At 42.1% G+C, this 140,571-nt stretch overlaps 4 protein-coding genes and 1 long non-coding RNA gene across 6 annotated transcripts in view; 3 read left to right on the top strand and 2 right to left on the bottom strand.

Moving 5' to 3' along the window:
- The first annotated feature begins 19,155 nt into the window (after positions 1-19,155).
- Positions 19,156-24,710, top strand: ECHDC3 (enoyl-CoA hydratase domain containing 3). Its single transcript, XM_064733056.1, has 5 exons — positions 19,156-19,290; positions 19,377-19,498; positions 21,607-21,704; positions 22,549-22,749; positions 24,218-24,710. Exons 1-5 carry the CDS (start codon positions 19,163-19,165, stop codon positions 24,545-24,547), a joined length of 879 nt encoding a protein of 292 aa, XP_064589126.1. The 5' UTR covers positions 19,156-19,162; the 3' UTR covers positions 24,548-24,710.
- Positions 24,711-29,421: 4,711 nt separating this feature from the next.
- Positions 29,422-43,209, bottom strand: LOC135442804 (uncharacterized). Its single transcript, XR_010438721.1, has 3 exons — positions 42,970-43,209; positions 30,094-30,157; positions 29,422-29,991 (listed from the first exon to the last, which is right to left on the bottom strand). It is a non-coding gene; the product is annotated as an uncharacterized LOC135442804 (long non-coding RNA).
- Positions 43,210-43,225: 16 nt separating this feature from the next.
- Positions 43,226-67,286, top strand: PROSER2 (proline and serine rich 2). Its single transcript, XM_064703033.1, has 4 exons — positions 43,226-43,382; positions 52,521-52,735; positions 62,433-62,685; positions 63,557-67,286. The coding sequence occupies exons 2-4, from the start codon at positions 52,601-52,603 to the stop codon at positions 64,549-64,551; spliced, it is 1,383 nt and encodes a 460-aa protein (XP_064559103.1). The 5' UTR covers positions 43,226-43,382; positions 52,521-52,600; the 3' UTR covers positions 64,552-67,286.
- Positions 67,287-76,265: 8,979 nt separating this feature from the next.
- Positions 76,266-129,817, bottom strand: UPF2 (UPF2 regulator of nonsense mediated mRNA decay). 2 transcript variants are annotated; one of them, XM_064703031.1, is made up of 22 exons: positions 129,595-129,816; positions 124,563-124,942; positions 122,209-122,988; positions 118,321-118,481; positions 117,106-117,303; positions 115,713-115,862; positions 115,209-115,312; positions 114,809-114,894; positions 108,299-108,407; positions 106,979-107,092; positions 105,611-105,727; positions 100,574-100,759; positions 99,867-100,070; positions 98,860-99,135; positions 97,315-97,498; positions 95,150-95,289; positions 94,026-94,130; positions 92,922-93,020; positions 92,072-92,239; positions 87,502-87,643; positions 83,817-83,937; positions 76,266-77,463 (listed from the first exon to the last, which is right to left on the bottom strand). In XM_064703031.1, the coding sequence occupies exons 2-22, from the start codon at positions 124,922-124,924 to the stop codon at positions 77,454-77,456; spliced, it is 3,816 nt and encodes a 1,271-aa protein (XP_064559101.1). In that variant the 5' UTR covers positions 124,925-124,942; positions 129,595-129,816; the 3' UTR covers positions 76,266-77,453. The 2 variants fall into 2 exon arrangements, with proteins under 2 accessions (XP_064559101.1, XP_064559102.1); XM_064703032.1 differs by lacking the exon at positions 76,266-77,463 and having other exon boundaries at positions 83,813-83,937; positions 129,595-129,817.
- A 6,560-nt stretch (positions 129,818-136,377) lies between these two features.
- DHTKD1 (dehydrogenase E1 and transketolase domain containing 1) overlaps positions 136,378-140,571 on the top strand; it is a 21,115-nt gene continuing 16,921 nt past the window's right edge. Inside the window, exons 1-3 of the mRNA XM_064703030.1 lie at positions 136,378-136,537; positions 138,219-138,374; positions 138,819-139,030. Coding sequence (XP_064559100.1) covers positions 136,378-136,537; positions 138,219-138,374; positions 138,819-139,030 — 528 coding nt within the window. The remainder of the gene's footprint in view (positions 136,538-138,218; positions 138,375-138,818; positions 139,031-140,571) is intronic.

Here is a 140,571-nt window from a genome sequence, read left to right as displayed (position 1 = left end):
CTTAGTGTGACACCAAAAACGTCGGGATAAATCAAACTCCAGAACTCTTTATTTTATAGTATTGGGGGGTAGGCGTTACTTTAATCTCAACGGATAACTCCAGCCATATACACTCCATTTCCAAAACTTTTCACTCACACATTTTCAGCAAATGAATTATTGTTCATTGGTTCTGAATTACATAACTCTCTTCATTAATTACTATACTATTAGTTATTGGTTTCTTGCTTCAAGTGCTAATTAGTCCACATTTTTCAGCTTTTTTATCAATTTTCCCTTGACAGAGTCTGCAGTGTTAGGCTGTAATATCTTTGTTAGTCACTTCTAGTTACTCCAATATGTCCTTGGAGAGCCATAAATTTTGGATTCTTAGTGTCCAGCTTTCATTGAAGATTATCAGGGTTAGTCTAGCAAAACTGAAACGTTTCAGTGATCTAACAATAAGTATCAAAAGAAATTTAGCAACGTGCTGGCTGAAGTGGAAAATTACACTACTTGAGACTAATACGCTGCTTTTTATTAATTAAAACAATTACTTAAAAATTAATTAGGAAAGTGATATAATTTTCAACAATTCCTCCCTTTGGAAGTTATTTTAATTATTTCTTTTAAAATTATTTCTACTTAAATCACTGAATATTTGGCAAGACTTACTGTGACCGACAGTGCAGCACTGGATGGCAGTGAAGCCAAGGAACTGGGATCCCTGTCCTGGCATGTGGGTATTGGCCAGAGGATCAGGAAAAACCAGGAATTCCCAACTCTTGTTAAGTGTGAAGGAGAAATACCTTTGCAAGGAAGATTTTCAGAGTGCCAAGACAAGTGGAACTCTCGGAAAGTACCTGGTGCCTGACAGAATTGGCTGTGCTGGAGATAATCTTTCCAGATAACAAGCAATTCCCTAATAATCCAGACAGCATCCAGTGTACACAAAACATGTCGTCATGTGCCAAGTCATTGGGAGTGTTGGCATGGAAGGAGGGAGAAGAAGAAGTGGGCATTCTGGTTTGGCAGACTGCAGACACATGAAGAAACTATCTCCCATTATGGCCCTGCATGGAAAGACTGACAGAGGATTTCTGGAATTTAAGAAAGCCAATTAAAGAGGGCCACCAAAAACTTTTAGAGGAGCTTAAAGAGGAGATTTTCCATGCCCTAGCAGACCAGAGTCTCTGCTATTAGGAGCAGAGAGAGAGGGGACACCCCACCAGATAACCTGTGTTTTACCTGCATGGAGAAGACATGAGGAGCTGGGAGGGAAAACCCAGCTCTGCCCTAGCAGCAGGGGTATGTGAGTTGAGAAGAGGAATTTGACTCCCACAGGAAGCTTTTAAAGCATAAATGCTGCTCCAGTTTCTGTGGGCAAGCCCCTAGGCACAGCAGCAGGGATGATGTTATGTCCAAACCTCTCCAGGCCAGGAGGGACAGGATCACTCATGTAGCTGGCAAATCAGGTACAGCTCCCGCTGCTCGATGTGTAAGAAGGTCAGGAACCTGGAAAACAAGCAGGATTTAGAAATGGAGATGGATAGAGCACAGCTTCACATCATAGAATGGAAGTGGAGAACCTCTCCTGTTCCTCCTGCAGTAGGGGACATCCCAGTCCTGGATGGGGGCAGATGGTGACCCCAAACTCTCTCTGTGCTCCCCAAGGCTTGAGAGAGGCTTCCCAAATGCTTCCCAGCAGCACAGTTCCCTTCCCTCCATGCCCTAGCCAAGGGAAGCAAAGGAAGAGAAAACCTTTAATTGTTCCTTCTTTCTGCAAGAGAAGTTATTTTTGGAGTCTTTAGGACAACACAGCAGGGGAACATCATGACTTTAACATGAAGGAGCTGGGCACAACTCCAGGGCTACACCTGCAGCCAAGTGAGGGGAGGAGAGTCCCTGGTGCCTGTGGGGAACAGAGAGTTCTGAGGGGTACCAGAGCTCTGAGGGGGCATCCCACATGCTGGGTAAGGCACCCACTTAGTGCCACGTGCCTCTGAGTAACAACTCCAGGCCCTGGAGCTGTACAAAAGGTGCAGAATGAGAAATCAACATTACAACCAGGAGTAATTTGCAATATGAGTAATAAATTCACCTCTTTTTCTTTAATAAACACAGATCAGAAACTCAGCACAACTTAAAGCAGATCCAGAGTGATTAAATGCTTTATCAATCTCTTCAGGAAGACCACAAGGCATTTTTTTATAGATAAGAGTTGCCCTGCCCCTTCTTTATTCCCAAAAAAGCTGCTCCAGAACTTCAGTACTTTATAAGCTGAAATGCACTCAGCTGCTATACCACCTGCTGGGTTTGCTGTTGTTTATTTCCCCAAAATGAAAGTGGTGGGTTTCAGGTGTTATTTGCAGCCCATCCCTTGCCTGATCATTGCCATTTCCAGGAGCTCTGCAGAGCTGATGATTTAGGCAGAGGTTTGCCTGTACACCCAGGAGCAGCAGCCCACATGGAGATGGGGCTGTGGTAAAAGCAGGAGTCAGGTGGGACTCTGAGTAGGAGGGTTTGCCCTTTGTTTCACTGTTTCTGGCTGCCTAAAGGACTGTTTTCCTTTTGGTTGGGATTGTTCACTTTGCCCTCAGCCAGTCCCATTGTCCACAGGCTCTGCTGGTTTGTTGTGGTTCAGGTTTCACCCATTCAGGCCTCTCTTCCTGCTTTTGGTAGCTCCTGCCATGGGAATCAGACTTGAATGTGTGCAGTGCTTGCTGCCTGATGAAAGGGACTATTTCTGTCCCCTCTGTCTGTCAAGACAGATTTTCCTAATTCTCCTTCCTTTTTCCCAAATTTTCTGTCTCCTCTAGCATTTTCTTGCCTTTTCCCATTCACCTCCTTCTGTCTTATTCTGTTACTTCAATATTCTCTCATGTCTTTTTCTCCTTTTATATGTTGATTTAACTTTCAAGATTCTTTTTCTATGAAAACTACACAAAGAACAACATTTAATACACTTACACAACACAAAACCCCTTTTTAAAGGTCTCCTTAATACCAAGGAGTTTTTCAGTGCATTGAGAAATATCACAACACCAAAAACGTGTCACTTACCTGTATATTCTGTGTTATAGAACTTCCCAGAGATCCTTTTCTACACTGAGTACATAGACAGTGCACAATTGGCTGTGCCCAACAAATGCAAAACTCAGAAAGCCTGGCTGAAGAAAATGTGTGGCTGTATCTAAACTGAAGCACAGGATGGCCTTTAAAACATGAATTGGGATATTTGCCTGAACCTGATAACAGGATGTCATCCTGCTCCCACAGCAGAAGGCAAAGGGATTTGGGGGGAAAGAGAGAAAAGCTATAATCAAATCATACAGCTTTCAAATCAAGGAAAAGTAGAACATAAAACAGAGGAAGAAAAAGAAGAGATAAGACAGAAGATTAGGTTTTATGGGCAATGATGCACAACAAAACAAAATGTCAGCTTCATCTTTTGTGTGCCTTATTGTGATTTTCCAGGAGAGTCGCTGAAAGATATATTCTTGTAAAGTGCAGATGTGATGCAGAGTTATAGTAAGACAAGGAACCAGGAATCCCATGACAGTATTTATAAAGGCAGTGTTCAGAGCACAGTCACTATTAAAGTTTATTATCACTCACTCATAACTACCAGAATGTCAAAAGCAACTCAAAGTTAACAGAAATAGAATCATTTCTTAGACAGCAACAAATCTAAAAGCCTCAAAGGGAATCATTTTCATCAAGTTACAAGTGAATGAAAACAAGAGCCTGTAATAAAATGTGTCAATACTCTGTGCTGTGCTAGTAGATCCTGAAAAAGGTGTAATTACTTGTCTAATGTAGCACAAAAGTTACATCTTTATGACCTTTTCCATTTGCTGCTGAAACCAGCAGAAAGACAAATGTGAGTGACTCATGGAGCAGAAGTGTATTTAGTTCATTCAGGTAAAGCTCCTTGTGAAAGACCAAAATATTTTTTTCCAGCAATGTGATATTTAGAGTCTTTTCCCAGCTCCGCTGAATGTAGAATTGATGTAGCACAGCGTGAAGTGGGGGAGGTGAGTTGGGCTTTGCATTTGAGCACATTCTGCCCCCTCTGCCTTGAGCCATCTGTGTTGGGTCAGCCTCCTGGTCGGGGTGCAGCAGCGTGAAGGTTTCCTACGGAGCCAGAACTGCAGAAGGAGCTTGCCAGGGAAGTGGAGTCCTGTCTCACTTATCCTCTCCCTAACTGAGCCCATATGGCAACTGTAGAGTGCAACAAGGCAACGAGAGGGTGGGCACGCTCTCCCAAGCTGTTTCACACCCATAAGGAACAGAGTTTGTTCCCCAGGCTGCTCAGACCCAGGGACACGAGGTTACTCAGGTCCTGGCGGCTGAAGAAGGGGTGCTCACAGATCTGGCTGAGGCTGATGCTTACAGCAGGTACCCCGTTTCATCCTGTAGGGAAGCAAAGGTCCCTGCACACAGCCACCATCACTAATAAAGGCACCCCTCACCTTTGGCAAATAAAGCCAGCTTGAGACTGTAAAGCAGGATGAAGCTTCACAAACTTGCAGCAAATACCTCTGAAGTGTAAACATGCTTTATTCTTTTTATGCAAGGAAGAGCTTTCTGAAAGGTGAGGCATCAACTACCAAATAACAGGCTGTTTTCCTCAAAGTTTCCTTACAATCCAGTAATTCACTGTCACATCCAGAGACATTTCTCCTTTGGTTACCTCAAGATAATAAGCAGGATTCAATCTGACCACACTCCAGATCGATCAACATCATGAAAGGTGGATTTTCTTAAATACTGGGTTGAGGGGAAAGTGAATTTGTGCAAGGACACACATACCTTGAGATATATGAGCCAATCGGCTTAAAATGTTGTTTTGCCCTGACCTGACAAGACTTGCTGTCTGGCAATGCATAATCCCTTTTAATGTACTCCTGGGAAGGTGATGGCTCTCTGAAAACCCTTCTGAACTGCAGTTTATCTCGGTGGCTGCCACCTGAATAGAAACCACTCAGCTCTGTGGAAGCCTGGGACAAGCAGGAATGAATAGGAGCCCATGTTGATTCAGGAGACAAATGGATAAGGAAAGACTCTGAATCAACTTGCTATAGGTTTTGTGCAGGAGTTTATAAAATTGTGTGTGGAGGATTTTGAAGCGGACACTGCCCATGGAGACACCTTTTTCACTGAATAAAGCCATGAAGCTTTGTCCTGCACATCAGGATGTTTTCCTAAGAGCCTGCTGCTCTTATTCATCTCCGTCAGAGTGATTTCAAGTTGTGCATTTAAGACTCAAGTAAGCTCCTTTGCAAACACTCTTGAGAATAGGATCAAAATGGGAAGAGATTACATGTAATCTAATTATGTTAGGTTCCATTTGAAATCCTTCAGTGTAAAAATTAAAAGAATACGACACAGCTTTGCATTATGCTGTAGATCACATGGAAGTGACATGAGCATGTGGAACTGAGGCAACATGGGAGAAAATACCATGTGTTGGGTATACTGAAATGTTTGCTTTAAATAATCTAAACCTCAGGACTAGAATGGTTTGGTGAACTAAAAATAAATTCTAAGAACTTTATGCCCTCTGTCATTAATGTGGCATTGACCTTTGCCTTTTATTGTCTGGCCACAGCTTATATGAAAAAGCTGGTGATCAAAAATTCTATATCAAACAATCAACACCAAGCATGACACTTGTCAGCAAGGTTGTGTGGAGCAGTATTGACCCTGAGGATTGGCACCTGCTATGGGACAGACAGTGAATTCCTGCTGCTGAGTTCCTTTACACCATAACATTCATCTCTGGTAAGAGCTGTAAGAACATTCATGGTCACTAGAGATTGTTTTGAGAAATTCTTCATTTTCACAGTCTTTCAAAATCAAACAAGTGAATTAAATTAACAGCTGTAGGATAAGAAGCAGTAGTTTCACTGAAATTGCACCACCTTGTGATCTACACTGACTCAGGCCTCAAATTATGTATTGAAAGTCTGATATTCATGAGTGCTCCAAATGTGCTTGGAGGGAAGACCTAGAGACCCTGAGGTCTCATTCTCCTCATGCACTGAGTGCTGCAGGTGGTCTGGGGGAGGCTCAGGTGTGGTACTTCCCCTCTGTATCCCCTCTAATGCTCTCAGTCCTCATGTAATCTAATTTAGATCTGGAATATGTTTAGTTTGTTGCTTAGTTTTTGGGATGGAGGCAGTCCTTCCTAGACTTGAGCTTAAGCACTACTCAACTTCATGAACTGTTCTGTGAGATTCCTCAAAGCTTGGATTGTAGAAAGTTCTTCAGAATGTCTTGTCCAGTTCTATTTCCATTATTCGGAGTTATGTCAAAGCTGGATTCAAAAAAACAGGTTCCTTTCTCCTTTTCAATTCAGTCTATGAGCTTAAGAAGATTCTATAAAATCCCCCTAAGAAAAAGATTTTTATTCAGATTTTCCTCTGATTTTAGAAAATGCATCAAGCTGGAAAATTCAGACATGCATTTTGCCCTCCACCACAGTACTCACATTCTAATTCCATCTAAGTACAGATCATTTGCCAGGGCTATTTCTAGCCCAGTCCCATACATTTGGGCACATCTTGATCTCATGTTGTACTCTGGGTCTGATCACAGAACAGCAGCAGGGGAATCCTCATGTTATGGGCTCTATAACCAAAAGAAACAAATACAGTTAAAACAATGAAATAAGTTCTGTACCACTTGCTGGCCAGATGGTATTGTGAATTGTTATAATTCATCAGCAAAACAGAGGAAGGAAGTGTTTTAAAGCAAGATTATATTATTTTCCTTGAGTTCTTATTATGAAATCTTCCTGAGGTGAACTTTGAAAACTTGAAAACCCTTCCAGAGGGAATGAATGGAACAGGGCAAACTGGAGATTTGCTGGGGAGTACTTAAATACAAGGGAAAAGAATAGTATGCCAGTGAAATAAAAGAAGAATTCATTATCAAGTTTTCAGTGTGGGGAGACAAGTGAAGAAAAATACAAGTGATAAAAAAAGAAAAAAAAGTACATAAAAAGATATGGTGTTTCTGTGCTCTTAATAATTCTAGATTGGAAAGCACCCAGGTCTTCCCTCCCACTGGAGGGAAATAAGCCTGAAAGCTGAGAAAGCAGATAAGGCCAGGAGTGACATATTCACTATATAGGGAGGCTGCAATATTTAGCAAATTACTGCCAGCAAAGTGCCTTGAGATCCTTAAGGAAAAAATGCTAAGAAAAATACATTTTCTTCTTGCTGTCATTTAAGAAACAAAATACATTTGAAGACCATGAGGAAAAAAAAAATGTGTCTTAAATGAAAACGACCCATGACCATTAAGTTCACTCTAGTCAAATAAAACACATCCTGTTTTTGTAACTTTTTTATACAAAGGAGATCCTGGACTGTATAGACTCTTTCCAGCCAAGGATTTGACCCATAGTTGAATTTTTATTAGAAGCACAGGAGGAGGTAATGGAAAATACCCAGGGCTGCTGCTGCTTCAGTTAAGATAAAGGGTGAAATCTGAATTTGGGAAAATGCAGAAAATAGAGTAAGTTCATTGTACTGTCTCTCAACTAAAATTAGTTGGTACAAAGAGTTTAGAAATCCTCTGGCAGGGCAAACGTAGCTACAGTATCAGTTAATTAAATGACACAAAATGCGTCACCTAAAATACATCCTGGACTTTCCACAGTCAGGAAAATCTGTCACACAAGCTGCATCAGCCTTTTCTTGATAATTTTGTTCTGAAACAGCTGCAATGAGATAGAAAAGGACAATCATGTTGTGTCCTGCATCAGTCACCCCCAGGTCTTTTCCAAGGGAAGAAGGAATTGTTGGCCACATCCCCACACCCTTATTGTCCATAAATATTTTTTTCTTCTTGTCTAGACTTTGTGGGAGAGCTGGGAAAAGCCTGGTATGTGCAGAGACTGCAGGCAAGCCATAGACAAACAGGTGTAATCTAACCAGTGCTTTTGTGAGACTGCTTCTCCTGAGTTGTGAACTCTGTTCTACAGCCTGGTTCCTGGGTGGATGGATCTCACTTGGGTGGGACGGATCTCACTTAACCTTAGGTTAAAGTCCTTATGTCACAGAGTATGTGCCTGTGTGCAAACCAGGTGTCAGGGCTCCATTCTGAGGGCTGGAGGGCACTCATGGGGCAGCTCCTGATCCAGCCCTTACAGGTGGCTGCATTGATGGCACCCTGAGCCCCACTCCCCACACGTTCATTGCTCACCCTGGGGAATTGCTCCATAAGTCCTTGCTGAGGTCTGATCCCCAGTGAGTGAGTCTGGAGCCCTCTCAAGCCCCAGCCCTGGTGCCTCCTGGCCCTGCCAGAGCTTCCACTGCCACCTCCCAGGTCAGCACCTACGTGCAGACACCTAAATTTAGGAGTCTTAATCTGTGTGCTGAGGCTCACCTTTATATTAGGTAAATGAATCTGCTTCCAGACAACTTGGTAGAAACACAGGTTTAAAATCCAGATTTGAATGACTTTGATGAAGTAAATGGAGAGAAGTAAAGTGTTTGGAAAATATAATCTGAAGTGCTGAGAGCTGAGTATAAACCAGTACAAGAACCAAACAGGAATCTGCTCTGTGTGGTATCTAGTCTTTAAATATACTCTTACCTCCTACTCAGCTGTTCAGGTGCCAGAACAGGATCTGCATTTGTAGAAAAAGATCAGTCTCATTAGTCCTTTTCATCATTATAAGGTCGTTATCTATTTCTGAGTAGAAAAAAACACCCTTTGTCATTGCTCATCCATACTGAAAAGAAAGTGTTTACATTAAAGATTCTTAAAGAATCTTAAAACTGAAAGATTCCTGGTATTTCTGTTGCAAATAAGAATTAAGTGTTTACAGGTTTTAGTGTTTTCAGCTGGTAGCATTGCATGTCCATGTGTTAAACACTTGGCATTTATACAGAGTACAAAACACCAGACAGTGTATTTTTGCCAGAGATGGTCCATGCAATGGAATATTTCAATGCTTATTAAAGCATTCTCATGCAATGACAATGAGTGTCACACAATACCTTGCAATCAGGCAGCACTCCAAATCTGCTCCTGTGTTCACATTGGATACTGCTGATAATTATCCTCTTCCCAATCATATTATCACAGAATACAGAACTGGAAGGGGCACTGAGATGGGCTCATCCACTGCATTCTCCTGCCCCCAGCTGCATCAATTACAACTAAAGTTTTTAAGTAAGTATATTTTTTTTTAAATGCATTAAAATAATCCTTTGTTCCTTATGGTTTTTATTGCAGGATTGGACATTGCATGATTTCCTTTTGGGGGATGGGAATTGGATCAAAGAAATAGGTCAAAAAAACCTCCACATTTTTTGGTATATTTGTAATCTTGGACAGAATGCAGCTACAAATTACCTGCACATACAAAGAAAGGAGATTGGCTTTTTTGTTCCAGCTGTCATGTTTGGACATAACTGGAAAGGGAACAGTAAAACCTGAGGATATAGAGAATTATTCTTCATCCAAAGCCCACCTCTTCCTACAAAGAGTAGTAAAGACTTCTAATGATAATAACAGGCATCCAAAAGCCAGAAACTATTTCTGAGTAATATCAAGTCATGCAGGTGTAATAACAGGAACAGAACCAAATTACTCTCTTGCATGCATGTTAGTCTTTTTTTACAAATGACTGGAAGCTGTAGGTGTACAGCTGAGCAGGATGTAGTTCAGAGCCTGCAACATTCCTCATAACTGAACCTCTTCCCATGGTGAATCAGTGTGAAGCTATAAAAAGAAAAGGGGGATTCCTCAAGACAAATTCTAATCCCTGCTTGAGCAGATGGAAGAACTGACAGAGAGCTCAGTGTGTTACAGAACTCCCTCAGCACAGGTCACATCCTGAGGAGGCCTAGAGCTGATACAGTGAGGAAACAAGGGGGTATCAAAACATCTCATCAATGAAGCTGTGAGCAGCCAGATCTCATTTCAAACCAGCACTAGAGTTTCTCCAGTTTAGCATGTGGATGCCCACCTTTGGTTCCTAAACTTGAGATCTGGAGCAGTATTTTCAACATAATATTGCAAATGTCCCTCTGTGTACTCTGTGTTTCATTCCATAAATCTGCTTTAAAAGGAAGTTCAGGAAAAAAAAAAAGAGAAAAGAAATTAAATATAGATGCTCTGGCACACATCTATACTGAGAACAATCCCCATTTCTGGGGGAACCAGCTCTCAGATGAGGAAGAAGAAGCCCTGAGAGCAGCTGTCAAGGCAGGAGTGACAGCCACCCCCAGAGCCTCTCTGCAGTGCTGGCTCAACATTCACCCACGTTCACTGCTTGTTTGTTCCAGCCCCCGTGCTCAAAATCTCTTACATCAGCTGCATTCCACTCCTGGGACTGGTACTCCAACAATCCTCTCTTCAGCGTCTCCTCTTCTTTCTCTCCTCTTTCTGTTTGTATTCTCAAACCAACTCTAACATCACCAAGGTACTACGTGCTTGCTCTCAAATTACAACCTTCACTTTATAAACATATTCAGCTGCTTTTCTCCAGCTCTGAGATTTTTTGGAGCAGAGAGTACAGTAATCTCTCTTCTGGGGAGAGCTTTGTACTTTCTCAGCCTTAGGCACTGGTGTAATAAGCATGATTTACTACCTCCCTAATGTCCCTGTAATTTCACTTCTATGGTTTGGTCCAGATCTACACAGCTGATTAGTGCTAATGTCAACTGAAGAAAGTAGTTGGTCTTTCAGTATCAAAAAGCTGTGCAATTATGTACCTGTGTAATTTTGGGAGCACTGGGGATTCAAGGTGCTGTCTAAATTCCTTTTTGTACTGTTGTGGTTCTGAAACTGCACTGATGATATTATCACAGAATCACAGAATGTGTTGGTTGGAAAGGATCTTAAAAATTAGCTAGTTCCAGTCCAGTTTGATAGCAGTGCACATCCCAAAGCTCAAAGTAGGTCTTACATGAACTGTCATGAGTTGCTATGAGTGTCAATGCTTGAAAATTGCTGTGCCAGGTCCAGCAAACCTGATGACACTGAAATCTGTAAGAATCCAGCCACCAGCTTCAAACTGAACTGGGATCCAGGTGCCTTGCAAAGTCAGAAACTCTTCCATCCTCAGCAATTCAAATGAAACCTTGTGCCACTGTCAACAGCCAAATCTCTATGTTCATGGAAAACATGAAGAACTTGAAAAACTTTGCAGCTGCAATTAATTCATAAAATCCTATTTCATTTGTCTCAGATGTCTAAATAGGTGCTGTTCATCTCCCTGAAGGTTTCCTGCTAGGAATAGTAGTGTTAGCTAAGGAACCCAAGTTGCCTGAGCTGAACATGCCAAGCACAAAAGGTACCCCTGAAACAAGAAGAAATTAAAACAAAAATCATAGAATATCCTGAGTTCAAAGGGACCCACAAGGATCACTGAAGTCCAAATTTAAATAAATTTAGTACTTAGGAATGGTCTTCTTTTGCCTCCTCCAGAACTATGCATATAAAGACTGATGAAGGAGAAAAGCAGGTGGCCATGTTTCAAAGTAAGTGATAAATTAAGCTACATTATTTCAAAGAGACCTAGCCAAACCCTCATATTTTGCATACTGTACAGGTCTAATTTAACAAATCATGTACCCAGATTTAGGTAAATTAATGTCAGTGGGATTAAGCAGGATGTAAATCAAGGAAGCATTTGATTTCCTTGCCTCTGATGAGAAGAGAGGGAGAAATCAGCATGTATGTCTCTCCTGCTGTCTTGTGAAGCCCAAGCCCAAATTTCTCATACAAGTGGAATAAAAAAGTAAAAATAAAAACAAAGATAAACTAGTCAGTCAGTTGTTAAAAATAAATGAAACTCTAAAAAATCACTAATGGGATTAGTTCATTAAAATGTTCATTGATAATTGATAAATCCATTGCCATATTAAGAATCTTTCCAGTACTAATTGGTTCAGCTCTCAATAAAACAGATGGATAATGATGAAAATCTCTAGTTCACTGTAGTGTTGCTGTTGTACAGGAGGCTGTTCATGAAAACAACGGCATCATTTTAAATGTAGGAGTTGAACAAGATTGTGAAGGTTATTTTAGCCTGGTTTCCTGTGGAAATAGGATCAGACTGTCTGTCTGCTGCTACATTTAACTGCAGGCTGGGCTTCTCAGTGATCTTAGGAATCCACCTCTCCTAAGAACACCAAAGGCCAGACAGAGACTGGAGACCCCAATTACCACCTCAGATTAGAGAAGAGCCACAGGCTTCATTGGCTTCACTGCTGGGTTTGACCTGCCAAAAGCCTGAACCCTTCCCACCACAGCACATTTGCTCAGGGAATGGTCAGGAGGACTGAAGGAATAGGGGGGAAGCAGGAGGGCAAGCAACACGAGTGTCAGGGATTTATCCAATCAACTCAGGTTCTTTCTTCAAGTACAGGACTGGTAAACACTGTTTACAGTTTATTTTTATCCTGTCATGCACTGTTACAACAACCTGAATTTCCCACGTATGTAAATCCTCTCTCCAGTGTGTCTGTGTGGCACAAACACAAACACCCCATGTCCCAGCTCCCTTCCACAGCCCATACATAGCCCCATTTGTCTCCTCTCACCTCTGGCTGGGTGAGAGCAGGGCTGGCTCTGAGAGCTGTGTATCAACTGGCACTCCCATGGACTGGTCAGGAGGTCACACCAGAGAGAGCATCACTGAGCCTGGGCTGCAGCCTTTCCCTCAGGGCAAGCATTCATTTCTGTCTGTTCAGCAATAATTTTCCAACAAATTTTAGCATCTCTTCCAATCTCCTTGACAGATCCAGGGGACTGGCAGACATAATTTCCTGAAGCTTTTTCTTTTTCCTTCAAAACTAAAATAATTCTTGATTATAAAAATGCCTCTTTTAATTTGTGGGTCAGTATTTCCTAAACACAGAACCATTTTCTTTGCTCATTATGTATTACTGCTTCCTCTGCTTGGAAACAGGAACCACGAGCACTTTGACACAGAGAGTTACAGGATGTTTCTCCACAATATCAGACAGCTGTGTTGGATCAGGCCGTCGCCCCTTGCTTTGTGCCAACACTCTGTGAATTTACCATGTGTGGCCTTGATAAGATGGAAGTGTGTGGTGAGAGTATCGGGGCCAGCTGGATGGTCTGAGTCCAACCTGCAGCAAGCATTTCCTTCCATGAGGAAAATGCACACGAGCAGTTGGCAGCTTCCCTGGTGGCTGCTTGTCCTGCCAGGTCTGACACAGCACAAGGGAGATAAGATGTAAGATAAGGTAGAATTCACACCATTGGGATATGTAAGTCACCACCAACCCAGTAAGGAGCAGCGTTCTGTGTCAAACCCCTTGCAGGAAATGTTGCAAGGACACATAAAAACCTCCCCCTTCTCCTCCTGCCCCAGTGTGGTGTGGACATGACTGGCTTCAGCTCCTAACTGAACTAATTTTTTGGGGCTTCATAAACTTTTCTACCCAAGGTGGATGTTGTCTGTGTTATCCCTGTTCAGCTTCTGATGTCGGTGGTGCCAAGGAATCATTAATTACTTGGATTCTGTCATTCTTGTGCTGCTCATTGGTAAGAGTCTGGTATTCTTATTGGATAAAAATCCAATTTAATTGAAAAAATAATATTTTATCTGGTTCTTATATGATGGTTGTAATGAGATGAAAAGGATTGAAAGAAAATGAAACTAGCTGAAAGTTGGCCAAGGAGCAGGAAACAGGTGAACCGGAAGAGAGCAGAAAATTCAATGTATTTTGCTACAGTAAAGTAGTTACTGGCAGGGACAGGCTCGGTAGAGGGTGCAGTTTTGTGGTGAGAACTGTCATTTGCAGAAGGGGCTGGAAGCAAAACCAGGCCACAATAGAGGATGTTCCTAAGTATGAACAACTTCAGGCAAACTTTTGTTCTTGGCCCCAAACAGCAGCTACAGTTTATCTCTTCATTCACAGCAATGTTTCTGTCTGTAACCAGCAGAGAGGCACTGACATCTGGGAGTGAATCCTGACATACAGTTAGAGAATCATCAGGCTGAGAGGATTCTGGTACTCCCTTCTTCCACTGAGGCCCCTGGGCTTAGGTCAGTATTTGTACCTTCATGTGGGTGACAGAAAATCTCATGCCCTGCAAGAGGCATCAGACCAGTCTGCCTCGGTTCCCTACTGATGATTTGGGCTGGGACAGAGCTGCTTTTGTTCACAGTACCCTGTATGGGGCTGGTTTGGATTTGTGTGGGAATCAGTTGATAGATCATGGATGGTTTTGTTATTGTTGGGCAAGGCTTACACAAGGTCAAGGCCTCCTGTGCTCCCTGTGCCACCACACCAGCGAGGAGGCCAGGGGTGCAAGGGGACACAGCCAGGACAGCTGACCCCAACTGACCCAAGGGATGTCCCAGACCATATGGGGTCATGACTGGCATGTAAAACTGGGGGAAGGAAGGGGGGGTGTTTTGAGTGATGGTGTTTGTCTTCCCAAGTCACTGTCACATTTGACAGAGCCCTGCTGTCCTGGGCATGGCTGAACACCTGACTGCCCATGGGAAGTGGGGAACGAATTCCTTGGGTTTTGTGCACCATTTCTGCTTTACAATTGAACTGTCTTTATGTCAACCCATGACTTACCTCAGTTTTACTCTTGTGACTCTCCCTGATCCTGTCAGGGGAGGTGAGGGAGTGGCTGTGTGGGGCTGAGTCCCCAGCTGGGGTTAAACCCCAACACTGGGGCAATGAATGGAGAGCAGGAGGAGCCTGGAGAGGCGCTGGGAGCAGGGAGCAGCTCCTTTAGACACTGCTCAGCCTGCAGGGGAGAATGTCTCTACTGGCTGTGTAGGGAGCCTTGCAGGTGTAAGTAACAAATTGGGAACCTAAGGTTAGATCCTCTGAGGGAAGGAATGAATATCACCTTTTTCCAAGCCTGTTATAGCCTCACATATTTTATAATTCTGGTCATTGTTCACACCTTAAGAATCTCACATACAAACAAAAAAAAAATCTAATGTTAATGCCAGGGAAAGTTAAATCACTTCAACAGTAAGGACAATATAGGATAAAAGATGAGTGTGGGGAGGATGAGAGAAAGAGAGCAAATGAAGAGGAGCAGGAATGGGTTAGTGACAAAAGGGCTTTGGTGGATCACCTGGTTCACAAGCAGAAGGGAAAATAAGAAGCAGCCATGACACGGAGCAGTGCTGCCACACAGTGTCTGGGAAGCAGCTGTGAGCAGTAACTGCAAGCATTGCAGCAGAAGTGACTCTGGGAGCTTTAGGTTTCGTGCCAAGAGCAAACAGGACACTGGACTGCTTGCTGAAGGAATGCAAAGTGCAGAGGCAGGAGGCAGCAGTAGTGCCAGGGAAGGACCTGATCTGAGCCTGACTGATTAGCCTGGTTCACAGGCTGCTGCAAATTCTCCATGACAGTCATTAAGTTAAAACTGGATTTAAATCCTTTCTTTTAGCAGAATAATAATAATTTTTTTAATATAACTTTCTCTTAAAGTACATGCTAAAATTTCTGATAGTCTCCTATACATTAATCCTGTAACTAATTTTTAATTATTACTTCATAATTAGTAATTAGAGCCTCTATAAAGGGAAAGCTGATATACAAATCACCTTTCCCAGACTTTTCAAAGAAAAAAACCCAGGGCTAGGACTCAAAGGAGGTTTGCTAGCAGGGTCAAGGGAATTTGAGGTGTGGACAGAATAAAAGGGTTTCATGCCCTTAGAAAATCCCAGCACAATTAAGTATTTTCCTAAAGTTTCTGTGATATTTCTATCCTAACAGCAATACAGAAAACACAAATGGTCTAAGGACACAATAAAATAATACAGAGACAGCACCCATCCTGTGCTGCTGGGACTCAGCTCAGAGTCCTTGCTAAATGGAAACAAAAATGCAAAATCTTTTTTCATCTTTTCTTTAGTCAGTCCTGGAGGGTTCCACATCAGAGAAACCATGATGCACTAGTCTATCTCTTTGGTAGGAGAATTTACAAAGCAGGGAAATAAATGATTTTCCTTGGCCTGGGTGCAAGAACAGGACCCTGCTCTCCCTGTTATCCTGGAACTACTACACACCTGAGCAGAATTAAGCAGTCTTTGAGTTCTTAAGGTGCCAAACTCCTCTGGATCCCAGCGGGGTTTGAATGCCTTCAGCAGTGTTGAAAATCAGGTCACAAGATCCTCTGGGAATGCCAACAATTTGACAAGAAATCATTTGCATGAAAATCTGCTAAGGATATGTCTGCCTCATGTTCCATAAAATAGTCCCAAGTTTTCACCATAGCATTCCAATTAATAGAAATGTCTTTTTGGATAAATTTACTAATTTACATATGTGGATGTATTTTACATTTCAGCTGCATCCCAACAAGGTCTGCCTTTGCCCTGGGTGGGCCTGCTGTTTATAGCAGCAGGTGCTCCTGCAAGATTCACATCCCATCTGGGCTTGCTGAAAGAGCCAAATAAACACCTGAGCTTCATGAAGGAAGGGATCCTGTGTCTTTATTGTCCATGCAAGCTCTCTAGAAACATCACAATGGAGAGCACAGAGGGCTTTACAGCAGCTAAGCACACTTGAATCTCAAAACATCTTTTCCTGCACAGTGTGATACCCTGATAGTTTCTGGAATGATCTAAGGATGAAGTCATGTCATGTCCTTTGTAATCTCCCTTTTTATTTTTTTATGAGGATCTATACAGCTAAAGGTTGGGAAAGCCCTGTCTGGTACTTTCATCCTGGCTTCTGGCTGTCTCCAGTTGAAACTGTGAGCTCAGCCATAACCACAATGCTGCTGGCAAGTGCTAAGAAAAGGAAATCTGCCTGAAATCAGAAAGTTTTTTCAGTACTTTCTCAGAGAAAGTACTTTCTCCCCTAAATGCACTGGGGAAAATGCAGCCAAAAAACAATCTGTAATGGGGGTGGGTGTGAAAGGAAACATGAGCTTGTCAATCAAAGTTAAAAAGAACTGAATTTCCAGAGAGCTGGAAATACTATATAAAAAATAAGCTTTTTGGAGAAGACCACAAAAACACTCTTTCCTTGGAAATGGAAAGAAAAGGGAAAAGCAGATGGAGAAAGAGAAGGAACTGGAAGAAAAAATATCAGGTGGTATTCACAAATTTGAAAGAGTCAGTGGTCAGAGTTTCAGGGGATTGGGAACTCCTCCCAGAGCAGCACACACATTGTGTTCTCAGTGTGCTCCCTTGGCAAACCAAGCAGGGACTTTAAAACTGCTGAGAGCTATATAAGATGATCTTATTTGCTTCCAAATGGGAATTTGTAATTATTTTTTTCCTGTAAATTCCTACTGCATATTAAAAGTAAATTTTGGAAGAACTTTTCAGTGAATGACCATGAGGTACAAACAACCCTGAGAAAAAGAAAATGGTCATATGGGGAAAGCCCAGAGCAGAATTAGCTCTCAGGTCTTACAGTGACCTTCAAAATGTAAAATGTAAATAAATATACTGAAAAATGTAAATAAATATAGATAAACCTACTGTGCCTCTTATTGCAGAGCCACAAAGCCCAGGAATCTGAGGGGTCATTATTTTAGGGAACATAAAATCAGTAAGCAGAAAGTGCATCCCCACACCAAGCTGTTAATATCTGTGTAATTAAATATATTGCTAAACACAAAATTCAAATGGTTCTTTTATGAGGCTGATGCTCACAACTGAGAAGCCTCAATTGCCACTACAGTCCAAAAAGCTGCAGGGGTTCAACACACACTGGCAAAAACTGGAGACACATCTGGGAACCCACAAGTACTTTGCAACAACTCACAAGAACAGGGAGATCAGGAAGCAGGAGCACAGATTTACATTTACAAGGAGCACATGCTGCACATAAATCTATTCCATTTTAGGGTACCTGTATCATGTGCAAAAAGGCTGCTTGGTCTTTTGGTAACATCTCCAGCCAGATGATATTGTTCCCCATCTGCCTCAGCCACACGGCTGCCTCTCTTTTAGCTTGACTTCTGGATCACAGGTGACCAGAAGCATAAGCAATATTCAAGAAGAGCTGTGAATGTACCTGTAAGTACCTGAAATACTCTGAATTTTAAAATTACATTTGAAATTTAAAATCACCAAACCACTTCTTAAAATCAAATTTGCCTTTTTTTTCTTCTTGAATGCATCATATGGACTACAGACTGACTCTGTAAAACCTATTAGAACACACAAGGCATTTCCCATTACAATTTCTAGATGATGAATTCCCAGTGAATAAATTATGATCTTCTTAGCTCTCACGTAACCCTGCAGAACTGAATGTCATGTCATGCCAGTTACTCTGGGCCTCAAAGCAATGTCATTTTCTCTGCATGACACTGCTGTTCTCTCTGTCATGACAGATCCACCCCAGTGCCACTGACAAATTTGCTCAGCACAGTCCTAATCTCCATCCCACAGTCTCAAATGCAGGTGCTCAGTGGAATCTGAAGAAATTATCCCATTTTTGAGCGCTCTCCAACATCCCAGCTACTCATTAATGACACCACTGCCCACCCCTGCCTTCCAGGGCAGGAAGGACCGAGGGAGGCTCTGTGTGGATGGTCTGTTCCAGGAATGATGTGTCCATGGACACTGGTGAGCCACACCTCGAGTGCTGTGCCCAGTTCTGGCCCCTCAGCTCAAGAAGGGCATTGAGGGGCTGGAGAGTGCCCAGAGAAGGGCAATGGAGCTGGGGCAGGGGCTGGAGCACAAGGCTGAGGAGGAGCAGCCGAGGGGGCTCAGCCTGGGGAAAAGGAGGCTCAGGGGGGACCTTTTCACTCTCTGCACCTCCCTGACAGGAGGGTGCAGCCAGGGGGGGGTCAGGCTCATCTTCCAGGCAACCAGCGACAGGACGAAGGGATATGATCTTAACTGTGACAGGAGAGGCTTGGGTTGCACATTGGGAAGAATTTCTTCATAGAAAGAGTGACTGGACATTGGGGCGGCCCGGGGAGCTGAAGTCACTGTCCCTGGGGCTGTATAAGGAAACCTGGCCGGGGCACTCAGTGCCATGGTCTGGTTGACAATGTCTGTTTGGTCATAGATACTCTTCAGCGATCTTTTCCAACCCAGCAGATTCTGTGACCCGGTGCCCCGGCAGCAGCACCCGGCCGGGCTCGGGCTGGGGCCGCGCTGCCGGCCCCGGTGCCGCGGAGCTCCGCCCGCCCGGCCCGCTCCGCCCCTGCCCGGCCCGGCCGGCCCGACCCCGCAGCGATGGCGGCCCGGCTGTGCCGGCTGCGGAGGCCCCTCACGGCCGCCTTCAGCAGCGCCGCGGCCGCGGGGGCCGGGCAGGCCCCGCCGGCGGAGCCGCTGACGGAGCTGCGGCAGGCGGGGGGCGTGCGGTGAGCGGGGGCTCCAGGGGCTCCGGGACGCGGCCGCGTTCGGAGCTCGGTGAGCGTAACCCCGCCGTGTTTCACGGCTTTTGCAGCACCATCGTCCTGAACAACCCGCGGCGGCGGAACGCGCTGTCGCTGCCCATGCTGCAGAGCCTGCGGCGGGACCTCCTGCACGACGTCAAGAGCCGGGAGCTGCGCGTCATCGTCATCGCGGGTACCGCGGCACCGGCCGGGCAGGGACACAGCGGAGCCGAAACCCAAACCTCGCTGGGAATAACGGGAAACGGGGCGGGAAGGGACCTGTGTGCTTCCCTAAGGCTCCCGCGGCTGTCAGTGCCCGGCAGGCCTCCCTGTCACGCTCTTCCTCTGTACTCACCCAGCTTCCCCTTTCCTGTACTTAATTCCTCATTCCTAACTCAGCACTAACGACCCAATGGGGTTTTGTTACGCTTTTGGTTTTAGCCAACATGCCTAAGCATTAACACGCTTCAAAATGTTAGCACTGAATTCAGTCGGGGTATGGCATCCTAGGGTCAGGGTTAATTTTTTTTTAAGATTGTATGGAAGGAATACTTTAAACAGAACAAAAGCCAAACGAAAAAAAAAGTTCTAAAGTTACCAAAGCATTAACATCCCCACACAGGGGTTTTGTGCAGGAACAGGCAAAGGTAGGATGGCGCTTGTTGCCCTGTTGACAGGTACAGACTGCAGTGAAAAACAAGGTTTCTGCAAATCAAGTGCTCTGCTTCCCTGCTCCGAGCCAGGATCAGCCCCATCATTTGGTTTGTCAGAACTATTTTTAAAAGCACTCCAGTGAGGAGAGACTGCAATATCAATACCACAGACACCCGTGACCCACAGATGTAAAACAGCCTCTCCCAGAGCCTGTTACAGTTTCCTTCCATTTACATATTAAGCTGTAGAGTTCTTAAAGATAATGAAACTTGAGATATACTTAGGCTATCTTTTTTTTCCTCTTGCTATTTTAAGATAACCTTCCCTTTCCCCCCTTCCAAACGTCTCAGATAAATTGTTTTATTAATTTAGGATCATGCTGTTTCCTATACATAGAGGAAAACTCTGTATTAGGGCACACACACAAGAGTAGAAGAGAGCTGATTTCACAGGGGTGAGTTTAAATATACATATTCCTCATTTCAAACAGCAGTTAGAAATTTTGCAAAACACTGAAGGCTCTTCTTTGGGAGTACAGTGCTCTGGGAGTTTGTGAGCACAACTGATTTTAGTTTTTTAGAAATTGCACATTCCTGTTTATTTCTAATTCCCCTGCAGAATAAAATACAAAAGAAGAAATTGCAAGAAAATAAAAGATTGCTCAGAGAATTCTTTGGGCCTTTAACACAGACTTTGCAGTGGATTCTTCAATGAGGCTCAAATTAATGTAATTCATCTCCAGATATATTTTGCCAACCCCATGAGCTGACTGACAATTGTCTGGTTATTTCTAGATAGATTGTGTCCCAGTAATCTGGTTCTTAAGAAACAAATCCATTGGTAAGGTTTGATCTGCATAGGTGTAGCTGGAAATATCACAGCCATACAAAAACCTGAGAAGTTCTGAAGGATTGGAAAACATCACATTGGTTCATTCTATGGCAGGTAGTGACATGGCCAAGGAAAACTGTTGTAAAGATTGTGTGTCTGTATAGTGTGTTTTGATCTTAGTAAACCCAAAGTTTAGTTCCACAGAAATCTCCTCTTTTGCTGTCCAAACCCTAAATATGCTTTTGGGGGTTCTCTAGATGACAGTTTAGTAGTGGAGAAAACACTCCAACAACCCTTCTGGTTCTCCTGTTGCAGAATAACCTTTTTTCTTTCTTTTTCCATTGTGACCTTCAGCACCGTGACAGAAAAAATACTGATGCTTACTTAGCAAAAGTTAATTATTAATTCTGGGTACAATAAATAGAGACTAAGTATATTTATCAGTCTGAGAGCAGAGCACTCCAGCCTTGCTCCAGCTGATAAGCTTGTGTTGTACTGAGGAGCTGTTTTGAACATCCTTACACAAAACTGGGCTCAGAGGTGAAGTGCATTCTTTCTGAGTTAAGTGTAATGGAAGTAAAATGAGACCTTGAAAAGTGGCAATGGCTGTTACTGTGCTCAAATGTTGCACTGCAGCAATTTAAAGTTACCATAAAACCCAGAAGGAAATATTTTGGAATTCTGTTCAAAACTCCCTCCCCAAACTCCTTTTTGAACATTGATATGTCATTGACATCCCTTTAGCTGGGACATTGATATGCTCAACCCCTGATTTCTTTATTACTTCAGACTGACTTTTCCTGAAATTCTTTGCAGCTAAAGGACCTGTATTTTGTTCTGGCCATGATTTAAAGGAACTGTCAAGTGAAGATGATGTGAAGCATCATTCCCAAGTATTTGAACTATGTGCAGAGGTAAGCAGTTCTTCTTGAGTGTCTCTGCCATTGCCTGCTGTTAAGAGCAAGCATTGGTTTAAGGAGGGACAGCATTGGTCATCTGCTTGCTGAAGTACAGATTATTCCTTCAGATTCCTTGATTTTTGCTGCTCTGCTATTTGAATGCCTGATCCTGGTGAAATGATGTTTGTTCTGGATTTCTCTACATGTACATAGAAGGGCTAGAATGGCAATGTGCATGTCTCCAACAATGGGCACAGTCAGGGTGTGTTCCTTGGTTTAGGCAGTGTTCCTTGCAGCTGAGTATTTGGGCAATGTCTTTTCTAGAAGTCTAGGGATAACTACTTTCACATCACTTGTGATCAAATGTTCTTTCCCAGCATTTATTTAGTTAGAAGTTCAGGATCAGCTTAAACAACTAGTAGACAATCTGAAAGTAAGATGTGACTCACTGGTTGTCCAAGTTTTTGTTAAAGAGTAGGTCAGGGAGGTGGGAAAGTTAAAGTGAATCCTGGAGCCTTTGGAGAGAATGGCAAAATCCCCTTTGATAGTGGTGGAGCTAGAATTTGACCCCTAATCCTCCTCAGTGTGACAACAGTGAGTACTTGGAAACCTTTTGTTCTAGTTGCTCCAGAAGTAATGATCTCTAAGACATTGCTGAGCCCATATTTAAGGAATGCTGTAAAAGTATTGTGAAATGTGTGAAATCCCCAGGCCCTTCATCATCCTTTCATCAGAAAGGAACCAAGGTCCAACAGTTTGGGCTTTCTTGGTAAATAGAGAGGAAGGGTCTTATGATGGCTTCCAAAACAGGATTGTGTCACCCTGAATTTCCATCCTGACCCCTCTTTTGTGCATGCAGGTTATGACTTTAATCCAGAAACTTCCAGTGCCAGTGATTGCCAAAGTGAACGGCCTGGCTACAGCAGCTGGCTGCCAGCTGGTGGCAAGCTGTGACATCGCAGTGGCCAGTGAGAAATCTCAGTTTGCTACTCCTGGAGTGAACATTGGGCTCTTCTGCTCCACACCAGCTGTGGCCTTGGGCAGATCTCTTCCAAGAAAGGTAAGCTTCCTTTCCAGATATTCTTCATAATTTTGCATAAAGTTGGTTCCTGTGTTAGGAGTTTTAGTTCCATTGCCTGAACTTTATTTTCCTGCAGTGCAACATTCAAAATATTTTATTTCAAAAGGCATCTCCATAACTCTTTGGAGTGGGAAAAATAATAAAGGGTGAGCTCTTGTTTAGGAAAGGCAGCTTTCTACTGATGTGACTCCAACCAGCACGAGCTCGTCCCAGCAGCCCCCAGCTCAGCAATCCCTTTCCTTTCCAACAGACAGCTCAGGGCTTCAGCCAATGATGTTCTCCCCTGAGGAGGAAACCCCTGCAAGTTCAGGATAACAATCCCACCGAGGCATCAATTCTTGCCAGGCAATGACATTTCACTGCCAGCAGGATCTGCCTGGCTGTAGATCAAGATGCTTTAAATAGCATCTAAAACCCTCCTGTAGTGTCTTCCTGTTTTATGTCCTACTGATTGTGGCTGCACATCTCTCACTGCATAAAAAACTGTACAACCTGTAAAGCCAATTGGATTCATGCAGGCAGATGGTCCAAGCCCAGCAGGGCTCTGCTGGGATGCAGTGACTGAACTGCACACATCCCATTGCTGGATAAAAGCTTCAGCTTGAAATTTCCCATCTGCAGGGACATCCTGTTCAAACAGAGTCCATGGGGGATTTTTCCAAGGCTGCTCTCGTGTGCATTTGCAGCTGTTTCTGAGTTAGTATTTCTGGGCTGTAGCATTACCTTTTTAAAATGTCTGGGAAATACTTTTCTCTGTGCCACTTTTCAAAGCAGTAAGAATATTCCCTACAGTTCCCAGAATTGGTGATTTTTACCTTTTAACAAAAGAAGTTGCTACTGTTTGTAGCTACCAGAACAAAGATGCTAATGAGGATAATCAGCTCTTATGATTCAGGCATTGGTCAATTACTCCAGGAGTCTTGGAAAACTTTATTGATACATAGCATTGAATAGTCACTGAGTATTTGGGGGAATTTTTAGTCTCAAGCCTCAAGCACCAGATGCTGGAAGCAGCATGAGACTGAAATAATGTATTTATAAAAAGTCCATATTTAAAACCACTCATACTAAACTTAAAACTAGGACAGGTGTTTTCAAAAACTGCACATATGCCCAGCTGAAAATACCAAGTTTAGTCATTTGACTTTGTAGATGATCCACTTCTCTTTTAATTCCTACAGCAATCACTAGAGATTGTGGGCTTTTGAGGAGAAGCCCAGGGGTGTCAGCCTAGGACAGCTGGAAGCAGTGGGCAGGTTTGAAGAGACCAGCTTTAGACCCTTCTCTTTGCTGAGACCTCCTAACAGGTCCTTGGCAGTGTAAAAGACCAAAAAACTTAAATCATTTATGAAAATAATAACTTGTACTTGAAGGAGGAGGCTGAAATTCCCCAGACAAAGCAAAGCACTGAGTTGGGTTGACTTACTACAATATTTGTCCTTTCCAGGTGGCTCTGGAGATGCTTTTCACGGGTGAACCCCTCTCTGCCCACGAAGCGTTAATGCACGGGCTCGTCAGCAAGGTGGTACCAGAAGACAAGCTGGAAGAAGAGACCATGAAAATCTCTCAGAAGATATGTGAAAGCAGCAAATCTGTCCTGGCCTTGGGGAAGGCCACCTTTTACAGACAGATAAGCCAGGACCTTGACACTGCTTACAAAATAACTACTAAGGTCATGGTAGATAATTTGACTTTGAGAGATGGGCAGGAAGGCATTGAAGCCTTTGTTCAGAAGCGAAAGCCTGTCTGGTCACACTCTCAGGAGGAGAAGAAATGAGTCCTGTCTCTAAACAAACCTTAGCTGTGCTTTATGATTCTTCACACAGTTGCCTTTGGGAACTATATTTTTATTCTTACTGAAAGTTAAATTTCTCTTCTTACAAATGCCAGGCAATAAATTTACTCTAAGTATGTAATAAATGTTAAGAAAAATCAAAGAAGATGGGTTTTCCTTGATAGCAGTGAATTTAATCTGTGGCTTTAAAAGTAACTCTATGCTGCAAAAAACAGTTTAATGTGTCTCTGGTTACATATGGAGTCACAGGGGCTGAGGGAGAGCTCAGATCACCTTGTACAGAACCTCCCCTCCATAGTTCTGGATGAGAATTGTTATTTCTTGTTATTAATAGAGAATTGAAGGGCTTGGACACATTCCAGAGATGATGGTAGTAGGTATGATAATGGATTCCAGGACTGTTAGAGTGTTCAGACAGAAGCCTGTAACACAGTTGTGCATTGCTCTTCATATCTTCCTGTGAGCTGTGTGTGTCAGCAGTTTGTCCCCCACAAATCCTGATTTCCCACCATCAGTTCAGCTCCCAGCTCTAGGGTTTTGTTGACTGCAGGGAGGATGAGCATGGGTTGGGTGAAAGGCAGTGTCTTGCCCCAGCTGTACTTTTCAGGCTGCTGTGTTTGTGGGCAGGTCCATCCTTGTGCTCAAAGCTGGGCTTTTACAGCACTGGACCAGTTCAGCCATGGATTTAAAGACTTGACGAGTTCAAAAAATTGGGGTTCAGATGCTCCCTCTGTGTAATCAGTTCCAACCCTCCAGGTGAATTTTTTTTTATTAATGTCCAGTCTAAGCCTTGAAGCAACATTTTCTGGCCACTCCCCCTTGTTCCATTATTTGGCATGATTGAGAAAGTTTAGCTCCATTATCTGTGTAACTCTCTTAAGCAGTCACAGGCTGCATGTAGACCACACTTAGATTCATTCCTCTGTGCTAGACTGACAAGCCCTGCTTCCTCCACCCTCCCTGTAGGTCATGTTCTCTGGGAAACCAGTTTGGCATCCCTCCAGTAGACCAGTTCCAGTTTCTCCAGATCCCTTTTGTACTGGTTGTGCCACAACTGGGCTGTAGCCTAAATATGGCCTCAGCAGATTTGGGCAGAGGAGAGCAGAACAGGCCCCCTTGTGCTGGCCTGTGAGCAGTGCTCAGGGTGTGCTTGTCTGCTCTGTGAGGAGAGTGCACTCCTGCCTTGGATTCAGCCAGGCATCCCTGGGAGCCCATTTCCAGCAGGACTGTGCTCTGCCACTCCACTCCTCACCTGTGCTGGTGTCCTGCACTGGTTATTCTTCCCAGGTGAAGAAACTTGCATTTCTCCTTGGGTTGTGGTTTGGATTGAAGCCAGGCCTTTTGGGGTGTCAGCCAATGCCCCAATTTTGGAGAATCTGCAGATTTGCTGAGGATGTGTTATTGATGGCTGTAGTGGATGAAAGGAGCCTTGGTATCAGTCCATGGTGATCAGCACGGGATGATCTCCCAGCAAACACATTTCTTCTCAAGTTCAACACAGCCAGATCATGAGGGCTCATCCATCTCATCCTTAAACAGACATCTAAGCAAGACCACGTGAACCACAGTATGGATGGGCCTTTTTTCTTTGTTGACAGTAGAAGCAGCCTAAAGGGCTTGGAGCAGACTTGAATCTCTTTAAGTTAGATCAAATGAATCCTACCTATGACTACTAAAACTCCAGATGTGGAAATATCAATTATACAGTTCCACAAAGTCCCTTTTCCATCTACATGTTCAAAAGAACAAAATTTTCATTTCTGCTACAAGTTTTAATTTTAAGAGTGGAAACTTAAACTTTAATTGACCATTACACTGTTTCACATTGAATGTGAAAAATGTGCATCATTTGTGCTAGCTGTTTTAAAAATAAAAATTTTTATTGTTACCACCAGGAAAGATGGGTAAGTTTTTTACGAACTCACCCAGTTTATATAGGTTAGAAACTGTTATGAGCAATTGTGAGATGGAAGAGTTAAATCTGGAGCCCAGTAACCTTCACCATGTCCTTTCCAATGCAGTAAGATGCTGCACTTAGCCTCTGTTCCCACACGCTGCTCTAAAAGCATTAGGAAAGAGTAAATTGTTTTTAAAAATATTTATATTTAATGGCTATCTTGCAACTACTCAGCAAATCTCAACTGGCTCTTTTGTTCCAGGCTTTTAGAAATAAGTACATTATCTGATTTTTGCAGAACAGTGCCCTTTCAGCTAACTGCAGTAATAAAATGGTTTCACTGGCCATCTTAAAGCATGAGTGACAGTTTAGATGAGCACATTGTTTAAGAAATTCAGAAATTCTTCTACAGTTGATTGCCATCTACAGGGTTTGGCATTATTATTAACTCCATTCAGATCTTGAAGAGAAAATATATTTTGTTTTAACTCAGTTTTCACAATATTTGTACTTTTTCATGTAGTAAAGTAGTTATGTAATAATAGAATTATAGGATCACTCTAGAATGGTTTGGGTTGGAAGGAACCTTAAAGACCATCTAATTCCAACCCCATGGCAGAGACACCTTCCACTAGAGCAGGTTGCTCCTGAACACTTCCAGGGATGGGCCATCCACAGCTTCTCTGGAAAACCTGTTCCAGTGCCTCACCACCCTCATATTAAAGAATTTCTTCCTAATACCCAATCTAAACCTATCCTCTTTCAGTTTCAAACCACTCTGCCTTGTCCTGTCACTAGTGCTTTTGTAATTAGCAATCATCAGTTCTAAAAATGTTGGTTTCCACAGAACATTTCCCTCTTGCTTGAACACGAGACAGAAAAGCTTCAGAAGGTTTTATAACATTCCTATACTGGCCCCTGAAGACTGACAAAACAACTTAATTTTTCATTTCTGACTTGCATGGGCTTTTTATTTTTGCCCACATCTGCCCTTATTGTTTAATTTAATGGATTTACAGGCTATTCCTGGGAAACAGGGCAGTTCCAGAATTGTTAATTAAGTACCACAGCCAAGAAACAGCAAATCAAATGATAGATTGGGAGCCTTATCACCGTGTTTATCTGCTGCCTGAGGGAAGAGTTTGTCCCAAAATAGCAAGGATGCTATCCCTTGTCACCCCCTCCATTTTTATTAAAGAATCTCTCTGCAGAGAAGTCTGCCAGGTAATTAGCCTAGTTTCAAGTCACCCTAACAGCATGTGGCTCTGGAAACTAAGTGCAACTCCATCTGCACACAGCCTCTAGGATGCAGCTAATCCTTGGAAATGACCAACAGGGACACATTTTCTATCCATATATACAGGAACAGCTGGAATGGAAACCAGTCATGATACACAAGCCAGGAATTGCCAGCATGAATGGAATGAACTGCCTCAGAGTCCATGAGGCCTTAGAATGGCTTTGAGCCCTTACCTGGAAATTTGAGAAAAGATACAAAGGCAAAATGTAGAGGATATGATTGTTTTACTTGGGATGTAGCTTCAGGCTCCCCTCATGAACAAGGCAAATGTGACAAATAATGCAAGGCACAAGATTATTCCTAATTCATGGACCAGGCAATGACCTGCCCCACCACATCACCTGGGGAATATGCACTGAAAGTAGAGTTAAACAGAAGACATGGGTAATGGGCAAGGTATTTATACCCTCTGCTCCACAGAGCCCAAGGACAGCTTTTATAAGCTTTTACATAAACTTCATGGAGTTTCCTTAAGGCCACTCAACCCAGAATTCAGCAGCCTGGGTAAGAATTAGTTTGGGGTTGGTTTGAAGTAATCTCCTGTAGCTATGGAGGAAAGAGTTGGAAAATATGTCCTACAAAGGTCCAAAAAGCTGGATGTAGTTCACATTAAAAATACAGTGGCAGGAGTCAGCAGCAGAGTTTTTACCACCTAGCTCATGATTTGTGAGCATTTGGAAGGCAGCAGTGTGTCCTTCACAGAACTGCCTCTGGGTGATTCCTGTGCTGTCACTCCTGTACTGCAGGTGGGGAATTGAGGCCAAGTGTGCTGGGCCTGAGGTCTCCTGGTGAGCCCGTGGCACTGTGGCAGTGGCACTGGGAATGCTGACACCTGCTCCTTGCATTTCTTCAGCATCAAAGTTTCTGGGGAAATCAGCAGAAATGCAGGATGACTGTGTGCCCTGAAGTGACTGCAGAGGCTTCTGAACAGGAATTATGAGCTACTGCATCAAAGGCCTCTTGCTTGACATTTATTGGCTTTTTGATGAATGTTGGGGTAATTCTACTGTCAACAGTTTCTCATTAGAAGCCTGGCAATGTACTTTCTGACCATTATCTCTCTCAATATCACACTGTGTTGCTACAAAGAGCAGGGGTTTTATGTAAAACCCATCTATCTCTGTAGCTGCAAACTTTTCTAATAATTCTACATTTAAATAATCTCATGGAAATGCTGGCTGCTGTATCTGAGCAATAAGGAGACTAGACAAATGGTTAAATTTCCATGAAGACCTAAAGCTATAGGACAAATCTCATACTGCAATGAGTAGGATTCATTTGTCTTGATTCCACTGGCACTGCACCTCAATTATACTAATTCTGAATTTCACTGCTGAATAATGCATTCCCACCCTGCTTTACACTTGCAGAGGAAGGAAAAAACCATCAGAGCTGTACATTTCTCACTCTCCACAGTGTGATGTACCACCTCCTGGCTGCTTATGGTCAGTATTAGGAATTATTTTTGTCAAAACCCTAGATTTTCTAAAAATAAAATAGAAGACATATATCCCTAATACCACTATGTATTTGGAAAGGGGGAAAGAGTTAATTAAATTTTGTTGTGTCCAACTTTAATAATTTTCATGCTATGAGTTTGAAAGCATTAACACTTCTTTTAAATATTTGTATCCTGGAGTCATGATAGTGGGAACATATAGGGCTATTGTATATTTTATTGATTATGGTTGTTATAGACAAAGAAATTAAAACAGAACCAGATTATAAAATACTTAATGGAATTTCTACTACTAAAATGTGTTTGAGTAATGATTAATTTTCATAAGCTACTTAATATGAGAGTTTTCAATTTTCCCTCCTAGAGGCAGGATGGTGTTTTCAGCCTGCCAAAACCAACACTTGTAATGCTGTGGACTCTAACTAAAAATAAACTTTCCCACCAACTCTTTAGCCTCACTTTGATGGCAGTGCAGATGAACCTGTTGGATTTAACACAGATTTAGGTCTCCATCATCCTAGGGAATGGGACCATCCCCTCCCAGAAATGCAGCACAGGTATGGAGGGCAGTGTCTGTCCCTTGTCAGGAGCTCTGATGCAATGGGCCATGGCTGAGGGAGCAGAAGCAGCTCTGCTTCCTGAAGGAGTTTTTAAGGACACATTCCCTGCACTAAGGGAATGTTGACATTCAGGCTGCCTCAGCTGCTGATGACAGAGAAGGCGTGAGGTCTTCCAAAGTGGCACTCGGGTTTTATTCCAGACCTGTCCTCCTATAAACAATTACAGTGGATGAAATCATGTTTGGAAAGATGAGTGATGTTTTCCCTGTCCACTCTGCCCTGTCAGCATCAAGGATAAAGTGAAATATATACCTCCTTTAGTCGTCTCCACTTCCTGGCCCAAAACCATTCTCAGTGTAGACAGTGAGTGATGCTTCTGGAAAGAAACAATAAAGAATTAGTAAATCATATATAGAACACAGGGGAAAGGAAAAAGGAAATGAACACATGAAGTCATTCTTCTAATGTGGTCTTCAGTCTAGATAGGAATATTTTGTTTCTTGTACCTGCTTAATGAAATACACCCTTCATGCCAATAAAACTTTTATCATCAGTTGTTTAAGGGAGTTAATCCTATTTTTAAAAAAATCCCCATTCTGAAGGTTAGGATATTGTAGAAATATAGACATGGTGAATAATTCTAAGTTAATCTCCCTTCTTTTTTAGGACCTCACTAGTGTGCTTTTTCTTTTTTTGTCTTTTGGTTTGGTTCTGAGACCTCAGTGTGAAGTCAGAACTTTTATTGAATTTTTTTCTCTCATTCCTTGAGGGTTAATTTTGTTTTAATGAATGCTAAGATTCTCACATGACTCAACTACTCACTCTTACATGGCTCCACAAATCTGAGACATAACAGATGGAAGAGCAGGGTAATAAGAGAATTTGGCTCTCTGAAAGAAGGCTCAACAAAAGAAACACTGAAGTTTCCAGAGCACCCACACAGAGGATTAAAAAACTGACAGAATTTACCCCTTTTTCATTGGGACCATGCAAAGATGACCAGCCCCTTATTCATTAGCCTGAGACTATTATTAATTAGCAATACTACTACTTATTTTTCCATTTCCTATAATTAATGCTTTAACGTATTTAATAAAATGACAGCCCTAAAGTTCAGGAATTTAGATTTTGATAACTCCACCCCACTAACAGGCTTGGAAACTGGTCTGAATCACTGAAATCAGAAGCCTTTGCTGCTTGAAATGGGGAATAACATTTATCTAGCAGCAAGAGAAGACTTCATCCTTTTATAGGGCCTATGAAAAAACACTTAGTCCCTACTATGTACTCATCACAGTAAAATGGAAGTTGTCAAAGATAGAAGTCCTTTTTCTTTGCTGTCTGTGGATGTTCCTGTAAGCTTTTAGTTTTTTTCCACATGAGCATTTATTCAGAGCAAGCAGCCTAAGAATATTTCCATTGACAGCCTGAAATCTTTATGAGGTACTGGATGGTTGAAATGCAGCACCAATTTATTCAGTGCTCCTAACAAACACAAACACTGAATTTACCACAGGAAAAGTCAGTAAAGAGCCCAGTGACAGTTCATAGGCTAAAACCCCACCTAATTAAATGTCCTAGACCTTTCTGACCCATTCACTATAATATTTAAATATATTTCTGGATGTAATTTACTAGATAATTCTGAAACATAAATAAAAGAAAAAAAATTAAAGCCCTGGACAAAACAAACAACAATAACAACAGACAAAACCAAAAGAAATAAAGAATATTGATTTGCTTCCTGGCTTTCTCACAAAACTCCACTATGACCTTGGGAAAACTGACAGAGACAGAAAAGAAATGTGACTGTCCAGTCCAACCTTCTGCTTATCACAGGTCATTGCTTCTGCCTGCTTTACCCCCAAAGAACATTTGAATTGTAGCTTTGGGTGAGCTAAGGAGTTATTTAACCTCATGATGAAAAAATATTGAAAAGCAAAAAAAAAGAAGATGCCAACAGTGTGATCCATTCTCCTTGCAGTCAGGACTTGTGGTTTAGTTCTGCTTTGAATTAACCTGATTTCCAGCAGGGAACCAGAGCTGCCTTTTTGTGGGCTCAGATAGACCTTTCAGTATCTCAGGGACTTTGAGGTAAAATGGGCCTGATCACTGGGTGTTCTCACTATGTTTTATTTGAGTTGTCCCTGTACAGCTCAACCTCTACAGGGGAAATTTAGCTCTCATTCCCCATTCACTCCATGCCTTGCACAACCACTCACACTGGACTTGGCTTTGATGGGGGATGATTATTATGTGATTGATTGATTGATTGATTGACGTGTAGCATTTAAGTTACGACAGTGAGAAAGGACTTTAAAAAATCAAGCCATAAGCCCCAAAAATCTCTGTCTGAGGCAGGATCCTCTGTTCTGCATATGCCTTGTTTGCCGTGGATCAGAAAACATCCCTTTGCAGCGAGGGCAGCGTACCCCGAGCTGTCGGCAGAGGGCAATGGCAGCTCACGGCTTGGAGCGGCTCCCGGAGCTGCGCCAGGCCGGGGCTGCCAGCCCGGTTTTCCTGCTGGACTGCGCCCAGGGAATGAGCCCTGCTTTATTCCGAAAAGGTACCCCGGGAGCCCCGCAAGTCAGGGCTCTAAGCTTTCTTCTCCCATTCTTCCTGCCTTTGCATCCTCACTGATTACAACGGAGGACCAGTTGTAATCTGATTCAGGACAGACAACTCGGTAAAAAATTCCCGGGAGATCTTTGGAAGCAAAAGGAGACCCTGTTTGGTTTAAGGAATACACCTGTGAGCAATGCAGCTGTGTCTGGGCAGCTGGACCAGTTAGGGAAAGTCTGTCTGTCCTGGCTTTCCTGGGGAGTCCGAATTCTAGATCCAAATGGGTCTGTGTGTTTTGGTTAGAGGTTCTGGGTGGAACAAATGATTCAGAAAGACCTTCCAAGGAGGCTGTGTCAGCAAGGCAGGTGGAAGAGGTGAGTGAAGTGTGACAGCCATGCCTCCATGGCTCAGGATTTCAGGAACAGGATCCAGAGGATGGGCCTCTCAGCCAGAATGTCAGTGCTGCCTCTTCCACCCACTTCAACAGCACCATCTCTGCTCTCCATGACTCAGTTTCCCCAGCTGTAAAGGGAGTTCTAAAGTTCTGTGTGACACACTAAAAGCAGTGAATGATAACAATTAATCAGCTGTGCTACTCACAGCTAAGTGATGAACTAATGTTCTTGTCATTGCTGGCCCAGAGTCTGCTGGGCAGAGAAAAAACTGCTGAAGGTGTTAGTCCAGATGGAGTGTAAATGCCAAGGCACAGCAGGAGCTGTTGAAAAATAACAATATTCTCTCAGGTCCTCTCCCAGCAGGAACAATATTCCAATTGCAATGCAGATATCCCACAGAGTCATTCCATCCCTCAGGCCAGGTGAGCACTCTGCAAGAGTCTGTGAAGGCAATCATGACACTTGTAAATATGAACAGATACAAATGCCAGGTGTCTCTGTCTGAGCCTCAGTTTTACTCCTGGCTTTATGAACAGTAAGAGAGCATGATCACCTATCATGGGACTTTTAGTAATTGGAATTTCAGCCAATTCTCCCCAGATTCCCATACTGTAGAAGAAGGACTGGGGGCACATTCACTACTGAAAGCCACCACAGGGAGGGAAACCTATAACTTCAAACACCAGTAGAGTGGGCTGTGCTGGAGCAGCAGAGGAATTCAAACAAACAACACTGAACGAGCAGCTCTGGAATGCAGTGAACCCAGCCAGGTCAACAAGAACTCAGATAAGGTGGCAAGTGGGGTCCAGCCCAGCCAAACCTGCAGGAGCCCATGGCAATGGGGTACAGGTTATGCCAGCTTTGTGCCCAGCAGCTTCTGCACAACTCTCACCAGTGCACTGAGTGGAAGATGTAATTGAACTGCTTTGCCACATTTCACTACAAAGGCCCCACTCAGCCCAGCCAGTTGTGACTCAACACCTTTTCCACAGCCAGCCTCAGCCCTGCTGTGCAGGTGTGCTCCCACAGAGCCAGGACAGCGGTCACCTGTGCTCTTGGCTTTGTTTTCCTCCTTCTGAGCTTTCCCTGACTGGGAGAAGCTGGTTCAGGCAGGAGCCATTTCAGACTATGTCCATCTGGAGCCACAGATATTGAGCCACCACCAGTGACATCCCTAAAAGCAAACAACTGAAATTGCAAATGTTACCTCAGAGCGATAAGTAGCAATAACAAAGACCTGGCAAGACAGTATTTTAAGCCAGAAATGTGCTAAATAAATACTTTTGCAGCCTGTTTTGAATCTTTTCTTCAACAAAGTTAAAGTGTTGGTTTTCAGAAAAAACTTACATAATATCAGTTTTAACTGAAGATTTTTTTTTCCCTTCTTAATTACAAAGAAATTTTAAAAGGTTTAAATGAAGGTTTATGCAAGCATTTCCATATAAATTAAAAAATTAAGAAAAAAATAATTTAAAAAAAAAGCTCCACCAAAACACTCTTTCATGTGGACAGAGTTCCTGTTAAGGCGGTGGTTGGTTGCACGAAGGATACAAAAATAGCTGCTAATTTAAGTTTATACTTATGCCATTAAGAAATCAGGTGCTAATGAGGCTGCTCGGACTGAATCACAAGTGCCCGTGGCTATTCCATGCCAGCTCTTCCAGGAGGTGTCTCCGGCAGCCATGAGTCAGATCCCTGCCTCTGCAGGAAACTCCCTACAGAGAAGCTGCCAGGTATGTCCTTAAAGGCAAAGGAGCCAGAGTTTTCTCAGGCTTTAGCATTTCCAACTGCAAGAACAGGTCCCAGAGGCAGCTGGCAGTGAGTGTGGATAACAGCAGCCTGAGAGGCCTCTGTGCACTGGCACGGGCAGGAACCAGCAGCACGGCAAAGGTACAACAGATGGCTGTGAGCCAGGTGTGTCCTGTTGGTCCTTGAATTGATGTTGGCTCTGCCACTCGTGTGATCTTGAGCACAGGCCTAGAGGACAGACTCTTCCCTGCCTGAATTAAAATCTTGCCCTCAGTTACCCTAGGCAAGGTTAATGACTATAATTTATTAAAAGGTCTATAATGACTTGTTAAATGATGTTGAAAATGGTAGTTGCATGAAAACAAGTTACAAAGTGTCCTGACAAACAAAAAGTTTGGCCTGTACTTTCTTTAAAATGGAACATAGCAGTTAAAAGAAATCCATTTGACACTTTTGGGGGCCAAGAACAATACATTAACTATATATATTTGCATCTACCATATACATCCAGGTGTCCTATGCTGTTCTGTTTGCTGGTACCTCAAATGCAACTGTGTGATGGCTTCCTTCCCATCATCTGCATTCCATGGACTTGACAAAAACAGCACCCACAGCAGAGTCTGCATGGAAAGCACCAAGTGAGCCCCCTGTGAACCTCCTCTCAGTGCTGTGCCCCTCTAGGGATGTGCTCCCAGTGAAGCAGCACCTTCCCTGTGAGCACCAGGACAGGATCCATAGGCAGAGCCTCCCAAGAGGCAGGGCTGGCAGGAGAGGAAGGTACACAGGTGACCTCACCCCTTCTGTCTGCACTGATGTTATTCATAAAACACTTTCATAGCGATTGAAGGAAAACCTTGGTATGACAGACTGGCAATGTTTCTTTGGTATTCACCATTTGCAAAGGCCTCTGCATGGCTGGGACTCAAAAAAGCCTCCAATGCTCAAATTATTTTCTCCTGTTCCCAGGGTCATTCTCTCTCCCTACCCTGTTGCAAATCTCCTGATATCCTGTGTCTGAAGCTCATGTTGCCAGCCAAAAATTATATCCAAGCCCAGAGCTAATTGTCTAAGCTCCTTCTAATGTTATAAAGAGGAAGAAAAGCTTCAAAAGATCAAAATCCCCGAAATGCTGGGAGGTACAGATCTGCCTACCTGCAGCTGGTAGGGAATGGATGTCTCAGAGCACTTGACCTTCATCAGGGAACTACTCAGGAGCTGGAGCCTGGCACATTGTCCTAAGAATAGGAATATTTTCAAGAGTAGAACAGGGGGACTGTTGAAATCCATAGAAGTTTTTAGAATAATTTTTTTCATGTTATTTGCACTTATATGTAGTGACTTTACACTTATTTAAGGGCCTGAATATTGCTCTTATCTTGATATAAGGCTTATTTGACTATTTCTTTTTTATTCTTAATTTGGGAAGGCCTTTCCCATTCCAGTTTGAGAGGTGCACATGGTAGCAGTGTCCTGACCTAGGAACAGACCTGTTAGTGAAAGATCTGGCTGTCCCACTGCCTCTTCCATCTGTCTTTGCACAGCATCAAGGAAGAAAAGGGACAAAAACCCAGCAATAAAAAAAATGTGCTTTCATCCCTCACTTTTAAGGGTGAGATTTCCTTTTTATGGAGAGATCTCTCAAATTATTTCCTATTGCAGCCTGATATTTTTAATGGTACCTTCTTCCACCAAAAGAACAAGTTATTCTGTAAAAAAGCCAGTTCTTTGCCTCTGCCAGCTGCATGCAAGTACAAAATTACAAAGCACTCACTTAGATGAAGTGAATACTTCATTAAACAATTAAGCAATAAGGCAGAACAAAGGCTGTGGTTTCCAGGCCTTGTTCTGTAATTGTATCCTGGAGCATTAGGAGAACCAGTACTCAAACACAGGGTTGCAATTTAGGTTAGGATTATCCTCTAATAGCCTTGTCCTGTGGGATTAGGGGCTTGCCACGATGGGGAGTTATTTTATCCATCAATGGCAATGCAAAATACATGATTTGTCCCTGAAGATCTGAAAGTGAGGATTTCCATCCCTATTTCCTCCTTTCACCTCCTTGTTGTAGTGCCTTGATAGAGGCTTTTACCTCTTTTACCTTCTGAACCATGATGGGTGTCCTCCAATCCAGTTTTTATGGAGGTACAGTCACAGAACCCAAGTTCACAAATAAATACCCCTGAGTATCCCCAAACACACTGTGGAGCTTGAGGGACAATGAGGATGGAAAAACCTGTGAGTCACTCCTGGATAAGGCTGAGTTTGTGCTGAAGTCTTCTGTTCAATCATACAGCACGTGCACACACTGCACTGCCATGGAAAACTGAGGCTCATAAAGAGATAAGGCACAAGTGGGTTTCTGTGGCTGATAAGCACAGACTGTTTGGATTGCAGATGAAATTTAAATGTCTAAAGTCCATCCACATTCTGCTACAGAAATCTAAAGCCCTTTCCCGATCCAGTAAAGGCCTGATTCAGCTCCTAATGAAATTACTGGGATTTGTTCCACTGACTTGCAGTTGACCCTGGCCAGAGCCCACAAGCCCACCAGAATTCCTTTCCAGGATATCCTGAATGACAGTGGCAAGTCCTTCCCTCTAACATGATCTACAGGGAACCCCTCCATCCTGCTCTCCTCCTCCATAAACCACTCAGTCCTGCTGAAACAGAAAATACAGCTCAGAAGAAATGCAAAATACAGCTTGCTGTATCACAGGACACCCTGTCCTTGGGAGCTGCAATTAAGATCATCCAGGCACATATCATGGGCCAATGGAATACCATTAGAAGAATTAACTTTCAGTTCTAAAAGAAATCAAATCAGAAATTTAAAAAAAAAAAAAAAAGGAAAAACAAAGAGTAAATAAAAGAAAAAAGCACAAACCTCACAAGCCCCAGCAATTTAAAAATACAGGTTTATTTCCAAGTATATGTATTTTGTGCTCTCTTGGAACAGAGTTTTCTATATTTCTTTGATTCTAGTTGCACTTCACCCCTTTGGAAATAATACTATTAATATTTAATTCAATTCAGTAGCATATGTCCCTGCTCTCCACAGGAAAATAAGTTACATTAATTTCAAACTCACTGACACTGGAAAATAACCAGTTGTTTATAGTCATTGGGATGTATGGGAGAACAAACATCATTAAACATCAGAAAACATATGTTTTAAATAGCAGAAGCCAAGGAACAGCTATTAAAATCAGGCCACCTTTAACCAGATACTGCAACACCAGGAGAAAGCTGTTCCATCCCCCTCTAAACAAAACACAGGAAAAGGGAAATATTTGCTCTCAGAGTGGATCTGCTGAAGGGAAAGATGATAGATTAGATCTAACAGAAGATTTAGGAGCCAAAACTAAAATTTAGATGAAAGTGAGATACTAAGAGCCAAAAATACAGCCCGGCTCTCCTTTCTCTCCCCCCAGGTGAACTGCAGACAAAGCCTGAAGGCAGCACAACTCATTAGGGAACTTCCTCTTCCTCTGCAGCCTTCTCCTCGTACCTGCAAATCCTGTCTCACCGGTGAGGTGCACTGACACCAGAAGCAAGGAGAGGAGAGAAATCAGGTCTGAGTTTCTAGACAACTCACTGGTATGGCTGTGAGATCAGGAAAGGAAGAGGGACGTGGCTCCATGGAGAGAGAGAAGCAGTAAGAAACCACCGTGGCAATGGAGAGAGATCTGGGGAATGGGGTGAGTCCTGAGGCATGGGTGGGGTGGGGGTGCTGGCAGAGGGGACTGGGGACACTGAGCTGGCCACTGCAGTGCAGGGAGGAGATCAGGTACTGAAAAGGGAAGGGACAGCAGGGAATCTGCATATCCAGAGGCCAGAAGGAAGACTGTGAAGGTTGGCTGGAGAGATGTTAATAAATACAGCTCACAGTGCCTCCAGCTCTGCTTCTGTACAGGCAAAGAACCACAGCTGCCTCAGGGCCATTTCTCAATTAACTTATAACCTGGAAATTAGATATTCTTCTGGCTTAATCACAAACTTAAAGGTGTTCCTAAAGAGTACCAAATAAATCCTGACTGTATCTGATCTCCATAGATCCTATCTCGACTGTTTTTCACAGCATGTGATGCTATCTCAAGTGCTTGTCTAGGAAGTGCCCATCTAGAAGACTCTGTTGCCTCTGAACCACCAGACTGTTCAAACCCATCTCTCACTCTCCACACATGTGCCCTGACCATCCAGGGGAGGGATGGAAGTTGCTCTGTGCAGCTCAAAGATGTTCCTGTCCCTACAGCAGTGGATCTGGTTTCAGATCTGTCTCCCTCATCCTAAAGATTTTGTCCCACAGCAGTCAGTTCAAACCAAATGCACAAACATCTGGGTAAAAAAAAAAGATATGAACACTTCCCCAAAACAATCACTGAATCATAGAACAGCCCAGGCTGGAAGGGACCTGAAAACATCATCAAGCCCAGTCTCTCATGGAGAAGGGAGCCTTGATGAGATTATGCAGCACCCTGTCCAGTCACATCTTGAAAACCTCCAGCCCTATCTGGCTCCTTGGGGAGTTTGTTCCAGTCACTTTTCTCTCCATAAAAAATATTTTTCATATAAAGATGAAACCTCTCCTTGAGCAGTTTGTACTTATTGCCACTTGTCTTCTCCATGTGGCTCCTTGAGAAGAGAGAGCCTCCACTCCCTTTGCAGTCACCCTTTAAGTGCTGGAATACTCTGACAAGGTCTCCCCAAAGTCTTCTCCAGGCAGAAAAGACCTAACTGGTTCAGTCTTTCTTCACAGGACAGGCTCTCCAGCCTTTTGATCATCTTGGTGGCCCTTCTTTGGACCCTCTCCAATGTGACTGTGTCTTGAATTGCACAGACCAGGACCAAACACAGCACTCCAGGTATGGCCTGGCCTCTAAAGGGTCTTGGGTTATGTTGTCCCAGATGCAGGACCTTGCCTCTTGTCTTGTTAAGTAATCCTCATACAGTTCTTGCTAATCCACTCTTCCAGCCCTTCCAGGTGTCTCTGCAAGATTGCTGTCACTTCCAGGTGTCTTTGCAAGATTGCTGTCACTTCCAGGTGTCTCTGCTAGACTGCTGTCACTTCTCACATCTCCACCTCACTACCCAGTTTGGTGTCATCAACAAACTTGGGGAGGGAGTTTTCAATCTTGGCTTGTTTGGATTAAGCTGTTTCACTACACCAACCTGCCTGACCACAAAACAAAAGCCACAGAGCTGGCAAGAGGGAGGCAGCAGTGACATCTGGGCTGGGATATTTGACTGCTACTGAGTCACAGGCAAAGCCCCAAGTTTTGGTGACTGTAAGTTTATCTCATTGCTTGGAAATGCATTCTGGCAGCTGGGCACTCAAAAGCAAGCTGTGGCTGTCACTGCTGTGATGCTGAGGCTTTCCTTTGGCTCTGGCTGTAAGTGCCAAGCCAAAAAAAAGGAAGTGGTCAATCAAGGGGAAAAGTTGTATGAATCAGTCCTGGAGCACATTTCATGTGGGATTACTGATTGTAAACAATAATAGTGACTTGCTGTTGGTACAGTACTTTGTACAACAAGCCATGCTCTTGTCTGGAGGTTTCCTATGGCCACTCTTATGCAAATAACAAGTCATGATAATACCATGTTTATCACAACACTAAGTCAACCATAATGACTGTAAATGTAACCTGACCTTCACTTTGGCTAAACCCTGTTTCTTTCATGGTTATCTCATATCTCAGTACATATTTATTTCCCTATTTTGTCTATCTGTTGCCTGTTCTTTTACTTTACATACACTGCCTCACACAAGAGGCTCTGAACTTTAACCACGGGGCTTTCTAAGCCTACTGAAATTCAAGTAAAAACCAGATAGCTTCCCATCAGTCTATGTTTTCTTTCTACCAATTCTTATCAAATCCAGGACACATACAGAGAAAAAGAAAAGACAGACCCAAAATGAAAACTGTTTGTGAAAAAAGTCCAAACCAGCTGAATAAGATCGTCTTTGATCACAGTTGCTCAGTTCAGTGTGTCTACTCTCAGCTATTTCCAGTAGCAAATACAATAAGCACATTCTGTGAGAAGAAACCCAAATTTTGGCCTGTAACACAAGGCAAAGGAGTCAGATTGGCAAGAGGAGTTTTATGAGCATGGGCTTGTTCTTGTGGCTCTGTTTTGAGCAGCATTACCAGCGTAGTGACACTGACAGCTGCATGTGTCACCCTCCACTGAGGCTGCAGCATGATAGAAGAAATTAGAAACGCACATAAAATTCTGGTTTGCTACATTAAGTAGCAACCAGAAATGTCAGTATCACATGTTAATTAATGATTAATGCTGGAGGAAGGAGATGCATACCTGACATATTTTTGAACTGGTATAACGAGTTTTCACCGGGCAGAGGAGGGAAGTTCTCTATAATACACAGTAATGGGCTGTGTACTTGGAACTGTGCTCCATAAATTTCCCCACCTTCAGGACAGAATGTGTCAACACACAGCTGGTCTCCCAGAATAAACTCAGTGCCAGGACTAGTAATCAGTAATGCTGAAGAACGAGGAAAGAGGGAAAAAAACCATACAAATGCTGATCAAAAGGACAAAAACTCTTTTGGACTCACCTGGGGTAGAAAAATGTTGACAGGGCACATTTTTTACCTGATATTACAAGGTGATAAATCAAAAAATAAAGAAAATAGCAATGTGGAGCTGATAAAGCCCTGTAACTGTAAAATCTTCCTCAGAATGGTGTCCTACTTAGTAAGGAGAACTTTAGCTCAGGCAAGTTGAATTAGCATATAATACATTGCAAAAATAATACATTGAAGTTATCTAACATTCTCAAAGCACTCTCCCTCTGTGTATTGATGTTCCCACACTGGAAATCTATAAAGTACATGCTTGCCTTTAAGTCTATTCTTGAATTAAATATTCTCAGAACAGAGATGCTCTCCTTAGCTGGGGAGCCCATGCTGCATGCAATAGACACCACTCCCACTTTGCTCCTTGCTGAAACAAGGAGCTTTCCTCTCCTGTGCTCTTGTGTAACAGTTGTTACACAGGACAGGCATATGATCCTGCACCAAGCTGTTGCCAGAGCCAAGAATAAAAGAGAAAGATGGGATTCATTTAGCCTAACATCAGCAAGCTCTAAACTGGGCCCCCAGTCAAGAGAAACACCCAGGACTCTGGTCAGGCTTCGCCCCTACAACCACTAGAGACAGGTTTCCTCACAATGTGATTTGTCCAGCCTCTCTTCAACTGGTGGAAAATCCCTCTCTCTCAGATTAGACACCAGCTTTAACCTAACCAAAAATTACATAACTAGAGTCTTAATAATTTTATTTCCTCCTGGACACTGCTTCTGTAGCTTTGGAGAACACTTGGAAAAAGAAGTTACAGACTGGGAATGGTCTTACCTTGTCAGCCCTCACTGACCCACATTGTACAGCATCCCCTTCCCTGTTCTGTAACTCCATTTGTTTGGGTAGGGCCACATCTTTTTGAAACCTTTCCATCTCCCACACTTTGAGGTACTTCTTGCATTAGGAATATTCCAGCCACCACAGCATGGGTGAAAAATAATGATTTCTGAAAGCAGCTTGAAATTTTTACAGTGTAATATAAGTCAAACTGGTAATTTGCTGGCTGCCGTGGCCTTGCACAATGAAGAAGGGAGAGGACACAATTACCTGATAAATACCCGTGACTGTGACAATATGTTAGTAATAAATAAGAATACAAATAGGCAATATTTGTTATTGAGCTCTTAAGTACATGGGTGGCACAGATTAACAAGGCATGTAAACCTTTTCCCCACTGAGGAGGCAGACTCAGGCAGTTGTGACAGTATTTTCTCTTTTACCATTTCCCAGTAGTTTAGTGGAGGGACAAGCCCCTCATACACCAGATCCAACACAATTTATGCCTCACAGAATCATAGAATGGGTTGGAAGGAAACCTTGAAGATCATCCAGTTCCAACTCCCTGCAACAGGCAGGGACACCTTCAACTAGACCAGGCTGCTCAGAGCCCAATCCAGCCTGTCCTTGAACACTTCCAGGGATGGGGCATCCACAACTCCCCTGGGCATGATCGGGGCAGGTTTCACCTCAGGGTTCTCTGAGGCAGCCAAAGGTGCCACTGTCCCCTCTCCCACTGTGCCCACCATGGCTCTCTGCCCTCACAGGGTGGCTGTGGGGACCCATGTTCCCCACACAGTGGAGGGACACGGAATCACAGAATCGGTCAGGTCAGAAGGGAGGAAGCACAGGACTTTGTCCAGATACTTCTGGAACATCTCCGGTGAGGGAGACTCCACACCCTCTCTGGGCAACCTGTTCCAGTACTCGGTCACTGCACAGGACAGAAATTATTCCTCATGTTCAGGTAGAAGTGCTGGGCATCAGTTTGTGCCCTTTGCCCTCCTGTCCTAGTGGGTGGCACTCCCGAGCACAGCCCAATCCATCCTCTGACACCCTCCCTTTAGATACTGATAGACATTGATGAGGTCCCATCTCAGTCACCTCTTCCCGAGGCTGATCAGGCCCATCTCCCTCTTTCCTTTCAAGTGAGATCCTCCAGACCCTTGGCGAACTTCGTAGCTCCAACACACTGGGCTCCGCTCCAGGGACAGGGCAGCCCCTTAGCCCCAGCCGCACCGCAGCCGCCTTTCGGCAGGGCAGGCTCCCTTCCCCTCCCTCACGCCGTGCCCCGAGAGCCGGGACAAAGGCGGCGGTCCCGCCCGGGCGAGGCGGAGCCGGACCAGGCTGAGCCACCGCCCGGCCGCTTTATCCGCCCGCCGTGGGTGGCGGCCGGCGCAGTGCGCATGAGTTCGGGGCGGTAGCTCGGCGAGCCCGCGGCGCTGCTCCGACCACCTGCCTGTCCTCCACCGGGGCTCATTCCGCCCTCGGCAGGGAGAGGCGCGGACCCAAAGCCGGTGAGTGCCGCCCCTCGTCGGGGGGCTCCCCTGGCCCTGCGCGGGCCCCTGGCTGAGGGGTCCTCGCTCTCCCGCTCTCGTTCCCGCGGCTCTCGGGTCGCAGGCGTGAGGGGGCGAGCTCGCCCCGCTCCATTCCGCCTGTCCCCCGTTCGGTCTCATTGCGGGGAGAGGCCGCCGAGCTGCGCGCCCCTGCCAGCCCGCCCCGGCAAGGGTTCGGCGTTGCTCTTATTACTCACTAATGGCTTTTTAATTATTCTTCCCTCCTGTTCCAAGAGCAGCGGCGGCCGGTGCTCCGTGCGCTGCGCGGGCTCTGGGCGGCGGGCGGGACCGGGGACAGGGACCGGCACAGCCCCGCAGAGCAGCTTTGGTCTTGGGGTAGTTTTGGTACATAGGTGGGGAAGAGAAAAACTATCAGCAAACTGCTCTCCGGCCGTGTGTGAGGCTTTGCTTCCCGCTACCGAGCTGTTAAGAATTTTTTACCCCTGTGGATTTCTTGTTCTTCCCCAGCATGACGTAAAATTTGCTTCTGCATATCGGCAACTTTAAGAAAATATGTTTTAGTAAACGTTTCATACCGGTAAAACTTTGATGTGTGCTGTTCCTGCCTGACTGAGGGTGATGAGGAACAGCTGCCTTGTGCCTCCTGTTTGCTTTCCCAGTGTCTGCAATTTAGGGTTTCCATTGGAAAAGCTGTTTGTGCAAACACTGGCAGATTCTAGTTCAGGATACTTTTTCCCCCTTCCTCCTGTCAGGTGCCTTTTCCATCCGGCGCTGGTAAGCATGAGAAGGCTGGTGCTTCTTAAGATCTTAATCTGAGGTGGTTCGGGTGAGGTTTAGTGCGTGTAAAAAGAAAGCACAGCCTTAAAAACACTCCTGGGATTTTCAGTAATCCAGGATCTCAAGGGCATGTTTCCTGAATAGTTTTTGTTTTTAGTGTGGCAGCGAGAGGAGGTTGCTGGAAGTGGAGCTCTCTTGTGCTTGGTCCTGTGCATGGGTGTAGCAAGAGATGATTCCTGTGGTAACAAGCATGCAGATGAAATAGGAAAGAAATAAGACAGCCTCTTCCGAAATTTTCCAAACATCTTCCAAGGATTTTAAGCTGTAGCAAGTACCAGAAATGTAACAGCTACTTCCTTTCCCCTCCCTTTTTATGAAAGACTTCTTTCTAAACCCTAAAGCCTAAGTCTTAGCTTTAAAAGCTTTTGCAATTTCTGGCTTATGCTAATAAAAAGGTATTATTTTAAGACTTTGATACAGATCCTTGACTAATGCAGCATTGTAGATAGCCTTCCTTGTACAGGCACTACTTTAACACATTATGATTTGGCTTTTCTCCTTCCTTTACAGGAATTACTGTTGTATAAGGGGGGGAGCTGATGTTTAAACAATAAAAGGGTAAAAAAATTGTTGCTTGCTTGAGTCTCTAAGAAATGAAGATATTACTTATTTCTCAGAAGTGGAATAGATTTTCCCAGCAGTGTCCTTCTTATCAAGGATTTGTTTGGGGGTTTTACTATAGGGAGTGAATGAGTAGAATGAAGTTTTATGACGAGAAGTGCAAGTAATGCCTGGCATTAGGAAGGAGCAGGGAGATTTCTATATTGCATCTCTGTTTTGTCAGTAGTAAAACTCCTCTCATCCTGTTAGTTATAGCTGCTTTTTCTCTGCATGCCTCTGAGAGAAATATTAACCAAGAATGCTGGCAGACAGATTGCTGGTTGGATATAGTGACTGGAACAACTCAACTCCTGAGCAGTTGACAAGTCTCAGGCTGACTGACCTTCTGAAATACTGGAGCATGAAAATAAATGAGCATATGAATGTGGCTTTCAAAGCCAGCCAGACAGGCTGTTACTGTTACCAAATCCTCCCTCCTTTTTTTTTTAATTAAAAAATGAAAGCAAGTGATTTTAATTTCTAGTATAACTAACTGCTTAAATATATTCTTTTCAATTGGGTGTGTATGGATGATCCCTGTACCAAGTCCAGGGCCAAGACTATACTGCTCTTCATTACCAGTGCTGTTTTCAGCTTTGTTTACCTTGGGCAGGCAAACCTTTATGTACTTAAATAGGAATGAAGTGTCCAAAATTAGTTAATTTTTAAAGTAAACACCCATGCTTTGTGCTTCAGACGTCCTCTGCTTTTTTCCCCACACCAGCAGAGCAGTCGCAAAAAGAAACACAGGAGAGCAGCGTAAAATCTACTTGTGAGACTGTGACACAGCTGAACTGGGGCTGAAAATTGTCTTGCTATCCTTAAATGCTGTGTAAAACAGGATTTGGCTCACCATTGCTATGAGTGTAGCAGCAGTTACATAATGAAACCCTAAACCCCAGCAATGCTGCACCTGTAACAAGACAGAAGTTGACTAATTACAGAGGCGTCTGTGCCTGAAATTGTTTATGTACACTTCATGGTTCTAAAGTGTTGGCTGTCACAGATAGCACCACCCTGATGTTAACAGGGGAGATTTAAAAAGAGTAACTTGAAAAGAATGGGACTCTTTCCTTGTTGAAATTTGCATGAGGCAAATTGAAGTCAGAGCAGAGCTCAGCCATCTCCTGGATGTGTTTGAAGGCCCATGTGGGCCTGGAGAGGCAGCTCTGGGTATCACATGTATTTCTCCCACTGAGCAGCTGCTGGTCATCAAATCTCACCTGGAGAGTCCCAGTGAGAGCCTTAGCACTGTCCTTAATCTACAGAAAGGTAACTGCTTGTCACTGGCTGGAGTTTTATTTTTAGTTGGGGCAGGAAGCAATGCTGTCACTGTAAATGAGTGGGAAATGTGAGCACTTGAGGGATCTTTGGTGCTTTAATCCACAATGTTGTGTAGGAGCCTTTGCCACTGGCCTTCATTTTGGGCACCAAGGTTCAGCTGATGCTGTTGCTGATGTACTGAATGGGAACAGAGTTTATTTGCAAGGAAAAAGGCAAAGATGTGTGGGCACCTCTTTTCCCATCCTGAGGGTGGACCAATGTGCATCATCAAATCCTGCCCTGGTATTCCACTGCCTTGGAAGAAGGAGCATTTCCCAAGCACTGCAGGGAGCAGTATGAGGCAGTGCTGAGCTGTGCTCTTGTGCTGCCTTGGTTGGATGTAACAAAGTCTCAGAACAGTAAAAAGGATGGTCTGGAAAATCTAGAAAGACCAGTTAAGAATGAAGCACAGTATGGATTCCTCATTTTCTGGTATCATCAGGCTTGGATTAACGTGGTCAAAGGTGTGACCTTAGGCATTGTTTCTGAGCAAAGCATGATTTGGAGAATTCAGTGTAGTAATTGAATTACTACTTGGGTGCTGAACATGTTGGTTTGTGATTGTTTCCTTTCTTTTTAAGTGGTTGCTACATTTAATTTGAGATCCAATTCACGGAACCATTTAAGCATGTGATGGAATGTCCTAGTGAAGTCAGACAGATTGAAATTTTACTGAATTGACGCCTTGCCCATCTAGTTCTTTCAGAAATGTATGTACACAGGATTAGTTATTTCACTGTTGGCAGCTCTCACAAATTCTGGTGCGAGTTGTATGAATGACATTCAGTGTGTTTCTTGAGGCTCCAACTTCCAGATTTAGAGGACTGAGAGAATCTTTGTTTTTAGCTCCAAAACTAACGGATTTTGTAGCTCCCCAGCCTGTAAAGGGAAGTTTGAATTGTCACAGGTGTGCCACAGAAACCAGAAAGTTTAAAGCAAAATATTGGGGTTACATACATTGAATTCTGGGAGACTTGCATGGTTTTTGTCACTCTAATTACTTTGATGTAATTGCACATCTGTCATGGGCTGCCATGAGAGCCCCCTGAGGTCACACTTGGCTAAACATTGTTCAGTCCTACTTGTCACCTGTTCTGCAAATCAATATTGATGTCCAAGGAAGTGTCTATAAAAATGCTGTTGGCCTGGCTGTCATTTAGTAGACCTTACTGTCATGGATTCTTTGTGTATTTTTTTTTTGTTGTTCTTTTTCCTCAACATTTCTATTTGTCTGGCCATACTATAGTGACAGTCCCCCTCTGAACAAGGACAGGAATGTTTCTGGGTTACTGGATGTTAAATAGCCATGACTGTTTCCAACACATGGGATTTGTCATGAGCAGATCAAAACTGTGAATCATACTCAGTGTTATCACAAGCTTCTACACTTATGATATGGAGAAGAAAAGTCAGAATTTAACCATGTTTGGCCAGTTTTGGTTTACCTTGGTTCCTAAACATCAGCTGTTGTTTGTTGTTACTTCTGTTTTGTTTTGTTTCTTTCTGTAAGAACAGCTTATTAATTTACTGTCTGATTCTGTGGGATTTTTGTGTTCAGCAAAACCTCATCAGTTTATCCTGTGTGCTCCTGGAATCAGTCAGCTTGCCTGTGAGGTTTGGCCTCTGTAGGCAGTGCTGTTACTTAGTCCATTCTTAGTCTGTTCTTTTACCAGAAAGCTTCACTCTTACTGTATATCACAAGAGTGGGGCTACCCCTAAAGCTCAAGGATTTGCTCAGTGTTTCACATCCTGAAGGAGGTAAGGAGAATTCACTTGCTGGTAGCTCTGTTCAGAAGGAGGAAATGTGTCCACCAGAACTAACCATCAGTTTTGAGGAGTTTGGAGCAGTGGCTCAGTGAAGACATGGCAGTGCCAGCTGCTTTTGTTCAGCTCTGGTCTGGTACAGCTGGTTCACAGCTATGTTGCAGGAGCACTTAACACAAGGCAAAATCCAGGAGGTTGTTAGGCACAAATACCTGACCTGTTTTGGGCAGCCCTGTGGTCTCCTGACCACAGCATGCAGGAATCTGAATGAATTCCTGCTCTCCTTTGCCTTGTTTTACTGCTCTGCTGCCAGCTGAGGCTGATAAAGGTCTCCAGTCTGCTCCTGTACCATCATTTTTATAAAACCCATCCCATGGTATCACTTCTAATGACCACAGAGTGTTTCCAGATGTTTTTTTCCAGATGCTTAACTCTCCAAACTCTACCACCACCATGGAGTGCGAGGTGACAGACAGTGTGTGCAGAGCTGGGTGTGTGCATTGCTGTGTCTGTGCACGCTGACAGATTAACCCAGCCTTGAGGTTCACTGGCCTCTTCTTCTGTTTCAGTTGAATCACTGAGAAAGAGTTGGTTAAGAACAAAGGCAAACTCTGTGTGATGCTCAGAGTGCAGTGAGGTTTAGAAATCCATCTTCAGAAATGTTTCATGCAGAGAGTGTTCTAGAAACTGTATGTATGGTGAAAGGGACTGGCTGATCTTGTGCCCTTTTAAAAATGCATGATAATTTTCTAAAAATTGTCAACTCACCTTAAGTATATTGTGCAGTTAATGGCCTGGTGCTGTCTGCTGACTCTTGGCTCCTGGCTTATGTAGCAGTTGATTTTTAGCATTTAAATGTCTTGCACTTTTGTGGGATTGATCTTTTTGCCTATTAAGCTAGTCTTCAAACAGGATTGTTAATAAAAAATTCTTTCAATCTCCTGCTACTATAGTAACAGTCCCTTGTAAATGCTAACATTGAGCTTCAGTGAAGAAGTAACCTTAGTCAGCAAAACTCTAAAAATATCCTTTTTGAAAGGACAGACCACACCTTATCTTTGATGGGAACTTAATACATTCTCTCTGAATTATTTACCTCTGTCAAAGCAAAATTAAATCTTTGGAGGTGAAATTCTGTGCTAACTTCAGACTCTTTCAATTTCCTCCTTCTACTCTCTGAAAAACACGTATGGTATGTGACTTGTATTGTTTTAAATATCTCATGAAAGCTATCTCTAGTGTAACCAAGAAGTGATCACTTCAGATGATAGAATCACATCTGCCCTAAGATGCATTTCTGGTTTAATATCTGGATCCTCTCTCCAAATAGTACAGTTCCTGTCACACTTCTGTGCTCCTGTGTCAAGATCTGATATTTTTTTATTATTAATCCCTAAAGGTACAGGCACACATCTCTTAAGCCAAGCTAAAAAATACCCTGCTACAGTGACTGAACAACAAATCCCATTGTGAGCAACTTTCATATTTAATGCATCTCTGAAGGTCAGGAGGAACAGCTGCCTGTTGTCCTGCTGTTCCTTCTCTCTGAGCAAGCTTACCTTAGTTTTGAACCCTGCTTGTTACCTTGGCAATCCTACTGAAACAGGGGGGTCTGGAAATTCACTGGAACCTTGACTCTTTCTATCTTAAACTTATAAAGTCCTTCCCTTAATAGAGATGACATACAGAGGGTGAAGGGACTTTAGTGTTAAGCATGGTTAGGAGAGGAATTTGTCTGTAAAACATGCTGTGTGTACTGCAGCAGTGCTGGGCAGCCTCACATCAGACACTGTACAAAGGTGTAGGAGTTTCTCAAAGCATAAAGAAACAGCAAAGGGGAGAAGAAATAATGTATATGAGTGGATTATGATTTTATTGACATGTGCCTTTGATGTGGTAAAGGTGATGGTAGAAGGGGAAAAAAATCTTCCCCCCCACCTTTTCTGCAGGCTCACAGAGCATTGCACAGCTCTCAAACTTTTCTGAAATGAGTAAAAGTCCCAAAGAAGCCAGAGCTTCTAACACAAAAGCAGGGCCAGTGCTGTAATGTTTGATACTGGCTCTTGTGTGGGTGGCTCTCTGAACCAGTTGCACTCAGTGCCTTTAGTCATTGTTCAGGAGCTTTGTGAAACCTCTGAACTGCAGCTCCAGAATGAGTAATGGGAGCTTGCTGGGAGCAGAAGTATTTGTTGTTATTTATAATCTGTGGCTTTAATGTTTGTTGCTGCTGAATCTGGGTGTTCCTGCTGTCCTGAATGCAGATAGCCTACCATGAACTTAGTCCTGGTTAAACTGAGGTATTTCTGTTGGAGAAAGCAGAAAAATACTCTTAAATACTTCTCCCTCAAAATCTGGGCCTCTTGATTTGTTTCTTGGTAACATCAATTAATGTCTTCTCCTGGTTAGTCTTTAAATGTGGGTTTTATTTGTGATATCTATTGTAATCTGCAGCAATGACCTCTCATAATACAGTCCATAAAATGTTCATAGTTTTGAGTGTAATTCTAGAAATCTCACAGTTGTCTATAGCATTTCTGAGGGACTGAACAAACATGGCATGTTCAGTTTATGTTGGGGACACCTGGATAAAAAACTTGATGCTGCAACTTAAAATTGCTGAAGAAGAATAACATTTGCCATATGTTGGATGTCAGTAGAAGTACTCACCTCTTGCTGGTCTCTCTTCCATCTGAACATCACCTTGACAATCGCAGGATGGAATCTGAAGTCAGTGGGAATTTTCTGTGAATTTCAGTGGTGTCAAGATCCTCTGATAGACCTGCCTTCTAAAAATTAATATATATTTGTTGAAGTGTAGGATTTCGGAGGAGTCAGGATTTTTCACTGATAATGTAGGCTTCCAAAAATTCCATCTATTTTCTTGTGTGGATGTGTTTGTGTGTGGCTTTTCAGCACCACGGGGTTTGTTGTAGATGGAGCTGCTGCTGTTTTCCTGTTCAGCTTTGTGCAGCAGCCAAAGGTACAGCAGCTGCCTCAGTGCTCCTGTGCCTGCCTGTCCTGAGGGTTTCAAAACCAGGACCATGAGCATCTCTGGCCATCACTTAAAGCCCATTATCCCGAGGATGCATTGTATCATTGACAGCTAAAGTTCTTAATAGAAAAAAAGGAAGAAGGTTCTTTTTGTGTAGAAGTAAAGCTAAATTTGATCATTAGACCTAATGATAAGAAGGGCTATGAGATGTTTTTGCTGTGGGTTGTGGCTGTGCTGCCAAGGCTGGCTGGGCTGCAGCCTGGCTGCGTTGTGTGGGAGCTGTCCCACAGGACACGCTGGTGCTGCGGCACAGGCAGGCACCTCTGGTAATGTCATCGCCTCTCCTGGGAGGAGGGATCAGCGGGATGGAATTGTTGCTCGCTATTGGCAGATGTTATCTCACTGCTATGAAACACTAATCAGCTTACCAGAAGGCTCTGGTTTCTCAGCCCTCAGCCCACAGCTGTGGGGAGCAAGGAGAAGTAATCCGATTGAATTGGAAATGCAGGCTTGACTTTGCTTCTCGTGTCGCCTCTTGTGCCATAATAAAGAGAGAAGCACTTGGGAAGCAGGAGCATCTCATTTAATTTGTGCAGTGTCAGTGGAGTGGTGTCCATTTCCCAGCTGGCTGCATTTGGCACCTCAGAGCCAGCTGTTTTGAGGGATGTGTCACTGCTGGCCACGGGTCACAGGCAGTGCAAGGATGGACTGTTAGCAAGCAAGGCAATTTCTCATTGCAAAGGGTGCTTTCATGTATTGCAGCCAGAAATGAGCTAGGTTCTATGTTTTGCCTACCCCTGCTCATGCTGTTAGTGCACTAAGATGACTTTTGTGTTTGTGTGCTTGAGAATCAAAGAAAAACTTCTGCCAGAGTGTTTTGGGAGATGACAACAATTCAGAGGTTTTGCAGAACTGAGCATTGGGAAAGCTTAAAAAACTGGGGACTTTTCCTCTAGTGAGTGCTGGTGCATATGCCTCTTTCAGTAAGTGTCTTCTAAATGTACAAGTACTGTTTCTTCATGGCTGAGTGAAATAAAAGCTCTTGATGCTTTAAAACACAATTTGTAATGCGTTGATGCAAAAATGGCACCAAGTTCTGCTCATGGATCTTTCACCAGGAGCAGGTGGCATAGAGCTGCTTCAGTAGCACGAGTTAACTGCAGCAGTGTTAGGAAATGAATGGGGTTCTGTTTCCCTCATGTGATCCCATAAATAGAATTCTTGTTTAACACCAAATAAAGGTAAAAGTACTTGAGCTGTGCCAGTTGGTATCTCAGTCAGTGGGATTTTATTACTGTTAATGATGTGCCATAATGGAAAACACAAACTGAATTTGTAGGACAAGGATATATGCAGGATCCTTGCGTCCAACTGTCCATAGACATCTGGTTTGGAGACACAAGAGATGGGGTACAGAACCTTTCTATGCTGAATTTTAGTCATCTTTTTGATCAAAACCAATGTTTTAAAAGATGCCCATAAAGCAGTAGACGTGTTTCAGGACATAAAGATATGCCCTTCATTAACTTGTGTGGGATTTTTTTTACCATTTATTTTCCATTCCTTTTCAGGTGTTTTAAGCAGCAGATTTAACCCCATGCCACATTGTTCTCTGTTTCCAGACATGAATAAAGCGAGCAGCCCCACGTAACACACCCATGGCATCTGTGCTGCGTCGGGATCCATAGGTCACGAAGGTGTGATGCCCAGGAATCTCCTGGTGGATCCTCCTGAAATGGCATCTGAAACCTCTCCAGAGCACACTCATGGGAGCATGGAAAGGGCTGGCACTGTGGAGAACCATGGCAGCCAAGCTAGGTGCAGGAATCTTGCCTTGGTAAGTGTTTAATGAGCCTTGTGCTTAGTGATACAGATTACATTAATAGCTCTGCCCCACATCACACCATTTTTGTGTTATTAAGATTGATTTCTGCCATTTCTAATCCTAAGTGGTTGCTGGTGTTGTCTCGGTTGTTAAACTCAAAGGGCAGAAATAACTTCTGAGCTTTGGTATAACAGCTTGTTATTCTGGTCTGATTGTCTCAGAGTGCTTCTCTCCAGCCCTTCCTCCCAGAGAAGCAGGAATGGCAGTAAGGGCTGCTCTGCCCTTGCTTTCTTAAACAGCTCATAAAGAAACTTAAGGATAGTGGTGGTTCTGCACACTGCCTTTGCTTAATCTCTTTGTTGACACTCCTGAATAAAGGTCTCAGCTTATTCCACCTTAATTAGATGAGTAACAAATATGTCACCATAAACAAAGCTGTGCTTGCATTAGTGAGTATGAGTGTGTGGCCATTTCAATCGTGAGTGAGTAACTGAGGGAGTAGGATGCACTTCTGCATTCTTCCCAATTAGCAGGGTGAATCAGGAGTGAACTCAACAGTACACTGTGTACTGACAGGCTAAGCCTAGAAAGTGCAGGTATGGTTCCTTCCATATTTTTTTTATCATCCCAACCATTTGCAAAACATCCATTTTTCATTGAGGGAAGAGCACACTGGTAAACATGCTTGCTTGGAAATTTGAATATCTGTCTTGTCTTAAATATGGAATTAGGCTTTTTGTCTCCTTCCCTTTGCCCTCCCAGATAATTTCCTTTTAATATGGTAGTTTTCTGTGAAAAAGTGGCAAAACCTGTATTTATCTGTGTACCTCAGACACACTTGTGGTTTTGTGCTATTTTGTGAGCTTTTTGGCACCTGGAGGCAATTCAAATGCAGGTCCTTTTTTTTGTTGTTTCTACTGAAAATACTTACTGTTAATATGACACTGTATCCTTCAGCTTGTGTTGCTAGTTAAAACACAAAACAAGTATGACAAAAGTTAGTTCCTTAACTGTTTCTGATCTGTTCTAGAAAAAGTTGTGAAGGTTCAGGGTGGGAGAGGTTAAGTACATCATTTGGACTCAGGAAGTTAGTGTATGTTGTTTGTTTTATAGAAGCTGGTTGAATTTTAGAGAAATACAGTGGAAGTAGTACTTTGCTGGAGAATTACAACTTTATTTTACACAGAATTGTAAGTTAATTTTGCTTATTACTCTACCACTAGTTTCCAGGTTAAGAGGTAATAGTCAATCATATTTCCTTGGGTTTTATTCTTAGCAGGCATGAAACTAGACATTTGAAAAAATCAGTATTAAATAACAAAGCCATGTATAAATCAGTCTGTACAGTCTCATTCCAGGTCTGCTGTGTCAGAAAATGCCATCAATTCCCTTAGTCCAAGATCCTAGATCCTGCCATGTGATAACCCATGTGATGATGCATCAGCTAGATTTGGAATCCCTTCCTACTCTGTAATGCAGTCATTTATAGATGGAGTAAAAGTTAGCTGTAGGCTTAGGCAATTCCCATCAGACCTGGGAATTAGCAGTTCACAGAGCCTTTCATTTGTCTTCAGTTTGTGCATGAAGACAGTGAATTGTGTACCAACAAATTTGATTGGGATGCCACAGATCCCCTTTATGATTTTATTTCCAGCAGTGTAGGAGGTGGCATGTCCAATAAAGCTGGCAACTGGCATGTGTGGAGTAACAGGCTGGACAATATGACCTCTTAAATGCAGGCATAATTTCAGTTTCTGAATTTGAGAAGGGATCTGTGTTAAACTGAACATGAAGGAAATTCTGCCTAATTGCTGGAACATACTCCTAGAGAAATTATCCTCTTGCTTCAGTAGTTTTGTTATGAAAGTTTAGATGATGCAGAAGCTTTGATGGCCTAATGAGAAGAAGGGGGTGGACAACTTTGTGTAGACAAAGAATTTCTATTATGCCAGTTCTGAGAAAGGTGGAGATGTATTTTGAGACACACTGGACCTTCACTAAACCCTGGAACACGAGCAACTAAAGACCTGACTGCCTCTTCATTTATCACTGTCCTGGGCCTGTTCTCCTAGAGACATGGCAAGAAAGGTCAGGGTTGGCTTTGATATTTTGGGTTTTTGTAATGGCATTGCAAAGGAAAGAAGTGTGACAGTGCTTCTTGTGACAGGCCCATAGTGCTGCAGGTTTCTTCCTACTTGATTGTAAAAATACCAGGCTCTTAAGCTTCTCAGTGTCAGACTGCAATAGTTACTAAATATAACCTTTGTATTGCATCTGTGGAATTCAAACAAACCCAGGGATGTGATAATGGGGACAAACACTTGGACTGGCTTTAGCCTTTGCTCACTGCTCACAGCTGGTTTGGCTGACTCCTGGCTGGTCCTGCATCCTGTGTGTCTGTGCTGGCACTGCTTGCTGGGAACTGGTTGTCAGTTTAGGCATGACCAGGAGATGGACATCAATTGCCATGTGCTGAAAAGGTCTTAAAATTCTGTATGTGGGATCCCTCCCAGTCAGCTGTTGTCACTTCAGTTTAATTTTGCCAGGTATCTCAGCTTCTCTTACCTATATAGTGATGCTTTCAGTTATCTTTGACAACTGCCTCTAAGCCAAATTTTTTTTAATGGAAAGCAAGTGATTTCATGAGTATTTCCATAGAAATTACAGATGGGCTTACTCTGCCAAATCTGTCACAGCAGGTTGAGTTGAGATGGGAGAAATGTATGCCTTGATATCTTCATCTCACATGAATGTTAGTAGACATAAAAACTGTTATGTATGAGGACTAATTTGCACACATATTTTGGTTTCTTTGTTAAAAGATGTATCCATACATCTGCTTGACAGAAGTGTATTCTCCCAATGCATGGAATAAGTTGCACTAACCCAAGGGTGAGGGCAAACAAAAACATTCCAAAAACACTCTGTTCTTGGCAATTCAGCTTCCAAAACCCAGTCTGTAATGACACTGCCAGACACGTGTATAGGAATTAACTTGCCATGAAATACAGTTGTAGCAATTTAAGGACACTTAATTCAAAGCTAAAACTAGGTCTTGGGGTTTTTTGGAAGCAATTTGCCTTGTTGCATTGACTGAATAGGCACAGACCAGCTTCTTAAAGCCAGTCCTTCTCTCAGTGCTTGTCTCTGGTAATTGGACTGGGTATCTGTTCTCAGCCATGAGTAACTGCTTTGGTTTCTAAGTGTGAGTGATGTGCTGGGACAGTTGTGCTACCTGTGAGAGCCATGGCAGAGGTGCTGTACCTGAAGTGAGCTGTGCTAATTGGAACTGCACTAATAATGAGCACTAAGCTGTGCCAGTGCCTCAGATCTGTTGCTACAACTTCAGTACTTTACCTTCTGTATCTGAGCATGTTTTACTGAGTGGTGGCTTTGAGGGATAGTGAGTTCTTGTTATTCTTGGTGGTTCACAGTGTTTTATATTTTATTTTTTTGCCTTTGGATCAGACAGATCCTTGGTTAATGCCACAGTTCACCTCCACTCTTTTTGGGGCAGTGGTGACCTCCAGAATTTGTTCAAGTGACTATTTCATTTGATCACTAATCAAATGGCTTAAACTGGGAGAGGCCATGACTCTGAAGAGATTTTGCTTGTTCTGATTGTTATTTCTTCAAACAAGCTTCCTCTCTGGCTCTAGCAAGACTTCAGAGCCAGTCACTGGAGATGGTTTGTCACCCCTGGATCCCTTGTGTGGTACAGGTGACATTCTGAGCATAGACATGAGGAGCAGCTGTGCTGTGAGTAGTCTGAGCTGGCTCAGTGTTTTGTTTCACACCCTCAGCCATTTAACTCAGGGGTGACCTGGTTGTTTTGTAGTTATGGTGTCTCTTGTAGCCTAAAAATTTGTTGTTATGATCTTTATCCTTTTTGGATCAGTGCAGGTAATTCAGATGCAGCAGACCTGGCATTCTGGTGTGCCATGTTGGTATCTCTTTGCCTCAGCCTCCCTGAAGAGAATCCACTGGGAATCCAGTGTGGATTTAGGGGTTCTGGAAAAGGACAGGTCATATCTGTTAGCCCACTACCACCTTTTTTCCTCACAATTTCAGTGAGTCTTGTGATGCTGAGCTGCACTTCAGGTACATTCAAGGGAATGTCCTGAGAAAAACTCCTGTTGTAGAATTGGTTTTTTCCCCCTTGACACTGATACTCCACAGGATTTACTGTGCTACATGACCTTTCACCGTGTCCAAGGGCTTTGCCAAATAACAATACACAAAAAATGAGAAGAATTTTTGACTGTTTGCTTTGTATGGCTGTGGCTGCCTTGGGGCAGGTGGAGGCCATTCCTGACAGGGTGTGGAGGGAGCTGTGCTGTGCTTCAGCCACTTGGAGCTGGTGTTAGTGTGAGCTGGAAGCAGCGTGCCTTGGGAAAATAGGAGCCTGACTCCTAGCAAGGAATGATCTTGGTGCAGTGAGAATACAGATCCTGAAGGCAGTTTGGGCTCTGTGCACAAACTGTATCATTGTGCTTCAAAGCAGGATCTGGTAGATAGAGATTATTGTAGCAGGTGGGCAAATCTGCTTTTTAAACGTTGCTGATAGACATTCCTAGACTTCCAGAGTGTTTTCTTTGTATATTCCACTACTTTTCACTGAATACTTGCATTAAAGTTTCTGTAATGTCAAAGTTAACTTCTACTTGTCTCACCTTCAGTGAATGCAAAGAAGATTTGTTGCAATTATATGGGTGGTCAACTTTTTATATCTTAAAATACCCTCAGGGACACAGGGCTGCATCTGCCCACCCCCATTCATTCTCTCCTGTTGAAATGTAACTTGCTCCATTATTTGAGCCTTCCTGTGCAGCCAGGCTCCCAGCACTCCGTGCTTTGTTCTGGACTCTGTCCAGCTTGGCTGCATCCTTTCCAAAGTTCAGCAACTGAATCTGAACTCTGTGTTCCGAATGAGGATGTGCTGTCATGTCATCACCCTGGTTAATATATCCCAGAATGAGATCTGCATCCCTCAACAGCAGATTTTTTTTCCCTCTTTATGGCACTTAAACTGACAAACTCACAGATTGCACAGGTGCCTTGCAGTAACTTCATCTCAGCATCGTTTTTTTTGTTCATCTGTGGGTTCATTGTTGGGGGCCATGTCATAAAGGTTTCAAATCAAGGTTTGTGACATCTTGTGCTTGCACCTATTGGTCAGGTCAAGAACCCTCTCTTGAGAAATGAGCTTGGTGTGAAATTACTTGATTTTTTAAATAAAACTTTAGTGGCTTTTGCCTGAAATGTCTCCCCATTTTTCTCAATGTTGTTCTAACAATTTCTTTTCCCCTTTAATTTCTATAGGCTGATCAGCCTAATTTTGTTTATCAAAGGGATATCTTCAGAGTTTAAGTAGATACTCAGCTTGCTTTCTTTAAAAGTAGGTTAGGAGTAATTTAGTCAGTTTATGACTTTAGCTCATCTAATTTATCTTTTAAGTACTTGTGGATAATTTGTTTCCTCACTTAGGACCTATTGATTATATGCTTTGCTGCCTCTCATGAAGCACACAGTACAATTATCCTCATAAACTGAAGAAAACAACACTCAATATTATAGTCTTCTTCACCAAATGGAATGGTATTATCAAAACCATCAGATAGTGGGTTGTAGAGGAAGCACTTTTTGACACAGCACACAATTACACTCTGGAACTCCCTGCCACAGAATGCTGTGCATGCCAGTCCTTTCCATGGCTCAAACAATAACACAAATTCATGCTAGAAAAGCTCATTAAGGGCTATTAAATACACAGATGCCAATGCATCTGGGAAATCTTTAAGCCTTGTGTTGCTGGAAACTGGAAGGATTTAGGGGAAGAAAAAATATACCCATAAAACATAGAGCAACACCTCCCACACCCTCCTGTGTGTTCATAGCTGCTGAGCTAAATGGGATTTTGGTGTGATCCTGTGTAGTAGTTCATGTTCTCAGCTGTAACTCTCATGCTTCCAGCTTCAGTAACAGCAGTACAACCCATTCCATTTCCCTTTCCTGGAAATCCAGTCACAGGCACTTGACTTCTGTGCTAAAGCTTTTTTGTGTGTTCTGGTACAGCCCCTGCACGCAGGGCTTTCCTTTTCACCCCTTCTGACAAGCAGAGCTGCCTCGTTACTCACAGGCTGTGGCCCAGGTGGTGCTGCAAGGCCTTTGCACTGCACCTCAGAATGGTTTGCTCCCTTCATGGTTCTTTTGAGAAGCACCCAGTCCCTTCCTTCTCATGGAATTGTGCCTGTCAATTCTTCAGTGCTGTCAAGTGATTGATAAATCAGTTGAATCTGGCATTCTCCTGGTATTTTGCTGGTTGAAGTGTGGTTCCTTAGCAGGTTTTAAAGATTTTTTTTTTAAGCACTGCAGATGTCTTGGGATTTCCTGTGGTTTTCTGTTTCTGTCAAAGCTGTGCTGGTCTTAGGATTTTAGATCTGGATGTGATGTTCAGGATTTCTTCAGATGTGCATGAAAAATTGTGGGCCTCTGGATATTAAGTCAGGTAGGAAAGGAATCAATGAATCTTTTCTATGAAATAGATTCTATTCCTCTTTTCTTTCTGTTATTTCTTTATTTTTCCTCTTTTATACCAAACAGTGTTTTAACAGACTCTTTCCTGTTTGGCATAAGCAGGAAATGTTTGGCTGCAGAGAGATCTAAAATATTAATGCCAGCTGAGCATACTCAGCTATTTCAGCTGTTTTCATCCCAAATTTCTTCTGTCTGAGCAGTCCTTTTAATCCTCCTAATTTAATGTCATTTAAAGCTGAAGCACAATATTCAAGTTTCAAATTCAGGCTGTCTTTTGACAGTAGGTTTAAAGTTTATAGTGGTAGGTGTATGTGAGATTTAGTTTAGGGAGATGTGTTTGTGTATCAAGAGTAGGGAGTAGATGGAAACTATGAGGTGAATAACTCAAGTAGCTGAAAAGACGTTTCATCTATTAAAAAGTACAGCTTCATTAAGAAAAAAGGAGCATGGAAAGAATATTAACTGTTCCAGTAGTTGGAATATATGGAAAATTGCAAATAGACTGGGTAGCCTTAGTTAAAACTGGCACCTTTAAGTTACAAAAATTCCTCCCATCTTTCTGGAGGCTTTGCTGTAGTACAAGTAGTACAGGTGGGAATAAAGCAAGTCACTGCTTGCTTTACATCTCTGAGCTCCTTTGGTTTGACCAGCCTGAGTAGGTTTTTTTTTTTTCCACTGTGATTTTGTGTCTAAAATGGGATTGTTTCCTTGGCTGGCAAACTGAAACATATCTGGCCTGAGGGAGTTTCTATCCAGACTGGATGCCAGTGCAGTGCCCTCACCTAACACTGCCTGTTCTCCAGAGCTGTTGGCTTTGGTTTTGTTGTTTGTTTTGTTTTGTTTTTTCTGATGAAATGTGACATTGATCATCTTGAAGGGAGACTGCATGGGGAAACAGATTGAAGTGCTAACAGAGATGAAATTGGCCTTTCCCATCTTGGTATGCTATTTATTACAAATGTGTTTGCAAAGGGATGGTTACTCAATTTGGATTCTTTACCTAAAGGGACACAGCAAGATCCATGAGAGATGGTTAAATCAGGCAAAACTCTCCTGCAAGTCTCACCTGTCATGGAAAAATGTTCAGTCTTGCAGCTCAGAAAAGGATGCAAGGAAATGCATTGGGAAGTCTTTGCTTCCTTGCTTTATTCTTTGCTCAGCTCTTGATGAAACAAGTTAAACTGATGTGGGAGCAGTTTTTTTAGGTGCACACACTAATTCCTGTACCACACTCTGGATTTGTTGCCTCTATGAACTTCTCAAACACAACTCCCTCTTCTTTTCCTTTGCCTTGGAATTCTGGCTTTTGCAATGGGCTCACCCTCAACAAAGGCTCCTGGAGTCCTGCTCAGCTCCAGCTCAGGGCTCCTTTCCTGTCATTCTCTCGCCTGCTAGACATAGCAGCCCTATGAGTATTTGGGTGGGGAAGGAAGGAGATTGCAACATCCATTAAGGAAAAAAACCACACACACAAAAACCCAAAAAAAAAACCAAAAAAGGAAGGCTTGTCTGTCTCTTGCTTTTCAAGTGCAGCTGTAAAACTTTCCTTGGCCTTTGAAACCTGCGTGTGGTGGGTGCGAGCCGAGGGCTACGTCAGCCTTTGAAGTTCATCTTTTAAACCAGCACTGGCAAATGGCATCCAAATTTCAGCTTTTGTAGCAGTTTTGCTGCAAGTTGGAATAAGTTACTTACTCTGACAGTGCACTGTGGATATTAAGACTAAATTAGAAATAACCACACCTCTGTACATCTTTCCCTCCCACCAAATGTACCATTGGCCACGCAGGCTGAGAGCCTCAAACCATTTATTTTCTCATCTGTAACATTCTGAGTGCTTGGAGATCAACTGCCACTGGGTACAATGCAGCACATTGTATTTCCTAATCTATAGGCATTATTTTGGTACAGAGCTATGTCATTCTTATTTTTAGTGCTGAGAATGGGGATAAAAGCTTTGTTTGTGCAAGGAGTTAACAGGTAGAGCTGCACACAGGTTTTTTTAGTCTAATCTAATGTAAGATGATCTGAACAGGCACGGTGAGTTTGAAGCAAGTTGTGCTGCCCTAGCAAGAACGTGCTACCTCTTGAATATTTGTACTGCATACCTTTATGTATTTACCTCAATTCTCCCAGCCCTCCACTGAGAAGGAGCCTTTTTACCCTGTCTGCACGTGCAGTGAGGTGTCCTTGGCACTTCTTGTTGAGTTACTGACAGCAAAGTTTCCAGTATGTGCTTGGCAGGGGAGAAATTCAGTCCAGAAAAGGGAAAACCTCACTTGACTTTCAACAATATATACTTGCATTCCAGAACTTACACAGGGCTCTTGGGAAATGTCTTTCCTGTATCCATTGTCTTAATGCAGTGCCTTTCTTAATCATTCTTTGTCATCTCCAAGCTTCTGGAAAAGTGAGTGTTTCCCAGGGTGGAGGGAAAAGAGAGCATTGCTGCCCAGCTTCACAGAGTGATAATGTGGTAATCAAGTTAATTAATAGCAGTGACTCAGAGAAAATGAAGACTGGATAATCCATGTGATTATTTATCACTTCTGTGGTCTACAGGATTATTTCCTGCTGAAGAAAATAGCCCAAGGCACAGTTCTGCTAGGGACAGGTCTTCATATTTGTTCTTGGGTTTTCCTTTCTGTAACTGAAAGCTAAAATCTTTACAAGTCCTCTCCCTCCTTACTGCTGCATCTTTGTAATCTCTTATGTACCTCTGGATAATTTGAAGTTTGTAGTGGCAGAGACATTTCTCAGCTCCAGCTTTGCTTCTAGAGGTTAAGTCACCCTTGGGACTTGAGCAAAAAGGGAATCAACCCATTTCTGGGGCTGTCCTGAGTGCACCTTTCCCTCTCATGTTGTTCCCCAAGTTCCTGAATCTGACACAGAACACAGTTCAGAAGAAGCCATCCTAACCCCTGCAAAGGCACAGGTGTGTGTAGGGATTTTTATATTGAATTTTTATTTTTTTAGTAGCTCTCATGACTTTTATGATCTTTCAGTAATTTTCTCTGTACAACTCAAATGAAGATTTCTTTGCTAAACTAAAGGATGTAATACCAATTGCTGCTGGTTTGGTTTTTAATTTTTTTTTTTGTCCTCTAGCATTGTAATGTCTAAATGTCTCTTTGGGAAGGTGTCAATCTTTGTTTTTTTCCTTTGTTCCCCATAGGATGATGAAAGTTTGAAATACTTAACTCATGAAGAACAGGATGTTCTCATGTTCTTTGAGGAAACCATAGATGCCTTAGAAGATGACTTGGAGGAGATGGCCCTGCGTGACAGTGGCATCCACTGTCAGTCCCCAAGGTCAACAGAGGAAAATGTGTCCAGTCATTCAGAGACTGAAGATATCATTGACTTGGTGCAGTCAACCCCTGAGGGCAGTGACCATGAGGGCCCTTCCAGCAGAGACACAGCACCAGGTAATTGGTTGCTTGTGAGTGTGGGTTTTCCCTTTGATCCAGCCCTGACCTATTCCAGTTCTCTGTAGAAACTGCTTAACAAATTCTGTACTTTCCTTACTACCTCAAAATAAATTTGTTACTCATAAGGAGCTCTAAAGACTGTGATTTTAATTTGCCTTGGGGTTTTTGAAATTCTTGCTGCTACTGTAACTTTTTTTGTAATTTTTCCTTTTCCCTGATGGTGGTGATGCATCTGGTGAAGTTGTTGGTTTGCTGTCTCAATCCTCTGCCTGGGACTGAGTTGTCACTGTTGTGCACAGTCATTGCAACAAGGCAGACTGCATTCACCAACCTGCTCATGCTCTGCTCTTCTCCAAGACATTTTAAGATTTTTCCCAGGAGTTTTAAGATAGCAGGTTGTTTTCAGTGTTACTCTGTGGCACTGGAAGGTGTACGATCCCATGGGTGAGTTTGTGACAAGGTATCATATGGCACTTGTTTCTGTCACCCCTAGAGCGTGTGCTCTCTGTGTTTGGACAATGAATCTATCAGTGGGACATAATTTGTCCTCTCCTGGCTGTTTTAATAAAAAATAAGAACTGCAAAACTCTCATGGAAGAGCAGCCATTGAAGCACAGTGAAGCAACACAGACTGTGGGTGAAAGGCAGAGAGGGCTGGGATAGTGACACATTGTAAACGTGGTGATTTGAGCTGTGGCATTGCCTAAGAGATGCCATTGCTGGGACTTCTCTTAGAGTTTCTTCTGGCTCTGTGGGCTGAGGTTGAGTTAGAAAGGTAGGGAGGGGGAGAAATGCTGAAAGAAGCATTTTAGCTTGCATTCTGCTCTATGTGAAGAGTTAACGACATCTCTGCTGCTTTGCCTTTTAGTGTTGGATGCGCCTGGGAGAGCCGAGAGCCCTCAGCCGGCTGTACCTGCTGACCTTCCTCCACTCCCCCCTGCACCGCCCCCAGCGGTGTCCGAGAGCCTTCCTCTTCCTCCTCCACCCCCTGCTCCAGTGCAGCACCCGAAGCTGCTCCGTTCTGTGCCCACTCCTCTCATCGTGGCCCAGCAGATGTCGGAGCAGCAGCAGGGGGAGAGCCGGGCGCGCTTCCCCGGCGCCCTCGGTGCCGGGAACCCCGACAGGAGGAAAGGCCCGGTGGCCAACGGGGAGCATTGCCCAGCAGCCAAGCACCCTCCTGCCCCCGCCCCCAAGCTGCACCGCTTCCCCAGCAACATCAACATAACAAATGTCAGCGGCAAGGAGTTCAGCGAGACCATTTCCAAGGCGGCGGTGAACGTGCAGGAGCGGCGGGCTCAGGTGCTGGCCAACATCAATGGGGGAGCTCTTCTGGCAGCTGAACTGGAGGAGAGGCTGCACAAAAACGATTTCCTGTCACGGAACAGAAGTTCTTCCCTACGGGATCTCTCCTCTGAGCAAACTCGCTACGAAGCCCTGACCAAACTCGGCCTAGTCAAGGGAAAGCCAGCTCAGGACCAAGTGGACCATGCCCCCAGCACTCAGCAGCCTGATGTGCAGCCCAAGCAGCCAGAGGCTGTTACCAATGGATACCAAAACATCAATGAGATTTTAAAAAGCGAGCCCAGCCCTTTCCTTCCTATGGGCAAAACTGTAACAATCAGACCAGAGGTGGCTCTTGCCACTAACAAAGTCAGCAGCCCACAGCAGAGCACAGAAAAAAGTTGCAGTGATTATAAACAAGCTGGTGTAAGCCTGGACATGAGGAGGAGGTCAGGTTCTCTGCCCAGACCTCCAGGGTTTCGATCCCAAGGGATAACGGTGAAGTTTTCTGGCCGTGGCTCCACTGAAGAAGCCAGGAGAGAGGCACTCAGGAAACTGGGACTGCTGAAAGAGACTGCCTAACGTGGATGGGGATGTTGTGGCAGCAGGGGGAAAGTCATAGCATGGCTTTGTGCTGGAACACTCCCAGCAGGATTGGGATCAAGTGGATTGGAAGAAAAAAGGGAAAGTTCTCTGCTTCAGGCAAGCCAGGAAGGTATTGAACACTGTGGAATGGCCACTTGTGTTTATCCCAGGACTGGCACCACGTAGGGCCATGAACAACAGTGGGGTTTGGCTCTCCTTCCTACAGAGAAACTCATCTGTTGCTCTTTGTGACTGAGAGGAATTTTATTTAATTAATGCTGGACTGTAGCAGGCAGCATCTCGTTAATGAAGTGTACAGTGCAGTATTGTTGTACATAGCAAACTGAAACAGCAAATCTTGCTTTTGCTCTTCTTGAAGCCAAAACAAAGAGCTCTGTCTGTCCTGCCCACATGTCTGTCTGTCTGTCCATGGGAGCTCGAGATAATGTCACAGCTGAAATTTCTGACAGTGTGACGCCCTTCTGTGACTTTTTGTTGTCTGTCTTAGCTGGCTTGGCTTCTTTCCCTGCCAGTAGTGGAGACTCCTGCTCCCTCCCTCTCCCCTTGACTCAAACTGTGCCCAGGATGGCTCCAGCCCTGACCTTCTCCTGGCAGAGCAGCCCAGGCTGTGCAGGGGGACTGCTCACTCTGGAGCTGCCCTCCCCTCCCACAGCTGCTCCTGTCACACCTGAGTCACCCACGTGCCCAGAAAGGCACCTGGAGAGCCCCAAGGACATGCACTGACAGCCAAAGATCTCCTGACAATCTGTGACCCCAACTGCTCTGTCCCAGGGAGGGTCCAACAGCAGGGAAGCCATAGGAACAACTTAACTCTGTACCAAAAGCAGCACCTGTATGTTAAAAGTCTTCTCTTTCATGTTGGGGTTCCTGGGAAGGAGCTGCTGCTTATTGAACAGTAGCTGTACCACACAAATTCTGTTACTGCTAAAACTGTCATTTGGTCTTCCTGTACTTTGACAGCCCTGATAATCCTCTGCTCACAGCCTTATTTGATTCTGCCCTGCCAATGCATAACAGAAATTACAGCCAAAATTCTTGCAGGCTATGTGGAGTTTCAGGAGAGCTGCACACCTTTCCTGAATGGTCCAAGTTGGTGGTATTTTGCCTTTGTTCAATACACAAGCTGGTAAAGATGGTCCCAAAATATATTTTGTGTGTTAGTATGTTTTGGGTTTTTTTAATGTGGCAAAGCTGCCCTTCCACATTGAAACTCCTTCCCTTTTTGTATTACCTGAAAACATCAAGAATAGCCACTTTAAAATCAAATGCCAAACTCTCCATTTTTTTGTTGTTGTTATTCCTTCACGTTTGATTTCTCAGTGTTTTGGATTTTTTTCTAAAGGGAAGAACTGACTTAACTCTCTGCACTTTCTGAAGCCTCGACCAAGGCACTCCTTCTCCAGAGCAGCTGAGCAATAAACCTTGGAGAAGGAGGGGTGGCTGCAGCAGAAACTGACACACCCTTTGGCGAGGAGCATAACTGTGATAAACAAGTTTGTAGTTCTTGTGATAAAGTATTTCAAACTTGCTGAGCTGTACCTGTAAATGAAGCTGTCGTGAAGGAAAAACCTTTGTGTCATTCTCAACCTGCCTCATAAGTTAAGGGTTTTTTTTGGGGGGGGTTTTTTTGTTGTTTTTTTTTTTTTTTAAATTATCTGCTTGCTGCTTAAATTTTTAATTGTGTTGCTCCGGTATCTGGCTGGTTCTGTTATGTAGTTCCTCTTTTCAGCGTTTTCACTGGGTAAGTGATCATGTTGCTCATTGTGACAGGCTTGCTATACATAAGCAATCAGTAATTAAAATATGTGGCCGTTCCTGGGCTGGCAGAGCACTTGGGCATGCCTCATCCAACGTGAGAGGTGCTGCTGAAGCCAGAAAAGGCTGCTTGTGTGCTGCAGGTAAAGCCCAGGCTTGTTCTGCTGGGCCCTGAGTCTGCAGCCCCAAATCAGAAACACTGGGAGCACAGAAAATACACCCAGGCACGTGCTGCACTGCAGGCTGGAATGCAGGCTGACATGTGGATGATGCATCATAATTTATTAACATAACCTGATAAGTAAATTTAAATGTTTCATGGCCTTTGTGCTTTTGAATCCTGGTGAAGCAAATTCTTCATTAGGAATGTGAAGTGCGTCCGAAGCAATCTCCACATCTAATCATTGCTGCCAGCTCCTCTGGAGTTGTTTACAGCTGAGAGTCCTTGCTAAGCAAACGAGGGGGAAAAAACCCTGACCCTGTTTCATTGAAATTCAGTCTAGTTCAAGAACTCTGTAATGTCACTCTACTTCAAAATACCCCAGATAGTTAATATCTCAAGTTGCTGTATGCTGAATTAGCTGGATTGTGTTCTCTCATCCTTTGTGCAGGGCTGTGTCCTCAACTGGTGGGAAGTGAGAGTCAGATCTGCATTAGGGAAAGCAGATTCTGCCCAGGGAGGACTTGGAACGAGGTATTCATTGTGGCCCTTCATCATAGCAGATAAATTCTTCTCTGTGCCTAAAACTGTAGTGAGTAAAGCCATGTACTAAATGAAGTTAAGTCTAGCTGCTAATAACCTGTATATAAATTCAGCTCTATTTTGTGTATCTTGTTTTGTGTGTATATGTTGCTGTGATTTTGCTTTCTTTCCCTTTGTGCTAGAGGTAACTGTCTTGCACAAATCTGATAAATCATCTGTTAAACTAGAATAAACCCAATGAAATGATGGCTGATGGGAGGTGCCATTGTGTTCTTTGCCACCCAGCAGCATGACTCCTTTTGGAGGAGGGAGGTGACTTTTTCTTAATGGCTAATACTGATTTAATAACCTTTCATTTTGCAACTGTGGATGTGTGTGAGCCAGAGCCCAGCCCTGTCATGGCAGGTGCTGCAGGAGGGACAGAAAAAAAAAAAAAGGCTGTGTCTGATAAGAGCAGTGTATTCTCACTGCTGTGATCAGTGTCCTTGCCAGAGTGAAGTTCATCCTGAACAGTGTTTGAATTAGACAAAAGCCTCTCTCTCACAATGTTTTGCATTATTAAAATGACCTTTCCAAGAGGAAAATTTTATATGTGAAAGAAGAATCACATCTTTGTTTCCAAGGCTGTTACCATAAGTGAGTGTGGTCCTGCTGAGTGTGGAAATCTTCCTTGTTGCACAGGTCAAAGTTCCCTGTCAGAGAACATCCCTGCCCATCCCTTCCACATCTGTTTGCTGCTTTTCTGTCTTTTGAAGGAGGATTTCTATGTAAGTCTTCAGGTGTTGTTGAGCATTTGTCCAAACATTGTGTGTCATAAAAGGGAGACTAGAAATCACTCTAGAAAAAAGAAATGCTTCCATTTGCTTGAGCTGCTTTTTCATCCCCGAGGCTGGCTGTGGTGGCAGCCAGAAAGCAGCAGCAGGTGCAGCAGCCTTGTCTCCAAGCTCTGCAGGGCTGCCTCAGGGCTCAGTGCATGGCTCAGCCATGGCAGGGCAGGTGGCCTTTTGTAATTGTGTCCAGCTCCAGCCTGGAGCCAGAGGCAGAGAATTTAACTTGGCTGGATCTGTCATGAAACCTAAAGGAGGTTCCAGTGCCTCACCCGTGCTGGAGGTGAAGCCTCACAGCTGCCCCAGCACCTGCAGCCTTTCAGGTGCCTGCAGCCTGGGGAAGAAGCTTTTGATGTTTTGACTCCTGTTTTATACACACGCACATGGAATTCAGTTTCTCCCTTTAGAACAGACAGCTTCAGAAAGTGTTATCCACAGAGGGATCAGGGCAGGGAGGAGGCTGAGGGGAGGTGATGGTTTAACCCAGCAGCTTGGGCAGGTTTGCAGTCTTGTTTGAACTTAGAGCTCTGCTGCACAAGCTCAGAGTGTTGTGTAGCTGAACCCACCACAGTAAAAATCACAGCCCTCCCTTAGCTGGTCCCTGTCCTTGGCCCAGGGGCAGCCAGGGAAGCACAGCTGAGGCACAGCAGCCCCTGCTCCAGTGGGATTGCTCTGGAGGCAGCTGCAAAGGGAGGGCCTTGGAGCAGAGGCAGCCCTGGGCCAGCTCAGGGCCATCCCAGGCACCCCCAGCTGCCTTTCCATGGCCACTTCTCCAGCCACTCATCCCCCAGCCTGGAGGGATCCCTGGGCTTGTGTGACCCAAGGGCAGGGCCTGGCACTTGGTGGTGTTGAACCTCAGTCCCTGTGCAGAGCCTTCCTGCCCTCCTGCTGACCAACACTCCAACACCATTGCACCAGCAGAGTCCTTGATGCCCCTGTGCAGTCCATCAGTAATGATGTCACGCAGGGCTGGCCCCAGCACTGAGCCCTGGGGACACCACAGTGACCAGAAGCCACCTGGGTGCAGCAGCATCCCCACCCCTCCCTGGGCCCTGCCCAGCCAGGATTAACCCAGCCCTGGGCTGGCAGCTTTTCCAGGAGAGGGATGTGGGAGAGGGTGGCAAAGGCTTTGCTGGAGTGCAGGGAGCCACGTCCCCAGCCTTGCCCTGATCCCCAGGTGGCCACAGGAGCTCAGGGTGGTCAGGCAGCCCCTGCCCTTCACAAGGCCCTGCAGGCTGGGCCTGATCCCGTGCCTGTCCTGCATGTGCTGTGTGTGGCATCTGCTCTGTGCCTGGCACTGAGGTCAGGCTCTCCAGCCTCTACTTCCATGGATTTTGCTCCCAGCTCTCCTTGTAGAGGGGTGTCACATTTGCCAATTTACAGCCCAGACCTTGCCAGGACTGGGGTGTAGAGGATGATGGAAGGGGGCTTGGGGAGAATTCACTGGATCCCCCCTGCCCCATGGACTGCTGTGTGTCCAAGTGCTGCAGCAGCTCACTGACCATTTCCACTTGGATTGAGTTTTTCCTTCTGCTCCCCATCCCTGTCTCAGGAGCTGTGTACCCAGAGAACAACTGGCCTTGCCATTATTCACTGAGGCAAAGAGGGCAGGAAGTGCCTCAGCCTTCTCCTCATCCTTTGTCACTGTGCTTCCTCCTGCATCCTTCTCAGCCATCCTGTTGTTGCTGATGTATTTATAGACACTTTTTTTTGGGGCTTTTACAGCAGTAGCCAGATAAAATTCCAGTTAAGCTTTAGCCCTGCATAACCCTGATACCCTTGGATTCCTTCTGAGTTACCTGCCCCTTCTTCCAAAGGTCACATGCTCCTTTTCCCCCCTGAGCTCCAGCCAAAGCTCCTGTTCAGCCAGGCTGCTCTCCTTCCTTGCTGGCACTTTTTCCAGCAGCTGGGATCATCTGCTCCTGTGCTTTTAAAATTTCCTTCTTGGAAGCACATCCAGCCTTCCTGAGCTCCTTTGCCTTCCATGTTGCCTCTCAACCTTTTCAATGAGAGGAGGCTTTAATTCATCAGCCCTCTTCCACCTGCTCTTGCTTTCAGATAATTCCTGCATCCCATAGAGGCAAAGGAGACAAGCCTTCATCCCAGTGCTGATTTCCAAACTATAAATATCTTTTCCTCTGCAGTAAGGAGGGTCCTTAGACTGGATGGAGCCAAACCTTCCAAGGGAACACACCCTTGTCTTGTGTGTTTTGTTTTTATTTGGTTTTTCTTCTTCCCCAGAACGGGGCTTCTCTTCCCATGTTAGGGGACTCCTCCCAGATGAGGAAATGCCTTCCCTGAAGAGTCCTCGGTGCATCCCTGACTACATCACCAAATGTTCAGATGTGTTCTTACCTCAAGGGAGCTGCCAGGAAAGATTATTTTCCACTGGGCCATAATTACCTGCTGCTGCTTCCAACTGGCCAAAAAAAGAACACCAGGAGAGGCTTCAGTAACTTTGGGATTAAACTGAGCAGCACAAGGAGTGGTAGATAAACCAGCTGGCAGGCTTGAGGGAGCGACTCAGCTTCATTTTCTCCTTTGTTCATGGGTCTTTGCACCTGCCCCTGAGCTTTAATGAATGTTTCACAGAGCCCCAGGAACCACAAACTAATTCTGAGCAGCTCCCAAAGCTGCTGAGGCACTCTTACCCAGGACTATTATTTTCTTCTCAGAGGGGTGTCTCTGAATCATAAAGAAATGCAGCTGCTCCAGTATCCCCACCTGAAGGGCAAAGTTTCAAAGTTTTTTGGGGTTTGGGGGAATTTTTCCCCATAATTAAAAAAAAAAAACAACCCCAAAAAAAACCCCAAACAAACAAAACAAAACAAAAACTAACAAACAAACAAAAAACCTATATTGAAGGTTTGAATTTAAAAGAAAATACATAAAATCCTTTGCTTGACCAGTGAGTCAGGGAGCAGCTCCAGTTCCCAGAGCCTGTGCATGGACCCTGCTCTGGGCACAAGGGAAGGTTTCTCTCCCCTCATCCATTGCAGAGTCCTCCTGCTCTGTTTGCTGTCAGCCCCTGTGGAGCTCAGAGGCACCTGGAGCAGGTGGGGCTGGGAAGTGCAGCTCAGCAGTGCCTTTCATCCCACTGAACAGCGGCTCCTTCCTCTCCCTTTCCTGCTGTGCAAATGGGAGATCACAGCAGTTACTGGAAAAGCATCTGGGCACAGGGCTGGGGCAGCCAGGGGAAGTTTCACCCAGACACCAGCCAGAGCTGGGGCATGGCTGCTTCAGTGGTGACTGCTGAACATCCCATTTCTCCTTGGGGTGATGCTCAGAACCACATCCCTGCTCTCCCAGTAACGCACAGCCCCCTCCCAGTGTCCCCACACAGAGCCTGGGGAGGTCCCATGTCCTTGTTCAGCCCAGGAGGGATTCAGGAGCTCAGTGCAGCTGTGGCAGCATCCCTGAGCATCCTCCCAGAGCCTGGAGCCCCAGCACAGACAGAGCCCTGGAGCCCCAGCACAGAGCCCTGGAGCCCCCAACACAGAGCCTGGAGCCCCAGCACAGAGCCTGGAGCCCTAGCACAGAGCATGGAGCCCCAACAAACAGCTCTGGACCCAGCACAGAGCCTGGAGCCCCAGCACAGAGCCTGGAGCCCCAGCACAGACAGAGCTCTGGAGCCCTAGCACAGAGCCTGGAGCCCCAGCACAGAGCCTGGAGCCCCCAGCACAGACAGAGCCTGGAGCCTCAGCACAGAGCATGGAGCCCCAGCACAGAGCCTGCAGCCCCAGCACAGCCCCTCTGGGCACAGCCCAGCTGGTGCAGCTGTCACAGTGTTCCCTCTCACTGCTGGCCGGGGCTGCCGTGCGAGTCCCTTCCCTGCCTGGTTCAGAGCTCTCTGTCAGGACAGGATTGCTCATTTCCTCACAGGGCTGGGGAGGTCAACTTCACCCTCAAATGTTCCTGATGGTTTTTTCCCATAATTTCAAAGGAAATTCGTAACTCCCTGAGATTCTGTTGTTGTCAGCATCAGAGTATGGTGTAACTTTTTTATCTGTTATCTGCGTGCTTATCCATTCCCACAAGGAAGGGCAAGGGCTGCATTTTCCAGCTGGGAAACAAGGGCAGTGACATTAAACCAAGGAAAAAGAGCAGAGATGAGCCTGACCTTTGGGTTTCCAGGCTTATGGAGTAATCCTGAATCACCCTTCCTCTCCCACCACCACACCTGCCCCTTTGGTAGCACTCCCTTGGCAGCCCAGGAGAAAATGCAGCAGCCTGGGAGCTCAGACTCACGTGTGCCAGGAGCTGCTCATACTCTGATTAATGAAGATAAGTCACCCATTGTGCTGATGCTCAGAGGGTGGAATGACACCAGAAGGAAAACAGTGTCCCTAAAGCTGCTGTGGCAGGAGGGGAGACTCCTTCATTCTTCTATTAGGAAACAGTTGTCAGCACATTTCTATTTCCAATATCCAGCCCTGCACAAGAGCAGAGGATCCACAGGGTCTTCAGGCTTCACGACGCAAACTTCATTACTGTGGAACATTTCCTGCCTCTTAAATGGATTTTAGTTTGCCTGATCAGGTTTAATTTTTATTTATGGCACGAGTTTTCCAGTGAGCTCAAGGCCAGGAAATGGGCACTGTGTGCAGTTCCTGGTGCATCCTGTAACAAACCTGGGCTGAGAGCAGAGTTGTCTCTGCAGTTTGTCACCCTACAGCAAGGGTGAGGACCAAAATCTGCTCTGATTTTATATTAGCTAAGACTCACAGCCAGTAATAAACCCCTGGTTTTCATGGGTGGGGGATTTGGGACCAACCTGAATAATAAACTTGGTTTATTCATCCCTCTTGTGCATTTCAGTAGGAAAGGGAGGGTTAGGCTGTGTAAGTCCTGCTGCTGTGTCCATCTTCCTCCTGGAAAAGGAAGCCTGCCCAGGAGGGGTGAGGAATGGGTGAGGAATGCTGGGAACAGCTGAGCTGGAGTCCCAGAGAGGAGGGGACTGAAGCTGTGTCTTCCTCCAGGAAAGGCTCTTCCTGCCCCGAGCCCAAGGAGGAAGCCAAGCTCCCATCAGCACTGGAAAAGCTGCTCAGAGCAGAGACAACAACAGCCAAAGCTGCCTCTGAGCTCCCTCCCATGCCTTGCTGATCTTCACTTCCACCACCCCAGGGAGAAAACTCCCAGCAACTTGTGGCAATTCAATCTGGGAATAACACAGCAAAGCCCAAAGCTCCCTCCAGGTGGGCTCTCCAAGCCTCACTGACACATTTCCAGCAGAGCTTCTGATTTTTAATTCACCATGAGCAGACAGATGTGTGTGCATATGAATATAATATATAAAGTGCAAATAATCTAAAAATTGAAAAAACCACCCCCAAAACAATTAAGGGGTAAATACAGCAAAGTTTTCAAGCTCTTGGGCTGTTGACTGACTCGTTCTGAGCAGCAAACATCACTCCACTTTATCCCCTGCACAACAGAAACTTTCTTCCTGCAGGTAAATGTCAAAGAACAAATAAACATTAGCAATAGCTAAATGTCTTCCTCCTTTTTAAGTGTCCCAAGCATTTTTTTATTTGCCTGGATCCAGGTAACAGGGGGAAGGAAGGAGGGAGGGAGAGAGGCTTTTTGCAGAACACTGTTTGCTCTTCTAACAGGGATCATAAACACAAAGTGTTTTAAGGGCACAATCATACCCCAACAATAATAACTTAAAAGCAAAGTTTATAGTTCAAACAATGCAAATATTTTGACATTTGCTCATTTGTTTGATTCCTGCTCAAATAGTTTCCTGTTCCCAGTAGACTGGGATTTCCTTAGGAGTAGCTGGAAAAAACCCTATTTATAGTGGACCTCTGAGAAGAGGCAGCAAAGTGTCACCTCAGAGGAGCACTTTCCACAGGGCAGAAGAGTGCATGGCTGAGGAAAAGCTCAAAGAAAGGAAAAAATGGGGGATAAATGGATGTATTTATCAGGGGGTGACAGCTGGCTCATGGCATCATTATGGATGGACTGATTTTGAAAACATCCACCCAGCCTGGTGAGGATGCACAGTGCCTGAGCTCCTCACAGCCCATCCTGCTGCCCTGCCAAGCAGTGACTGCCCTGCTGGAACAGCCAAAGGAAAAATGCTGAGAGCTCAAGGAAAGCAGGCAGACTCCACAATAGGTTTTCTAAGCCTGAATTTACATAAAATTGTGTGTCTGTGGCCCATGTGCATGGATGTGCTTTATATTTGTATCTACAAAACAGGAACAGCCCAAGAGCTTTCTTATGCTGAAGGCCTGGGAAGCTGAGATTACAGCAAGTCTGCAAACTCAGCAATGCATGAAAAAATATTTATAGCTTTTTTTATCTCATTATATCATTGTGGGTAGAGAAAGATGCCCCATACCATCAGCTGGAGTTCAAGGTGCTGCCTGTGAGCACTGACATTCCTGGGTCAAATTCCAATTTCAGAGCTTCCCAGACACCCTGGCTCCATCCTAGAGCAAGGGCCAACACACACCTCAGCTCCAACAGGCTTTCCAGTGATGCTCCATAAATCATGGAATGGTTTGGGCTGGAAGGGACCTCAAAGCTCATCCAGTTCCACTCCCTTCCAGCAGGCCAGGCTGCTCAGAGCCCCCTCACAGAGCCTGGGCTGGCTCAGACCCTGCCAGGTCACGTGAACACATTCAGGTTCCTCAGGTGGTCACAACCCTGTCCCCTATGACAGGAAGGATTTCATTCCCCCAAGTCCCTGCCTGGAGCTTTGGAGGCTTGAGAGATGTGGGAAGAGAAGTTACCATCAAAAAACTGAGGCACAATTGCTGAGTACAAACCTACACAAACAAAAGCACACTTTGTACAAACCTTTGCACAGCACACTCTGTCTGCCAGCTCAAGGAGCCTCCCATCAGTGAAGACAACTCCAATGCCAGGGCCTGACTTTCACCCAAATTCCTTCCACAGAATGATAAGATTACAGAAATCTTTACGCAATCAAAGCCATGAGATTCTCCTTCATCTGCATCCGTTCTCCCAGACTTAACTCCTTGCCTGCAGGGTTGGGAGCACTGCTCAGAAATGCTCTTTGCAAGGGCACCTCCAACAGCATCCTGTGGGAAAGGCTCCCAGGGAACATCCAACAGTGCCCAGACACACCTGTGGGTCACTGCACTGCAGGGAAAGAGAAGCAATGACATTCAACATAATTTCAGTAATTCAAATAAACATCTTGTAATCTGGGTAAAGCAGCAATACTCATAGGTGACAGACACTGATCAAAACAGGCAAAACAAAATTCCCCATTCTGCATCAATCCCAGGCTGCTCAACCAAAAATTTTAACCAAACATCCTCTAAAGGAAGGCAAAGTTTTCTGAAGACATGAGAGGGAGCCATGCAATCCCTGCAGCAAGAACTGCACGTGGATCAATCAGGTTAGGAATTGCTGTGCAAGCAGCAGGACCAGCATCTGCTCATCTCCAGCCACAGCACGAGATGTGGGGTCAGCACAGGGGAAGGTGAGAATAAAGGGGATGCAAACTGGGGATTTTCTGTGTATCATGGAATGGTTTGGGTTGGAAGGGAAGGGACTTGTAAAAGTCACCCAGTTCATGAGCAGGGAGAGCTTCAAACACATCAGGTTGAAATCTTGCCTGTTTCCAGGGATGGGGCATTCACCACCTCTCTGGGAAATCTGTGCCAGGGTCTCATCACCCTCACTGTAAAATTTTCTTCCTTGTATCTGAGTGAACCCTCTTTTAGTATACAACCATCACTCCTTGTCCTACTGCAACAGGCCCTGCTAAATGTTTGTCCCTGTACATTCAACCCTGATCATTTCACTCACAATGATCTTTGAGGTTCTTATTCAGCACAACATTAGAATAATTAATTTTAAAATTAAACTTCAGAAGGTTTCACTGAACTGTTTTTCTATTTCAGTCTGAAGTCAGGAAAATCCCCAGCTGAACCTAAACTATCTTTAGTAAATAATTTTATAAAGACATTTCCATTGATCCTAATGCCATCCAAGGCATTGGACTCATACATATAAAACAGAGCTAATATTTTATTTCTATGCAGTTAGTCAATCTGGATAAATTAAATGCTTTTGAAACTAAGCAAGATGCTGAGAAAAGGAAGCTGACCCTAGTCTGAACCACAATTAGATGCTTAATTTGCTATTAGGAATTGGTAGGCATTGTTGTTTGAGGAAGCAGAGACTGACCAGGGGATATGGCCATGCTGGTGGAGATGTTCCTGGAGGAGCTCAGAGTTCCAAATGTGACAAATGAACACACCCATGAATTTCACGTGGAAAGAAAACTATATGAAAAAATCACATAAGACTTGAATCAAAGACCTGGAATTCCTGTCCAAACCACAGCCCAGAATACATCACAAACCCTTCAAAGCATCATTTCCAAAGAACAAAGTGGATGTCAAGAGGCAGACACTGACTCTAAATTACAACACTTTATTGCAGCATTGGCAAAGGTCAGATTTCTGAAGCTGGTGAAGATCGGGCGGCATTTCTGTATGAAATGTTACAATTTTACAAGTCTCTCTTCCTACATGCAGAAACCAAAACCAGTGGTAAAAAGGATTTTAAAAGAGCTAGAAAAAAGAATTAGTAACATACAGATGGGCTCTTGAACTCAATGAACTACCTCTACCTGAAAGCAAACAAAACCCTATGCTAATAAATAACAGATTGTCAGAAACAGACCAAGAAACCTCATTTCTACTTAGAAAAAAATAAAAATTCTACTTGTTTCCAGACTTAAATCTTTTTTTTTTAAAACTTTTTGTTTGTTTCAATAGACACAGAGGCTTATCAACCCATGAAGATCAACAAAATATTTGGATCCACTCCTTGACATCCTCCTGTTATGCTGACTGGCACGTTTTGGTTTTCAATGATACATACAATGGGCTCAACTATATCCCTGTCCTTAGGCTGGTGTCAGGCTGTTCCAAGCAGTACGAGTCAACACCCCGTGTTCATCAACTTCACTTTCTATTTTAAACCTTAACAGACATTTTTACCTCCTTGGCTCTTCAGTTTTGCACCCCTCCCCACCCCCTTTCTGGCACATCTGGCAGCAAAAGGCTCTTCCTTAACCAAGAACATTCTGGCTGAGGAGTGTTTGAGAAGTTATCCTACTCGGCAGGGTTTTCTTCTGCATTTTGCTGTTTGCTCTATGTGTTTGTACCGCAGATTTGCAGCCCCCAGAGAACATCCTTCCAACACACCAAGCGCTCGAGTGGGAGACAAGGTAACTGTGGCGAGTTCAGAGCTTTATTTCCCTGCAGGCTGAGCTGCCAGAGGCCTTTCCCCCTGCAGTGCCAGCGGCCCAGCTCCCGGCGGAGCTGCGCAGGTCAAGCTCCCCATCGCTCGTTTGCTTCTGCTCCTGTGAGAAGAATTAACCCTCAAGGCGGTTCCCATAACAAAAAGCTTTTTTTGGAGGGGTGGGGGGGGAGAGGGGAGGCTGCTCTTCGTGCCCCACGGCCCCAGCCTGTCCCAGGTTTCGGTTCTGAACGCTCTAGGCTGACATGCTGAGATGTGTCCACTGCTCTCGTTTCATCGCTGGAGGACTCCACAACACCAGAGATACAGGACCTAATGAAATGACACTGGCGGCTGGATCAACGTCTCCTGAGGGAAGAGCACAGACAGGAATCACATCAGCCTCATCTGAGGGGCCCCAACAGCAGCTGCCACTCATGCTGATTCTTTTACACCCTCAAAGTTACAGATTTCCCTCTTCTGCACAACCATTTCACCAGACAAAAGCAGGGGGATAATCTGCATGTGATAGATGAGTAATGCAATGATTGACTCTCCCAATTAACAGACAAATATCATGGATATAGGTTGAGAAAAGTTTTACAGGTTTATAGTTATGTTGTACCCCTCCCATGGGGATCACCTGCCTCGTCACTATGGTGACACCTGACTCCAGTCAGGGTTTGAGGAAGGGATCCCCACCACTGGACAGCAAAGGAGCTGATGTGCAGAACTCTGGGAGGGGTTAAAGGGTTAAAAAGAGAGAACTTCCATTGTGAGGGAGCTGAGCACATGGCAGGGAAAATCTTTTGCTCCCTTTTTTCTCTATTCAGTCTTCTGTTGTATTTTTGATAAGGTTTAATAAACCTTCCTAAACTATGAAAGGTGAGGAGCTGTTCCTCACATGCACCTTATCATCACAGATGAGATGTTGATCTACTGAAGCACAGCTGTGAATTTGCTGAAAAAAAAAGTTATTGTGAATAGTTTTCATTTTCTGTGCAGTTTCTTAATGCTTAGAAGTTCTGCAGAAATGTTACAAAGGGCTTTCTAGAGGCAAATAATTGGTTAGAACCTTTTTGAGAGTCAATTTGTGCATTTAAATCTTCCATCATCCCTTGTTCATGAAACACATCCCAAAATGTGACCAAAAGTCACATTTAATTCTCTTAAGAACATGCAAATAGCAGAATGGCATTGAAGAATGACAGCAGTTTCTAGGCAGGGGATTCAACAAGACCAGGCAATGCAGCAGTAAGGCCACCCCAGTGTCACTTCAGCACAATGCAGTTACTGCATCTGGGCTCCTTTTAGCTGATTTTAGGCTGCAAATTAAAATTAACAACAGACATCAAAATAAAACTTCAACATTTAAATTCCAAGAAAGTTCCAGGGCTACACACCCAGAGTTTTTACCAGGTAAACACAACAGTTCATGTTTCTTTACATCAGTGCATAATCTTCCAGTGTTTGTTCAACAGTCATTTGATCTAAACCTGGTTTTCACTGAAGAGCTTGCAAGAAAAATGTTACAGATATGTTATCTGGACATAGCAACTTCTGCACCTCTTATACCAGATGAAGCCTTCACACTAATTCTGTATTTGTATGCATTGCTTTGTTCTACTATCCAGTATTTGTTTATATAAAAATGCTGTGTAATTTTGCCAGGAAGTCCTGAGCTGATGCATCATTAGACCTCACTGCAGCACTGCTTCCATTATTTGGTTTTAACCACCTGTGAGTGTTACACGATGTAATATCCCAATTCTTTGTGGCACACTCAGCATCAGAACACTGGCTGTGTGCTTTCAGTAGAAAAGAACTTTGATTTTTATTTATTTAGTAGACTGATGTCTCACTTGCAGAAGGTCACAGCTGAGGGCAGACATCACTGAATTGCAGGATCATGCTTTTAACTCTCCATCTCCTCTTAGAAAAATAATTCTACTGCAGCTACCAGTGCACATCTGCTGGTGGCAGCTCCTGTGTCAGGGGATCACAGCAACGTGCTGTGCCAAAAATAGCAGCAGGAGTTTTTCCCAAACCAGGTATTTCACATTTGTGTCCAACCCAGTAAACTTGATCCAAACCTGTGTATGGCAAGGCCAAACTCAGCACACAGATGTAATTAAAACCATCTTGAGCTCTACGTGTAACAGGAATCAATTCTTGGCAGTCTGCTCCCAGTCCCTTCCTGCCACTGCCACATTGTTAGTTTGTATGAAATTCACAGTCAGCTTCTCACGCCACTGCTGAGCATCAGCCCTGCCTGCAGTGACAGCAAACACACAGAACCTCAAACCAGAGCTGGGGCACGAGCTGGCAGCCAGGAAAACACCCAGAAAATGACACCACAGGCTATGGAATAATCCCAGAGCCATGGCACGGGTGAAGCTGGGAGAGCTCACTCAGCAGGAAAACTGCACAGCTTAAACTGAGCAGTGCCCAGCAGAATATCAATAACCAACTCCTTTCTGATGTGCTGACATCACAAGATCACCAAAATCTCTTGATTTCTTGACATGTGAGACCTCTGAAGTTGGATTTCACACTTATCCCTAATCCCCTCATGTCCTCCAATCCACAACGCTGCATTTCTGCACTGCTGCATTTCTTCACAAATCTCACAGATTTCCAGCTCCAAACACCTCTCCCAGTTCACTCTGCTTTGCTTTTCTCAGCTAATCTCAGCTTCCATGCTTTGTTCTCTCTCCCCAAATCACCCAAAACCACAAACAAGAAACAGAAAACACCAAGGTGCCCATTAAAAACCTATCACATCTGACTTATCACATTCCATACTGTGAACATCAAAAGTCAAATAAACCACACAAGCTGGACCCCCCTAAGTAAGAGAATCTTAACTTCTGTGAGTTATTTTATATTCTTATCTATCCATCAAAAATAAAATGGTCTGACAAAGTGAAATCAAAGTCAATGTGTACAGTGGAAAGTTTTTGGAGCTGCAGGGATTTTTGGCATGTAGGTGGTGTTATTATTTATACTGAAAGAATCTTTTCAAACACTGGAGTCTTTCTAACTGAGCATGGTTTATAAATACAATTTTGCCTTCCATTCCCTCTGAACTGAACTGTGATCAGGGTCTGGGTTAGACTCTCACCCTGCTTGCAGAGCTCAACCAGCACCATCCTGCCAAGGCAGGCCCCTGAGGCTTTGCTGCTCTGTTCTGCTCAGCTCCAGTGCAGTCCAGAAGGAGCTGCAGGATTTGGAGCCCCCCTCCCATATTCCTCCCTTTGCTTCCCTGCCATAAAACAGCTGAAAATTTGGGGGTTGGAATTTCCTAGCTGTGTTTGAAAGGCTCATCTCAGAAAGAAGAGAATTCAAAGCTTCATAAAGCAGAACTGTCAATGCACCAAGTTCATGACAGGTGATGGATGAATTGTGTTGCTCCAGCAGCTGAAACAGGAAATCATGTTAAATTCACATTTCTCCTTATTATCCAAACTCTGACTTTTCAGCATTAATGTAATATTCTTTATGATGAGAATATTTAGCTAATAAAATCCCAGCATCCTGTTATTACTGTAATGCTTCATTTTTCTTTATTAAATGGGTTAAAGAGAAATAAGAGTCAGATGTAAACAGGAGACCTGAGATCACCATTTAACCTGAATATGATTGGGTTTGCCAGCCTGTACCTGCATCCCTAGGGGAACTTTGGACACAGGCAGGCCCTGTACTGTATTTTGAAAACAGCAACAAATTTTGAAGCTACTTCTTTTAATAAGGAGAGGTTTAACAAGATAAAATCCTTGGTAAGGCCCTGCTTCTCAACAGAAGAATTACAGGGAGAAATTTGACTTTCTTGGTAATCAATGTTTTTAAAATGATTTTATATAATGTGGTTATTTTCATTTCACTTCTAAAACCAAGCCATTTAATGGATCTCAATCCTCTAAAACAAAGGAAAACAACTTCATATTTTAAGAAGCTGTTCCTAATGGCACCAGTCAATTTTTATGATAATCCCATCACCAAAAAAAATTACTTTAGTAAATTTTGTGTTTCTTAAAGATAGTAGTTTAATATAGCCTGAGAGCCAAAGGCCTCTCTCACCACACAAATGCTACAGAACCAGAGGCAAGAGAGAAAATTGTTTTCTTCCCAGTGCTGCTGAAGCAAATCAAGGAACTCTACTTTTAATGGAGTCACAGTAAATTATCTTTAAGGCCAGTCGGCCTTAAATGTGCAAGTTCCAGAAAGAATCTCCTCCCTACAGGAGCAGCAGGTCTCAAAACCTGAGGCAATACAAGCAGGCAATTCCAAACAAACAGAAACAAACTCCAATTTTTGATCCAGTGCTAAATAATAATAAATCTGCTAAATAATAATATGGTAAATAATAATAAATCTGACAAATCTCACTGCATTTACTTTAGTACAGTACAAGGACATTAACAGAGGAGAAATAAAGTAAAAACTGCAGAAGGTTTCTCAATTTTAAAAAAACATAGAGAGGACTAATGGCTTAGTGAGATCCAGGTGTTTGAGGCCAAAACCATGGAAGAACCCAATGCTCCCTTCATTAATTTCTGAAATGAACTGCTACAATAGGTACATTTGGATTTAACTTCCTAAAAAGTGTTTGAAACACAGTGCTTAGGGCATGTCCTACAACACAAATGCAAAGGTAAAAACAACAAATCAATTTTTCTACTCTCAGCACTGCCTGAAATGCAAGAAAGGCCTCATTCCTACCTCAGCTATCAGAACCTGTCACATTGTACATTACAGTGCAATCAGCCAGATTTATTTGCTTAGATTATCCCTAACCTCAAGAATTTTAAAATAATAAATTGAATACCTTAAAGGAAGCAGCAAATTATTACTGCCAGTCAGTTTGAGTTATTTTGCAAGAAAATAACATTTCAGTTGTGTTCATGTACAAAGAACCAGCAATAACACAACAGAATGTCCTCATGGAAGTGACAACATCTGTGTTACACCATTGGTTCCACCAGGCAGGAATGTGAAACCTTCTCTACACAGACATTAAAATTTACAGTTCCTATCTGCTCAGGGAGACCCTCCAGTATCCTCAGAATTGACAGGGTAACTTTTTAACAAAGCATAAGGGCAGAGACTGCAGTGCAACTGTAAAGTCAGAAGACAATTTTCAATATATCCCACAAACCAGAGGCTCTAAGGATGTAGGCAACAGACAGCCTGTGCCAGTGGGAAGCCATTGGTGGACCCACAGTCCCCAAGAAATAAATGGAGTTAGGAAAAGTACCAGTTCCTTATGCAGGCTGAGATGGCTCAACTGATGCATGACTGCCAGGCAGAGCACTGCAGTACAAACAAATAAAATATATCTGCTCAACAAATAAAATAGACCTGCTCAAACAAACTTCCTGCTCTCTGTTCCAAGCAGCTTATGGATTAAAAGGAACAAAGAGGAAACTCCATAATAGAAAACTACATCAGAACTGCAAGTGCATGGCACTTGAATAAGCAAACACCACTCAAACTGTTTGCAGGATAACATCTGACCTACTTGAGTCAAGTCCTAAATTATATTGTCCCTACAACGTCAGAATATACAAAGTTTTCTAAAGAAAATAATTTAAAGGAAATGTACAGATGTCACATCTACTGGTATTTAAAGAATAACTGCAGCATGCAGCTCATGCCTGAAAGAGCAGAATGCTGCAGCTGTTAATGAAACACCTGCAAATATTGTGGCAATTCAGTGTACCTGAACACTTTGTATTCCTACAACAGCATTAGGTCACAGTGATATGAAAAAGCTAAATGGAAAGCACTGCTTATTTTAGTGAGTTTCATCTGGTTCATTTTTAAAAACATTTCTTTTAAACTGCAATCTTTTAATTTTTTTTTTTTTTGTACAAGCAGTGTCTGTATGAGGTCCCAATGGAGAGAGTGATCACCAGGACATTATCAAATGATCATAAATATGTACCATGAAGAGGCTGGAAATGCTACTGGAACACAGAAATAGTACATTGCATTAACTTATTTGCAGTTTACAAAGACAGACCCATTAGAAGGTAAAATGTCCCTATCAATCCACCTTCCAAATGAACTTGCAAAGAAAAGAGAAACTTGAAAGCAAGTCTGCATTTCACCGAAACTCTGCCTGTTCAAATGTGTGCTGCAGGGCTAATTTAATGTTCATTTGCCAGCTTTCCCTGAGTGAGAAAAGACACACACTAAAGCCTCAGAACAGCTATTAAGCAATCAGGAATGACTCTTTTCATGTTAATGCTGGTTTTGGCAAGCTCTTGAAGATAACAGATTAATAGCCATAAACTGAAAATTCTGCTCAGTCTTCCCCACTTTTACTATATTTACTTTCCATCAGGGCATCAAATACAGAGGAATAGCTGTCAAAATCACCCCACAGAAAGAGCATGAGAATTTCTACAAATACTAAAAAAAACCAATCCTCTTCCCCTCTCATGGAGAAAGCAGACATGCAGCTTTTGCCCTACAAATAGAGGCTCAGATTCCAGCAGCCGTTTCACAACTGATAAATAATCTTTTGGCTTCCAAATGTCACAGAGGCACAGACTCTGTGTCAGAAACACAAAACATTGCTTGGCATTTGAAGAGAATGCTTCAGAATGGAACCGACTGCCCAAGCACTCACTACAGAGATCATTATCTCTTTCAATTATGAAGATAATGACTTGCCTAGAACCAGAATTACCACATTTAAAGGAAGATTGTCCTACCTCCCACCGGTTTTAAAGATTAGATCTGCATTAGGTGCTCCCTTCGGATGCTGGTAACGAGGCCGCCGCTCACGATTGGTATTTGCTGGAGCTGGACGCTGTGCCAGAGACTGCAACATTTCTGGGATTTCAGGCACAAGAAAAGGAAATAGAAGAAAGTTCAATACATTTTCTATGATTCATTTTTACATAGGAATTTACACATGCACATTTCACTGCCATTTACACTTACACTCTGCTGTAGAGTTACACTCAATAAGTTAATTACAAAAAGTTACAAGTTGTATGCACAGCTTTGATAAACCCAAGCTACCCCCCAATATGAACTTGCATTTCCAGATGTTCCTGCAGAAGGAACTGCCAGCAATGGTTTTCATCATAGATGCTCAAGAAAAGACCTGCAACCTTTTCTTTCTAAACACAACAGGCACCACTTTCTTCATCAATGATCAGGAACAAAGACTCACAGCAGCACGAGTGGCCTCCAGATTAAACCTGCCTGGAATAGCAACAACTGGACAATGCTGCTGCCAATTAAAGACTCAGCAAGAAACCTGTCCTAAAATTAGGCATTGCCAGTCAGGTATTGAAGTCTAAGCTTGGCATAATTGGATCATTTTCCAGGGAAGTCAAGCACCTGAAGAAGGTGACTCAGCTGACCTACATTGCACCAGCTGTCCCACGGGTGGAGTTTTTCACTTTATCATCAGTGGGAATAAAAAAAAAAAAGTGCAGAAGTGCAGCCCACACTGTCTAGTTTAGCCCTGGACAGCCAGCTTATGGGCATTTTAAACAAGGATAGTATTGTATTTTGCCATTTGGTAAAACTTAATATCTAAAATTTTATTTCATTTTTTAATGATAAAAAAATTCCTTTACCAGGCTAAGCTAATGCTTATTAAGGAGCCAGTATAATTACAGATACATCATAGGAAGTAACCTTTGCCAATCTGTTAATACATCTAATGGAAAGTATTCCACCTACAGTCCACCTGAGCAGGGATCTACATTACTCAGCTAACAGACAGATGGGATAAATGAAGGGGAAAAGTGGAATAAGCTGTTAAACAGATTATGTTTGAAAGTCTGCTCTGTCTGGTTCTCCAGTCTCTGGTAATCTCATTGGGACACACACCCATCACCTGCTGCACACACTGCTCTCAGTGGGGCTGAACTAGAGCCTAACGAGGCTCCCTCAGCATTCACAGAATGCAGGGGGAACGTTCAGTGAAGTTATCCAGGCAGTCTTGAGAAACTGGGAAACTGTGACTGGTTCAACATCTGTGCCAACAGTCAGTGTGTCAGTCCAGCTCTGTGTGCATGTTCTGTACACTGAATTCAGCCACTGAACACTGCCAGCCCATGTTTGTGAACATGGAACATCCCCTTCCCCCAGCCCCGTGTGCCAGCAGAGCCCTGGGGGCAGGGAGGGACTCAGGAGGAAAAGCAATGAGGGAACCCTGGCAGGCAGGTGGGAGCAGCACTGAATGAACAGCACATGCACAGCTGCCTTTCTGCCTGCCACACACAGGGGAAAGGAAATATGGGGCTGGGAAGTTCAGAGCTGGAGAATGTAACAGAAGGCAGAGGTGGCAGGGGAGCACAGTGTGGTTTCTAGGCTAAAGGCACATCACCAAACCTCTTTGGTTTTCTAGTGAAGAAAAAAAATTATCTGCACAGAAAAATATCAGTCTAAATTAGAGAACCACCCAAGTTCCTAATAGTTCTTTAAATTAAAAAATCTTTGCAATATACTAAGCCTTGCTGAACCATTAAATCTTTATCTGATACTACTTTGAAGTACATTGGTGAATTTCCATCTGTGAGCTACCCTGTGCAGATGAAAAGCACAACAAGTACATGTGCAAACGTTGGGACAACCCTCAGGCATCCTTCCAGAAACTGAGAATTCTTTCTCCCTCAGTAACTTCAAAGCTGCAAACAGAAATTTAAACCCAACATTTTCATTCAATGAGTAGGTACCAACTTGTCACAGACAGGATGACTCTTCAGAAGTAACAATCAACTGCAAAAATCTAAATAAAATATTGTTCCAAAGGTGAATGTAATTTGGCCTGTTTAATTTAGCCTGATTGAAAGGTCCTTTTTAGTTTGGTCTTACTCTGTATATTACCCAGGTTAAGATGCATCAACAGCTGTTTTAAAAAGGGATGTCAATTATGGAAAAACCTTTTTCTTTTGTGTTGACTTCCCTCCTGTATTGTTTTATACACAGCAACTAAATAAAAACCTATGAGAAAATTTTAAAAAAGCCTATTTTCAGTTATAAACTCATATCAGTTTTCTGATTTTGTCCAAGAGAAATAAAACAATGTGATCCTTTTTTGGATATAAAGCACAATAAAGTCCCAATAAGATTAAACAGGTTCATTTTAGATATCAACAAAGTCATACAACAGTATAAAACCCAAATGCCTTGACCAGTACAAGTATTAGAAGTATCTAATGAGGAAAAACCCAGAACAAGTCTGAGAGAAGCACTAAAATGTCTAATTCTAGAGTCTCTCTCCACCTTTTTAACAAGTGGGCTTTATAAGAACAGAGTGTCTCAGGAAAGTTTCTGCTAATTACCATGTTTTACATTAAGAATATATTGTGTTACCACTTCAGAGCTCTGCAGACACTCACTTTGGAAGATACTCCTTTTACAATTACAAGTTTAGTTCTGGTACTACAGAAGTTCTGCAAGAAGTACTGGATTCCATAGTGTTTCAAAATTAAAACTGCTTTAATTTCCCACTTCTTGATGAACAATGACCTTTCACTAAATGCCTTAAATGAGATTTCCTGCTAATTAACTACTTACACTGTGATTACCACCAGACTACAACACCTTTACAAAAAGAAGTAGAGCAAAAACTTCTGAGATGTTAAATGGAAACAGTAACATAAGACATCAGCTTTATTGGTCTGGCTTTGTTTACTATCTGAGTAAGCAGAGGGAAGTGGAATCTGAAGAAAAGCACAGCCCAAACCAAACCACCCAACAACTGAACACATGAGGTGCCCCTGTCTGGGGACTGGAGGATCTGCTGTATTCACTGTTTGCTTCCATCTGCCCAGGCTCCAAAGTGCCTGACTTGCATGTCTTCAATATACAAATTAATCATCTAATCTGTACAAAAACCTCACTTTATTAACATATGCTGATACTCCAGATTTGAGGACTCCTAGAACCTTTACAATATGAAGCTGAGGTAACATTTTATATTTCTCTGGTGAAGGTTACCTCGGCACTTGCAAGATTAAGGAGTCTAAATATTACTAATATCTAAAACACTTTTAATAGTTTATAAGCAGAGCTTAAATTGCACAGAATTCATCTTGTATCCAACTCAATTGCCTTGCAGTAAACATCACATTGATTTTGCATTACCTTAATTTTAAAGAACAAGCTCAGTTCTTCCCCTTTCCCAGAATAAATGAAAATGCTGAAATTTGAGACCCATTTGAAAATTCCTTTTCATGGAACAGTGACAAAAACTTCTTCAAGCATAATGACCAGGGAGGAAACAATAAATGACTAAAACTAAAATACAGGTTTCCCATAAGTACTGCAAATCAATATTTAGAACTTCAGCTGCTAATCATCACAAATAATGCTTTCTGCAGATCCACAAAGGCTCCCTGAAAATAAAAACTAAATCCTTGGCGATTTTCTTACCCTGATAGTCCTCTTGTTCCTGCCGTTCATTGATATCCAAAGTGAGCTTTTTCATCCTCATTCTCTCCTCCTGTTCTGCCTGCTGCTGGTTCCAATGGTTTGCAGCAAGTTGGGAAGACATTGGTACATTTAGGATCTTAAACTGCAAATGAAAAGAAGTTTTTAAGTGCCCATCAGAGGAAAAAACCCAACCAATACAAAACAATCCAAAATACAGAAATGCTATGGTTATTTCTAGGTTATTTCAATGAGGTACTTTCTACAGAAGTTTCTAGTGTGAAGTGTGTTGTTGGTTTGTTTTGAACTTCTGTTTCACATAAAGGAGCATGAGAAAAATGTAAGAGCTGCTAAAGACACAGAACACACAAAAAAGGCTGAGTTCAAAATCTATTACACACAGTATTCACATGAACAAAACTGACTGTCTTTGCCTAGGAAGGCACAGCCATATGCTTTATTTCTTGTTTTCATACCAGCTGATTTGCCCACAGGGAGCTGCCCTGGTCTTGAGGTAAAAGCACCACAGTTGGTTCAGAAAGCTGCATCTCCCTCCTCAGGTCTCTTCCTTCAAGGAGATGAAGCTCCCTGAGCAGAATATCTACTACTACTCCTTGTGATAACAGAGGAAAAACACTTCAAGCATTTCACACATTCCCTGGAATTCTCTGACTAGTACATTTCTTTTTAAGAATAATTCTGGCTCCCCAGTGCTTCTTCTTAGTCTAGAGACAACCATGGTGTCAGATTGATCTTCTCCTCCTCCCCCATAGCCAAATGTGCCCACCACACATTCTGATTTAAACCCATTTTCTGATCTGCCATAAGGCACACCAGGTGAGCTTGGCACTCCCACAGAAGTACCCTCTCTCTGGAAATCCAGCTGATATTCTCAGGAAGGTGTAGGGAAGGTGATTTGTTTTTCCTCAGACTCAGAAAATCCAATTTGTTACTTCTACATATCTATTTTTTTACAAATTGTTCCAGAACAGAGAAATAATTCCTAATCTTATCCACAACTGAAACAACAGTTCTAAGAAAATCCTTAATGCTAAAGTTTGCAAACATTATGAAAAATCTCTCTTCCTCCTTCAACTCCACATCCATTAGAAGTAAGTATTTCTATGCCATAAGAAGGGTAATGCACTGAAGGATAATCACTCTCAATATTCCATGAACTACCCTGAATCCTGCTCCTTGTTACTCCTCATGGGAGATCTATTCCCAAAGAAACAGAAGTAAATTCCTAAGTGTTCTTTTCTGTTACACTGTCAAAAGCTGCAGAGAGATAAATTATCAAAATCTCTGCTGAGAAGATTTAGAGTAAAAGCAAAATCCTCACCACCTGGGGTTGGTATTTAATGCAATAATCACTAAAGAGTCTCAGGGTATCTCAGAGAGCAAAGCCCCACTGGCAGCAGTGATGAGTGTGAGAAGACTCAGATGAAGCACTGGAAAATAAAATGCCTTTGAAACAGTACAGACAGACTCTTGTGAAGATCTGAGAAAAACTTGGGTACAGTAAATCCCTAAACCCTACCAAATACAAGATGTATTTAGATGAGATTTTTTGGGGGTTGGGATGAGGGTAATAGCATATTATATTGAATATAAATATGAGCTTGTTATTAAGGTGTGCAGGGAGGAACAAAAGTGGAAGTTGAAATTCCAAGAGCAGAGTAAGCTCTGGTTACTTATTGCTGAGCAGGCTGTGCAGGTTGCCAGATATCATCAAATGAACTTCAGGTAAACTACACAAATAACTAATCCATTAGCAGCATTTCATGATAAAAATCATCCCTCAGCTTCACCATTAAGCTCCTCATCCATTTTCATGTGGCCTTTATATGTTCTCTGTTCTATGGATTTATCAGCTAAATGGGATTGGTGTTTTCAGCCAGGATGCTTAAAGCAGAAAAAGGAAACTGAACTATAGAAGGGTGAAAATGAGAGAAACAGATCCAGAAAAACAACAGCCTGGCAATTAACAAAACACCACTGAGTCACTATCTCAGGGCAATCAGCTGCCACCTGAAATCAAGTCACTGATGACAATTCCTACAGGATATGATGATTACTGAACAACTGAAACATTGCCCATTTGCAAACAGTGAAAAGGTGTATCAAAAACCTCTTCTAAAATCTGTGAGATGGGGGCAGAATGGATTTCTCTCTAAAGATTGTCAAACTGAATAAGAAATCATTATTTAGAAGACTAGACCACAAATTTTATAAAAATGCCATGAGATAAAGACATGAAGATATAAATGATATAAAAAATTTCCCATTCAGGGAGAGATTTGACCATTCCATGGATATTATCATTCTTTGATGAAGCCTTGCTAAAAATCTTTCAAAGGGCAGTCTTTTGTCTTAGGCAGTAACCAAATTTCTTGACTTTCTTTTAACTGTTTATGACTTGGCATAAAACTTCCTGGTTCAGAAACACCAAATGGTATCAGATACAGCTCAGCTCTGATCCCTTATGATCCCAACTTTATTTCCCCTTGCTCTCTCATGGACCATGGATAAACCACAATGCCATCATCTTAATTTCAAACAACCATGTTAGGTTCTACTGCTACTAAGTAGAGGATAAGTTTTAAGTTTTGAGGATAAAATATGATGTCTTGTCACTATCAGCCTGCAATGAGCATTAATTTGGATTTATGCAGCTGGTAAATACCAATTAGTTGCTCTTGCATTACTTTAAAAAATCTACTTGTCAATGCTGCACTAAGATCTGGGTGGACACTGGCATGCCAACTGAGTATTTGGCAACAGGACCTCCACTGCCAATGTCACCCCTGGGAAGGGAGCACAGCACATTCCATTTTTTTAACATTTCTTGTTTCAGGAGCACCAATGACAAAGAACAGAGACTGGAATCATTACCAGCAGAGCAAACAAGTAGGCTGATGTCATTTATCACTCTGGTGCCTGTGCAGATGAAGTTACAGCTTCCCAGGTTGCTGTAAACTTCTTTTAACTGTTTTAAAAATCTGAAAGTTCACAGCTATAACTTAACAGTGAATCACTTTAAAACTCATTGCACATTCTGCTCATGCAGATTTTAAATGAAGCACCATAAGAAGAAATAATTATTTTCTTTTCAACTCCACCTCTTCTTTCCTGCTTATTTTTCTATTAAAACTCTGTACTAAAACACATTTTTTTCCTGAATACAGAACTATAGACAAAGAAGCCTTTCATTAATTCAAGAGCTGAACTAGTCTATAAAGCAACTGTTTTCTACATTTCTAGAAACACTGAGGAGTTTTGGCAGGAAGAGCCTACTCCAAAAACCAAATATTGGGGGAGGAGCAGGGAAAACTCCTAAACAAGTTCTGCTTTCTTTTCTAAGTCACATTTCTGCAATACTTTCCCCTTTACATGGAATATGAAGATTCAAAAATCCCTTGTAACTACAGATACTCCTAGTAAATTATCCTGAAAAAGCTAACCAACATTTTTTAAAAAATGGAGCTCTCTTAAACCCCTTCTCAGACCAATGACCACAATTAAAAATCTCCCACTCAGAGCTTTTGTAGAACTCTGTATACCACTCTGAAGTTCCAGCAAAACAGAACAACCACTTCCTACATGGATTTTTGAAATGTGTTTCATATGAATGGAGAGAAGGAGCCTACTCCAGGTTTATACACCCCAACAGCCACACTACTGTCACAAGTTAGGTAATAAATGTAAAAACCAAGGAATGACATGGATCTAAACACTTGAAAGGCTCAGATAGATGGTATGAAACAATTCCCTAGGGATGCTTTCCATATAAATTCAGAGTAATTAATTTTCATCAAATTATACAACCAAAATGAAGAGATTTCTTTAAAAGCCCTAAACCATGACAAGAAATACATGTGGAATGTGTTAGGTAGAGATTTGTGTACTGTGCATTTGCTGAGCTAGGAAAATTCAAACATACACTGGAGAGAAGAGCCAAGACTAACATACAGCTTAGCTGCATGAAGCAAGGAGTGAGTTTGTTTGATCAACCTGATTTTCCTTTAAGTTTCTCCAAGAGATTCACTCCATGCATTCTGGAATAGTCTCCTAACAGTGTCTTCAGGGATAATGACTTTTTTTATTTTTGCAAGTTGAATAAATTCAGCCAAGTGGCAGTTACTTAGGAAATGGAATTTAGCAATGATCATATATCTTGATTTAAAGCTGAAAATGTTTTCAGGAAAAGCTGTAGAATCTTAAAGATTCTGGAATATTTCTTTTTCTTTCTAGTCCTTTCAATGTTCAGTGGCAGTTCACCAACCACATCTCTTCATCTTCCACAACTATATCTAAAATACATGCAAGACATACCACTGACCTACTGGTAGAATCACCAAATGTAAATAGCAATGGTATAATCTGACCACAGAATTTTTCTACATAAATTCTATTAACAACCTAGAATTCCAAGAAATTATATATGGTGTTTTCCATGTGTCAAAATGAAGCTGTATCTGATTTTGAGAAATGAAAGAAGAAATAAAAAATTCCGTGTTACTTTTTTTGAAGTGGAAAGTTTTTATTTATTTAAACAGTATCTGTACCTTACCTGCTGTTTGTTGCCTTTTCTTGTTAACATGACAAATGGCATTGTGTCCCCAGACTCTGACTCTCCTTCCCCACCTCCAAGGGGGGGACCCTTCTTCAGCTGACTTTTGAGATGCAGAGGAATGGCAACATCCAACTGGTGCACTTTAACTGATTCACCACTCCTTTGCTATGAAAAAAAGTGAATTCTGTAAATGATCAGATGCTGACACAGTCACTCAGGCTGGCAACATTCACATTTTCACAACTGAGAAAAGGTTTAACCTTCCAGGAAAATGAAGTTATATCTCACTACATTTATTAGGCTTACTTTATTTTCCTTTTGTTTTCCTTACTTGTAAAAAAGAAAATTACAGGGCAATCTCTTAGGGAAAGAAATCTAGAGACCTGATGAGACTCACTGTAGAATGCACATTCTTCATTCAAGATTATTTTTTTTGTACATCTTATTAATACATTTATTATACAGGGATTGCTACACTCAGTACTGAAATATTTACCAGATGTGACTAAGAAAACAAAGTACTAAAAAGCTTATGAAAATTTAAATGTATCTGCATTTTAAACCTATTAAAACCTAAGATTAAGTGAGAAGTTTTGCACAGTATCTGATGCACTCATTACTCATTCTGTAAAATATATGTCAGTGTATCATGTATGCACCGGGCAAACAATACAAGCAACATTTTACTAAAAGCCAAACAAGTCATCTTCAGAGAAGAGGCCAAAACAAAGGAAAAAAGTCTTCATTCCTTTAGTATGGTAACCTAAGCATGAATCACTTATTTACTTTAAGAAAAAAATCAACTACACTTAGCTGTACATCAAATTAAGAAAATAACTATTTATACCTGAAGATTTTCCAGCATCATTTTATCCAAGGCCTGAATGAAGTCCTCATCCTCTGCACAAGGGACATGCTTCAGTCCTCCTCCTTTAATCATTACTTCCTATTGCAATGGGAAAAAATCATCCATTACACTGGTTTCAGAAATATGAATATTCAGTCTAGAAGTACGTGGAAAATATCCTTATTGCTTCTATATCATACACAATCAAAAGATTTATAGAATGAAATTTTTCTAAGAAAGTTTTCAGCCTTGATTATTTTTTGAAAGGCATTATTTCCTGTTTTATGGTCACTCATAACATTCTGACAGACTCTATGTGTGTGTGTGCAGGTGCATGGACAAATACAAGATGTGGCACCAATAAAAAAAAGTCTCTATCCTTAACACACCTATTCTAATTCAATTTTCCATTAGGTCCATAAAGTTAGATGATACTTGCAGGGCAAAGGCTACTCTTCAATTATTTGGAAAGCACAAAATGACAACAAAAATATTAGAAGCCAGCACCATAACACATAGTTCTATAATGTTCATTATTTCCTTTCTATGTAAATGTAATTCAGGCTCAGCCAGGTGGGCTCTTTAGCTGCAAACATTATAATCTGTCCATCCCAAATTTCTACTGTAGGAATTTCGTATTTCTTGGCTTTTCTCCTTTTCTGTTTCGAGATCTAGTGGAACTGTTTTAGTGGATCTGTTCTAGTGGATCTGTCAATCCCAAATTTGTATTGTAGGAATTTCTCATTTTTTGGCTTGTCTCCTTTTCTGTTTTGAGATCTTGGCTTACCTTGTTGTATCCTACCAGTTTGCTACTATTGCTGGCATTGCAAACCCATCATTTACACAATATTTTCCAGTCTAGCTGCCTGTGAAAGCTCACAGTCCTAAGAAAACAAGTTGTAGCAAATTTGACAGCATAAAAATTTTCAAAAGGTAATAACCCAAGTATGCATACATGAAAAACAGTTATAAAATGTATTTGAAAGAATAGCAGGAAGTGTCTTTGCTGTATTTTTCCAGATATGTTATGAGCAGCACTGGCAAAAAACACTGACTAAAGAAAACCAAAGATTCAAATTCACTTATCTGCAGCTCAATACATACTGTATTCTCCTCATCAGTTTCATTTTCCTTATTGGAGTCTGTAAGATAATCCGTGTTCTCTTCCTCCTCTTCTTCACCCTCTTCTTCCTCATTGTCAGAGCCCTCCTGAAATATTCAGTGTTAAATGCTGATTATTTTAAACAAGGACAGCTGGTTCCTCCAACATTTTCCTAAACTCTTCATGTTGCTTAGTTAAGTCTTTATAAATTTGTTTGGTTTTTATTTAATGTTTCAGTCTGAACTCAGCTTTATTACTAATTTCACAAAAGTAGAGCAGAAAACTGGCACTGGTGGCTGGTCCATGCTGGCACTCAGAGGGAACTGCACAAGCTGGAGGAAAGGACTGCAAGAACTCATCCAGTTCAAAGAAGGGAAATACAAAGATCTCCAGAGGTGCCTTCCCCACGCTGCAACTGTTTCTGATGCTATTGATACTAATTTATGGGTGAAGGCACAAACTTCAGGCCCTTCAAGGCTGAGAGACATCTGTTGAAAGAAAGCTTATTATTAATAAATCAACCAGCCCAAGCATATGGAGAAAAGCTGTTCTGTCTTTCCTTGATGAACTCATTTTCTTGTAACAATACCATTATCACGTCAGCTTTGCTGTGTCATAGTGACAAATCAGAATTTCTATGTACTTGTGGGTTTTTTTATTGGCTCCACCACTTTTGATTGAAAATATTATTAGCACAGTAAACAAGGAAGGCTTTATGCTCCATAAATCTTTTATTTATTCATATTGCATAGACATCCTCTGAACACCTGTTATTTTTTCCTAATGGCTGCTTCGACATTTAGTCAATACATTTGCTTCTAAAACAGATAAAGAAAGTCATCTGAAAGTGAGTTTTTATCAGGCCAAAAGCTGAAGGTATCTTCTTGCTGAGAAGCAGCACATGCCCTGAGGAAAGCTGTCAGGTTCAAGTTTCTGCCAAAATAAAGAATAAGCCTCAGACCCTCAGTTTTCCACATAGACAGAACTGGGATGGGAATATCCTCACAGCACTGACTGGGCTGTGCACACCCAGATTTTACCTGCTAGCTCTGACTTAGAAGGGCTTCAGAAAGCAACAAGCAAAGAAAATCACTTTTACATGAGGCAAGGTAATGATTAAACTCACCTCTTCTTCAGGCTCATTTACTTCACTTTCATTTCCAGATTGTTCCTCTGTCTCTGCTCCACCTTCCTCCTCTTCTTCATCCTCTTCCAGATTCTCTCCTTCTGTAATGGAATCCTTGGAATCTTTGTCATTCACAATTCCTGAAATTTGCAAAAGAGAAAGATTTAGAACATTAGAACACATATAACCACTGAAGTTATATGTGGAAGATCACATCAAAAGTCCATTGTTACTGAGCACTAAAACTTAGAATATCTGACTGCTGAATGAAACATTTCCTATATAGTTAGCTTAGACATAAAGGGCAATAATCTTAGGGAGAATGTTTGAAATCTCCCAGAGAACAGAAGAAGCTGTGCAAACTGCCTCAAAACATCCTCACACTAAATGTGGGCCCTACTGACACACACAACAAAATCTGAGTTCCAAACTACAGAGGCTGCACAAAACCAGCAGAACCAGAGACATGAAGCCCCTGCAGTCTTTGCTGTACTTCCCTCTACTGTCAATTAACAGTTTTGAAACAACAATTTTCTCAGCCTGTAATAAACCTTTGTGACTCCCTCCTAATGCTCAGAGGCTGTACTTGAAGCCCTGAGGATGGAGGTGCCTGCATGAAATCTGTGGGACAGCACAGTCCCTGCCACAAGCCCTGTCTGGTGTGCTCGTGCTCCTTGCACACAGCTCTGACATTCTCACTCTGTGTGTTCAGCTCAGCTGGCAGTTTCTCTTGCTGACCTGCTTGCCTTCTGTCCCTCAAGATGTTTTAGTTTACTCTGTGTGTAAAACAGCAAACATAAATATCTCCTTTCTTTCACTAAGGCATCCTTCAGCCTAATACCATTATCTGTACCATTTCCACAGAAGTGAAAAATTAGTCTTAGCTTTTTCCAGTGTTTCAGTGTCCAGTTTAGTCTTAGATATAAATTTCAATCAGAATGCATTTAAGAATTGAGCATGGTTCTGATTCAGGAAAAGAATTAAGATCTGTTTTTAGAGAATGACTGCTGCAACGTTTAAGTCAAACTTCCAGCATACACTACTGTTCTCATATATATTTTTTTTTCCTTTTCTTAATTTACAAAGCCACTTAATCCTCCAGAGGACTGCTGATGTCAGACTTCTACCTCACTAGCTTCTCTAGGAATTTACTGAGGAGTCAACACAGTCACTATTCATGTTGTCACTCCTTTTTTGACATTAGACCAGCTGTGCTTAGGGTCAGCCATCAGAGCAAAGTTTTGTGAAGCTCCTGTTATTTGTAGGGAGGAAGTGCTGAGTACCTTTCAAAAGAATATTACCATTTATATAACTTATATATTTCTTCTTGGTTATCATTTTGAGAGCATGAAAACCATGAGTTTAGATCACACCACAGGGGAATTCTAATCTGCTTTTCAGTTACTACATAGGGAATTTCAAGGCATGTCAATTAAATAAAGAGCATTATTTTTAAAAAGTTCCTCCTAAAACAGAAGTTGCAGCCTTTTATGTGGCTATTACACATTCTCATCCCACTGAATGAAAGGATTATTCTTAAAAATTGAATGTGTCCAAGTAGGTGAAGTGCTCTAATTAACACTTTTAAAGTGTAAAATTTACATATAAACTCTTTTAATGAACAAGCTTATTTTCAAATAAAAATGGAATATTAGATAACAACTCAATTTAACAATGAGCACAGTAGTATCCAACACTTTCTAAGAATGGACATGCACAATAGGTTTAAAGGTTAATATGATGATAACTGTTTAAATACTCACTAATCAGTGTATTTTCAACTGAGCTGTGCTGCCAGCCCAACTGTTTTCTCCTGAAATTAGTGTGATTACTACATTTTTCTGATTAAATGAATGATTTTCTTCCTCATAACTTGCACCATATGACTCCATAAATTAATACATATACACACACACACTTCTCTCCAAATACTATTATATTAAGAGTATTCATAATGACTATTTTTTACAACTTCTATTACTTTAGAGTTATAGAGATTCTGTATGGTAAGATTAGAAAGAAACATGGGAAAAAGGTACAAAAATGTTTCTATCATGAGAATAAATGTTCATAACAATAACAAGTTACCTATCACCAACATAAAGAGACAATTTTAAGAACTACAGGAATTGTCAATACCCAACTTCTCTTGCACATTTTCTTACCCAATTTTATTAAGAATTCTCGTTCCAAGTCTTGCACCTGTCTGACAGCTTCTTCCAGAGAATTGCAGAGCTTTATCTTTGGTCTCAGCAGTTCCAGGGTATCACTGATCATGTAGTCTATGTCTATAGGAAAAGGGTGCTCTTTTGTCCAAACATCCAGACTTTTTTTCCACCACACATAGCGCTAGAACAGCAAATATTGAAATCAATGATATGCACACTGATGTTTATAAACCATTTCAGTTATGAAGTTTCAAATGCTATATTTGTACAGTAAAAAATGCAAAAGCTTTCATGTCACACCTCTCCTGTTTCATACAACTATTAGATATTTTGATAGCACTAAAACTTGGTTGATAAACATTAAGAATTGTAATTACTGTTATAAGTGTGAAGACTGAACAAAAAAGCCCTGACAAGAAAGTAAACTCCTTCTACAAGAGATGACCCTTTAACAACCAACCAGTTTTTGATTCCATTCCCCAAATATTTTCAGAAAATTCATTTCCTCAAAGGCATATTATGGGGAAAGGGAGAAAACATCATAAAAATATCCTAAGATTGCAGCCAGCTTCAACTGCCTTATCCAGTTTGCTTTACAATAAATTCACATAAACCTCTTGCAGTGGCACTGTAAAAAATTAATGTTGATTTTAAGTGAACCTAACAGTAGAATTTCAGAACCAAGGTGTTGCAAAAAGTGCATCTGAAAATGAAATATACATAACAAAATCTTACTTAAAAGATGACATGCTCAAGAGGAAGTCTTGTTGAAATTATTAGGTGTAACAGGAATATAATGATGTTTTCCCCAAAACATTTATTTTGGCATTTAAAAATCAGACCATGTCACACTGTGAGCAGCCTGGTCCAGTGGGAGATGTCCCTGCCCATGGCAGGGAGTTTGAACAAGGTGATCCTTGAGGTCCCTTCCAACCAAACCATTCTGAGGTTCTGTACTTCAAATCACCATTTTACACCTAGCATGCAGATGAGTGATTTGTATCCTTAAGGTTTGAAATAAGTTATCATCTTCATTTTAATTTTTTAATATCCTTGTTTTAGTATAAATTATAGAGAAAAGTGGAAATAAAAAGAAATTAAATCCAGCAAGTTTTAGCATGAATTCCATGGTCCAGAATTCCTCATTTCAGTGCTTAAACATTCATTATGGAATCTTTTCCCCACTTTACATTTATTGAGTCAGAACTTACTTTGCTGCAACTTGTGCCCATTACCTCTCATCCTTTCACCATGCATGCCTGAGAAGTATCTGACTCCTCTTTCTCTATAAAAACCATCAGCTGAGGACAGCAGCCTAAATAATCTCTTCTTCAAGTTCAGCAAACCCCAATGTGAGCACTGAGTGCCTCCTGATCATTTTGGCATAACTCAACATAACACATCACTTGAGACTAAAACTGCTACCAGACAGACAAGATTCTACAAATTACAGTGCTAGAGAACAATGAGATAAATACCTACCAGACTGATTTATTTTAGCTTGTTAATGAACTTTACAGATCTGCATAAAATTTAGAATACCTGAAAATATACAAGGAAGCAATCAAGTTTTCGCTTGCTGGATCCTCTGTCAAAATATTGCCCACAGGTATCAAGGATAGTACAGACAAGTCTGATCCTGAAAAGATGCTCTGGAGGGTCCAGTGGACTAGGACTGCCATCAGGGTTCACACCAAAAGAGGTGAAGGAATACAGAGTTCGAAATATTACAGCTGACTCCACCATTCGATAATTGTAAAGCTCCCCCAAAAACTTGGCACTGCTGATCCGCCGTTGGTTGAACTTTGGTTGATTAACCTTTATCAAAAAAGAACAAGAAAATTCACTAGCATGAAGACACAACAGAAAATTTAAAAACCCAAACCCAATCAACATTTTACAAAGGAAAAAAGCATATAAAAACTTTGACAGAAATTCTTAGAAAAAACCCAACCAACCAAATTTAAAAAACCCAAACCCAACCAAACCAAATTAAAAAAACCCAAACCCAACCAACCTTTTACAAAGGAAAAATGTGTGTACAAAGAAGTTGACAGAATTTCTTATAATAAAAGATGGCTACTTGTGGCTACATACATTAAATGAAAGTAAACATTAAAAAGTAGCTATGAAAGCTGGTCAGCTAGTCAGGTACAGTACATTAAGCATACACTCCATCTTAAATCTATGATGACTTTTCAGTCAGAGAAATCTTGTAATTATAACAGCTTTTAAAATATGGACTGGCCTCCAAAGTTACTGGAAGTCGTGTAAATCTGTCTACACTGTCAAAGAATAAATTCTATGATATAGGAGGCAAAACAATTGTCTTAAGTAATGTTAGTTTGGTTTTGTTGGGGTTTTTTTGGTACAGTTATTCTATTAATTTAAATAAACCTATACAAAGCAAGTAACTGAGGTAGAAAAGTCACCAGACAAAACAAAAAAAAGAGGGAACCCAAGGATTCCTTTTCTTAAGCACAATTATTTTAGTTTTCCTTTCAACATAAGTAGAAGAGTGTAGCTCAGCAAGGATTCTGATTGTTTACCTCCATTCCTAGTCGAATATCCTCTAGCACTCCATCCACAACATGAATTCCCACATCTTCCTGGTAAAGGACCAACCCTGCTAAGAGGTTGGCTACACAGTGAATACTATTATATTTCACATTCCAGATGTTGATCATACAGCATATAACATAGTCCTTAACTTCTGCATCCTGCCAAGGCAGCTTGCGCATCTGTCTCAGGACCTAAACCAAATTTTAAGACAAGCTTCACATTTTAGCAGGTAAAATATCAAGATGTCATTCCCCCCTCTCTCCTGGCTGGGATGAAATCCCTGTCAGCCCTGTAAACAACCTTGCTCTTCCTTCAGAACCCTCCAGGCCTGCAGTGCTATGGAAGGTTTATGTCCATAACCCAGCTACTGATCAAGCTGTCCAAGGCTGTTCCAGAATTTCCCTGCTCTTACAGTCTGTATTTAACTGAAGCCCTTTGTCCCTCACTCTCCCAACACAATGTACAGAACACAATGATTCTCAGCTCACTCTCCCTTTGTTCAGCATTTGAACACAGGTCCACAACTGGAGCTTCCAATAAAAGAAATTAAACCCTTTTATTAATTTATTAAAATTTAACCATTTTATTCCTCTTCCTTACAACTGAAAAACCATATCCCTCCCCAAATCTTTTCCCAAGTCACTACTACACCACTTTCAGTAAAAACTGTATTAAAGATTTTGGAAGGATTTACCTTCTCTGTGGTGACCTTGGAGAGATCCTTGTAGAGAAGCTTACGGATATACTCCTGCAAAGGAGGACGCTTTTTCTTCACAGTTTTTTCAGCTGGAGGGGGATTACAGTAGTAATAGGCATTTTCTACCATTGTAACATAGCGTGCATCAAGATGCATTGCTTGTTTTTTCCTCATCATTTGTTCCTGCAAACAAATGCAAATGACCTGTTAGAGATGCTGATATACCATATTTTCAAGCCAAAGGCTTTCAGAGTTACATTTGGGACACTTTTCTGTAACCCTTCATATTTACTCTAAGTTAAAAGCTTGAGTAGAGAGAAAAAAAGAAAAAGTACATATATATGGTTCTGTGTTGCTCTTTCCATGGTCATTTTTCTTTATGGTCCCTACTTTTATAATGGCTCACCTGTGGTAAAAAAGGTTTCAGAAAAGTATTTAAGATTTAACTCAAAATCTTAATGCTATTCTTCAGATAAATGGCTCATAAGGCTACTAGGAACTCTGTTTAAAACATTATTTAACTAGATTTTATGTAACTAAAGTAGCTGCAATATTGATGTCTTAAACACAGTGAACTATCATAAGACTGGCAATCTACTTTTTACATCAGCATCAGAGAATTTTTGATGGTTTCATATGAATTTCCAAAGATTTAGACAATAGAATTTTCCTTACTCCATGCTCCATTACTGCTGTTTACCCAAGCAGAATCGACTGCAAGAAAAATAGAATCTACCATAAAGTAATGCTTCAGGAAAAATCAGACAAGTAAGACTAATTACTGTGCTTAATTGTCATGATTGTCCTGTTTTCCTCACAGAATAAAATCCTTTCTCCATACTTCACTTTAGATATGTAAGTCAAGATTTGTTTTGTGGGGTTTAAAATTTTCTTTTATCTAAGATTTCTGTATAAGAATGAAAAAAAGCAGTTCTAAGCTGCTGATTTTTACAGTTGAGGATGAGCTTAATTCCATTATTAAATACCTTTTAGTATGCACGTGTGTAATTATATATATATATATATAGGTGTAGTTCAGTAAGTGATCCTATATACTCTAAATCACACTATGGTGGCTCATCAGGAAACTGGACCTGTGTAAACTTTATTGGCTGGCTACACAGTAATTTCTAACTCCTAATAAACAAAATTAACATGTAACAACTCTTTCACACACACAAATATTGGTATATCTATTCATACAGTCCAGTAAACCAACCAAGAGTTTAAACCTCCTTTGATTACTGCTGAGACAGCACTATTTTTCATGCTCTCTATTTTTCATGCTGGTGGCCTTTCCCCTAAACCTGAACAATTTAAAATTTCTTTTATAAGGCAGACATTTCAGTTGAAATGAAATGTCAATGCACTCAAAGAGCTCCATAACCCTGAGTTTCAGCTGCTGATTCAATGAGGAACAGCAGCTTTGTGTAACATAGTAACCCAACAAATAATGCAAGTTTCCTCCTGGATTTAGTCATTTGTCACCAGCAAGGTCTCCATCTGACACCAAGCCTAAGGCATTTCATTCTTAACCTTTTCCACAACACAAATGGTCTTTCCTTTGATTCCCTGGGAGACTGTTCCCTTCCAAATGGGAAATTTCTGTCAGCAGCAGCACATTTTCCTACAAGCACCCAACAGATGCACAAGCACATAACAACTGAGTGCATAAATTGTTTTATGTGGGAAAAAACACTTAGAGTAGAAAATTCCCAAACTTTACCATGTCATATATGTTAATGTTACCTTTGAAAATGTTTCACCTTTTCTAGATAGATCAAGAGAAAACAGACCTTTGCTGCCTTAAAAGCATTTATCATGCTATGCTATAAACTGAAAAATGAAATGGGTCAAAGTGAAGCAGAACAGAGAAAATGGCAAAAGGGCTTGCAAACAACATTTTAAACCCCCTAAACCTACACAATTTGTGCATTTTCCTGTTATAAAAAGTTGTACATTATACTGTAAATGATAGTTTATAATTAAAATGTTTCTTCCCAGAAGAGGCAATATGCACTACCTGAAGTCTCAACACCACTGTCATTTACTGGGTTTTGAGCAGTCCTGAGTGTGTTCTCACTGTAAGTGGACTGTATTTGTCTTCACCTCTACTTAGTAAAAATCTTCAGCATTTCAAGAAACTGTTTCAGTCCTTTTTCAGCTAAGGCATCAGATGGACAGGCAGGAAAGAGAAATCATAACACTACACTGTTGGTAGTGACAAAAACCTTGATGCAATTCAGAAGGAAAAAGCAAGACCTGTGGTCCAAAGTGCTTTAAGCCCATCAGCTACTTTGGGTCCTCATTTTTCTAGGCTAAAATGAAAAACTACACAGGTGAAGCACTACATTTGAAGATTAGGTTTCTGTTTTTCCTTTGATAAAAACAGACCACAAACAACATTAAAGTATAAATAAAACTGTTTGGGTTTTTCTTCTTGGTGAGAGACAAAATGTTTCTGCATGTAGCATATATTGCAGAAGCATTTCAAAAGAAAATCTGGTGACCATTAGGAAAAAAAAAGAAAAAATAACTAATTAAAACCTAAGCATCATGAGAATTCCAATTTTGAAAAGCATTTCAGCATAACTGACATTTAAACATCAGATCATAGCAAAATACTGAAACTGTTCAGCTCCTGCTTCCCTTGAATCCCTGCACTGCTCTGCCCTGCTACTCCTTCTGACAGTTCCACATGGAATTTTTTCATTTCCTGGAAGCACATTATTGTTCCAGTGAATTAACCCAGCTCTACATGAACTGCATTTACTTTGCCACAGCCTCTGCCTGTACAAACAACATCTCCCAGTTTTAACAGCACCAGTAAAAGCAGCCACACCAAGAAGGAAGCCACTGTGTACCTTCAGTTCTGATATTTACTAACACAAGTGATCTGCCCCTGAAGCTTATGACAACTATTTAAGTTAAATTATTAAAAATGCATCAGGAACCTTTTAATATTCTTTCAGCCAGACCACAACAGTATAACACAAGAATTTGACATTTAAACTCAATTATGTTACAGAAACACAGATCAAGATGAAGCTGATCTTCCTTTCAAAGCTCCAATTCAAATAATCAAGTAATTCATTTATCAATTGATCAATCCTAAAGCCAATCTGGTTTTACAGTAGTATTTTAAATTACATAAAGGACACTGAATTTGAAAGATTTGCCAAGAAAACCATTACTAGAAATAAACATTGTCCTAACAACAGGAGAATCTCTAAATAATCTGCAAAACATGAAGCAGTTCCACAAAACCAGGATATGATCACTAGAACAAGTCACTTACTGTCACTAAATTTGCAATGCCCTTACAGAACACTTCACTTCTCAATAAGTAATTTTTCCCTAATTACTTTTAAAATCCATTCTTAACTATGACTTTCTTCTACACCAGGACAAAGCAACATTGTCTTTAATGGGAGACATGCAGCCTGTTTGGAATCTTATTACAAAATACATCATCAGCAGTAAAGATTAGGACCAATAATTATTTAGAGGATCAACAGGCCTTAATTCCACCTATGAGAGTAGATCAGCTTTACAATTGCTTAGATTTTTACCACAAGATTGTTATCAGCTTGCTTTGAGAGAAATCTTTTCCACAGTTCACACTAACTTGTACCATAAGTTGATCCAATTTGTGTAAGACTATTTAAGTCAAAATTAATCTCTGTAGGTTTTTTAGGGGAATGTTAGAAAATGCAGTTATTAAGATGGATGCAGAATTTAATTCTATTTAGCCTATTTTACATTTTAATAAATAGATAGTCCAAACTTATTTGCCATCTTTCACCTTCTCCTGGCTCCTCAATGAATAAGAAAAGACCACTTATCCAAAGCCTTGTGAGGATTTAAGCCTCAGTAATTCAAACAGGGCTTGTGGTTTGTCTTGCACTTCCCAGTTCAGCCATGTTCAGCATTCATCCAGCAGATCCCAGCAATCCAATCTAACAGTCAGCATTTTTATAATAACACTAAAAGCAGTCACTTACAAAAACCAGCTCTGGTATAAGTATTTAATTTTTCCTGACTTCTAAAACTTTTATTAACTGCCATAAAGTGATAGCAATGAGTAAAATGTCTTTTAAAGATAATGGAACTGAATTTTCAAGGGAAAAATCCTTGATTATGGAAAGGAATATATTTCACAATACAACACATCAGCTGGAAAACCTTTACAAAATTGAGATTCAAACCTTTCAAGATACAAAGTACACTTGCTACAAAAAGCAAGAGCCAAGGAACTGGCAGTTAATTTCCCCATCTCTCTCCTCTCATGACTGCACCATCTCAACAGATGTTCTGACATTCAAGAGGTTCAGAAAATAACAGGATTTTGTGGAAAAGAAATTGTACAACAATATACCCAAGCATGCAATAGCTTCTCCATTAACTAGAGCACAAGAAGAGGGAATACTGCTTTAAGGGAAAGTGAATCTGTCTTTGAAGATCTTCAACAATGTCCGAGTCTGCCTTGGACAGAGTTTTAGGAGTTTCTCTCCCAAGTCATTAAATATATTTTTTCAATTCTTGTTATTTTTAAGTCTTTGCCAGTACTTCTCCAGACTTACAGATCCCAACTATAATCTTAATTCCCAATCTCTATTTCTAGGACTGCTTCTCTTAGTGCCTTCATAAACTTTTTTTTTTTCACATTTAGAACCCCAGATCATTATACAGGGCATAGAAACCAACTCTTGCACAAATGTCTTCACTTCCAGTTGAAATCATGTCTGGTTCTACTCACCACTATTTTTCCCCTCAAACACTATTTCAGGCAAGTTCAAGCATAGCTACAAAATTCTTTCAACCTCATCCTCTGGGTTTGCAGAGGATGAGGCTGCAGAGTAGTTCAACAGCAACAGCTTTTTACTTCAGAAATTGAATTCCATTTCTTACATTTTCTTTCAAGTCATGCAGAGGGTTTTAGGTCAACTGGAGCTCTAGAGAATAGTTTCAGAAAGATGTAATTGAAGTCAGAACATGACACCCTCCCCCTTAAGACAAGAAGTTTTCTCTTACCAAAAGAACACTGGTTCTTAGGTGAGATTCTGGTGATCTGAAGAGGAATCTTCCACAGGTTTCCAGCAAGGTACATGCCATTTCAATATGGTGATGAGAGAAGTCTGACAGAAGCATCTGGAATGTATTTATATAAAAGCACAGCTTGTTAAACATCTTTTTCAGCTGCAGAAAACATGAAGTTATTATCTACCAGACTGGACACTATGCTGGGGTACCAAATTCTTTATGGAATAAATGCCAGTGGATTTCACTGATCAGATGTCAGGATTGGCAAGGCCCTGGCACAGGTGCCCAAAGAAGCTGCAGATGCCCCATCCCTGAAATGTTCAAGGCCACTTGGATGGGGTTCTGAGAACCCAAGTCTGGGAGGAAGAAGTCCCTGTCCAAGACAGGGGCTGGAACCAGATGATCTTTAGGGTCCCATCCAACCCAAACCATCCTATGAATATTCAAAAGATTAATCTCATTTTAAAACTCTTGTAAGAACAGTCTATGGACCCAAATTTAGGCTTCAGAAGAACATAGTATTTTGAAAGACCAGCATAAAAACTCTCCCCAAACTGCCCAATAACACTGCACAAGGGCACAGTAACCTCAGAGCACACCTAACTGCACTGTTTGCAGTTAAGCAGTAACTATAATTAACACAGCTTTGCATTTTACAGCATTTTATACACAAGAGAGGTGAAATCATGAGTGATTATGATTTCTTTAGGAATTCAGCTTTGATATCCAACAAGTCAATGAATAAAAACTATTCATATAGAAAGTGACGTTAAGCTGTGAGTCTCAAACATCTTTTATTAAAGGCACTTTTATTTTTTAAAACCTATTTTTAATTTGGGACTTGACATCAAGGTTTGAATGTTTATCAGCATGCAAAGTGAGATGATGTGCCTACAGATTAATGCTTTACAGAGATGTTTTTGCTCCTCAACAAACAAAAGCACCTGCTAAAATGGCATAAAAGCCTCTCCTTGCACCTCTGAAATGCTTTTTGCCTCCTGTCCCTCTCCCTTATTGTTATTTTCTCCACAAAAACATTAATTAAAATCAACATTATGGAAGTTTTACAATGTACAGCAGATTAGTAAGTAGCAGTAGCAATGACTGCCATACTTCCAAAGAAAATGATGAGCAGTTTGGCTATGTCCAAATGTAGTTTATTTTAATATATTCCTCCCATTAGAAGAGGTAAAAGCTTCTAACTTCTACAGCAGCTGTAAAAGTCTGCTCATACACAGCAGCCCCAGGTTTAAAACATCCCATGCAATGAATTCAGGTGTCAGCAGCAGGTAATAAGGGGAACAGGATGGGGACACACTGTCAGCACACACAGGAGTACAGGATTATCACAGCACCAACCTTTAAACAGTGCAGAGTATCATTTTTGGAGAACATCTTAAACTTGGTGAGCTCACCAATAAACCTCACAGTTTTATTCTTTGTTTCAATGTTGATCTGGTCCTTTTTTCTTACCTAAAAAAGAAACAAAAATTGATGGTAGGCCCTCAAAAATACCCATTTCTTCTGAATTGCTTTGATCTGAACATGCACAAAACACACCTGGGAATTCAGCAGTGTTTGGCATCACTTTGGTTCCTCAAGCTCCACCTTTACTTCTCACTGGGTTTATTAAAACCCTCCCTACAACCTTGTTTCTTCACAAGATTTTCAACTCTTTTCCCCATCTCCTTACCCCCAAAACAATTAATTCCTCTAACATATCTATTCCTAATTACTCTAACATGCTCCTCCTTTGCCACAATGAAGCAGTGATAAAGAATTCTAGATTCTACATTTTCAGAATCAGCAAGAAGCCTCTATGTGAATAGGGCCACTTGTGCTGTCCTCAGAGAAACATTAAAGATTGATAGGTTTTTAAGTCAGATTTAGTAATGTGCAGAGTTTTGAAATTACTGACATTCAGCATAAATTCAAGAACCAAACACAGATATATATCTATACCTAAATATAACCCACAAAATAGAAAATTTTATTTCCCCAGCAGAAAGAGGTTTTTCTGAGAAAGTTAACATAAAGATTCAAGTAAGTTTGAGCAATTTATACACATTTTTAATTGTGTATTGTGTAATTGTGTAATTGACATTTAATTAATGTCAATATTAGAAAAAAAATTGAAATCTGTGCCACAGAGCTCAGAAAATGGTGAAGGAATCACCACTGTGCACCATAACAAGTTTGGTTATAACACTTAAAAAGAAAGTGAAGGAAACAACACTGAAAAATAAATTTGTGTGGAAAATTTTGATAGATGAAAATTGTAGAATCCAATTTTAATTAAATATTATATGATAATACTGATGCCTCCAATAGTAGCCTTGTAGTGGGAAATGTTAGAATTGGTCAGGTCTCATTTTGAAAGCAAGTTATTAATTTACAGAAAACTCTTAACACAGATGGAGCAGTTTCTAATTTTTGTAACTTCTGTTGTAACTGTTGTACAGATCATTTACATAAATATGTAAGTGTATAAGAAAAGTTGCAAAAACTTCTCTTTTACAAAGACTTACAGAGTTACAAAACTTTCTCTTCTTTTTTCTAGAACTGCTGAGATGATAGAAAAATATTCACTGAATTTTAGAAGAGGTATCTACACAACAAAAAGTGTTTTTTCCCCAGAGGTCGACTTATGAGATTAAAATATAAACCACCAAAACATACATGGAACCTGAAATCCCCTTTCAGCATGGAACAGAGATCCTCTGCCACATCAGACATACAGGGATGCAGTGTGGCAACCAGTCTTGCATAAAATGGCAGCAAATCCAACCTGCAAACAAAGGAGAGGATAAAATAAACAATTTATAGACAAAAAAGTGTTTTTGTGTACAAATATGGGTACCATTCCACTTGTGAAAAGAGTCAGTGCACTGACAGAACTACATCCATGCAAATTTTTTGGCCCACTTCAGAATGCAGTATCATTTAAAAATAATAAAAGAAAGTAAATCCCCATATCCTGTTGGAATACTTTAGAGTTCATTTCCTTTTTAACTCCTGCCATAGGTAAAATGCTGAATACCATCAACTACAGAATTTCACCTTCAATAAATTACCAAACAGAAAGAAAATTCAGATCCATCTCAAGATACAAAAAAGGTTTTTACAGACAAAGCCATGGGTTATGGCAAGGTATTAATATTTTTTCTGAAAAGCAGCAGACATAAGCAGGGAGACAGAGAATATCTTTACTTTTAGGGTGGAAAACCCCATAATGAATAGCAGTTATTCCATAAAACAAAGCTGAGCTGATGTGATGTGGCCACCCTTTTCCCAAAAACTCTGCTAGCACTCCCACAAATGGTAATATTTCCAAGGTTTCAGTAGAATTTCCTTATTTCCTTTTCTCTTGCCTTAATTACATGCCCTCACACACATTTCCTTTGCACATTTATGCAACCCAGCTGTGTATATATCAGTTTTAAATGCAGAGAAACCACCTGCACTCTGAGGCCTCATAATATCACTTAACAAGCTGAAGGAAGTATTTTCAGTTTATTTTCAGGATGTTAAGTTAATGCAGTAAACAGATGAACTCTAGAACAAGCCAAAGTAAGTGGAGAGGAACATCCTAAATTTGCATGCTTCTACTGAGAAATTCCTGTAAGGGAAAAATGCATCTTGAGTTTGCAGTTTATGAAGGACTAAGGTTTTCCCTAGTGCTCAGGAAAGGAAAACAAAAAGGAAAAATATGCTAACAAAAAAAAAACCAAACCAAACCAAACCAAAAAAAAATAAATCCAAAAGCACAGCTGATACACAGAGCTTGTCCTGGCACAAAGCATCAATACAAAGCCATCACAACTGCCTCCTTTCCCCTTTTATGTCACTGGAGCCCATTTCCAAGACATTTAATACCCACTTACAGAAAAAGAGACATTTCTGTATTTAAATTGTGGGTTAGAAGCATCAGAATTACTCCCCCCAAAAACAAAACCAGGCAGGCTCCTGGTAGCACACAAGCCTCTGGTGAAACATTGTGGGTATCTCAGTTACCTATTTAACAGCTTTTATCTCTTCTGTTAATCAATAACTGAAGCAGTATTTACATTTTTCAAGCTTGTTGGAACACACAGTCAAGGCTGACTACCCACAGCAAATTACCAGCATGTTATTAAGCATTTAGCCATTAACTTTGAGAGAAGTGAAAGTCTCACTATTTCACACACACCCACAAAAGCTAAACTAAGAGAGGACTGTGCTGAGCTAAGAGGGTAAATTTAACTGAGGGGATTTCTTTTAAAACAAATATCAAAGTTTTATTCTGGTCTCAACAAGTACCTGCCTGCAGAGAGGTAATAATTTCATCTCTGTAAACTGAGTATACCTGGGGGAAAATTAAAGTCTTAGAGCACATTGTTGTTATTCCCTTGCAGGACACAAAAGGTTTCTTCATGAGGAAGCATACTAAGACTGGGTATTTCTAAATAGGTGAAATATAATAAGGAAAAGGTTTGGGTTAATTATGCTGGAATTGGCAAGCAGAGATAGAGTTTGTTCCCTCTCAGGGCAGACAAAATTTCATGTTCAGCAGAGGAGCCATTCCAGTACCAGTGGCACCATCTACTGGCACAGGCAGTGCTTTGTCCCCTCCAAAAGCATTTCCTTCTCTTGAGAAGGGGGGAAGAATTTAACTAAACCCCCACAAACCTCACACTGCCTTCTCCTCCTGCTCTTCTGGCTGTGAAGCAAGATCTGGGTCAGTGACTCTCTGAAGTAGCCTGAATATTCAGCACCCCAGTAAAAAGCACCACTTGTGACCACTGTCATTTAGACCCAAACCATGGACTGAAATCCAGTCAATTCTGGATCTCAGGCTCACATCAGCTACACTTCAGTAAAATATCTAAGAGCATATATTTTTTCACCATTTCAAATGTCAGTTTATTTTAAAAAGCCCAAACAAACAAAACCAATCATAAACCAACTTACAGAAAAACTTATCTCAAAGTCCTAACTGCAATCTCTCTTAAAAGAATAAATCCAAAATTTTATTCCCAGGAAGAGTGAAGGGGCATTTTGTACATTTCCTAATTTCTGTGATTCTACAAGACAGCCTAAAGAATGAAGCAGTGGAGGCAGAACTGCTGCCTCACAGGCACAAGGACAATGGATAAAAGCAGTGCCCTCACAGGGCTGAGCAGGTACCAAGGGTCACCCCCACTGCTCAGGGGCAGGACAGGGATGATGTGGAATTGGAAAGTGACCAGGGAAGCACTTTTGGCTTTTATTTCTGTGCCAGCACATAAAACTCCTTGGTCTCAAGCACATCCCTCAATTTTATCCTCAACTGAAACAGGCCATGCAAACACTGGTAAGTCAAGTTCAACTGAACAAAAAGAACCTTGCTACAGAGAAGTCTCAGGATGAAAAGCTGACAGGAAGCTTGCAGCTTTGGAATTAAAATGTGAACAATTATTTAACACTTAAGAAACAGCTAACTTCTGAATGAAGAACAACCAATAATAACACTAAAAACTTCCATGTGGAAAACAGATCTCTTGCTGCAGGTAAACTTGCAACACAGATCACCATGGATGGGAACATCAAAAAATACCATAAACCACAACAGCCCCTATATACTGTATTAAAAGTAATAATAATTACTTAATATACATAGTAATTAGTAATAATAATGATAATGTATAATGTAAAATAATTATAATGTATATTTACTAATAATAATTACTAAATATACATTTATCTAGAATTGTTTAGAATTTAAAGCCTAAGAAAAGATTTCAGACTTCTCACACTGAAATACAAGAAAATAATTTACAGAATTGCAGTATTCTGGTAAACCTAAATTATTCTGTGTACAGGAAGATAATTCAGCAAAGAACTACAGAAAAAGCTCCTAAAGCTGTGAGCAGTATGGGTTAAATCACTGCCTGCAGCCCTGGATTAACAGGCTAATATTTAGATTTAAATCAATCCTCCAATGCAAATGTGAAAGCCACTCATACACTGGCATTGAAAAATCTCTTTAAAAGGCCTTCTGTTCTGTTGGGCTGGAGGTTCAAATCCCAGCTGAAAATGTAAATGTGATCCATTCATCAGCATTCAACAGAGCAGGGCAAAGATGCATTCTAACACTGATTTACAGTGAGTTGAGGAAGAAATGGCCTTTTTTGTCAAATTAAGGTTTCTGTCCTGAAGAATCCTGATTTGTCCCAATCTACCCAACCCCAGTGGCAGCAAGAAAGCTCCCTGGCAACACTACATAATGACTTTGATTTCAGTGTCTGTTTTACACATCAAACAAAAAACCAGTTTTACATTTTCCTGATGAAACTGTTGTGCCTGCACATTTCCCAAAAGTGATCTCAGGAGAAGAAAGAGAATTTATTCTGTCATTGAAACACCTCATTGTGGCTGCAAATAAAGCAGCTCAACTTAAACAGCATTAACTGATATGCTTGGAAACGAAATGCTTTTTGAAAACATCCTGCTCTATCTGCATCCTCAAGGACACTGCTCCTCTGAAGCTTTCACAAAAAACCTCCTCAAAAACAGCACAACAAGAACTCCTCTCCCACAGTATCCCTGAGAGATATTGCAAAAATTCTTGGACTACTAAAACAAGTATGGAACAACAATAATGGAAGGTAAAGCCATATCAGTATGGCTCAGTGAAGTGATACCCTGAGCAAAATCATCAGTAATGCACAGAACACAAAGCCTCAAAGCAGTGAGACACAGAATATACAGAATTTTCTACAGCAGAAAGGATTATGAATGTTGGTTTGAAGACACAGCAGAACTGCTCTTTTACCAACTGCAGCAATACAGTTTACTTAAATATTAGGGTAGGTTGCCCTTTCAAATTGTCTGCATCCATGGGCAGCTCAGCTGGTATTCACAATCCAGCTCTTGTGCTCAGAACAAACAGCTCAGCCAACATCCTGCTCCTTCAGCTGAGCAGCCCAGAGATGGGCTCACCAATGCAGGCACATAAACACAACTGAACTTAACATCTTGAAAGGACCAAGGTAGCTTGAGTATTTATTAGTCAAGTAGGTCCCAGAGCAGACAGCAGGAAAAGGAATTGAAAAAGAACCTGTTAATATTAGGAATAATACCTAAATAAAATATTAATATTTATACCTAAATATATACATAATAGCTAAATAAATAATTAATATTTATAATCAAAGAGCAGCAGTGGGAAGATCCCTGAGCCATTCACTTCAGTGTTAGCTCCAGCCACTGCAGACCAGAACCATCACAAACAGCAGCTCCTCAAGGCTATCCCACCTTCTATCCTGCTCTGTTGAGGTCTATGAGAAAAGTTAATATTTTAAAAATTATTATTACTTTTAATACAAATCTGCAGGGCAATGGAATTACCACTGGGAAGATGACAAATCAATGGCAATGAGGAAACTGTGGATGCTTCTAGGAGTTTATTAACTCTGCTCACAGCACAGCCTGATCACAGACACATTTTTTAACAGTGCAATATATCAGGAATTTAACTTTTGCTTTCATGCCACCTATGAAATCACACTGCTGAATTTACAAGCCTTATCCTGCTGTTCCTGTTTGAAAGGACCTCCTCTCACTGTGCACATCTCCCAGTTCCTCCAGATCACTGTCACACAGCACAATTTAGCAGATTATGCAAAGAGAATAAAGGATTTTCAAAGAGGTTGCAAGAGTTAATAATCAGTTTCAGCAATCTGGAACCTACAGCACCAGGAAACAATACAGGGCAGGGGCACAAACATTAATGTAATGTTTGTCACAGACCAGCCAAAAAGCCACTTCCATTTCACAAGTATGGAAAATTCTCTATTATGGCAGAGCTTAAGACAAAAGCCTAAGTGCCCTTGCTGATTTTCTTTACTGTAAATGTTCTAAGCTGTGAAAAAGAAATTCTGCTTACATTGTGTTTTGATGCATTTCATGATTATCAGCAAAATGTTCCTTCCTCTGCTACCTACATTTGGGCTGAAGAGCACCTTGTTGCATCTAACACAGAAGATAATCAGTTGCCTGCCCCTCTGTCATTAATTAATTAATGTGTTAGGCACAATCAGGCCTCTATCAAAATCTCCAAACACTGAGGTCAAACCTGTAAGTTTTAGAGGCAAGAACACACAAAAGAATGAAAGATCATGTGCACTGCTTCACCATGGAGTCAGGCTAATGCCTCAGTCAGCAAACAAACCATTGCTTTGCACACAGCAAGAGAACAGGGCTATTAGCACAGCAGATGCTTATTTCAGATGGGATGCAGAAATGGGCTGAGTTAGGGGTGAAAACACAGCACAAGCAGTGATTAAACTTAGGGAAAACAAAGCACCAAGGTCTGTTTGTTCAAAGCCAGTTGAGACAAAACAGATACTCAAGCTATGTTTTTCCCCCCAATGTTAAAAGGTAGTGGAATCAAAACTCTTAACAAGAATTCCAAGATGATCATGTTCACTTTATATTAAATTCAGCATCAAAACAGCTCATCATGAGAAACAGGGCAAGGTGAAGCAAGAAAAGCAACTTCTTCATGATTTCACCTATTTAAGGCTCAAGTTCACAGAGAACAGAGAAATATATTATTCCTCCAACGAATTCCATGTTTTTATTTGAATATTTGCAAACATTTTTTGAAGGAGGGCTCTTGCTGTAAGTGCAGGAAATCTGCTTCCACAGAGACAAGGAAAACAGCAAGAGCTTTACACAGGCAGATGTGCACAGACAAAAGAGGCTCAAAGTGCCTGGCCCAGAACTGGCAGAAGGCACAAGGCTGTTACAATGGCCATGTACTGAATTAACACATCACAGGAAATCCTCCTTCCAAACTATACTGTGCTCTAAGTGGCCACAGGCTCTAAAAGAAAGTGCAAGTTGTCCTGAATGAAATAAAACCTCCCTTTTTGGTATCAGGTAGGTTTTGCTGGTTTTTTTCACAATTTTCACAATAATGAAAAGAGTTCTGCTGTAAACACCAAGTATTAGAAAAAAAATTCCTTATTAAAAACTTGAATTTTTTACAATTTATCATGGTGTGGATCATTGAGTCTAAATACTTCTTTGGTGCTTCAGCATAAGCCACTCCAAAAGTGCAGATCAGGAATAAACAAATGGAATATAAATTGGTTTTAAAACATACATGCACATGCTAAATTAATTATTAATGGGTGGATCCAGCTTGGTCCCTTCTGTTCTTACCTCTGTCTAGGAACTATGAAAAGTGCTCGTACCAGTTTTCTTCTGTTGGCTTTTGTATTCATATTCATGCAAAAATCCATTGCTGCCTATAAAGAGCAGAGTTAATGCAATGCTTCACTTTAATGCAGTGGGTTTTCAAGAAAGTAACAGAAAATGGTGTTTAAACACAGCTTTTACAGAGTTATTCCTACTACACAAACTGCTGTAAAAATAACCATAAAGAAAAATCTTCAGTTTTGGCTAGGACTGGCATAGTCAGAAAACATGTCCACTGAGAGGAATACAGACTGATTAAAAATTAATTCAGCTACTGCCAGACTCCAAACCTGAAATCTTTATTTTCTATCTGATCTAGCACGATGGCTTTTAAAAGTGCAAAAAACTGAAACTATGACTGTACCTTGTCTATGAGGTCTCTGTTGACACAATTTGGAAGCTGCTGAAGAAAAGCATCCACTATGAGTTTTAAATGAGATCCAGTACTGGCTTCTTCATCTTCTTGCTCTAACAGAGGGAAATAAACAAGCAGCAGATATCTTTAAGCTCTGAAATATAATAATTTACCAACACATTCCCCAAAAGGTGCATTTATAATATTTAGTTAAGTATTCATTCCTCTGTGTAGTCACTCTTCAGACAACTGCCTTTACATTTGCTTACTTTTAAAAGCTGTGTGAAGGAATTGGGAACTTTCACTACATAAATATCTTTAAAATAATTTTCACTTTTATCTGAATGACTTGCTAGAAGAACATTTATCAGAATCCTGGCAGTTTCTAGCTGCTAGTTTCATAAACAAATAAATTGCCCTGAATGCACTCTACAAATCCACAAACAAAAACAACCAAGTTAAAAAAAAAAACAAATCACAAAGAAAAAAAATCTTAAAACCAATTCTTTTTACCTTGCTCATCAAGAAGCTTCTTTGTAAGATCTTCTGCCTCATCTCCACAGTCCAACTCCAGTGCATCATCATTAATATCCAGGTTCTCCAGCTCCAATTCCAGATCCTCATTCCCAGCTGCTTCCTTATTATCTTTGGCATCTTTTGAATCTATTTACAAGTTAAGTAGAAATACCAAATAAATTCTAATAAACTGTTAAATACACACAGTCATTATTAGAATACAGGAAGATTAATGCTGCTAAACCTACATCTCTACTGTCTTAATGCAAAATCTTTTACACAGATGAAGAAAAAAAAGGAAAAAGCAGAACAGGAGGAAGGTGTTGATGAAATAACATGCTGTATAAAAGGCCAAATAAAGATTATCAGTTTCCTTGAACACAATATCTGAATCTGAAAGATTCAGAAAAGAGTAGTTAATATTTTTCTTGGACCACAACACTGGTCCAACACTGAGCATTTTTCCAAGAGATTACAATCTACAGAATTTTACTGTTTTTCCAGGCCTCCTTCCAACTGCATTTGCAGACTCTGTTTCATTTAAAAACAATAAATTTCAAGGCAGATAACCTTATTAAAATTCTCAAATTTTTCAAAGCCATGTGTGACAACTTCTAACCAGTGCACACACCATATGGAAATACAGACTCACAGACAAGTAACATGTTCAGAATCACAGACAAAATTAGTCTGAAATGGACTTTGGTGACATCTCCAGTTCAACCTTTTGGTCAAAGTGGATGAACAATATTCACACCACATTTCTCAGGTATTCTTCCAGTTGTTTTGAAACAGACAGAGATTCCAGTCTCCCTGGGCAAGCTGCTCCAATATCTAAAGATCCTTACAGGGAAATGTCAGAATTCTCCAATCTTGCATCTTCTGTTACATTTTGAGCCAGGGATGGAGATTTTTTATCCCATTGCACCTGAAGCCTGCACATGCCTGGTTGTGAACTGAGAGCTGGGTCACAAGTGAGGAACCACCCAGGCCTCCCAATCCAGTGAAATTTTATCCTGACAATGTCACCTAGCATTAATAATTGAATAAGAAAATAATTGTGGGAAAAAAAAAAAAAAACCCAAAAACTAACATTGTAAAAAAGGGAAAATTCTTCCCATTTCTCACAGAAAAGTTGGTATTTACTCACACTGGTTATCCTTCAATTACCTGAAATTTACAATTCTAACAATATTAAAATCAATTTACTGTCTTCTTCCTTAATAACCAGATGTAATCCCTATCCTACCTTGTTTATTCCCTAAAAATTCATCCAAACTGGTGTACTCTCCTGATTACCACTAATTATTTCATTAGAGACTCATTACTTCCACCAAGTTTGTTTATCTGTTGGACAAGATATGTTGAATAAAATATCTAAGCATCTTACCTCTTGATTCATCTTTGCTGGAATCCTTGTTCTGGGAATATTTTTCATTATCTTTAAACAAAATTGCTGGTACAAAAGCCTTCAAGTCAATGAGATTCTCATAGAAGTTTCTAGCATCTTCATCTTCCCAGATACCCCCCTCCAGGTCATATTCTCCAGGCTTTCCTGGTGTGAAAATATCAATACCAGGTCCATGTTCTGCAAAAGTAGTGAAAACATGACAAAGTTATTTACACAAATTTACAATCTTTCATGGGGAGGCACCTTTAAGAGTCCCTTTAGGAAAGTGTTAAACTATTTATTACTACATCTGTTTTCACCTGAATATTTCAATGCATACTTTAAAGTGGTTTTAACAATTCAAGCTTAGTATTAGACATACCAAGAAATTATCTTAAAATCATAAATTTCATTTTGATTAAAAATACAGACAGAATCAGAGGAAGTCAAATCAAGAAAAACTAGCAGCTCATTATGTGGTATTAGAAAGTTGTATCAGACTTTAACAACATTAGCATTAAAAGTAATCACTTGGAGTATGATGAACTGTATGTACCCACTGAGTTTTAAGGATGAAGTTTAAAAAGAACAATTTAATATTAAAGGCATTAAAAAAACACAGCTTTTTAAAATTCAAGATAATTTAAAGCAAAAGATAGTCATGATTTCAACAACAGCTCAATGAATCTCCCAGTTTAGATTTCTTTTTTAAAGGCACTGAAAGCTGCACTCCTGCCCAGGCCAGACAGCCACACCCAGTGACTTATTTGGCTTATCAATATGTTCCTGCCCACAACTGACTTCAAATGTAGTTTTTAACAGTATCAGCTTTTAAAACTCTGACACAGTTTTTAAATACTAAAACCTGCATAATAGTAAAGGAAAGGATCAGGTTAAAAACATTTCTAATTTTCCATTTATTACTCTATCCCCAGAAACAAACCTAATGAGTTATTATTTAGGTTTCCATAACTACACAATATACAATAGTTATGGTTACATACAATATACAATAGTTATGGTTACATATTAAGCATAATTACTTTAATTTTAAAAAATAAATGTATTATTCATTAGCTGATATCCTTCAGGGGGAAAGGCTGAATGAAATGAAACCAGCAGGAAGCACACATTGCTAAGAGGGTTTGGTTCATTTTTCCACCACATCCAAGCTGAGTCCAGGGTTCTGCTGACCTGCTTTAGAATCTGGCTTACCCTCAGGGGTTGGCTTCTCCTGGGGGAGGTCAGGCATGTTCTCATCCAAAAGATCAGCCAGAGACTGAGAACTTGCCAGCAGCTTCTGATAGGACATGGCAAACTCCTCATACTGCTTGTGGCGATCCTCACTCAGCTCCCCCTTGGAGTGCAGAATGCGCCTGCAAAACCCAAAGTGCCAGTGAGAACCCCTTCCCTTCACACACACCTGAGCCATGCTGAGCCACCACAATTCCTGTCAGCAAAGCTACCCTGCCCTCTCTGAGGGACTGGAACAATTCCAGTTTAGACTGAAATAGCAAACATTTAAGTGACACTGTTATTTTTCCAAATCACACTGAATTTCCAACCTCAATCCTGCTGAGGACAGTAGAGTCACAGAAGCTCCAGCTTCCATGTCAAAGAGAAAGGCCCACTTACTCTTTGCCACAATTAGGCTGTAAAAGTTCTAAAAATACTTACATAGTAAAATAAAATATTAAATTTATCAATAAGCTAGATAAAAGTTGCTTTGCACCTGTAACAATCCATTTCTACACTGTTTAAATTATTACATGAACTATTATCACCAGGAGGGGCAAAAAATTTGCAAGCAGCCCACTGACTTTCCAACAAAACAAGTTATTTCAAGGCTATCAGCCCAAATTGTGAGCAGCTATATTTGTTTCTTCAGGTGATCTTTATTTTCTTTTACAAAACTTGTTTCAAATATTAATTTTGAACACTGAAGTCTGCTGTCAAAAGTAACTTGCACTTGAAGGAACCTGATCACTGCTCACAAGTGCTGGAACCACTGACCAAGCACCTGCACAGAGATGAAAGCATCAGAAATCTGAAAAAAGGTGCAAATGCCACAATTCCCAAAGCAGGTTGTATCATTACATTATCATCTGGAGGATTCCAATCTGTAGGATTTTACTATGCAATATCACAGTCTTGCCAAAGCATTTTGTGGCATAATTCTGAAATAGTTAAGGCAATGGAAGTTGAGGGATATCAGTCTTTTTGTTCCAGATTAATTGTCAAACAAAAGTCTTTTTGTGCACATTTACAGGGTGAGCAACAAAAGCTCAGAAGCAAAAGTGGACACAGGTGTCTGGCAAGAGAGCAAGAAGCATTAATGCTGGCAAAAGTTCTATTTCTCTGACAAAACACACTTATTTAACATGTATTGCCTGCTCCTGCAAAGTACAGCAAAGAAAAATTAACAAATTAAATAACCACTGAGTATTTGTGAAGTGCAGCAGTTCGGTCTGGATTCAGGAAACACATTGAGTGGCAATTCACAGCTTTTCCATGGAGACTGTTGTCCATTGCACACATCTTTTAAACCAGCAGCTTTTAAACACGAGCATTGAAGCTCTCTGCTATTATTAAAAACAAAACCAGCAAAGTGCTGTAACAATAGTACAAGACTTTCAGTTCTCAATTTCAGTTTCGATAAGACAAGAGTTAACAAATTCAAAGCACTTAAAGCAAATGAAAAACTAAAAAGCACAATTCACCTCTGAATACAATTACAGGTACAGCACACAGTACTTGTCTCACTTTATGTCTCCTCAAAGCACAAGGCAAGTCCAGCACATCTTAAAAACATCCTTAATTCAGACAAAAGAAGTTTCTTCCATAGCTAACACTTATTTTTGAAAATTCTCTTCAGAATATGGGAATCAAGGAGTTTCCACCAATGACACAGCCTGACAAGTTTTGCTGTGCCCTCAGCTGTGTAACCAAACAAGTCACAGCATAACTCAAAGTACTTTTCCTAACCATCCACTTGAGTCTGCTTTAATTTTACCTAAATGATTCCACAGATAACACAGCACTAAAGCACTGTTAATTTAGCATAGTAATTTTCAATTAATTCAACCAAACTGTACAAGCTAAATCATTTCACAGTCATTCTCCTGACAAAGATAAGTGCATGAGTTATTTACCTGACAAAATATCATAACCTTAACATGTGACACAGTTATTGCACAAAAGGGAACACTTCACTCCCTGTTCACTGCATTGATTGTGGAATAAAACTGTGAATAAAAACTACAGCAAAATGGATCAGATTTTCAATACACAGAGAATTGCTTTATCCAATAGGATTATTGGGGTTTTTTTAAATAAAACAAAACTAAACCAACCTAACCAAACAAAAACACTCCAAAAAAACTACATCCATAAAAAAAATCCAAAAGCAAGTGAGGAATCAAGTGCACAATGACTTTCCCCAAATCCACAGCTCAGGAAGATTTCTATAATACTCATACACTTCTGCCTTGGCAAATCTGTGTCTTGCCCTCCTCACACCCTGCACTTCCCTAGCAAGCAAATGGCAAAAAATCTGTTACAGATGTTGTAAACAAATAAAATCTGCTAGGAAAGATTTTGATGCCTTATTTAACAAAACTTATTCCACCTTATTAAGGAGTTCAAATTGACACCTCAAGCTTCAGAGAGAGAAATAAAGGAGTTCTCTTAGTGCAGTGATAAATGCCAGCTCTCCACACTCCTTCCCCAACACAAAGCCCTGCACCCAGGCTGGCAGGGAGGGATCATTCAATGACAAGGGGCTCAAAGAGATCCCTCTGCCCTTGTCTGACCCACTCAGAGCAGGCTCAGTGATGGGGGCAGACCAGGCTGCTCAGCCTCTGTCCACTCATTTTTACACAGTTCTACAAGTAAATATTAAAGTATATTTCTTTCTCCCAGATCATTTACATACTTTCTGCTTCTTGCTTTATTAATATATTTTATACCTCTCAGAAATTTTTTCATTCTATTTTCTATCATACAGACTTTGTAACACTCACTCATTGAAACACCAGCCAGAACCAACGTGCCCAGAACTAATGATAATTGTGAAAATATAAAGGTTTATATTCATTCACTTTGCAAAAATTACACCTTAGCCAGTAATGTACTTTGAATTAGTAAGGTACTTGTAGAAATAACAGTACCTCAAAAGTCAGTTTATGATCCTGTGAAATTCAACACTTGGCTGAGACCAGATAGGACTGCAGCACAAAACCCATCAGCACAAAGGATTCTTGCTTTGGAAACATAAAAATTTAATGCATTCCAAGCATACATTTGGTTCTGGATGGATGTCCAACCTTTTAGCTGAAATATGTGTCTATAAACAGTAACGTGTTCATTTCTATCTGACTGGAATGCTTCCAGAAGAAATTAACAATGACTGTTTTAAGAATAGCATTTGGGTTTAGGCTGGCTCCAATAATGAGAATTCAGGATGCTTTAAAGCAAACAGTTATTTAAAAATGTGAACACGGCAGAAATAAAATTATTCAGATCTCAAAGTCTGCATACTCATACCCTGCAATATTAGTACTACATATAAATATTTAGGAGGACTTTTATTAAATTGTCTATGCCCTCCAACACTTTAATACATTTATTTAATATATATTTGTCCACCTTAGAGTGTAACAGATACCTTCTTAACTTGAACTATTTTTTCCTTCATCCTAGTATACTAAAATAAGTAAACAAGCCAAAGCAATTGTGGCATATGCTTCGTTTGATACATGTGGGTGGAAAGGGAGAAATCAGCTTGTGCCAACTGGAAAAGGACAGTACCAGCTGGGAAAGCAGCATTGCTCTCATGCTGATAAGGAAACAGCACCAAACAGAGGAAAGAGAATTACAGCTAAAGGTCAACCTCCCTTTCCTTTCAAAGATATTCAAAGAGTCTGTTTTGTCTCTGCTTTTTAAGTATTCAGAACAAATTTAGAACTTTTTTTTAGAAACACTGCAGAACACACTTATCTTGTACACACTGCTAACTTTGTTCATAAATACTGCAACAAATCTAGGCATTTCATAAATAAACTAATTTTTATTCATAAGTAAAAAGCAACATTCAATTGTCACCTGTTTTGTCTTTCAATATTTTGTAGCTCCCTGTGGTCCCTTTTCAGGTGTTTGGTCAAAGATGTAAAGTATTCCTTCAACAAATTCTGGAAGGGCTGTTGTTTCTCTGGGCTAATTATCTCACTAGGAGGAAAGCTCAAGTTAAACTTCTCTGCAACAGTTTTTACCTTCCTTGGAACCAAACCAGCAATGTCATCTCCACAGTGCCGACAGAAGCTGATAACCACAGAAACATGAGTGTGGGATTCTCTGTCAGCGTTAATAATATTTTTAAGCTGCTCATAGATTAAAGACAAACCTTCCTTGTCAGTGAAAATCCCAACTATTGTCAACTCTGCAATGAAACGCAAATCAGTTCTTAACTTGGTAATGTTGGGAGTCTTCTCTTCTTTCCTTGCTTCAAAATGTTTTTTCCAAGCCTGAAGTAAGGAAGGAGCAAAATCAGCGTATCGCTGGTGAAAGAGGGAACACAAGTGCACAGCGCAGTTCACGTCTGATATTTTCAGTTTGGCCTCCACAATAGAAGCTACAGCTTCTGCAATGTATTTGCTTAAATTCAGGCTATTAAAGTCATGGGACAAGGAGTCCCTTTGTTGCTCTGTAATGGTTTTTAGCTTCTTAACAAAAGCTGTGTTCTTCTTCAGACTGGAGTCCAGCCTGCTGAAGAAGTTTTCCTCGGGACGACTCTCGGGCGCGTTCTGGTTTTTGCTGCGGAGCTCTTTTCTGGCCTGATGGCGCTCCCAGGCCTCCTGATGGAGCTGATGGGCTTCCTCCTTCTCCCTGGGCAACACAAAAATTACTTTTGTTATGGAGCTTTCATCTCAGAGTATCAGTACAAAGGAAAAAAGGTCACAGGTGGAAAACTTCAGGAGTTCTAACAGAATTTCACCTTACTCTCTTCTGTAATATCTACTAAGCGAATCCTAGAAAGCTAAAGCATCTGCTGCAGAAACTCTGTTTAATTTTTGTGTTGCAAGGGCAAGTACTACTGGTTACAAACCAAAATTTCTCAAATATTTCTATGCAGAACATATTAATCCCAACAGACTTGGAAAATATAAACATGAAACTTCATTTACTACTGATGAAGTTCCCACAGAAGAGGAAACAGCCTTTATTACATTTACATTTAAGGAAAATGGCTGTATTACACATTTAAGGAAAATCTTTTATTGCCAGACTGCTGAAATTACACAGAAAACTTGGAATAGGTGAAATATATCTGTCCCAGCTAGAATTTGGCCATGACATTGCCTCAATCTTAAAAGGGAAATGTTTCAGACCTAAAAAGATGCCACCTTCAACAGTGTACTATGGCTGGATAACATAATAAGAAACATGGTCTTGGCAATATCACATATTAAACTGCCAGGCTACATTCTGAGTTTGCCATCCAGGTGTCTGTGACTGATTAAAAGTCATTTCTCACATCAGATTTGCTCCTGTTATGTATGATCTGTAGACCTGCAAAGTCTGCATTCCCAACTTTTGGACAATAACACTTAATGTTAAATGCATCTCTGCTTCTTTATTGTCCTGGTTTGGGCTAGGACAGAATTAATTTTCTTCAGAGTATCCTGTATGGGGCTGTGCTTTGGATTTGTGCTGGAATCAGTGCTGATAACACTGGGGTGTTTTCACTGCTGCTGGGATGGGCTTACACGTGGCCAAGGCCTTTTCTGCTCCACACCCCACCCCACCCCACCAAGGGGGAGTATGGGGGTGCACAAGGAGCTGGGAGGGGACACAGCCAGGAGAGCTGACCCCAAGTGACCCAAGGGATATCCCAGTCCATATGTGACACTATGGACAATACATAAATGTGGGGGAGGAAGGAAGGAGAGGGATGAGAGGAGTGATGTATTTGTCTTCTGTTAACATTTGACAGAGCCCTGCTGTCCTGGGGATTGCTCGGGAAGTGGGGAATGAATCCCTTGATCTGGTTTGCTTGCCTGCACAGCTTCTGCTTTACCCATTGAACTGTCTTTATGTCAACCCACAAGATTTCTCACTTTTCTGATTCTCTTCCCCAGCCTGTTGAGGGGAGGGAGTGGCTGATGCCAGCTGGGGTTAAATCACAACATTTACTCAAGCACAATTGTGCTCTCCATGGTCATCACATGCAGAACACTATCAAACCCCCAAAATAGAGACCAAAGTAACAGAGGTTACAAGTGAACACTCAAAACCTCTTAGAAGTCATAAAGCACAATCAGACAGTCATGTAAAATTTATAACAATACATGCAACTTATTAAAAGTAACTCCAACACTTCATCTTTTCTAACTCTGACCACAATCTTGATAACAGAACTCCAGCATTTGGCCCAATTAAACCTTTCAAAGATAACTTACTTCAGTTGAGCAGCTTCCTCTTCTTGTTTCTTTTTTTCTTCCTCCTCTTGTTTCTTTTTCTCCTCTTCTTCAAGTTTCTTTTTTTCTTCTTCTTCTTTCTTCTTTTGCTCCTCTTCTGCCTTTACTTTATCCTCTTCCTTTTTCTTCCTCTCCTTGTCTTCCTTCTTTCTTTTATCCTCTTCCATTTTTTTCTTTTTATCTTCAGGAACCTTTAAAGTCTCTCTCTTCATACCAACCTTCACATCTTCCTTTGGCTTCTCCCTGGTGCTCACTGGTCGCCTTTCACTAAATTCTTTTTCTTTATTATTTAACTGAGATTCTTTTTCTTCCATATTTGCTGGCTTTTTGCGCTCAGCTGGCATTGTGTTACCCAGGCAAACCTGCAGAAGCACAGGACAACAAGTACTTTTAAATTGCTGTTGATATTTTAGTCATTTTTCACAGCCCACCCATATTCACTTAACTCACAAATGTGTGACTCATCAAAATAAAGGTTTTCTTGAACTAAGGAATGGACCTGACAAGTAAAAACAAATCATTTTGTAAGCATGTTGTTCTGCAAAGTTGTCTTCAGCACGAACTGTGAAATAAAAGCATCCTGAAGTTTCTACAACCCAAGAAATTTAAGATCTTGAACACAAACAAGTCCATCTGAAAGAAAAATAATTCAAGACTGATGAAAACAAAGTACCCCAAACTTAAAAATAAGTACACACTTGAAACATCAGCATGCATCTGCACCTCACTGACCTTCCTACACATCTCCCAAGAATCCTCCCCCTTCCACTAGCACTACTTAGGATCACAGGATAATGCAGGTTAGATGGGACCTTAAGTAATTCATCCTGCTGCTCAAAGCAGGGTCAGTAATGAGATCAGACAAGACTGTGCCAGTCCTGAAAAGTGTCAAGGGAAGAAACTGCACAACCCCTCTGGCCAACCTGCCCCAGTGCTGGATTATCCCCACTGTGAAAAGGCACCAGCCTGCTGCCTTGCTCCTCACCCCTCCCAGATGTGCCCAGCCTCTCCAGCACTCAGCACAGCACAGCTGAAGAGCACAGTGCTGACTCAGCTGGATGCAAAACCTCCCTGCCAGCAGAGCAAACGGAAATAACATCACAAAGGCTGTGATTATCAAGACTTAGCAAAGGCTACAGTTTCTCTCTCCTTCTACTCAACCAACATTTCTGTAGGAGCTTTGGCCTCTTTGGGATTTCCAGCCCTCCAAGCTTTGGTTTCATTTGGATAAGGACACAAAAGGTGACATATATTGAACACAAAAGGTAAAATCACAGGGCAGTTTTGATTAGGAGGAAACTGTGATGAGCACCTAGGTTAGGCCCCAGCTCCAAGCAGATCCAAGCAAATCAGAGGCTTGGCAAAGGCTTTAGTGTCCCCAGGAATAGAGAAGCAATGGTCCCCTCTGGGCTCACAGAGAAAAAGCTTTTCCTGACACCAGCCTAGAAATTGCCATGCCCCATATTGTGTTTGTTTCTTTTCATCCTATCCCTGCACAGCCTGGGGGAGAAGCCAGCTTCATCTTCACCAGGCTCTCCCATCAGGTTGTTTTAAGACAGTAATAAGATTTCCCCCACTTTTCTTACAGATCAAGAACCCAGTTCTCTGTGTTTCTCTTCAGATATGTTCTCCAGCCTCCCTGTGTTCTTGGTGATCTAACAGACTTATTTCAGTGTGGCAATGCCAAAGTTGGGAACAGAGAACCCACACCTGGATGTGGTAACTCCTGAGCAGAGGGGGAGACTCCCACTCAGCCTTAGGGTTCAGTGCTGGTACCCCAGCCTGGAATGCAAGGGCATTCTGCTGGCTCCTGGCAGGGGCAGGTGGGCCAGGCAGCACCACAAGAGGCATTTACAACCACCTAGCCTTTACTTCAGGCTAAATTGTTTCTTAACACCAAAATTAATTTTCCCATACTTACATGCTCCAAGTTAAATGCATGCATAGGTGGGACTGACAGGACACCACTGCATGTGATGCCTTTTGAAGAGCCATCACTTTGTTTTTATCAGTAACACCAGTTTGATTCCCAATGGCCACCCCTACTTCTGCCTTTCTAACATTTTACTCTGGATTATGAAAACATTTAGATTCACCAATTCCCTGCATCTACTCAGAATGGATAATGAGACACCTACATTCCAATCTAATGTAGAGTGCTTCTGGTATTAATTTTAACTATTTTGAAATAAGTTTATAAATAAATAAATAAATTTATAAATAAATCTTCACAATAAAGATGTTTCTTAATAAGCATTGCACATTCCTTCTGCCATCTCCCAAACAATAAAATGACATATTTATATACTGTCTGTGCCTCCCAGATGAAAGTGTATTACAATATTTAAGGTGCTCATCCAGGGTTTCTGAAGAAAAATGGTGTGCAAAAATTGACAGTATCAGTGTTCACACCTGGGCAGTGACAACTTAGCAGTGGGGAGCCTGTTCATGACTTGGCCTCAGGCAGCAACTGGCAATGGCACCAACAGGGAAATGTCTCTGACAGGGACTTATGGAAGTCAAATCTGCATTGCTTAAACAAGCACACTTGGCTCCCTAATGCATGGCTACAACTATGAAATTTCAGAACTATTTGAATTCCAAAACCACTGATCTTAAAACAGTATTATTATGAAATCAGTACTTAACCAAAGAGGGAAGGGGTTGCCTGTGTTTAAAGAAACGCTGGAACAGCGTGTCACAATTCCAGTACTCTGAACAAAACATCCAGCTACATGAAAACTTTTAACAGCAGGGTCATTTACCAACAGGGTCATTCATCCTCTTACTAAATTTAGGAACTCAGAATTCTGCTTTAAAGACGTATCTGATGCTTCCTTGTATAAAGGCAAACCTAAGAAGATGAGATAAAAAGAAAAGGGAAGGAGCATAATTGGGCACATTATGGTTTTGACCACAAGGCAGCATTGTCCACTTTTTCCCAGTGAACAATAGAGTCCAAAAAACCCCCAAAAATCTCGTTTTACAGAAAGATTCTGTTCTGTTCCCAGAACAGGTACGCTGCAACACTTCTCACTGCCTACTACGTGTGCAGCTCCTTATCTCGCAAACCTTTCCGACGGCTGTGCCAGCTCGGTGGCGCCGGCACCGAACGGCCGAGGGCAGCAGGAGGCGGCGCTGCCGCTGCTCCAGCAACAGCGGCGGCTCCAGCGCAGCTCCGGCCCGCACACGGCTCCCTGACAGCGGCACAGCTACAGGAAACCTTCCCGAAAGCTGTGGGACGCAGGGAAAAACGGGGACAGCTGGCTCACCTGGGCCTCATCTCCATAGGAAACGAGGCTGAAGATGGGATGGAAACATTGATTCTGTTTAATATCTCACATTTACATTAATGCGCTGATGGAAAGGCCTGATAATGACATGAACTCCATAAGCCAACAGACAGGACAAACCAGCACTCACACCAGAAACTGGGAAGGACAGAGAAAACAGAGACCAGACAAACATCCCCGTGCCTTTGGACTCTTGGCAGCCCATTTCTGTAGTGACACTTACAAGCTTTAACAATCCTTCTCAGTTTCAGCACCTACAGACAACAAGTTTCTAGAGGGAACCATTTTTCGTAATTTTTCAATATTTGACATACACTGACTCATTTGCAGTTAAGTCAATTTCTATTGTACTTAAGTTTCTACCTTTTCTAACAATAATCTTGGAATTTGAAAGAATGGGACTAGGTTTGTGATACTCTGAGCTCAGAGACTTAAGAAACAGATTTGAAATACAGAAGTAACATTTAGGAAAAACTATCTATGTTATTTACTCTTGAAGAAAGCAGAGTGTAATAAAAGGTATTCAGTATCATTAATCTACTCACAATTCAGAGTAAAAGAATAAACAGCAACACCTTGGCCCTCAAAGCAATATTCTCAAGTCAATAAAAACAGTCTACTCTCCAACCCTGAAGTAATATGATCCAGAATCCCTATCCTTGCAACCACAAGTATGAGAGAAGGAAATACAGCTCTATTAAACTTAACACAATGCAATTTCTCACTAGAAATTAAATGGATTACATAAATAGTCCTTTCTGCAACTACTCCATTACAAAAGAGATATGGGAGATAATAACTGTAGGCAAGATGTCCCACCTCTGACTGGCTGAAAAATCTCAAAGAGCAACAAACTCCTCCATCACTAGTTACCACACCACTAGAAGGTTGTACGTTTCAAACACTGAAATCCAATTAAAGTTCTCTTAATGCAAGGGAAGGTGCATAAAAAAATTCCCATGTCAGTGAGGAGAAAATAAACTTACAGATTTTGGAAAATGAGACACAGCCCACAGAACAAAAAACGTTGTGCAGAGAGAGAGGAGTCCCCCACAGAGCGTCAGGGAAGGTTCACAGAATCACAGAATATCCTGACTTGGGAAGAACCCACAAGGATCATCCAAGTCCAACTCCTGGTCCTGCACAGGACATCCCCAAGAGTCACACCATGTACTGAGCACATTGTCCAAACGCTTCTGGAGTTCTGTCAGGCTCGGTGCTGTGACCACTGCCCAGGGGAGCCTGTTCCAGCACCCAGCCACCCTCTGGCTGAAGAACCTTTCCCTCATATCCCACCTAAACCTCCCCTGACAAAACTTCAGGCCACTGACACATCTGGCCGAACAGCCGGGCACTTTTACTTTCGCTTCTGTACCTCTCGGGGACAATGTTTTGCTGCCAAACTTGCAGGAAGGCGCTTGCCACCGAGAGACAGAGGCCTAGAGACAAGGCACTAAGTACAAAAAGACTCCTTGGCTACCACCCCAGTCCCCGCCCGCAGCTCTCCCGCAGCCCGGGCCCGTTCCCGGATGGCACCAGCGGCTTCCGCTTCCCTCCCGGCCTCCCTCTCCCAGGCACCGCCACCCGAGCCCCACGGCCCCTCCGCCTCCGGAACCCCCTCCCCGTGCCTCCGCCAGGCCCCTGTGCCCTCCTCCCGCCGTCCCCGAGACCCCTTCCACACGCCCCGGCACCCCCTCCCGTACCCGGACTGCCCGCGGTACCTGTGCCCGGTGCCGACATGGGCCCGCCCGGCGCCGCCGCCGCCGCCTCCTCCTTCTCCTCCGCCCCTCCGAGGCCCCCGAGCGCTTCTCCCCTCACGGCGACCGGGCCGCCGCCGCGCTGCCTGACCCACGGCGCTGCCCCGACCGAGCCCTCCGCGCCCGCCTCGCCACGCCCGGGCGCCAGGGGAGGAGCGGCGCCGCTTCAGGGCGGCGGAGCCGCGGCTGCGGGCGGCGCGGAGCGGCGCTCCCCGAGGGGCGGGGGTTAGGCAGCGCGGAGGGCAGCCCCGCGCGGGGTCCTGCCGGCGGACGGGTTACCGGGAGTGCGGAGGCGGAAGGGGAAGAGGAACGGGAATGGGAACGGGAAGGGAAGAGGAAAAGGGTTCGGCCCCGCGTCCCTCACAGCGGCGGGGAAGGGGGAAATGGCCTCTGAATGTCGTTTCCTTGGTGGCCTCAGCGCGCGGCTCGGCTTGTGGGGCCGCGTGACGTCACGGCGGTGACGTGTCTGTGCCGTCATGTGGCGGGTGGGGCCCTCCGGTGTCACCGTGATAAAACATTGGGGTGACAGTGTTCGAACAGCACATTGTGCCTCAGGGTGGCTTCACGGGCGTCCATTACCGTGCCCAGCTCTGGGCTCCTCAGCACAAGGGAGACAAGGAGCCGCTGCAGAGGGTCCGGCGGAGCCTCAGGGATGAGGCGGCTCTGGAGCATCTCCTGTGAGGAGAAACTGCGGGAGCTGGGCCTGATCAGTCTGGAGAACACTGAGAGGGCATTTCATGGATTCAATAAATGGCTCCAGGGCAGGCGCCAAGAGCCTGGTGCCTGACTCATCTCAGTGGTGCTAAGTGACAGAACAACACTTGTAGCCATGATATTTTCTGAAAAATCCTTTCCTTAGGATTTTTTTTTTCTCCTGAGAAGCTGAGTTGCCTCAGGAACAAAATGTAAATAATGATTATCTGCTGCTATGGAATGCAACAGGTGCATCTGGGATTGGTCTCATGGTTGTTTCTAATTAATGGCCAATCACAGTCAGCTGGCTCAGACTCTGTCTGAGACAGAAGCCTTTGTTATCATTCCTATTCTATTCTTAGCTAGCCTTCTGATGAAATCTTTTTTCTATTCTTTTAGTATAGTTTTAATATAACATATATAATAAAATAATAAATCAAGCCTTCTGAAACATGGAGCCAACATTCTCATCTCTTCCCTCATCCTGGGACCCTTGTGAACACCACCACAAATACTCATAAAATACAACATAAGAGATTTCACCTCCAATGAGGAAGAACTTTATCTTGAGGGTGACAATGGGACAGGCTGCTCTCAGAGGTTCCATCTGGAGACATTCTCAACCGACCTGGATGTGACCCTGCCTTGGCAGGAGGATTGGACTGGATGATCTCCAGAGGTCCCTTCCAAACCCACCCATGTCACAGACAAATTTTATGAAAAATCCTTTCCTTAGGATTTTTTCTCTTGAGAAGCTGAGAGGCCTCAGGAACAAAATGTAAACATTGATTATCTGCTGCTGTGGAATGCAACAGGTGCATCTGGGATTGGCCTCATGTGGTTGTTTCTAATTAATGGCCAATCATAGTCAGCTGTTTCAGACTATCTGGAGAGTCACGAGCTTTTGTTATTATCCCATTCCTGCCTTTCCTTTCAAGCCTTCTGATGAATCGTTTCTCTTTTCTTTTAGTATAGTTTTAGTATAATACATATATATAATAAAATAATAAACTAGCCTTGTGAAACATGGAGTCAACATTCTCATTTCTTCCCTGGTCCTGGGACCCCTGTGAACACCACCACATGCCCATTCTGTGATTCTGTCATTGGGTGTCTTTTCTAGTCTGAATTTGGTCTCTCTGCCCTCTAGTCCAGTCACTGTCCCCACCTGGACATGAGGATATTTCACAGTGGTGAATTTAGTGCAATCCCAGATTTGTTGGAAAGGCTCTCTGCCTGCAGTTCTGGGCACAGCATCACCTCTTGGGCAACTCTAAAGCTGCCTAAGATGGAAAAAGCTGGCACAGCCCAGAGCTGCAGAGTGGGAATCTGGTGTTTATTTTACATTTTGAATCCAGGTTCTGACAAAAGCTTTTAGGTTGGGAAAGCCTTTGCACCCCTCTGGGCTTAGATCAAGCAATACTGGACTTTGACAGCAGGCACAGGCCTGGGTGTACATAGTGAGATTATTCAACTCTTAAAGTTGCTTTTTACTCAGAGGCAAGAGTCAGCCCCAACAGAAGACACTGTTTACTGGTGCAGAGCTTTAGGTGTGTTCTGCCAGCTGGTACAGGACTAGACAGGCTGGGGTTTTTTTTCCAAGGAAGAGCTCTCCTCCCTGCTGTTTAACTTCACTGCTCATTTTGCAGACATATCTAAAAATCTCTTTCTGGACAAGCTTGAAAGGATGGAGTCGTGCTTGTTACTGGCACAGATCATGCACATGTCCCTGCTCACAAAGATCTCAGCTGCTTGCCAAAATATCTTAAACTACCAAGTTGATCCAACTGAATCAATGGAGTGGAGAAGATCCATGGCAGAACAGTAAAAAGGGGACAGAAAATCCATGTTAGTGTTGGTATTTTATTTCCCAAATGCATCAATCCTTTGGCCTGTCAGTGAGTGCCTTTGGATTCCTCTTTTTAGGGGGAATTGGGTTTACTTGGTTTATCAGTGACACTGGCATCACATCAAGAGATGTTGGCTTATTTTCTTCTGAAGCACAATGCTGCTGCCCTTTCCAGCATGCATAAAAAGCACAATCACTACAGTTTTAAAAGGAAAGCAAAATCTCCTTTTGTGTTTATACCACACTCCCACATCCACAATTATGCTGGAGCTCTCTCTTGTAAAGGCCATGCAAGCAAACTGCAGAAAACTTTTCCTTCTAAAGTACCTGTTTCATTTGTGCATATACTGATCAAGCTTTCATACTGATTTACCAAAACCAAAACCAGGTAGATGTTTCCTGAATCTTAAACATAATGCATGTCTTTTTTTTTTTTTTTTAATTCCTGAAGGTAATTTTCTCAAAGTTTTTTATATGTTTCCTCAATTACTGGCACCAAACATGCACACAGTATTTAAATTGTGCCAAATACTGGCCTAATGTAGAATCTGTAGGTGTCCTCTATATTTCCTTGCAGCCAAATCCAGCAATTATCTTCTTTTCTGAGTGAGTGGATATTCACAGATTTTTTTTAGACCTACCTGCTTTTTTCTCATGACTTTTGGAGATTATTTATAGCCACTGTTTTCTTGAAAGGAGCTACACTTTAGTGTGCATTCTTTTTGAATATATGCAAGCTTTCACCTCATCCTGTTAAAATAAATCATTTTTGTTTATCTCCATCTTCATCCTGTTAAAATAAATCATGTTTGCTTATCTCCAGCTTGACTCTGAGATTCAAGGTAACCTCTCCTCACCACTTACCTCCAGCTGACAAACTTCATCAGCACTCAAGGTGTGGGCAGCTTTTTTGCGTTGATCTAACTACTGAAGTGGCAAGGGAGATAATTCCTTTAGAAATTTTCTCAGTGCTGCTGACTTTCTATGCTGCCAGGTAATAAGAAACTTACTGTTTAGTTTGTACAGGCTTGGTTTTGGGCATTTCTAGTATTTTTAGTGAGAGCATCATGTAGTAGTGAATGAACCTCACAGGAGCCTTCTCTAGGACGGGCTTTGTGCCAGGAGAGCCAGGCTGGGAGAGTCACTTTGCCCACACCCTCAGCAGTGATGTTTCTGCTGGCACAGGTATCACCTTCTCACATTTAGACATGAATCAAAGTCAACAAAACCTTTCCCTGACCTAGATAAAGCTACAGCAATGCTTTTGTCACGTGTAATCATGTCCTACACAAGATGATTATGTTGGCAAATCTGTAAAGTACTTTCAATCTTTATGAACTGGATTTTGATTCACATAAAAACCCTAACAAGTCGACTTGATGAGATATATATTTCATAAACACCTGCTTAGACTTTATTAAACTTCTATTAACTGAACTTATATATACAAATATTCACTTAGTTCTTTGAGATCCACATTGTGTGTCTAAAACACCTCATTGGAGAAACTGGAAAATTTTTAATGTTCAAACCTGTTCCTATCAGTGCTAATTGGGAAATATTCAACTAACTGCCTATATGATTCAAAGCAAAACCACAGTGGTATTTGCTGTTTGACTGCTATTTGTTTAAGAACTGTGGAAAAGTATTTCATCATCCTTCAATCTGCCTGCAACATTTGTCTTTTTCCCCAAGCACTGAATGGAAATGTTTAACTACATCAATGTTTTCTCCCTCTCCACTGTCAGCTTCAAAAAAATCACATCATCTTGCAGCATGATTTTTAAGGTTCCTTCCTTCTAATTGAAAAAAATATGAATATTCACAGCCACATTTCTACTACATTTCACTGCATGGACCATGTGTCCACTGTCCTTCTGTCACTGTATCCTTTTGCCCTCCTTGCAGCATTAAAGATCATTTATTTTATATTTTTCTCCCACACTGGGTTTTATAAATATGCATAAACCCAACCATGCAGGCCTCAAGGAACACAAGTGGCCCCTCTGCAAGAACTGTGAATATCATAAAATCCCAGACCAACTGGAACTGATTCAGTTCTGAAATCCAGTTCCACCTGTTCCAAAGGCAAACACCATGGTTTGATCTGGACAAAAAATGCTCTTTGATTTCCTCACTGTGAAAGCTACAGGAGCACAACCAATCCTATGGACAGGGAATTGCCAATACCTCAGACCTGCATTCACACAAAGTTTACAGAATCACAGACAAGCTGAGATTGGAAGGGCCATTTAAACATCATCTGGCGCAACCCCCTGCCACAGGCAGGGACACCTTCCACTATTCCAGGTTGATCAGAGCTCCATCCAACCTGTCCTTGGACACATCCACAGGTGGGACATCCACAGCTTCCCTGCACAACCTGTTTTGGTACCTTACCATGCTCACAGCAAAGAGAATCCTCCTAAAACCTAATCTAAACCTACACTCCCTTGGTTTGGAGCCATTCCTCCTTGTCCTGTCACTACATGACACTAAAAAATCCATCTCCATCTTTTCTTGCAGACTCCCCTCAGTCTAGAAGGTTGCAGTTAAGTTACCTGGAAGCCTTCTCTTCTGCAGGCTGAACAATCCAAATTCCCCATGTCTTTTCCTCATAGGAATGGTGCTCCACCTCTCTAATCATCTTGGTGGCCTCCTCTGGGTTTGCTCCAACAGGTTCCTGTCCCTCCTGTGCTGAGGACCCCAGAGCTGGGTGCAGCACTGCAGGTGGGGTCTCACCAGTGCAGAGCTGGAAGGAACCTCTGGAGATCATCCAGCCCAACCCCAGGTCCAGCTCCTGGGTCACCTGGCGCAGGTGATGCAGGAACACATCCAGGTGCGTTGTGAGTGTCTCCACAGAGGGAGACTCCACAACATCCCTGAGCAGCCTGTCCCAGTGCTCTGCCACCCTCAACGAAAAGTTCCTCCTCATGTTGTGGTTGTGAAATACAAAGCTGTGTTTTGTGTCAGGTACATACAGGCAATGTGTGTATTTGTGATTGTGATGTGTGTGGAGACCGACCGTGGGACAGTTATAAAGACAAATTGCAATAATAACTGAGGAAAGTACAGCATGGAAGAAGGGCTTTGAACCTATCTTTTGTTCACAATTAACCTTAGTTGATTTAGGAGCATTTGAATTAAAGCATTAAGGATGTTGCTCTTTGCTTGTAGTTAAGCCTTGAAGAGTTTTGCAATAATAACTTTTTGAAGTATAATTTTAGAATATTGCTTGTATCCTTGAAACTATAGCTTTAGATTATATATAATAATATATAATATAATCATGCTTATCTCACGCCTTAACAAAACAGAGAAAAGCAGCTTGAGAAAGGAAGATCAACATCAACTCAAGATTTGTAGTTTTGACCAAGGGAAGTTGGACATCACTGTTATGAGATTTATAGTCCTTGCAATTAAAAGGTGGACCCATATCTGGGGAGCTGAACTCCATCAGAATGGATTTGTCTTTCTTCTTTCAGAAACCAGACCACCACCATCTGGGGATACTCCTTTTGGGATACATCCTGAGAAATTAAAATCACAATAGTGTATAGAATTGTGACGTAAAAATTGGAATAGAAACTGCTGAGAAAGCTTATGAGTACCCCTATAAATACCTGTAAGCCTCAACTCTAGGTGTGCAGTTGGAGGGAAAACTTCCCCCACTGCACCCAGCGCTGTATTGCTCATACTTTACCATATTAATTAATAAATTGGTTGCTGCTTGAATATTGGCCTAGTCAAGCTTCTTATTTATAACACGGTGGAACTTTTGGGGTTTTATTTTATGGCCATTGCTCCTATTCCTGTTGCTGGGCACTACTGCAAAGAGTCTGGCACCAACTTCTTGGCACCCACCTTTGAGACATTTATTGCATTCATGAAATCTCCTCTCAGTCTTCTCCAGACTGATCAGGCCCAGCTCCCGCAGTCTCTCCTCACAGGAGATGCTCCAGAGGCCGCCTCATCCCTGCGGCTCCGCCGGACCCTCTGCAGCGGCTCCTTGTCTCCCTTGTGCTGAGGAGCCCAGAACTGAGCACATCACTCCAGATTGCCTCGCCGGAGCCCAGAACACCGTGTGCTTTCTCCCTCGCTCAGTTCGGCACCGCAGCAGTCCCTAAGGGCCCCGCTGCGGGCGCCGCCCCCGGGGCTCGGGGCGGGTCCGGGGGCGGTGGTGGCGGTGCGGGGGCAGCGCGGCCATGGCCATGGCGGCCGCGGCGGGGGCTCGGGCCGTGCGCTGCGCGCTCTGCCGGGCCGGCCCCAGGCGCTGGTACCGCACCGAGCGCGGCGTCTACGGCTACAAACCGCGGAAAGCGGCGGGAGGGCGGGCGGAGGAGCAGCGCGGCGCCGGCAGAGCAGGTCGGACACGGCCGGGGCCGGGCGGGCAGAGGGAGCTCGGCGGGGGCTGCTCCGAGCGGGGCCCGGGCGCTCTGAGGAGCGGCGTGTGCTGTTCCCGGCGGGGCAGATCCGCTCCGAGAGCTCTCGGCTGTGCGTTCTGCGGGCCTGGGGTGCCTGGCCCCGCTCCAGGGGCTGGAGCGGCTGCGGGAGCACCGACTGCTGAAGTTCGCTCAGCGATGGGCTCTCGGGGAGTTCTGCAGCTCGTTGAAGCACCGCTGCCCCGCGCCTGTTATTTTCTTTCTGTGTCTTGGGGCTTGAGCTAGCCGAACTGAGGGTGGTGAGACACTGAACAGGCTGTCCAGGGAGGTTGTGGATGCCCCAGCCCTGACGGTGTTCAAAGCCAGATGGGATTTGAGTAGCCTGGTGTAGTGGGAGATGTCTCACTACAGGGGGGTTGGGATGGGATGGTCTATAAGGTCCCTTCCAACCCGTTAGCTTTCTAGGATTCCATGATTAACTACAGGTAACACTCTCCTCTAGCAATCCTGTGTTCCTTTTAGCTCCGTTTTACAATGCAGAAAAGTGATTTCAAGCAGAAAACTGTTCTAGGTAGGAGTGTGGTCCTTGCATTAACTTCACTCTGGCGACTGGTAGGAATTAAACCCTTTGCCCAGAAGCAGCCGTGAAACCAGGTTGTAGCTCCTGGACAGCGAGGCCCGTCACAAAGTAGCCTCCTTGTTAATGATTAACATGTTTTTATGTAACATTTTAAAAATTATGTTTAAACGGCCTCCTTGCTGAGAGCATTGTGGGCGCTGTTAGCCTTATGTCTGGGTTTTGTCCCTCTGTTGTAGAACCCAGTGGAGAAAAGGGGCTGTTTTGAATGGGCTGACAAGTGTCAGAGAAATAACCTTGTGCTATGGTCTGAGAATTCCATTGTTTGGAAAACAAAACCCTTCAGACCTGACTACTGTCAGTGCAGCGTTTTTACCAGGATGAAAAACCGCTCCACACTTTATAAGCAGGTTCATGTCATTAATTTATAGCAGGTTGTGCTTGCAGTGTGTTTTATTGCTTGCAGTTCATCAGCCTGGTCTCTGGCTGTGCTCAGTGACAGGAACGTGTGTGACCTCTCAGCTGGTCAAATTCTGCCCATGTTGATAATTTTTACCACACTTGGCTCAGCACATGCTCTTGGCTACTGCAGACAGACTTTGGTTTTTTTTGAAGTCATGGGACCTGAATTATTGTTAAGACCCAATCCTCCTGTCATTGCAGAAAGGAACAAGGAAGCATAAGTGATAGGATTGAGTTGGCTTTGGAAATAAGACTATACACTGGTAATGTGCTGATCTTGACTTGGACATACCTGTTTGTAGTGGTTTTGGTTCACTACTGTTGTAGAGAGATTCAAAGCAAAATGAAGTAACTTTGCATATGTTTACAGGAGCCTAACCTATGAGGGGAACTGTGGAGGAAATCTAGACTGTACTTGCTTGAAAATTGCTTTGGGGAGCAGATTTAGCAGTTTGCCATGGGAGCTGTTGTGGGGTAATAAGGTAGAAATAACTGCATAGAAAGGCTTTCTTTCCAGCCAGAACCTTGATGGCTGCCAGCAGACAAAACATCCCTGTGTTGATGCTGTAAGTGGATTTAATCTGAGCACGTGTGTGATGCTGTTCTGCTTTCTTTTCGGTTTTAGTTGACCACGCTCTTGCTCGTTTGATAACTGCCTATGCTGAACATGGCCACAAAGCAGCCAAAATTAACCCACTGTTTGCTGGCCAAGCTGTTATGAACATGGTGCCTGAAATCCAAGAGCTGGCTGAAGTTCTTCAGGGTCCTCTCGTTACTACAGGTGAGTCCACAGCCTCATCACAGCAAATTCTGTTCATGGGTGATTTATTGAGGGGCTGTGGCCTCTGTGGAAGAGTCAGAAAATCATCAACTCCAGCATATATATGTCTGTTGCAGAAATCATAGTGCAGTGAGAGGCTGCCTTCTAGTATCTTCAGAAATCATGAAAAATTGTGCTTATTCTTACAATTGCTGAGGTTAAACATTAATTCTTGTGTTACTGTAGCATTCTATGATTTACCACAATACTTAACACTGTAGTGAAGGTTTGGAAATACAGGGGCAGAAGTCAAGAATTGTCTTTTCTTGTCTCTCTTAGAGCCTTGCTGCAGCCTTAACAAAGGAGGGGAGGGGGGGTCTCTCTTATTGCTTTATTTTCTCCAAAACAGGCCTTAGTGCTTCCCCTCCTCCCCCAAAGTGACTAATAACTTTTATTTCCCACCAGGACTTATCAACATGGGAAAAGAGGAGGCTTCTGTAGAGGATGTGATGGCTTACCTGGACCATATATACTGTGGGCATATTTCCATAGAAACAAGCCAGCTTCCAACTTTGGAGGAGAGGGAATGGTTTGCTAAAAGGTTTGAAGAGCTGAAGCAAGAAGCATTTACACCTGAAGAGAAAAAGCACTTGTGCAAACTGATGCTGGAGTCCCAGGTACTTTGTTCTCTGTACTGGACTCTAATAGTCATGGAGTCTGTCATGGATCCTTCACTGTTCTGGACATTGTTCATGCAGAAAAAGAACAATCACTGTCCTGACAGGCTTTGACAGTGTGCAGGAGGAAGAAGTACAAGGCTTTGCCTGGAGCAGAGCAATGCAGGAATCTCATTGGTTAATTCAGTTTGTTGCTGAATTAACTTCCCAGCCATTACTGAAATAATGATGCTGTGAACCCATGAATAACCAGTCTTCAAAAGTGAGATACTCTTAGATTAATGATCTCACAGCTCATATTAAATGTTACTGATGGGACCACAAGGTTGAGCAGAGCTCTGTGAAATCTTGTGCTCTGGCTTAGCTGTTGTGTGTTTTCCTCTCACCCTCATGCTGATCTGTTTTACTGTCCTTAAAGTATGCTGAACCTCAAGGTTTTGGAAGAACAAAGTAGAGTTGGACTGAAGTTCTATCATATAGCACTGGCAGACACGGTGCTTTTTAGCAAGGAAACTTTGTTCAGTGCCTCCTATAAGGAAGTGAAGTATGGAAATATTTATGCATTTTTAAAATGTATAGAGAAAATTTATTCCAATACTTCTGTACTGTGAAAAGTTTTAATTTTTCCCCTTTTCTTCCCATGTTATCCAGAATGATTGAAAGGTAGAAGAGCAGGATCTGTGAAGGTTGGAAAGGTAGAAGAGCAGGATCTGTGAAAGTGTCCCTGTTTCCAGTTTTCCAAGTGGAAGGAGTGTTAAATGTAATATTTACCAATGACTGAATGGAAGTATATGGCCCACTTTGTATTTTTTGTAGCCTCTTTGGCAGTTAGAGGAATTTGATGGTGATACAGGAGGGTGATATTGGGACCCTGATGTACTCTACTTTAATTTCAGTATGACCAGAACTGTACTAAGAGTATGTAATTTAACCCTGACAGAAAAAACTGCTTTTATATGTGACCAGTTTTGTATACATTATTCCTTAGAACTGAATATTGCACAACCAGCAGTTGGCTCAGATCTTTGGATGTGGCTTAGTCTTCCCTTCTCAGTTACAGACTTCATTTAGTTTCTGTCTTCAGTTGCAAAAACTAAAGAAATTTCCAGTGCTTCCAAAACTTGGTCACTTATTTGAGCTTTCTAGGAGGTGAATGGAGTCAAGTGAGAAGAAAATGAAGTAAATACAGATTCATTTCTTTTTCTTCTCTACCTCTGTAATAAGGACTGTGCCTAATGTAAATCAAAATAAAACACTGCTTTGCTAGCACTTTGTATCTCAGGATCATTATGGTTTATACTGTAAAAGAACACCATTCCTAAATTTCCACCTAAAACAGGTAAACTACCAAGGAATTTGTAAATTAATCTGGTGTTAGAATTCTTGAAGCACCTTCCATGTGAGACAGAGAAAGTTTGATCCTCAATGCAACATTTTTCTGCTTAGAGCTGATATTTTTATAGTCATCATAGCTTCTGGTCTCAGACTGTGTGGGTGGAGAGTGAGCTGAGACTTTCCAGGGGTATCTTTAGATTTGTATG

The sequence above is a fragment of the Zonotrichia leucophrys genome, chromosome 1A, assembly GCF_028769735.1.
Source record: "Zonotrichia leucophrys gambelii isolate GWCS_2022_RI chromosome 1A, RI_Zleu_2.0, whole genome shotgun sequence".
Classification (NCBI taxonomy): domain Eukaryota; kingdom Metazoa; phylum Chordata; class Aves; order Passeriformes; family Passerellidae; genus Zonotrichia; species Zonotrichia leucophrys.
This window is presented reverse-complemented; position numbering and strand designations above follow the sequence as displayed.

What these genes read in the sequence shown, in the direction of transcription:
- PROSER2 (XM_064703033.1), top strand. Translation starts at nt 52,601, where the DNA reads ATGCCCAGGAATCTCCTGGTGGATCCTCCTGAAATGGCATCTGAAACC. An exon ending in GGTGCAGGAATCTTGCCTTG is followed by an intron (nt 52,736 to 62,432) that starts GTAAGTGTTTAA and finishes TGTTCCCCATAG; the next exon opens with GATGATGAAAGTTTGAAATA. An exon ending in CAGCAGAGACACAGCACCAG is followed by an intron (nt 62,686 to 63,556) that starts GTAATTGGTTGC and finishes TTTGCCTTTTAG; the next exon opens with TGTTGGATGCGCCTGGGAGA.
- UPF2 (XM_064703031.1), bottom strand. Translation starts at nt 124,924, where the DNA reads ATGCCAGCTGAGCGCAAAAAGCCAGCAAATATGGAAGAAAAAGAATCT. An exon ending in CCAAGGTCACCACAGAGAAG is followed by an intron (nt 100,071 to 100,573) that starts GTAAATCCTTCC and finishes AATTTGGTTTAG; the next exon opens with GTCCTGAGACAGATGCGCAA. An exon ending in GAAAAGGCAACAAACAGCAG is followed by an intron (nt 87,644 to 92,071) that starts GTAAGGTACAGA and finishes TTTCATTTGCAG; the next exon opens with TTTAAGATCCTAAATGTACC.
- ECHDC3 (XM_064733056.1), top strand. Translation starts at nt 19,163, where the DNA reads ATGGCGGCCCGGCTGTGCCGGCTGCGGAGGCCCCTCACGGCCGCCTTC. An exon ending in TATTTGAACTATGTGCAGAG is followed by an intron (nt 21,705 to 22,548) that starts GTAAGCAGTTCT and finishes TTGTGCATGCAG; the next exon opens with GTTATGACTTTAATCCAGAA. An exon ending in GCAGATCTCTTCCAAGAAAG is followed by an intron (nt 22,750 to 24,217) that starts GTAAGCTTCCTT and finishes TGTCCTTTCCAG; the next exon opens with GTGGCTCTGGAGATGCTTTT.